The sequence below is a fragment of the Podarcis raffonei genome, chromosome 9 (genome assembly GCF_027172205.1).
Source record: "Podarcis raffonei isolate rPodRaf1 chromosome 9, rPodRaf1.pri, whole genome shotgun sequence".
Taxonomy (NCBI): Eukaryota; Metazoa; Chordata; class Lepidosauria; order Squamata; family Lacertidae; genus Podarcis; species Podarcis raffonei.
In genome coordinates, this window is record NC_070610.1 from 77235584 (window position 1) to 77378841 (window position 143258).

The 143258-nt window shown below is 48.3% G+C and overlaps 2 protein-coding genes across 3 annotated transcripts; both read right to left on the bottom strand.

Annotated features, from left to right (window-relative positions):
- Nucleotides 1–6471: 6471 nt before the first annotated feature.
- Nucleotides 6472–103665, bottom strand: LOC128420543 (transcription factor COE1-like). Of its 2 annotated transcripts, XM_053402136.1 has the most exons (18): nt 103306–103665; nt 101989–102110; nt 68693–68849; nt 66971–67034; nt 64475–64530; nt 60193–60266; nt 53476–53544; nt 40776–40857; nt 37310–37427; nt 35737–35870; nt 33579–33705; nt 29551–29639; nt 19316–19381; nt 16173–16350; nt 14457–14642; nt 12928–13116; nt 11429–11509; nt 6472–10052 (listed from the first exon to the last, which is right to left on the bottom strand). In XM_053402136.1, the coding sequence occupies exons 1-17, from the start codon at nt 103639–103641 to the stop codon at nt 11436–11438; spliced, it is 2121 nt and encodes a 706-aa protein (XP_053258111.1). In that variant the 5' UTR covers nt 103642–103665; the 3' UTR covers nt 6472–10052; nt 11429–11435. The 2 variants fall into 2 exon arrangements, with proteins under 2 accessions (XP_053258111.1, XP_053258112.1); XM_053402137.1 differs by lacking the exon at nt 11429–11509 and having other exon boundaries at nt 103306–103659.
- Nucleotides 103666–116109: 12444 nt separating this feature from the next.
- On the bottom strand, nt 116110–136850 carry LOC128420542 (RING finger protein 145-like). The gene is made up of 10 exons (XM_053402135.1): nt 136641–136850; nt 134387–134495; nt 132041–132132; nt 131303–131538; nt 128754–128932; nt 127284–127424; nt 124257–124439; nt 122343–122490; nt 118920–119276; nt 116110–117628 (listed from the first exon to the last, which is right to left on the bottom strand). Exons 1-10 carry the CDS (start codon nt 136810–136812, stop codon nt 116867–116869), a joined length of 2379 nt encoding a protein of 792 aa, XP_053258110.1. The 5' UTR covers nt 136813–136850; the 3' UTR covers nt 116110–116866.
- Nucleotides 136851–143258: the final 6408 nt, after the last annotated feature.

Below are 143258 nucleotides of genomic sequence, written 5' to 3' on the forward strand. Positions count from 1 at the left end.
TATTGCAGTCATCATGGAGGCTGAGATGTGGGAGGAGTCGATTAAGGGTGTCTCCCTCCCACTGCAGCCAAAATATTGGCAAAAGCATCTTCTCAAGCCACGACCAATTACTGTGTCTTATTTGTCAACGTAGGAGAAAGCAGGCATGCAGCCATCGTTCTTGACTTTTTGCATGCTGTTTGTATATATTAAATTCCCACATGGGACATTCCATTTCCCCTCCATTTTTTTTTATTTTTTTTTGAGGGGAGACCTGCCTCCTTGCAAAACCGTAGCTCCGAGGTCTCTTGCCACTCAGCTTGCACAGTCTGTAGAGCACGAGACTCTTAATCTCAGGGCCATGGGTTCAAGCCCCACGTTGGGCAAAAGATTCCTGCATTGCACGGGGTTGGACTAGATGACCCCCGAGGTCCCTTCCAACTCTATGATTCTACGAAAGTTGGCTTCAATGTGCAAAAGAGCTGAGGTCATGCGAGGGTGAATTTGAGCACAAGGATTCAGAGTTTGTGGGAGAGATGAACTGTCTTACCAAGTGCTTTGCTGCGATCTATGACAACAAGGCTTCCTTGGAATGCTTCCCTTCATAGTTGGTGACATTGCATGACAGATGTCAAGCACGCTGTCATGTCCCCAAGTCACTGTCTGTCAACTCACTGATGAGTCAGCGTGATACAGTAGCAAGGAAAGCTAATGCAATTATAAGCTTCACGAACAGAAGTCTAGAGTCCAGAGCAAGGGAAATAATAGTCCCATGCTATTCTGCCTTGGTCAGACCACACCTGGAGCCCTGTGTCCAGTTCTGGTCACCACAATTTAAGGAGAATATTCACATGCTGGAATGTGTGCAAAGGAGGGCAACCAAGATGGTCAAGGGTTTGGAAACCAAGCCTTAAGAGGATCAATTGAGGGAGTTGGGGATGTTTAGCCTGGAAAAGATGAGACTGGGAGGAGCTATGAGAGCCATCTTTAGATTTCTCAAGGGCTGTCCCAGGAAAGAAGAAGAAGAGTTTGGATTTGATATCCCGCTTTATCACTACCCGAAGGAGTCTCAAAGCGGCTAACATTCTCCTTTCCCTTCCTCCCCCACAACAAACACTCTGTGAGGTGAGTGGGGCTGAGAGACTTCAAAGAAGTGTGTCTGGCCCAAGGTCACCCAGCAGCTGCATGTAGAGGAGCGGGGAAGCAAACCCAGTTCACCAGATTACGAGTCCACTGCTCTTAACCACTACACCACACTGGAAGATGGAGCAAGCTTGTTTTCTGCTGCACAAGAGAGCCGGACCCGAACCACTGGATTTGATGACAATACAGCAGAATCCAACTAGACATTAGGAAGAACTTTCTGACAGTAAGAGCTGTTTGAAATGGAGTATCTTGCAAGATGGTGGACTCTCCTTCCTTGGAGGTTTTTAAGCAGAGGTTGGGTGGCCACCTGTCAGGGATTTTTAGCTGTGATTCCTTCATTGTCGGGGTTGGGCTAGATGTCTACTGCGGGTCCCTTGCTGCTCTGCAATTCTATGATTCTATCCATGAGCAAGAACATCCCCTGAGCACATGCACTCAATTACAAACATGGGATCCAATCTTGCTTGCTGGAAAGAAAGACCTTTCCAAGCCCCACTGGCCCTGTGCTACCCCCCCTGTCCTAACCACAAGAGGTGTTTTCTGGCTCCGTTGTTGTGGCCAAGAATGACGTCTCCATCTGTCGACTGGAAACCGCTCTGCCAAGGCACTTTTACTGCTGAAGCGGAGCCAGGGACACACCAGCTGTGAAAACACAGCTAAAGTGGCAGGAAGAAGCAGCCTCCTCTTCCTGGCCTGCCCCCTCACTCTGGATGGCTGGAAAAGAGGATCGGACAAATTCCTGGAGGAGGAGAGAACTAGTGATGGCTATTAGCCAGGATGGCTCTGCCCTGCTTCCACAGTTGGAGCAGCAAGGCTTCTGAATAATGCTTGCTGAAAGCTGTGTTGCTCCTGTGTTCGAATCCTGCTTGCCGGTTTCCGTTTGGGGCAACTGCTTGGCCACTGTGAGAACAGCATGCTGGACAAGAGTGGCCATTGCATACCCTCCAACATTTCTGTGATGAAAATAGGGATGAACTATTCCTTAATGGGACGCAGGTGGCGCTGTGGGTTAAACCACAGAGCCTAGGGCTTGCCGGTCAGAAGGTCGGCAGTTCGAATCCCTGCAATGGGGTGAGCTCCCATTGCTCGGCCCCAGCTCCTGCCAACCTAGCAGTTTGAAAGCACATCAAAGTGCAAGTAGATAAATAGGTACCGCTCCGGTGGGAAGGTAAACGGCGTTTCCGTGCGCTGCTCTGGTTCGCCAGAAGCGGCTTAGTCATGCTGGTCACATGACCCGGAAGCTGTACGCCGGCTCCCTCGGCCAGTAAAGCGAGATGAGCACTGCAACCCGAGAGTCGGCCACAACTGGACCTAAAGGCCAGGGGTCCCTTTACCTTTACCTGTTCCTTAATTCAGTGGTATCTCGGGTACATACACTTCAGGTTACATATGCTTCAGGTTACAGACTCCGCTAACCCAGAAATAGTACCTCGGGTTAAGAACTTTGCTCAGGATAAGAACAGAAATCGTGCGGCGGCAGCGGGAGGCCCCATTAGCTAAAGTGGTGCTTCAGGTTAAGAACAGTTTCAGGTTAAGAACGGACCTCCAGAATGAATTAAGTTCTTAACCTGAGGTACCACTGTAATTTTATTTTACTATTTATACCCCGCCCATGTGACTGGCTTGCCCCAGCCACTCTGGGCGCTGTCCAAGATATATCAAAACATAATAAAACATTAAACATTAAAAAAACTTCCCTATACAGGGCTGCCTTCAGATGGCTTGGGGGGGTCACATGACTCCAGTCACATTTCTCCAGTTTAAAATAAGGACATCCTAGAGAAAGGTGGGACATTCTGGAATCAAATCAGAAACCAGGACAGTTCCTGTAAAACTGGGACTGGAAAACAGGGACACTTGGAGGGTCTGGCCTGATCCAGGAGGCTGTTCTGGCGTTCTTCTGACTTGCTCCTCATCCACAAGAAATAGCCTTCCTAACCTGCTGCCCCTTGCAAGGTGTTTTGAACTACAATTCCCATCAGCTCCAGGTTAATGGGAGCTGCAGTCCAGGCACCAGGTTGGTCAAGTCTGCCATAAGACATTTTGAACCTTTCTTTTGTGCCAACACCACACAGCCTAACTGAGGCACAGGCCACCCTCCAATTTTGTGCAATGCTGGCAATGGCTTCCTCGACCATTGGCTGCCCCCACTCTGCTCTCTGGACCCCGCCCAGCTGGCAGGCTCCTTCGCCAGGCCCGTTTCATGGCTGGATCTCCTCTCTCGCTCTCTGGACCTCTCCCACACCCACTCCATCTCGCGGCTTCTCCGCTGGCCTTCCGGAACCTTCCAATTGGCTGAGCCCAGGCCTCGACCTCAGCTCAAGCGGGACATGCCTTTGTCCACACACACACACACGTAGTAAATTACTTCCAGCCACCACCCTCTGACTCGTGTGGGTGTGCTGGGAACATGAATCAGCTGCCAAGCATCCTCAACCGCTCTGTAGAACTGCTGGGGAGGGGAATGACCCAGCTGGGTTGCCAACTTTTTAAGCAGCCCGTGCTCCTGTGCCTTTAACAGAGGCTTGATGTGAAGGCTTTCTCAGGTAATCATGTTTCTCTCCTTGTTGTGGAAACTTTACCTGCTACACGTGAGGGGAGAGACTCCATCAGGCAAGGCCTCCTTTCACCTGCCTTGCTGTACCCTCAGCTTCTCAATGTGTATTGTATTGTTTTACGTACTGTGGCTTGCCGTTGTTTTATTAATTATAGTTTAGATATTATTGTAACTGTTGAGTGGATTTCTGTTTAACTTTTATATGTTGATATTATTATTTTATACTATTCTAATGATTGTTGAATGCTACTTTTTGATGGAGGTCGCCTATTTTAAAGTTATGTTTTATTATCACATTTTTGTATTGCATTAGATTGTTATAAGATGTACATTTTTTGTTTCTTCAGCTTGTAAACCGCCTTGAGTATTGTAAGATAGAATGGCGGTATACAAATTAAAAATGAGGACGATGATGATGGGTGTGTGTGTGTGTGTGTGAAAAAATTGCTGTTGAACACACATACTGTTCCCACCTCCCTTGTCATTTGTCAATCCTAGTCAGCAATCCATTTTGAGGGACAGTGCAGGTTGGTGGGTGAAGAACTGGGCTCAAGTCTGCATCTGATTCCGCTTTTGGAAGGTGGTGAATTCTCCTTCATCGGGGACCTTTTTAATTCACTGGAGGATTTTAAACAGAGTTTGGATAGCCATTGGTCAGGGCTCCTTTAGTTGCGATTCCTGCATTGCTGGCAGTTTGACTAATGACCCGTGGGGAACTTTTCCCACTCTACAATTCCACGAGTCTTTGACATCTGGCTTGGCCAAAGACCTTCATTGTCCTAGCCTACAAATCACGACGGGCAAGCAGGACATAAACCAGATTAGATTGAGAATTTGGAGATGGGGGTATGTTTGCATATTCCCAAGGTCTGAACAGGATAGTTATTGCTTCTGACATTGAGAAACACAGCCCTCCACTTTAGAGAGCAGAAGATTTGGTTTGGGCCCCGATTCCGCACTACAGAAAACAGTCCAAAGCACTGGATTGAGTTCAGGGCCTGAGTTCACTTTGGGGGAAAGTGGGGCAAATCCTCATTCGCCACAGTTGGCTGTTGGGAAATCAAAACCTGTCTTTTTTTGTTGTTCTGTAAGAAGTGGATGAAATTTACAAGCAAAGGGACCATTCTGTAATGGATTAAGTCTGCCAAGTTGCCAAGCCGTGTAGCAATTTTTGTCTTGGGCACCTTTACAATTTTATATAGATTGGACAGTAGTAGATGGGATTTGCAGGCTTGGTAGATGCCTCTGAGAGTTGGTTGACTCCTGCCAAATTTCAGAATAAATGCAGAGATCTTTTTGCACCAGGGCAGCCTTTACAGTTTTAGGGGAGGATTCAGAGTAATCCATCATTGTCCCCCAGCATTTTGGTGGGTTGGACAACATCAGGCATAAGAGAGGTGCCCCTAGGCAAGAAACCTGCCAAATAGCAGATGCATCTGTTCCATTTCTTGTACTAGGCATCCTTAAAGTTTATTCCTTTCTCTCTCTTTTCAGGGGGTGGGCTGAGAGAATTATAAGGGCACCCATTGCTCCCCACCGCCAAAAGCACCAAGAAGCGGGAACTCCAGATGAAACAATTCTCTTTGATTAAAAACTAGACCTGTCAAATCACAGTGCAACTCTCCCTCCCCTTATATGGGGAGTTTTGCTTATACGGCAAGCTGAAGAGACATTAGCTCAGTTTTAGCAGACGCTTACTGGTGGCGTGGGTTTTGTGTGTGTCTGAGATGCCGAGGCACTTTGGGGACTCACCGCTTTGACTTCACCCAGAAATAAAATCCCAGAATCTCTCTGAAGCTCAGGTTTCATCCCAAGCCAATGCACACCCTCATTTTCAGGTCAACATGGAATATTTAGAGTTATATGGAAGTGTTCCTTTGGGGATGGGATATAGCTCAGACGTAGTATATCTCCTTTACATGCAAAGTGGTGAATTCATCTGACGGGGAGGGCAAACATTTTCAAGGCACCCTGGCATCGGAGCCAACTCCTAGGGGCCGAAGGGTCTTAAGCCCTCCAATAAAATATTTTAGGGCCCCCCAAAAGTTGATGGACATTTCCATTCAAATAGTGTGTGTGTGTTGTATCACATGATCAATTATGCAGAGTGGGGCCTACCTAGGCCTTCCCAATATTTGATTCAAGCTGGCACCCCTGCCCTTCATCTCCTCCTGTATAGGATGTGTGTATTCCAACACACAGCTTGTGAAACTTGTGGGGCTGCTGGGAGTTGTAGTTCAAAACACCTGGAAGGCACCAGGTTGGCAGAGGAGGTGGCGCTGTGGGTTAAACCACAGAGCCTAGGACTTGCCAATCAGAAGGTTGGCGGTTCGAATCCCCACAGCGGGGTGAGCTCCTGTTGCTCGGTCCCAGCTCCTGCCAACCTAACAGTTCGAAAGCACATCAAGTGCAAGTAGATAAAGAGGTACCACTTAGGTGGGAAGGTAAACGGCGTTTCCGTGCGCTGCTCTGGTTTGCCAGAAGCAGCTTAGTCATGCTGACCACATGACCTGGAAGCTGTAAGCCGGTTCCCTCGGCCAATAAAGCGAGATGAGCGCCACAACCCCAGAGTCGGCCATGACTGGAACTAATGGTCAGGGGTCCCTTTATCTGTACCTCTAAAGAAATCCAAGTTGAAACAGTATTTAGGGGAGGAAAGTGGCAGTGGGGTGAGGATAAGGACCACTCTGACCTTTCAACTTGGGGGGGGGGGGGAAACGGGTGCAAATCTTTCAACTCGAGAGTGCCCATTTCCTAAGAAATGAAAGTCGTAGTTGATTGACATGTGCTTACATTGAAAAACAGTGCAGCCGGGCATTTATCAACATTGCTATTGTACAACAGCCGTCACAGGACACACAACGGACAATGTAGAAAATAAAATTAAAAATTAAAAACAATAATAAAAAAAATACAAAGGAAACATGAAACAGGAGAAGGATTCTCCGTACGACAAAGATAAATACACAGAGAGAGAACAAGCCCCCCGGCGAGGGGGTGGTTTGCAAGCCCAGCATCCGGGACTCTTCTTTCCCCATAATCTTTATTTACAAAAGTTTGATCCCCTCCTTCCCACTTGGAAATAATGCTAGAAAAATAACTGCGGGAGGCCGAGAGAAGATTCGCCTGAAAAGCCAGGGGCGTGAGGCAGCAGGAAGCTCCCCGACCACAGCTCCGTTGAAACACACACAGCGCCTCATTTTTAGCGGGGCTCGGCCGGAGAACGCTCTGTTGGAACGAGCCCCAGTTTTTTAAAACTCTAATTCTCTTTTTACAAAAAAGGAAAGAAGTGTGTGTAAAAACAACAACACAGGACTGTATTTCTGTTGCTTTAAAAAAAGAAAGGGAGAGGGTTTTTTTATATAGATATAAAAAAAAGATATGCAAAAAACAGTGTACCGGCATTTCGTATGGGCTTGAGATTGCTCGGGTGGTTGAAAAGAAAACGAAGGAGGAAAAGGTGAAATGGGAAATAGGAACGAAGCTCTCCTGAAGGCCATTTTCCGAACATGGAAAGGCACGTCCTGAAATTGTTGTGGCTGCCGAGGGGGAAAGGGACTGACAACTAATGCCAGTGTGAGTTTTCCAGGGGCCTTAGCGTGGAAACAACATGGTGGGCGCCCAGTTTTCCAGGGGAGCGGCTTTGGGTGCCAAACCAAGTTGGGTGGGCACCCGTGTTTGCCTTGCAATGCCAGTGCACCGGGGCGGGAAGAATCATTTCATAGGATGAGAAGGTGCTTAGCTCTTCGTCCCACGCTTGATGAGTCTCCCCCAGGAAAAAAGGCTCCCTGCTAACGTTGGGCGCAATCCCTGATATCTCGTTCCTTTCCGTCCAGGTCTGAAGCTGAAAACCAGCCCATCAGGGGGGAAGCGTTTGTGGGGGTTCGGCAAAGGAGTTTCCACACCCTCAAGCACCCCCAAATCCCCCGCCATTTTAGCAAATCTGGGATCAGGGGAGTGTTTGCTGAGGCAACGCCAAATTCTCAATTTCTGTGCTGTCCACAGGCAAGTTTCACGCACAGGAGCACATTCCTTCAAAAGGCTTGGCGTCTAGTTTACTCTTTAAACCGGTTTAATAGCCATTCCCTCTCCCCAGGAACCGGCAGTTCTCTGAGGAGAGGCTGGGGAATCTCAAAACAGAGTATCTACTATGTTTTCCCCTCAACAATCTAAAATTCCCGTGGTTCCTTATAGGGGAACACAGATAAGACAACCAGGCAGAAGTTTATACCGTAGATTTTGGTTGCGGCCACACCATGAATTTAAAGCCCTCTTATACCACTTTAGAGAATCATGGCTTTCCGCCTCAAAAATCCCGTGAACTGTAGTTTCTCCAGGGTTTCCTTACCACCCTACATCCCCATAACAAAACTACAGTTCCCAGGAATATTTTTTGGGGGATACCATGACTCTTAAAGTGAGATACGAGTGTTGATGTGACCACAGCTGAGGATCACTTTCTGTGGGCACCAGGGCTATCCTAACACCTTCTCTGCTCCTGGGGGAAGAAAGCAGGCTCTGGGTTACCAGGGGAGGGGTATTCTGGGGTATTGCAGGGGGCTGGACTAGATGACCCCCAGGTTCCTTCCAACTCTACAATTCTATGACGGGTTGGGGGTGGGTCCCCTATGGGGAGACATTCACATGAACTGTGAGTCCGGGGCTTGGAGAGACGACGCCTGTGCTCTTCCTCCAAGAATCGTCTACACTGCCTACTCCCTACTCCTCACTTTCTGCTCCTACAGGGCTGTCTCTTAAGTATTATGCCAGGTGGAAAAATGCTTCCCGCAAGCCACAAACTGCGGCACCACTCCAGAGCTACTGTAGCTCACTGGTTGGGCCTTGGCTCAGGGCCAGGACATCTGCCTTGCATGTAGAAGGTCCCACCTGAGCCAGGTGTATCTGTGCTCTCTCTTGGTACAAGGCAGCTTCCTGTCAGCTACTGGATCCCAGGGGAGGTGGGACCGGAGTGGGGTCCTGGCGCATGATTCTCCCGATCAATGAGCTTGCAAAACCTTAGAGCTCTGAGCCCACCCTCCTGCACCGGAAAGCTGGCCGGTACGGGACATTTGCTGCTTTTCGGCAGAGAAGCCAGTTGTCCCCACGAAGGCTCCTGCCATTCACCCGGCCCAAGAGCACATCAATTTAGAAGGATTTGGCTTGTCAAGCCCTTTCTGGTTTCAGGAATCGGGAGACGGCGGCCCTTCCTGCCTCGATGGGGTGAGGCGGAAAGGAACGAAGGAGAAACTCTCTCTGGGAGATTCGTGGGTGGGCATTTAAACATCTGGAACGCCTGGGAAGAAGATGAGCAACACATGGCCAAGATCTGGGCGGAAGGGGGAAAGTTGCCAGGGTTCTTCACACGTGTCCAGTTAGAAGGGGCTGCTTAGCCCCAAAACCTTCAGATTAAGACACGTGTTAAGAGGAGGCTGGTTAGCAGTTGCAGTGGACAAGGGATGGACCTTTCGGGCGATGCGATGGAGCGGTGAGCCCCAAAGGCTTTGCCCACATCGAGGTCCTTCAGCACCCAGGTTTTTCTGTGCTGGAGGACTGATAGGGCCTGCACGTTGCAAGGTGGGGGTTTAGAAAAGGGAAAGGGAGCGTCGCTGTTTGGAACGCCAACACTCTTCCCCCTCGCCAGAAAGCAATCTCCAGTTTGGCCAGGGGCGTAACGTGAACCAGCTTGCTTTGGAGCAGAGATGGAAACCTCCCTAAGCATAGGGAAGACCACCCTCTCCTTGCCAAATCATTTCCTGGGGTCCACACCCAAGGCCACGGGAGTGACAATTTAAGAATAGTGAGGAGGAGGACCCAGGAGTCCTGGTGCGCAGGGCTGACGCTCAGGGTCCGGCTTCCAAAGGGAGACCCTCTCCGGCTAAGACGGGAGAACACTCTGCTCTTTGCTGGGAGCAAATCTACCTGAGGGAGGGCAACCCAGGTGAGGGGACGGTGCGGGCGGGCTTTGCTTCTGATTCTTTAACCAAAGCTGTGAGGAATGGTGCAAGAGGGCGGGGTAAAGAAAGGATGGCAGTGCTGAAACCCCCTCAAACACCTCTCCCTAAAAATTGTATCTTCGCCCCCAGTTTGTGGCTGGGCATCTCCTGGTAGCAGATGAGTGAGCATCACTACCCAGTGCTTGCCCCGCTGCACTGCAGCCTCCCACCAGAAGGGGGAGCCTTCTTGAAATCCTGCAGCCGGGTTGGAAGGAGCTGGGGGTGGGGAGGCGTGTGCTCCAGGAATGCATTGAGAAGGGCCCACACCCTTCCAAGTCCAAGGGTCTGGGTCAGTGCCAGTCTGTTGGTCCCTCCTTCCAGCCCAGCCCATCCTCCGTTTCCCGATCACATGGGCGGAACGATGAGACCCGACAACGCTGGAAAGCAAAGGAGAGAAGCGTCACGTTCTGCGGCCACGTCATCAGCTGAGCCACGCTGTAGACAAAGGGCGAGGAACCTGCAACCCTTCCAGGCAGCACGGTGTAGTGGTCAGAGCGTTGGACTTGGAGACCAGCGAGCTCAGCCGTGAAGCTCACTGGGTGTGACTTGGGGGGGCCAACACTGCCTCTCATCCTAGCCTACCCCACAGGGTTGTTGTGGGCATAAAACAGGGAAGGGAAAACCCAAAAAGTATTTGTGCATGCACGCTTGGCAAAATCAAAATAAGAAGAGGGCGGGCATCGAGGAAAAAAGGTTTCGGCAATCCCAAGCGCCCTTGCGCCCAGTGTGTTTTGACTATGAGCGGTTTTGGCTTCCGGCACGATCCCGGGAACGTAGCCCCAGTGGGATATAATAATACATAAAAGGTTGTACTCCATTTCCCAGCATTCCCAGTCAATATGGCCAATGGTCAAGCATGAGGAGGGCTGTAGTCCTGCCGTGTCGGTGATGGCAGCAGGTTCCTCCCCTGATGGGATCTCTATGCACACAGAACCTTTTTACATGTCTGGAATTGCTTGTGCCAACCTGGTGCCCTCCTGATGGGAGTTGTAGTCCATCAGTATCCAGAGGGCACCAGGTTGGTGAAGACCTGGTGCCGTAGACCCTTTGGGGTTTGGGCAGCATCTGAGACATGGTCTGAAGGCCTTGTAGACCTTGTAGCAAGGGGCAACTTACCACAGCATGCATCTGACCAGGTGGCAAAGCCAGCCATCTGCATCGTTCTGCCAAGCGAGGCTGAGAATCTTACCAATTTCCGATCTCCCAGGTTTGAACGGTGGCAGTCAGAAGAGAGAAGGCGATCTTCCTTTGCACCTGTCGAGCCAGGCGAGTGGGAGATCCCTCTCTACTGAACTCTACTGAGCATGTGCAACAGCTCGTGTGCCCCGCGTCAAACCATAGGAGCCACCACCTCAAAGGCCCTGCTGGAAATTGCACCTCAGGCCAACGCAGTTGCTTACGGAGGAGAATTCTTGCTGCAGTCTCAGCAATCTGACTTGACGGCAGACCTCCTAAAAGCCAGGTCGGGGGTCTCGCTAGGGCTGATGGTTTGGTAATCATAGGTGGTAAGGGTTAAGTGGACTTGGCTCTTTCAACATGAAATTAACATTTTCTGGCCTGGTTCTTTGGGGAGAATGTAGCAGAAAGCGTGTGCTGGTAAGAGACCCCCAGTACGTGGGTACTTCCCTTTGGCGAGCAAAAGGCCCACCTCGCAAGGTCGCTGTTAAGGAGCCATACTCGTTCACGTCAAGAGGAGCAGAAAAGAGGGGGAAGGCCGACAGAGCAAGGCGCGAGAACGAGAGAAGAGACATACTGTGTGATTAGGAGTAAGCCAGTCCTTGCAGCGACCGAGACGGAGTGTGGAACTTGTCTGCCGAATCCTCAAAGGTTTGGTCTGGTTGGCAGGACCCGGCAAGCAGTGGCGCAGGGCGGGCAAAGGACAGAGAGGCGGAAGCGAGAGCAAGCGAGAAAAGGAAAACAACGGTGGTGGGACAAAAGAAAGCAAAGAACGAAAGGCGGTTAAGGAAGAGGAAAGTTTGCAGCCAAGGCTGACCTCATAAGCAAGTGCTGCTGGGTAAAAGGGGCCTTATCCCAGGAACACCCACCCACCCACCCAATTTCTACTCTGAGGATTCCTCCGGTACGGGGTCAGGAAGGCAGCTAGGGGAACCCCTTGCTAGCATCTCTCCTCCGAGTCCTCAAGGAAGATGTTTGTCAAGAGGGCAGCCGTGGCACTGACCCGCCCAAAGGAGGTGATGCAGCACATCCAGGCTGCGTAGTGTAGCGGTTAGAGCGTTGAACCCGGCCCCAGACCTAGGAGGCCAGGGTTCAAATCTTCACTCTGCCACGAAGCCCGCTGGGTGACCCTGGGCCAGCCACAGTGCCTAATCCACCTCGCAGGGTGGCGTGAGGATAAAACGGGGAGAGGAGGAACCCACCTTGGAGGAAATATGAATGCAATCAACGTCGTCATTATTGGGCAGTATCCAGCTAAGTTGTCCTGTCAGTGCAAGGATTTACGGTGGCGCAAAAGAATCCCCACTTTCCCCCAAACATGCCTCCTGCACTCAACTCCGGGGCATTGTGGGGACACCCTACACATGATAGGAGTTGATAAAATCTTGCAGGGCACAGAGAAAGTGGATCGAGAAAAGTGTTTCTCCCTTTCTCGCTAACATTAGAACTTGTGGACAACCAGTGAGGCTGAAGGTTGGAAGAAGATTCAGGGATGGATAAGAGAAAGTTAGCCAGTGGAACTCCCGCCCACAGGAAGTGGTGTCGGCCACCAACTTGGATGGCTTTAAAAGAGGTTGGGACAAATTCATGGAAGAGGTGAAGGCTACCAATGGCTTCTAATCAGGATGGCTCTAATGTGCTTCTATGCTCAGAGGCAGTGACGCTGCTAAATCCCTGTTGCTGGGAGCCACAGATCCTGCTTGCATACTTTCACACACATCTGGTTGGCCACTGTGAGAACAGGAAGCTGGACTAGGTGGGCCCCTGGTCTGATCCAGCAGCTCCTGCTTACGTTCTCCCTTCGCTCGTGCCTCCTACCCGCTTCCCAAATCGCCTCCAGCGGGTTGGGGGGAAACCCAGAACAGATTCAGAGGGGAGGGAAGTCTGTTGCAGAAGTGCAAATCCTTGCGCTGAGGAGACGAGTGCGCAGGGCACATCGTTGCCACCGCCACACGGCAAAGTGTGGCCACCTCATCCTTCCTGCCACATCCCACCCGCTCCTTTCCCGCAGCCCCTGCCCCCGTGACTTGCGCCCGTTCGTGCCCCAGCTGCCACCGAAGGCAACGGACGGCTCACCCTGCAGAGTGTTCCCATTGGCACTGGTGCAGGTAGGGGGCGGAGAGGCTTGCGGCCGCACCACGGGGGCAAAGGCGCTTTTCTGCTTGACGGCGGAGATCATGTTGACGGGAGAGAAGGAGAAGACGCCTCCCGGGGTCGAGGAGCTGGCGATGGACGAGGCCCCCAGAGGTGGGCTGGAGGGCATGACTGGCGTGGAAAGAAGGACAGGGGTTAACCGGCAGCAGGAGTGAGCCAGGGTGAAGGGAGATGGACCCCCATCGGACTTTGTGTTTTTTATATGGTGAACCCGCGGCACTAAAATACAGCCGTACCTCAGTTTTCGAACAGAATGCGTTCCGGAAGTCCGTCCGACTCCCAAAACATTCGGGAACCAAGACGCGGATTCCAATTTGCTTCTGATTGTGCAGGCGCACCAGAAACAATAGCGGAAGCTGCATCCGACGTTCGGCTTCCAAAAACACATTCGGAAACTGGAACACTCACTTTTGAAACATTAGGAAACCAAGACGTGGCTTCCGGTTGGCTTCCGATTATGCAGGTGCACCAGAAACAATAGCGGAAGCCGCATTGGACGTTCAGCTTCCAACCCCCCCCCCCACGTTCAGAAATTGGAACACTCGCTTCCAGGTTTTGATCGTTCAGGAGCCGATACCTACGAGTGCCAATGCATTCGACAACCAAAGTACGACTGTACATATTCAAAATAGGAACATAAAACAAACCATAACCCCCCCAGCACATTATCATTACTATTTATTAAGTTTGCAGGGGGTTGGCCTAAATGATCCTCTTGGTCCCTTCCAATTCTACAGTTCTATGATTCTACGAACCAACGCGCAGAAACTGAAACATAGCTACCGTTCAAAATTCGGCACTTCTCCGAATTTTGCAATTCAGTTCTCCAATGAAGCTGAGGGGAAATGTGTGTATCACAGGGCAGTGTGACCAAGAAAAGCATATATTAGCAAAAACAACGTGCCAAAAAGCATTATATTGGAGGAAATTCCATGCAAAAATGTGTATATTGCATGCAAAAATGTGAACATTTGGTGAATTTTTTATTCACCAAATAAATAACCCTCAGAGCACTTTACGAAAAAAGAATAAGCAATAAAAGTATTATTAAGAAAGAGCCATTAAAATGTTCCAGAAATTAAAGTCAGCAATAAACTAGAAACAAACCACCCTTCTAGATTTCTGGGTAGGCTTGTCTAAACAAAAACGTTTTTAGCTGATGCTGGGAAGAGTACAGTGATACCAAATTGACACTGAAAGTCTGATGAATTTTCACAAATTGCTGCAAAATGTGGAGAACTAGATTCAGGATTGGTAAAGTGAGAAACTGAGAAATCAGAGACAGGGATTCGTCTATCCTCGGACCTCACCCAGGAGTTCCCAGGTTCAGCTTCCCCTACCATGAGGACTAGTCCCTTAGCCTTCTTAAAACGGAGCTGCGATTCTCAGGGAAGGGAAGCTCTGCCCAGGCACCCTCGACCCGCCCTTCCACAAAGGCGGCAGACACTTACTGGCGTAGGGGGAGTTGGCCGTGGAGCCGTTGAGGAAGCTGGGGGACCCCGGGACCCCCAGGCTGGTCATGGCAGTCCCTGCATAGCCGTTCATGCTGGACGTGATGGTGTTGTAGTTGCTCTGCTGCGGGGTGGAGCTGGGGACATAGCCTCGCGGCGAGACACTGCTCGTGTTGCGTGTGTACCCTGGAAGGTAGGGCAGGAAGTTATATAGTTGCTCAGTTTACTAAGTATCTTAAGATGTCTTGCCTGCCTTCCTTCCTTCCTTCCTTCCTTCCTTCCTTCCTTCCTTCCTTCCTTCCTTCCTTCCTATCTAACTTTCTCTCCTCTCTCTCTTTTTCTCCCTTCCTCTCCTTCCTCCCTCTCCTTCCTTCCTTCTCTCTTTCTCTCCTCTCTCCCCCTCCATTCCTTCCTATCTATCTTTCTCTCCCCCCTCTCTCTTTCTCTCCCTTCCTCTCCTTCCTTCCTTCCTTCCTTTTCTCCTCTTTCTTTCTTTCTTTCCTTCCTTCCTTCCTTCCTTCCTTCCTTCCTTCCTTCCTTCCCTCCCTCCCTCCCTCCCTCCCTCCCTCCCTCCCTCTTTTCCTCTCCTCTCTCTTTTTCTCCCTTCCTCTTTCTCCTTCCTTCCTTCTATCTTTCTCTCCTCTCTCTCCCTTCATTCCTTCCTATCTATCTTTCTCTCCCTTCCACTCCTTCCTTCCTTCCTTCCTTTTCTCTCCCCCTCTTTCTTTCTTTCTTTCCTTCCTTCCTTCCTTCCTTCCTTCCTTCCTTCTTTCTCACCTCTCTCTCTTTTTTCCCCTTCCTCTCCTTCCTTCCTTCCTTCCTTCCTTCCTTCCTTCCATCTTTCTCTCCCCCTCTCTCTTTCTCTCCCTTCCACTCCTTCCTTCCTTCCTTCCTTCCTTCCTTCCTTCCTTCCTTTTCTCTCCCCCTCTTTCTTTCTTTCTTTCCTTCCTTCCTTCCTTCCTTCTTTCTCACTCTCTCTTTTTCCCCCTTCCTCTCCTTCCTCCCTCTCCTTCCTTCCTTCCTTCCTTCCTTCCTTCCTTCCGTCCTTCCTTCCTTCCTTGACTCACAATGTTAGATTCAGGTATACAACAATGAAACCAACACAGCTTGGAGGGGGCATCTGACAGGGATTCCTGCATAGCAGGGGGTTGGACGAGATGAACTCTACAAATCTGTTTTTTTTTTTTTTTTTGCAACAAGTTCCATAAAATAAGAAACATACCACCACTATAAAGAGATGAAATAATCAGGAACGATTATTAGAATAAGGCAGTTAGATATAGATATAGATAATGATCCCATCACACCCCATCAAAAGCCTGGGAGTGCCATAACCTGGTACTGAAGAGGTGATAATGGCAGCCTTGCTAGGGTGACTGCGGGTGGTAGCCACTAATATAATAACTACTACTACTACTACTACCTGGAAGTGGCAGGGATTGAACCTGGGACCTTCTGCTTGCAAAACAGACAATCATCATCATCATCATTATCATCATTTTTTATTTGTACCCTGCCCATCTGACTGGGTTGCCCCGGCCACTCCGTGTGGCTGCCAGCATGTCTAAAAACATAGTAAAACATGCAAAGGCCACCCCCTTGTTGCCACCCTCTCTGAGACATATCTTGTGGAAGGTCCTCAAAGGACGGCCTCTGATGCTGGCTCCCAGGATTGGTCACGTGAGACCGCAGGGAAGACGCCCAGCCGCTGCCTACCTTGCTCTGAGCCCTGGGTGGATTCGCTGATGTTGACGGCCAGCTGGCTCCCAAAGGAGTTGACATTCATCATGCCCGAGTGGGAATGGTTCCCGGTCAGCGAGGTCAACTGGTTGGGGTTGCGCGGGACGCTGTACAAAGCCTCGGCGATGTCCGCTGCTCGCTTCAGAATTATGTCCTGGGAGAGAGGGGAGAGAACGCAGACATCCGCAATCAGACCGATGGAATAATTCCATTAATAAATATTGCAAATAAGTCCATGTATGAACATCATCACTGTCATGGTTTCAGTTTCACTTGGTTTGAACGCTGCAGCCCATTGGGAGCAGGTACGGCAGAAGGCTGGGAGCCCAACAGTAGGTGGCGCCAGAGGCAACTGATTTTCAGAGAATCATAGAGTTGGAAGGTACCCCAAGGGTCATCTAGTCCAACCCCCTACTTAAAAACCTCCAAGGAAAGAGAGTCCACTACCTCCTGTGGGATACCTTTCCACTGTCTATCAGCTCTAACTGTCAGAAAGCTCTTCCTGATGTCTAGTTGAAATCTTATTTCTTGTCATGGAATGCATTGGTTTGGCACCTGCCCTCTGGAGCAGAAGAAAAAAGCTTGTTCCATCTTTCCTGGGACAGCCCTTAAGATCTATGAAGCCCCCACATCACATCCCAGTCCCTTCTTCTCCAGGCTAAACATCCCCAACTCCCTCAAGCCTTCTTCCTAAGGCTTGGTTTCCAGACCAATGACCATCTTGGTCGCCCTCCTCTGCAGACCTGCAAGCTAGTCAATGTCCTCTTTAAGCTGTGCTGCCCAGAACTGGACACAGGACTTGAGGTGGGGTCTGACCAAGGCAGAATGACCCCAAGGATCAACCCCCTGCAGTGCAGGAATCACAGCTGAAGAATCCCTGGCAGATGGCCATCCAACCTCTGCTGAAAAAGGGAAGGAGAGAGGGGGGTTCAGCATCCTTCAGGATCGGCTCCACTTCTTCTTTGTTCCTGCTCCAAGGGTAACATGTAGCCCGGCCCAGGTTTCCCCTGGGAGAGCAGGCTGAGAGCTGAGGCCCGCCATTTTGTTTGTGAGCTGGGGAAGATTTATGCCCTGGGAAGGGAAAAGCGACGAGGGACTTGGAGGAGGAAAACAAGGCCCCATTGCAGAATCGAACGCCTCCCAGCCGATGGCCTGACCCCACGCCTCCACGAGCCCAAAGCAATATCCGTGCAGGTGGTGCTAACCGCTGCTGAGCCATGAAAGCACCGGCTGGGCCCAGTTACGGGGGTGCGGGAAGGATGGGGCCGCCTTGAGCCCGTGACTTAACGGCCCTGGAATTCCTAATGACGAACAGATGTGGGGCTGGAGAGCCAGGCCCTCGTATGGGGCCCAGCTAGCTGGATGCAAGGTTGGGTGTGTGTATGTGTGGGAGAGAGGTAGCAAACAAAGTCCGGGACATGGAAGCAATTACTGGCAGTGGGACCGAGAGAGGGACGTAAAAACGGGCCGGATGACCGGGGTCCCTGGAACGCCGCTCTGAAAAAACATCCCCCGCCAAATCCACCGACCTGCGCAAGATACAAACATGAGCTGCTCCTTCTGCACCATCAACAATATTTTGATTGCTCTCCCACCCTGCACCACAGGTCCCAGGGCGAGTTACGGCAATTAGAGAGAAAAATACAGATGTTAAAAAGAAAATGGTTTCCAGCAGCGACAAGGAGAGGGGTAGGGTCCCGGAAACACATCTCTCAAGTATCGCAAGGAAGGAAACTACCACCGCAAAGGTGGTAGACACACCTGGGAGGGGAGGGGCATGCGTGGACCTCACTGGTGGCCGAGGGCTTGGCCAGGGACCCCCATGTGGAACGGGATTGAGATGCGCAAGTCGTAAAGGGTCCGCATTTATATGTAGCACTTTTGGGTGCCTCGAGGGCTTACAGAATCGTAATCGTAGAGTCATGGATGCTTTTTCCTGCATTGCATGGGGTTGGACTAGATGCCCTTTGGGGTCCCCTCCAGTTCTAGAGTTCTATGGTTCTGTGAGTTGGACCCCGAACGTCATCTAGTCCAACCCCACGCACTGCAGGAATCGTGCCTGATTTTTTATTCCCCTTCCTTCCCTTCCGAAGATTATTGTGTGTTGCGCACAAGACACATCATATAGGGACTTCCAGTGAGGAAAAATGGCGGGCACCAGGGCAGCGGGCAGCAAGCAGCGGGCAGCGAGTAGCTCCTGAAGCCAGCCAGAGCCAGCTGCACTACCAGGCTGGCTCTGGGCTGCTGAGACTGCCACTGCCATGTTTCCCGGGGACAGATTTGCAAATCTGGTCATGCTACACTAGACTTCTGTGGATGCAGCCTAGAATAGCATTAGCTTTTTTTGCTGCTGCATCACACCGTTGGCTCGTGTTCAGCTTGTGGTCCACTAAGACCCCCTGATCCTACGGGCAAGCCAAGTGTTCCCCATTTTATATTGGTGCAGTTGGTCCTTCCTGCCTAAGTACAGAAAGAGTTGGTGCTTTAGTTGAGATTCCTGCATTGCAGGGGGTTGGACTAGATGACCCTCAGGACCCCTTCCAATTCTACCTTTCTTTGATTCCACGACTAAGCTCAATGGACCATTGGCTTGATTCCGCGTAAGGCTGCCATTGAAGAAGTCCCACAATGTGCCAGAGTGACGATATGCTGGGCACCCTGGGGCATTGTGGGAAAATGTATGACCAAGCTGCTTCTGGCGAACCAGAGCAGCGCACGGAAACGCCGTTTACCTTCCCACCGGAGCGATACCTATTTATCTACTTGCACTTTGATGTGTTTTCAAACTGCTAGGTTGGCAGGAGCTGGGACCGAGCAACGGGAGCGCACCCCGTTGCGGGGATTCGAACTGCCAACCTTCTGATCAGCAAGCCCTAAGCTCTGTGGTTTAACCCACAGCGCCACCCGCGTCCCTTAGAGACGTCAAAAAAGCATTTCAGGAAAATGCGTTGTAAACTTTATAATAGGAAATCACGTTGGCGAAAGATGGGACTCCACAGCGCCATCTGGTGTTCCCATGTTACAACACATATAAAATGCTTTTTCTTTACTAAGGAGTCCTGTGTTGCACAGCTGCTTCTGACAAGTCTGGCTTCATCTGACTCTGAGAGGAGGCCTACCTGGTTGTTGTGCGGCATCCCATATAACGCTTCCACCAGGTCAGCCGCTCTCTTGAGTAGCACTTCCTGTGGGGAGGGAAACAAAGGAGAGGCTGACTGCAGTCCCTCTTGGAAGGCAAACCTTAATGCAATCACCCTGCAAGAGTTATACTTTTCGATGATGAATATTCGTTCGTTCATTATTATTATCATTTCAAGCAAATGTGCTAGTTAGAATCAACCTGATACAGGTGTACGTACACATAAAACATGGGCCTTGCCTAATGCCCAACAATGCCAGCCTCTGGCATTTGCACTATCAGTGCCAAAAAACTGACAGCATTGGGAAGGCATTTATTATTATTTTTGGCGTTGCTGAAAACGTTTGTGAGCTCTGAGGGATCATAATTTGGGAGCTGGTTAAAAGCAAAGCCTCACATGAGAAAACACAAAAGATTGCAAAAATGAATAAAACTAAATCAAATGTATATTGGAAATGTAAAGAGAGAGAAGGTACATTTTATCATATGTGGTGGGCATGTTTTAAGGTAAAAGACTTCTGGGGAATGATTTATAATGAATTGAAGAAAATGTTTTAAAATACATTTCTTAAGAAACCAGAAGCCTTTCTATAAGGTTTAATAGGTGAAGAACTACCAAGAGAAGACAAAAGACTTTTTATGTATGCAACGGCGGCGGCCCAAAAATGGAAAGAAGAAGAATTACCAATGAAGGAAGAATGGCAGACGAAATTGATGGAATATGTGGAAATGGTGAAATTGACGGGGAAAATCAGAAACCAAGAGGATCAAGTATTTGTTAGACTTGAGTAAATTCGTAGTTTACTTAAAAAACCACTGTAAACAGTAAAAATCATTGGTAGCGTTGTAATGACATTTGTAATGTGAAATTGATTGTGACAACTGGGGATAAACAACAGTTGGATAAAGTAAAAGATGCAGAAAACGTAAACTTTTAATATAAGAACCCACGGGAGGGAGGGGAGGAAGTCTGAAGGTTCAGAGAACCTTGTAATTTAATGTTTGAATTGGTTAGAGATAAAGTGTATACATTTTGAATTATGGTGCTGGAGGAGACTCTTGAGAGTCCCATGGACTGCAAGAAGATCAAACCTCTCCATTCTGAAGGAAATCAGCCCTGAGTGCTCACTGGAAGGACAGATTGTGAAGCTGAGGCTCCAAGACTTTGGCCACCTCATGAGAAGAGAAGACTCCCTGGAAAAGACCCTGATGTTGGGAAAGATGGAGGGCACAAGGAGAAGGGGACGGAAGACGAGATGGTTGGACAGTGTTCTCGAAGCTACCAAAATGAGTTTGACCAAACTGCGGGAGGCAGTGGAAGACACGAGGGCCTGGCGTGCTCTGGTCCATGGGGTCACGAAGAGTTTGACACGACTAACTGACTAAACAACAACAAGGTGTATAAAAATGTGAAAATCTACATAATTAAAAAATGTTAAAAGAAGAGAAAACACATTTAGCCCTTGCACTGGCCCTGCCTCCCTGTGCCTCTTTGAACATTGCAACCACATAATGCTCTTCTCGAGTGACCTGTGGCTGGGATCACAGGGCATTTCATGTCTCCGTGGATTTCCACTAGAAGGCGACAACCATCCACACAATCACCTGTATCTTCTGCAGGCAAACACACACAACACACACACACACACACACACACACACACACACACACACACATCAAGCTAGCAACTTATTTCTTGGTGGCTCCTTAAACATTCCCCGCACGACAGCTCTGAGCAGACCAGCTGCATGCAAAAATGTATTTGCATATCCCATTGCAGGGATCACCAGCTTTTGGGATCTTGTGGGCATAACTGGAATTCTGACACAGAGCTGTGGACACTCAGGCCTGTCTCAGTCGCTTCTCCTGCAGCCACTCTGGGTCACACCAGACACATAGAGAAAACACATGCACATACCCACACAAACTCTTTGCATTTCTACAGAGTAAAAGCCGTCTCTTTTAGGATTAGCATGATTTGACATGGGGGCGGGGGGAGAGGGGAACCCCAACCACTAACAAATAAAAAGTTTACTTTGGGAGACTGTGCAGGTAAAAAAAAAAAAGGATTACAGATCTGGTGCTTGCCAGCACGACAAGCAGATTTTTCTTCTTTGGGCAAATAATTCCTGCACTGCAGTGGGTTGGACTGTTAGAATTCCTGCTCTGTGATTGCAGTCATGGGATTTTTGTCTATGACATGACGGTATATGTTTTGACTCCACAGAGTGGGAAGTGACGGAGACAGGATGTTTGTGTTCCTGTGTTCTGTGAAGTGGGACTATTGTCCTTTGTTCTTTTTATCTTTGCTGTCTGATGCTAGAGAGAGTGGGAGCCATGTTGCAGTGCGCCATGTGTGTTTATATGTAAATAAAGTAGATTAACCAAAATGCTGAGTTGCTGAGGTCTGTCACGCAACTGTGAAGACTCTGCGGATCCCTAAGTGTGCCGATGTCTGTTGGCATCGGTCACTGTGATGTTCGAGCTGAAGAAAGCTAATGAAGCTCCCGAACAATTGACCAGGAGGGAGAGAACATGCCAGTTGGGCATGTGTCTCTGCCAGGGTCCTACTCGAGTGTAGGAAGACCACTGGGCTCCTTTCCAATGTTACAATTCTCTGATGATTCAAGACATTGCTCCTTGTTAATCTCTCTCTCTCTCTCTCTCTCTCTCTCTCTCTCTCTTTCTTGGATGACAACAAAACTGGCAACAAATCACAGAATGCATCTCTGGACAGAGAGATGACCTATGGTTTCATGGTGGTTTTGAATAGATCCCTTGAAAACTTTAAGAGTCTACCTTGGGTTAAGCAACTGCTGCTGAACCTCTTTCAAAGCAGCTTCTAATGTGTGACATATATGGCCATGTCTCTGATGAAAGCAAGGCCGACAGAACCTGCCGTCTTCATATTTTTTGGTCCTGCAAACTCTCCTTCTTATAACTTTGCAGTACGATTGCATCTTAGGCATGAGTTCTGTTCCGAGTCTTCCACATATATGCAAAAATGCATATACTTGAACCATCACCCCCCCGTGCGAAAATCCTTACCCTCCCAGAGCTGGTGTGCTGAGCACGACTTGCCTGGCAAACAAGGCCGAGAGCTTAAAAGCTTTCTAGACCGGCTCAGTGTGCTGCCTTCGGGATGCTCTCGCAAGATCTTGTGGGTCTGTTCGAGTTCCCACGATATCTCCCAGGCTTCCAGAACTGGTGTGCCCAGAGGACCTTGCCCAGCAGAGCAAGCCAGAGAGCTTAAAAGCTCTTTTTGAGCTGAGAAAACTTTGCATGCATTTAATTTGCACAATTTCAACCGGCCAGCCTTACACAACGCAAGGCTGAGATTGCACAAAGTAAAGGGCCATAAGATGTGGCCGTACTGTATTACCCAAAGCTCTCAAGGCGATGTACGCATCTAACCAATAAATATTTAACTATTTTAAGCTAGGGGTGGCTATCCCCGTTTGTGTTGCTTACCAACTCCCTCCCTTTACAGTCCTCCCACTTCCTCTGACAGCTCTTTCAAACTTGGGGTTCCCGTCCCCTGCCCTGCGCTTGCAAACCCAAGACTGTGAGAAGGCACTACAAATCCTTCAGTGGGGGACTGCGTGATGCTAGCCTTATGCTTCTATGTCTATAGGAAGAAATACAACCATGATAGCTGTAGGCTCTATGCCTTGTACACCACCCAGCAAGCTTCCCAGATTTCCAAAATTGCCATGTTGGTCACGCACTTTTTAGACCTGCATCATTTCACGACACAGTAAAACTCAGTTTTGCTAGCAAAGCAGAGGTTAAACTACCCCCTTTCTAGTCCCAGAATGAGTGCAAGGAGTGTTCGTGCGACACCTCTGCAGGCTGCAGCCAACAGTGGCGTAGCGTGGGTTGTCAGCACCCGGGGCAAGGCAAGTAATTTGCGCCCCCTAACCCGTGGATTTTAGCAGGGGGCAGAGAGCTGCGAGTGCGAGTGCGCCCCCCCAGATGTTGCGCTCGGTGCGGCCGGCCCCCCCTGCACCCCCCACACTACGCCACTGGCAGCCAACACACTAACGTGTCGTGACACACAGTTTGGAAAGCTCCTTGTGGAACAGCAGCACAAAAATATTTAATTGCAGTATTTAATTGGTTGCAGTCCTAAGAATCTGGAGGGAAGCGGCTGTCTTTTTGAGCCTCTGATTTCAGTTGCGTCTCAGGGAGAGGTCCTTGCTGTGCTCTTTAACCTGCCCCCTGGCCTTCCTCTCCCCTCCCAGCCCCCCCCCAGCCCACTACCAATGATGACGGCTCTAGACTGTACATCAGGATCTCAAGGCTATTGGATTGCTGTCAAGCTAAGTGCCAGCAATCAGAAGTTCTTGCTCTTCTGTCTTCTGCAATATCTCCCCGATCAATACGGTAATGGAGCGGAGGGGGGGAGGCTTGGGGCTGGCGGGGGGGGATGGGGGGAGAGACTGCAGGCCGCTTTGCACACATTTAGCTCCCGTTAAGGGGATATAAAACACCCAGTTATTTCTGGACCAAATCAGCAAAGGGGGGCCAGGAGGACGACAGCAGATAGGTGGCCCCTCAAAGTCATGCAGCCCCCCCAAGCCAAAAATACTTCTGCAATCTGGGGGAATGACAGAATGTTAAAAATGTGGGGATGATCAACATGAGACCTTTTACCAGCTGAATCCATGAACAGGGCTCAACTGAGACCAGATCAGCTGGATAGCTCAGTTGACTAGACTGTGGTGCTGATAACACCAAGGTTGTAAGTTCGATCCCTGTATGGGACAGCTACATATTCCTGCATTGAAGGGGGTTGGACTAGATGATCCTCAGGTTCCCTTCCCATTCTATGATTCTATAATTCTGGAGGGCTGGATTTGGCTCTGGGCCTGAGCTTCTTCATGCCTGACATAAACACACAAACATACACATCACTACTGACACACTGTCAACTCTGGTCAGATAGGTGTTGCAGGATTTTTATTTTAACAACCTGTCAGACCTGTTTGGCCAGCCTGCCTCTTCCAACTAATAATAATAATAATAGTAGTAGTAGTAGTAATAATAATAATTTTGTTATTTATATGCTGCCCATCTGACTGGGTTTCCCCAGCCACTCTGGGTGGCTCCCAACAAAATAGTAAAGGCATAATAAAAGATTTGACCATTAAAAACTTCCCTACACAGGGCTGCCTTCAGATGTCTTCTAAAAGATATATAATTATTCATTTCCTTGACATCTGGTGGGAGGGCGTTCCACAGGGCGGGTGCCACCACCGAGAAGGCCCTCTGCTTGGTTCCCTGTAAACTTACTTCTCGCAGGGAGGGAATCGCCAGAAGACCTTCGGAGCTGGACCTCAGTGTCTGGGGTGAACGATGTGGGTGGAGACACTCCTTCAGGTATACTGGGCTGAGGCCATTTTGGGCTTTAAAAGTCAGCAACAATACTCTGAATGGTGCTCAGAAACATACTGGGAGCCAGTGTAGACCTTTAGGACTGGTGTTATATGGTCTCGGCGGCCACTCCCAGTCTCCAGTTTGGCACCTACATTCTAGGTTAGTTGTAGTTCGTTTCTGATTCATTTTGAAAGGTAGCCACAGGTAGAGCCCATTGAATTCTCTAAAAACGCTGCTGTGTCCTCTTCCAGCCTGCATTCCTGCAGCCAGGACACAGTTAAGCTTGCACACACGCACAGACACACACACACACACACACACAATTAGCATGTATACCTGTTGTCAGTTCTGCATGATGCATGGGGCGAAGGGCAGGGTGGGGGGCCGCGATGGTGAGAAAGGAGGAAGGGTCTGTTTCATCATAGCCCGTATACGACAGGTAGCTTAACTATGATGAATGGCTGGGCCAGACTAGCCACTGCCTTGAAGTCTTTGCGAAGGGAGAGAGAAATCAGTGGATACAGAGATTCACTGTCACAACTAATAAACCTCTCCCGGGGGGCGAGGGTCCTCTGTTAAGGCTCACGCCGGCATCTAGGGAACCTCTCTGCAAGGCCCTGCGTGCTTCAGCGACCCGTCCAAACCTACCAGAGACGGGAGGGCTGTCAACTTTTTAAGCCGCCTGCTGCATCTCTGCAGGTGGAGGTATTTAAAGAAAGCCTCTCCTGCTAATTTCTGCAGTTCGAGCTGTGCTTAAAAGCATAGGAACAGGCCAGGATGCTTTTGCCCCTTTGGGGAGGAATTTCCCTGATGGAGGCCAGGAATTCCTGGGTTTAACAGCTATCAGCGGCTGCGTGCCATGGTGCCCACGTTATGCTCCTTCCCAGCCTGACGTGGAGATGTTGGGCACCGAACGTGGGACCCATTGCATAAAAAGAAAGTGCGTAACCCCCAAACTGCAGCATAAGAACATAAGAAGAGGTTTTCTGGATCACACAGAGTGACCCACTTACTCCAGCATCCTCTTTTCCCAGGGGCCAACCAGATGCTTGTGTGGAACCTGCAAGTAGGATTTGAACACAAGATCCCTCTCCTGTGCTTTCCAGCAATTGGCATTCAGAAGCATCACTGCCTCTGGATGAAGTGAATATTGCTTTTATATAGCAGACAGGTGAAAAATCGGAAGTTCTTTACTTTCTGAATCTTAGTTTTCTCACTTTCTCTTTTAACCTCCTCCTCCTCTCTTTTTCTCTTTTTTTGTGTTTTTATTGTAACTAGATAAAAGTCTTGGTTTGGTTAAAAAAGAAGGAAAGATATTAAGCTTTGTATTTCATTGCCTCCAACTGTGGAGGCAGAGTATAGCCATTGTGGCTACTAGCTTTTGAAAGCCTCTTCCACGAATTTGTCCAATTTGTAAAGCGATCCTAGTTGGAGGTCATTTCTACCACCTGAGGCAGGGAGTTCCACAGTTTATTTATGACTATTATTATTTTAGGGGACGCGGGTGGCGCTGTGGTCTAAACAACTGATCCTAGGACTTGCCGATCAGAAGGTTGGTGGTTCGAATCCCCGTGATGGGGTGAGCTCCTGTTGCTCGGTCCCTGCTTCTGCCAGGGACCAAAGCACGTCAGTTCCAAAGCACGTCAAAGTGCAAGTAGATAAATAGGTACCACTCCGGCGGGAAGGTAAACGGCGTTTCCGTACACTGCTCTGGTTCACCAAAAGCGGCTTAGTCATGCTGGCCACATGACCCGGAAAAACTGTCTGTGGACAAACGTCGGCTCGCTTGGCCAGTAAAGCGAGATGAGTGCCACAACCCCAGAGTCGTTTGTGACTGGACTTAACTGTCAGGGGTCCTTTACCTTTTTATTCTTATTATTTTATTACATTTCTATACTGCCATTCATTTGAGGATCCTAGGGCGGCTTACAATATAAAATTGTAACTTTGTGCCGTGTGAATATTCCGTAGTCTCGCTTCCCCTTTACCTATTGATGGGCCTGAGGATCACTTTCTGGACAAGCAAAAGAAGCAATTTATTTGCACTCCACCCCATAATTAACTTATGGGATTCCTTACCATGAAATGTGCTTAATCGCAATGAACATCGGGCTGACACCTGCAGAGTTGGCATTAAGGCACCTGCTTAAAACTCACCTGATGGGTGATCTAGCCATACCTGATATCTTAATCTGATCTACTGATTCGCAATGCATTTTTTTGTTTTACGAACATAATTTTACAGCTGATTTTGTTCTCTCTAACATATAGGTCTCTGAATGAAACAACTAGGGCAGACTTCGCACAGCTGGTGCTGGCTCAGATGTTTTGGACTACAGCAGTGCTGCCTGAGGCTGATGGGCATTGTAGTCTAAAAAATATCAGGAGGGCACCAGGTTAGCAAAGGTTGAGCACGCAGTCACTATCACTTGCATAGTTTAGAGTATAGGTGAGTAACAGGTGGCATAACGGAAGTGCACAAAATTATGCTTGGCATGGGCAGAGTGGATGGAGAAAAATAGTTCTTCCTCTCTCTTGTAATGTTAGGGCAAGAGAGGACCCATGTGCCTCTTTTTTCTCTCTTTTCTCTTTTTTGTCTTTCTTTTTTATTTTTTGGAAATTTCAATAAATATATTTTTTTTTTAAAAAAGAGAGAACCCTTGTGCCTATGGGACTGCCTTTCCCGGTATGCCCCACAGAGGACCTTAAGGTCCATAAATAGCAACACCCTAGAGATCCCAGGCCCTAAGGAAGTCAGATTAGCCTCAATCAGGGTCAGGGCCTTTTCAACACTGGCCCCGGCCTGGTGGAACGCTCTGTCTCATGAGACCAGGGCCCTGCAGGATCTGATTTCTTTCCGCAGGGCCTGTAAGACAGAGTTGTTCTGCCTGGCCTTTGGCTTGGAATCAACTTGATCCCCTTCCCCACTTTCCTTTCTCCTTTCTCCTTCTGTGATGGAACTCCTATTTGGGGACTTCCCTGGCTTTTTTCTGGCCCACGTAGGACCAGTCTGGATAGTTGGCCTTGGTGAAGACTTGACGTTTTCATCCACCAAAAGTTTTTGATTTGAGTTTCTACTGAAATGAGGCTGCATTTTAATGTTGTATTTTAATGTTGTTTTTAAGTTGTATTTTAATCACTTGTTTTTATACCTGGTGTTAACCGCCCTGAGCCTGGTCTTGGCTGGGGAGGGCGGGGTATAAATAAAATTTATTATTATTAAACTACGGAACTCCTTGCCACAGGAGTGACGGCTTTTAAAAAGGCCTGGACAAATTCATGGAGGAGGAGAGGACTATTGATGGCCAACAGCCAGGATAGCTACGCTTTTCCTCCACTTCTGAACACCAGTTGCTGGAAACCACAGGGGGAGAGAGTGCACTTGAATTCGAATCCAGCTTGTGGCATTCCCTGTGGTTGGCAACTGTGAGAAAAGGACGCCTTCTTATGTACTTACACGCCTGGCTTAGAAGCTCTCACAAACACCTCAATTCTTAAGAGGAGGATGTTGGCGAAGATGGAATACTGGTCCCAAACTGCAGAGCAACTGTGACATCCCCATACACAGAATCCAGTTCCCCAGCCTGCCAGGCCCACGGAAGCAGCGCTGCGCCATGCGCTCCGGCACCAAAGGGAGGCCTGCGTGCAGGAAAGCGGCCGCAGCAGCGATTGCCGCGTCCCTGTCAGCCCATGATGAATGGCTCCAATTTGGAGTCCGGTTCCCGCTGTCACTCTCCACCCGAAGGCCCTCCCTCTCGCCGCCAGCTGTTCTCTGCCCGGAGGCATTAGCTACGCTTTGGCGAGGACAGCCGGAGCGCGTGGAACAAAGGAGCAACCTGTCTCCGGCAGGCAAAAGACTAATCGAGGGGTCTGCGTGCCGGTTGTGTCGGGGAGGTGCGCGGGGCTCGCTGACGCACACTACTGATGCACTCCCAGTCTGATGATGTGGGTCTCTTACTGCTCCGGTGCCAGAAGGTGGGGAAATGCGTGGTCCCCAGAATCGGCTGGGCTGTAGGAAACCGAGACCCACCCGGCCCAGCGCTCTGCTTCCAAGAGAGGACAGGGAAGCAGAGCGTCAGGGAGCAGACCATCGCCCTATTCTCTGGTGACTGGGAGTGGCTGCCGGGACCATATAACACCGGTCCTCAGAGATCTACATTGGCTCCCAGTACGTTTCCGAGCACAATTCAAAGTGTTGGTGTGGACCTTTAAAGCCCTAAACGGCCTCGGTCCAGTATACCTGAAGGAGCGTCTCCACCCCCATCATTCTGCCCGGACACTGAGGTCCAGTGCTGAGGGCCTTCTAGCAGTTCCCTCACTGCGAGAAGCGAAGTTACAGGGAACCAGGCAGAGGGCCTTCTCGGTGGTGGCACCTGCCCTGTGGTACACTGTCCCACCAGATGTCAAGGAAATAAGTAGCTATCTTATCTTTAAAAGACATCTGAAGGCAGCCCTGTTTAGGGAAGTTTTTAATATTGAATGCTGTATTGTTTTTAACACTCGATTGGAAGCCGCCCAGAGTGGCTGGGGAAGCTCAGCCAGATGGGCGGAGTATAAATAATAAATTATTATTATATTATTTGTGTCGGGACCTGGTTCTTGGTGGCACACAGAGGCTCCCTTTTGGCTTAGAGCCCTTGGCAGACCTTCTCTCCAAGAACTCCCCTAGTCTCCGAACATTGTGGGTTGCGATTCGGCGCTTCTGCGCATGTGTGACCGCTGGAACCATTCTGGTACTTCCTGGTTTCAGTGGTCTGCAACCCGAAAAAACACAACCTGAAGCGGCTGTAACCCGAGGTATGACTATACACCCAAACGCCTTGTGAAAATCCCTACCTTGGGCAAACGTTCAGGGTCTCCGGGGTGTCGCGGGATCACCTTCTGCAAGCGCAGGAAGCCATAGTCGATGGTTGGCTCATTCAAGGCTGCAGGTGGAAAGAGTGAGCAGGTTAGAATCCAGTGAATTAGGGTCGTTGTTGAGAGACAGAGTGGCCAGAACTCTGTGGCTTCTTCCGTAAATTTGTGCATTTCTAAGCTGAACTTATAGGAACGCGGGTGGCGCTGTGGGTTAAACCACAGAGCCTTGGGCTTGCCGATCAGAAGGTCGGCAGTTCGAATCCCCGCAACGGGGTGAGCTCTTGTTGCTCGGTCCCTGCTCCTTCCCACCTAGCAGTTTGAAAGCACTTCAAAGTGTAAGTAGATAAATAGGTACCGCTTCGGCGGGAAGGTAAACAGCGTTTCCGTGCGCTGCTCTGGTTGGCCAGAAGCGGCTTAGTCATGCTGGCCACATGACCCAGAAGCTGTACGCCAGCTCCCTTGGCCAATAAAGCGAGATGAGCGCCGCAACCCCAGAGTCGGCCACGACTGGACCTAATGGCCAGGGTCCCTTTACCTTTTTAAGCTGAACTTTGGATACCAAACCCCATTCACAGAGGGCTTTCCTCTAGACACTGTTATCTCCAGACATATTCTAAATCTATTTTAAAGTCATCGCTTCCTTCTGTGGGAGGGAGTTCCGTATCTTAACTACACGCTAAGCAAAGGAATAGTTCTTTTGGTCTGTGCTGAACCTCCTGGCTTTCAGCCCCATATGATGTCCACCAAGAAGGGGAGAAAAACAACTCCCTATTCCCTTTCCCTCTCAAAAAATGTACTTCTTCCTATCTTTCATTTTATTTAAAGCATCTTCACCCTTTAACAGAAAAGAGAGGCTTCCTTGTAGTCTAAGTGACACCACACCACACAAAAGGAAAAGGAATGAGGTGGGAGGAGGAAAAATGGCAAACAGATGCTAGTTCTTAGTTATGCAGTTCCTGTAATGACCAGCTGGAACAGAAAGAATTGAAGGAGAGGAAGAGAGTTGAAATGGTGGAGGGAGCAGGGCCTCTGAATATCAGTTGCTGGAAATCGCAGGAGGGGAGAGAACTCTTGTGGGTTTCCATTTTGGGCATGGCAGGGGGTTGGACTAGATGACCCTCGGGATCCCTTCCAAATCTATGATTCTAACCCCCTCCAGTGTAGGAATAAAGGTAAAGGGACCCCTGACCATTAGGTCCAGTCACGGACGACTCTGGGGTTGCGGCGCTTATCTCGCTTTGTTGGCCGAGGGAGCCGGCATACAGCTTCTGGATCATGTGACCAGCAGGACTAAGACGCTTCTGGCGAACCAGAGCAGCGCACGGAATCACCGTTTACCTTCCCGCCGGAGCGGTACCTATTTATCTACTTGCACTTTTGAAGTGCTTTCAAACTGCTAGGTGGGCAGGAGCAGGGACCGAGCAACGGGAGCTCACCCCATCGTGGGGATTTGAGGATTCGAACTGCTGACCTTCTGATCGGCAAGTCCTAGGCTCTGTGATTTAACCCACAGCGCCACCTGCGTCCCGATAATGTAGGAATAACCTGCGGCAAAAGTTCCAAAAGCACACCTTCAACCTGCCCTCATACAAGATGCCTTCTGGGACAATACCAGCGCTAAGGAATAGCAAGAATCTGCCCACAAGAACATAAGGAGAACGTTGCTGGGACAGGCCAAGGGCCCACCTGGTCCAGCCTCTCACAGTGCCTTGTGGGACACCCGTGAGCAGGATTTGAACACAAGAGCCCTCTGGGATCCAGAAGAATTGCTGCTTCCCACCTTGGAGGAACAGAAATAGCCATCACTGGTCCTCACCTTCAGGAGCCAGGCAAAAACATCCCTCTTTTCCCCAGGCCTTTGACTAATTAAACAATTTATGGCCTTTTAATCTCTCTCTGTGTGTGTGGTGGTGGAATTTGAATTTGTATCTCTGGCATGTAACTATGTGTTTTTATATTGCAAACAGCCCTGTGATCCTCAGAGAAAGAGAGGCAGAGAAATTAAACAAATAACATTGATATGAATAATCATAAATGATCTCTTCTCCCCCCTTTCCGCTCTCCTCCTCTGTTGCCCCCCCCATCTCCAAGGCACAGAGAGTCAGAGATTCCACCCCCCCTCCAATAACCTGTCTATCACCCAGAAGGCACATACTCCCCCCTCCCTCCCCCTCCCACTTTAAACCTCCCCCCTCCGAGATTGGCGCGCTTCATTACTGAACCAAGATGAAGATAGATTGCCTGATTTAGCGTAAACATATGCTGCAATTCCAGTTCTGGGCAGCGTTCGTGCAGGAGTAATTGGTATTGATTTTCTCCCTGCTCCCCCCCACCCCCACCCCTGGAAGGCCTTTCACAGGCCAGAGCACACGGGATTACCCATGCAACGAGGGGGGGTACGTGGGTGGGATGACACACAGACACAGAGATGCGGTCACAGGGTTGCGCTTTTGGGGACAGGGGAAGATGGGCCGAGATGGGGTCTTGACAGCTCCACCCTTCTGAATTCCTCACGTTGGCTCAGATGCGTGAAGGGCAAGGCCAGAGCACGTGCCCCCATCGTCCCAGAGGCGGGGGGTGATTCATACGCGTGGCCCCGCCATTGGGGGACCAGTATAATTTAATAATAATAATAATAATAATAATAATAATAATAATAATAATAATTTATTATTTATACCCCACCCATCTGGCTGGGTTTCCCCAGCCACTCAGGGCGGCTTCCAACAGAATATTAAAATACAATAACCTATTAAACATTAAAAGCTTCCCTAAACAGGGCTGCCTTCAGATGTCGTCTAAAAGTCTGGTAGTTGTTGTTCTCTTTGACATCTGGTGGGAGGGCTTTCCACAGGGCGGGCGCCACCACCGAGAAGGCCCTCTGCCTGGTTCCCTGTAACTTGGCTTCTCACAGAGAGGGAACCGCCTGAAGGCCCTTAGCGCTGGACCTCAGTGTCAGGGCAAAAAGATGGGGGTGGAGATGCTCCTTCAGGTATATTGGACTGAGGCCGTTTAGGGCTTTCAAGGTCAGCACCAACACTTTGAATTGTGCTCGGAAACGTACTGGGAGCGAATGTAGGTCTTTCAAGACCAGTGTGATATGGTTTCAGCGGCCGCTCCCAGTCACCGTCTAGCTGCCACATTCTGGATTAATTGCAGTTTCTGGGTCACCTGCAAAGGTAGCCCCACGTAGAGCACATTGCAGTAGTCCAAGCAAGAGATAACCAGAGCACGCACCACTCTGGTGAGAGTCTGCGGGCAGGGAGGGTCTCAGCCTGCGTACCACATGGAGCTGGTAGACAGCTGCCCTGTACACAGAATTGACCTGCGCCTCCATGGACAGCTGTGAGTCCAAAATGACTCCCAGGCTGCGCACCTGGTCCTTCAGGGTCACAGTTACCCCATTTAATACCAGGGAGTCCTCCACAGCTGCCCGCCCCCTATCCCCCCAAAACAGTACTTCTGCCTTGTCAGGATTCAACCTCCATCTGTTTGTTAAGAAGCAAACTGGATCAGGACAACGGGCTTTCTAGCCCAGCATCCTGCTCTCACAGCAGCCAGCCAGGTGTCTCTTCTGGGAAACCCACAAGCAGAATTCGAACACAAGAACCACTCAACCTTCCTGCGGTTTCCAGCAACTGGTATTCAGAAGCATCGCTGCCTCTGACTGTGGAGGCAGCGCATAGCCATAGTGGCTAGTAGTCAACCCCACAGCCCTCTCCTCCTCCATGAATTTGTCTAATCCTCTTTTAAAGCCACCCAGATCTGCCATCTCTGTCTCCTGTGGCAGAGAGTTCCATAGTTCAACCATGCAAAGACGGACTTCCTTTGATCTCTCCCGAAATTGCACTGACCACTCGCAGCAAACCCAAGGAGATCAGATGAGTGCCGTCGTTTCGCAGCAAAGCCAGGAGTTCCAGAAGCCATGTAGGACCGTGAGCAGAAAAGCCAATACCTGCCCTCCTTTGCACCGTCTCCCCACAAAAGTAGACCGCCCCAACTCTCACCAGTGTAAACGAAGCGTCCTGGCGCTCCTTTGCAGAACTGCTTCGATTTGTAGGAGAGGGTCACTTCCACCACTCCGGGAATGTGTCTTGGCGGAGTCTGCACACGGATTGCATGGGGCGTGATGAGCTGTTAAGAGAGGTGGGCAGACATATAAAAGCAGAACAAGAGCCAATGGCAAATTGAGACCAGCATCCTGCTCTCACAGATCATTGAAATTGAAATACTTTATTGTCACTTGTACACAAGCACCCTGCACTCAGCTCTCTTAGTCTTAATTCCCCTCATTTACTGACGCACACCCACCAAACCCGAAAGTCAGTTGCCCTGTTGTTATCTTTTCATTCAGCAGCCTAACAGCCCACGGATAGAAGCTGTTCTTTACCCTGTTGGTGCGACTAATCATGGGTGGGATGCGGGTGGCGCTGTGGGTGAAATTACAGAGCCTAGGGCTTGCCGATCAGAAGGTCGGCGGTTCGAATCCCCGCGATGGGGTGAGCTCCCGTTGCTCGGTCCCTGCTCCTGCGAACTTAGCAGTACAAAAGCACGTCAAAGTGCAAGTAGATAAATGGGTACCACTCCGGCGGGAAGTTAAAAGGCATTTCCGTGCGCTGCTCTGGTTCGCCAGAAGCGGCTTAGTCCTGCTGGCCACATGACCCGGAAGCTGTACGCCAGCTCCCTCGACCAGTAAAGCGAGATGAGTGCCGCAACCCCAGAGTCGGCCACGACTGGACCTAATGGTCAGGGGTCCCTTTATCTTCTGCCTGAGGGCAGGAGATCAAGAGATCAAGAAAGTGCTGGCCAGGGTGTGAATCATCCCTGAGAATTTTCCTCACTCTCCTGAGGCAACGTTCTTCCGCTATTTCATCCCACGGATTAACGGGACAGCCCATAATATCTTGTGCTGTATTCTCCACCCTCATTCCGGTGGCCCCTTCCTGAACTTTTATGGAGCTCTGGGGCTGCCGCTGGAGAGCCAGAGGCCACTGAGCCTGAATTCCACGGACCCCAGAAACACCTCCCAGAACACTGTCAGGCCAGAATTGAGACCCTCATGCGCACCTTTTCCCGAGGAACCCAGCGTCCCCAATTGGACCTTGCCTATCCAGCAGGTCAGGGAGGGCAGGAGACTATGGAAAGGAGGAGGAGGAGATGACCATTGCAGTGGGTTGGACTAGATGATCCTTGGGTCCTTCCAATGATTCTATGATTCTATCTCCAGGCCAGAAGGCTGGCCCTTTAAGAGCTATCCACAAGGCGGCAGGCCTGTAGCTTAGCAGAAGAGCATCTGCCTTGGGTTCAAGTCCCCAGAGATCCTTGCTTGCAACCCTGGAGAACTACAGCTGCCAGTCCGAAAAGACAATACTGGACCTGGTGGGCCACACTGTGGTCTGGCTCTGGATAAATCGGCATGCTTCTTTCCCCTGTGGGATCTGCCAGCAGACTAGAACACCCTTCCTTTTCATTAGTTAAGTTGCCAACCACAGCTGTGCAACCAGACGCAGAGGCCTCTCTATGCTGCAAACCTCCATTGTTTCGCTGCTAGCTTGAACTGTCATGGCTCCCTGCAAAGCACCCTGGGAGCTGCCATCGGGCGATGCTGCTCGCAAATCTGTTTTTTGGGGGGGAACGATTGGCAAACCAAGTTTCAAGTCCTCAGTGTGCACATAAAAAGGAACTGTTATTTAGGGGAACTGAAATTAATTCTAAATTATATTCCGGAAACGTGAGAGATTTCAAGTGGTCAAAAAAAATATGGATGTACCATGCTATATTACAAGCAAAAAAAATTGTTTTGATGAATTGGAAGAGCTGCAAAATGATTCCATTGGGCACATGGATTGATAGTATGGACAGATTAGCTACATACGAACGAATTGCATGTCGATGCAAAGTAAGAATGGATAAATATGAAGAAATCTGGAACAAATATTTAAGCGAAAAGGCGGATAGTGGTGGGAAGTAGAGGGAGGAGAGAGAGGTGGGGAAATATTGTTAAAAAAGGTGTAGTCGTAGGTATATCAGTGTATTCAAATCTGACTTGTCAAATTGTGTTATTATGGTTTTTGTTGTATGTGTCTTTTGCGGTTGATGTTTGTATTGAAAAGATGATTAAACAAATTAAAAAAAGGAGACCTCAGCGTGCCCCTGGAGACTCACCTCGCTCCACACCAACATGGTGCCAAAGACCACCTGCAGCCCGTCAAAGAAGTTGTCCCCGATGACGATGACGGTGGCGCCGCCCGTCGTCCAGCCTTCGCTGGGGCTGATGGCTTTGATGCAGGGGGTGGCAGCTTCAGGCAGGGAGGGGGGAGAGACAAGAAGAGAAGAAGAAGAGTTTGGATTTGATATCCCGCTTTATCACTACCCGAAGGAGTCTCAAAGCAGCTAACATTCTCCTTTCCCTTCCTCCCCCACAACAAACACTCTGTGAGGTGAGTGGGGCTGAGAGACTTCAAAGAAGTGTGACTGGCCCAAGGTCACTCAGCAGCTGCATGTGGAGGAGCGGGGAATCGAACCCGGTTCACCAGATTACGAGTCTACCGCTCTTAACCACTACACCACACTGGCTCTCTGACAAGTCAGAGAGTCAGCAACTGGGGTGAGCGGAAGAAGAGGAGGTGCAGATCACCATAAGAGGGGAAAGTGGGCAGTGATGTGGGGGGCAGAGGAGGGCAAACCGGGGGGGGGAGTGCATGTTGGAGGGAAGGAAAAACAGGCAATGAAGGGGGTTGGACTAGATGGCCTTCGGGGGTCCCTTCCAACTCTACAGTTCTCTGATTCCAGGCTTCCGAGGATTATAGAGAACCATAGGCTGTGAAAGCCCCAAGAGAAAGGTTGTCCCTCTTCATAGAATCGTAGAGTTGGAAGGCATGCCAAGGGTCATCTAGTCCAACCCCAAATCATTTGCCCACATTAGTGCACAGAAAATTAATAATAATAATAATAATAATAATAATAATAATAATAATAATACAGTGGTACCTCTGGATGTGAACGAGATCCGTTCCAGAGCCCTGTTCGCACCCTGAAGCAAACACAACCTGCGTCTGCGCATGCGTGGGTCACGATTCGCCACTTCCGCACATGCAGGTGACGTCGTTTTGAGCGACTGCACATGCGCGAGCGGCGAAACCCGGAAGTAACATGCTCCATTACTTCCGGGTCGCCACAGAGCGCAACCCAAAAATCCTTAACCTGAAGCAACTTCAAGCTGAGGTATGACTGTAATAATAATAATAATAATAATAATAATAATAATAATAATAATTGTTTATTTATACCGCCCATCTGGCTGGGTTTTCCCAGCCACTCTGGGCGGCTTCCAACAAAATTTTAAAATAAAATAGTTGCTGTCGTCATCCGTCTGTCTCAAGAGTCAATGGAGTGTGCCTCCGGGGGTGGGGTCAAACCACTGCATTAGCAGTACCAAAGGGTACTGCGCATGTCTGGGCAACATGCATGGGCGACCTGGGCTGCCCAGACGACAAGACCCCCCTCTCGGCCTCACCGATGGGGTCCAATGAAAAGCAGAGTGATATGTTAGGCACCAGCTTGCCGGAAGGAGGCGTACAAGGTGCCACAGAAAATAATATATGGAGATGAGCAGTGATCGCTGCAATGCATCGATGTACAACTGCGAGATTCTTTCGTAAACCTAGAATCTGTGATAAGGTCTGGCTACGATAAGATCTGACGCCTGAATTTGCCACTGTGCTGCTACAACACAGACCTTCAGAGGGGTCCAGCCTTCTTGCTCGCCTCCCATGCTTGGAGTTGTTGTGCACAAACATGTTATCAGACACCGCCAGGACATGGCCGTCCACATTGACTGTCGTCGACACCACAACCTAAAGGGGAAGAGAGATTAGGGGTTTGCCAAGGAGGAGGAGACATCTAGACTCCCCGCAAAACAGCAATTTCCTGGTCCTCAGAAGGTAGAAAAACAGGCTAGACAACCATCGGGGTCATTCCATCAGAGAGAGGGCACCGTCCAAGACTATAGGGTGACGTCTGCCCCTGTCCTGCCCCACAGAGCATCTCTGATGCAATTTGTCACAGCCAGATTTGCCCTTGATGCCTTTCAGCTGCTCGGCTGCACATTCTCTGCACAAAGAAATCAGGTGGAAGGCCAGCTGCCAATTTGCACACTGGCAGGTGCGCAGCCTGAGAGTCATTTTGGACTCACAGCTGTCCATGGAGGTGCAGGTCAATTCTGTGTCCAGGGCAGCTATCCACCAGCTGCATCTGGTACGCAGGCTGAGACCCTCCCTGCCCGCAGACTGTCTCACCAGAGTGGTGCATGCTCTGGTTATCTCCCGCTTGGACTACTGCAATGCGCTCTACATGGGGCTACCTTTGAAGAGCGCCCAGAAACTACAACTAATCCAGAATGCGGCAGCTAGACTGGTGACTGGGAGCGGCCGCCAAGACCACGTAACACTGGTCTTGAAAGACCTACATTAGCTCCCAGTATTTTTCCGAGCACAATTCAAAGTGTTGGTGCTGACCTTTAAAGCCCTAAACGGCCTCGGTCCAGTATACCTGAAGGAGCATCTCCACCCCCATCGTTCAGCCTGGACACTGAGATCCAGTGCCGAGGGCCTTCTGGCAGTTCCCTCACTGCAAGAAGCTAGAGAACCAGGCAGAGGGCCTTCTTGGTAGTGGCGCCCGCCCTGTGGAGTGCCCTCCCATCAGATGTCAAGGAGATAAGCAACTATCTGACTTTTAGAAATCATCTGAAGGCAGCCCTGTACAGGGAAACCGTTTTTTAATGTTTTATTACGTTTTTATATATGTTTGAAGCTGCCCAGAGTGGCTTGGGCAACGCAACCAGATGGACGGGGTATAAATGATAAACTATTATTATTATTATTATTATTATTATTATTATTATTATTATTATTTCTCTGATGAGTTTCTTTAAAGAAGTTTTAAAATGTCCATTGGGGTCTGGCTATTGCAGGGGTATGCGTGGAATCACACATAAACTGTGTTTCTGCAGGGGAATGGAGAATCTAGAACATTTTAAAGTCATCTGGTGGGATTTTTACTTCCTATGCTTCAGACGTAAGATGCTTAACATTAAAAATCCACGCCAGCTTGGGAAATACAGATGCCTGGGTTTATATTTCTTTTTCCTACTATTCGTTGTGTGTTTGTTTGCTTGCTGTCTATGGCATGATGCAATACCCCGCCAGCGCACTTTGGGTCTGTGAATAATGCCAGCCTCACGCAAGGAAAGGGGAGCTCAGCCCACGCCAGAGACCTCAGCAGGACCCGGAGGGGCCACGCTGTCTGTGGGGGCAAGAAGGGGCTCCCTGGGCCTCAACCAGCTCTGGCTGGCTGGCTGGGGGGCTTCATCATCAGGTTCCTCTCCTAACGATATGGTAATTGTGACATTTTTACATGATTAGCAGCCATTCCAATTTGCATAGCGCGGGTGCCTGGGAGCAAAAGCACACCCACCTTGATGAGGGAAGGAGAAGGAGCAGCAGCAGCAGCAGACGCCGCCACTACGGGCGAGAGGCGAGTGCGAACCACGCTTGGTAGCAGAGGTAGATTTAGGCAAGCGAGACCGACTCGCTCGCACTGGGTGCCGAGCCCAGAGGGCACCACGGGGGGAATTGCAACGATGACAAACAACGATTAAATACAATAAGCTCTGCTTATAGAGCTGGGAGACACAGAGGCATACCAACAAACGAACGTGTTTGCATTAGGGGATGTCCTGAAGTAGAGGACATCTTGCGCTGCCCCTTATATAATTAAGCAAAAGAAAGATCTTCAGCACCTATAATGACAAGGTCCCCTGGCCAGAACCCCTCTGACATGATTTTATATCTCCTCGCAGAAACAGATAAGTATGTGACCTGGCATGTAGCACTCTTTGCAACTACCGCTACAAAAATTAGAGCAAATTAGATAGCCAAGGTAGCCACCAACTGTAAAGGAGATGAATTTATGGCGCTGTGGGTTAAACCACAGAGCCTAGGATTTGCCAGTCAGAAGGTCGGCGGTTCAAATCTCCGTGATGGGGTGAGCTCCCGTTGCTCGGTCCCTGCTCCTGCCAACCTAGCAGTTCGAAAGCACGTCAAAGTGCAAGTAGATAAATAGGTACCGCTCCGGAGGGAAGGGAAACAGAGTTTCCGTGCGCTGCTCTGGTTCGCCAGAAGCGGCTTAGTCATGCTGGCCACATGACCCGGAAGCTGTACACCGGCTACCTCGGCCAATAAAGCGAGATGAGCGCTGCAACCCCAGAGTCGGCCATGACTGGACCTAATGGTCAGGGGTCCCTTTACCTTTACATTTTACATCAAGCTATATTCTATCTTTATCACCAAACTCCGAATATAATTGCACATTGTATTAATCAACATTATTTTTTAATATATTAGTGGCCATGTGATAATTTGAGCTTATAAATTTTATTGTTTAATGTCTTAACTTGTATATTAAGGTACTTTTATAGCTCTGTTTAGAGTAGGTAATGTCTTGATAATATAAATGTTTTAAGTTTTTTGTATCAATCCAGTATATTTTCTTTTAATTGTTGGATATTCTGTGAATATTGTGGCAGCCTTTGGCTATGTGCAATAAAACTGACTGACTGACTGACAAACAACGGAAGGCAAGAGGTGAGGGGGCTCCGAATTTTGGCGCCGCACAGGGCACCACTGAAGTTTTAAAGCTCAAATTTCAGCTGAAATTCCTGCATTGCAGCGGGTTGGACTGGATAACCCTTGAGGGTCTCTTCCTTGATTCAAAGTCTGCTCTAGGAAATGGCGGAAGCCAGCAGGCCACAGGCGCATCCATCCCCACCTTAACACTGTTGCAAATTGTTTCCCGAGCCCAACTCAAGGTGTTCCCTTTGACGTTCGAAGCCCTAAGGCTTGGGGACCCTGTCATCTACAAGAAAGCCTTACCCCATATCAACCAGCCCATGACTGAAGCTCAGCGGGGGAGGCCCACACTCCCACCCCATGGGACTCCTGAGGGCCCTCTCGCTGGGGAAGGGCCTTTTCAGTGGCGGCTCCTTGTGTGTGGAACTCCCTCCCGACCAAGGTGTGTCTCTGGCCCCATCGCACTGTACCATCTTTCTCAGTGTCTCTTTGGAGAGGACCAGATCGCTCCTGCTGTGGTTTTTGTCAGGATGGAACAGAAGTAGCAGGTGAAAGGGAAAATGGGGTGCATCTCACCTGAAAGCGGCGCATGTCCCGGGGGTTCCCTGCATTCTTCAGGCAGTTCTGGTTGCATTTGAGGAAGAACTTGAGGAAAAATCTAGAAGGAAGAGGAGAAAAGAGGGTGTTGTACTTACCCAGAGAGAAGCCATTGCTCTGGCTCTCCTCGGGGGTCAAGTCAGAGATTGTGTCTGCTGGGCCCCCTTGGGGCTGGTAGGGCAGAAAGCAAGGAGCCCAGCAGCAGGGGGCGCCAGAGCCAATGTTGGGAAGCCAACCAGGCTGAGTACGTTTCCAGCACAATTCAACGTGTTGGTGCAAATGGCCTCGGTCCAGTATACCTGAAGGAGTGTCTCCACCCCCATCATTCTGCCTGGACACCGAGGTCCAGCACCGAAGGCCTTCTGGCGGTTCCCTCGCTGCAAGAAGCAAAGCTACAGGGAACCAAGCAGAGGGCCTTCTCGGTAGTGGCGCCCGCCCTGTGGAACGCCCTCCCATCAGGCGTCAAAGAGAAAAACAACTACCTGACATTTAGAAGACATCTGAAGGCAGCCCTGTTCAGGGAAGTTTTTAATGTGTGACATTTTAATGTATTTTTAATCTTTGTTGGAAGCCGCCCAGAGTGGCTGGGGAAACCCAGACAGATGGGCAGGGTACAAAAAAAAATTATTATTATTATTATTATTATTATTATTATTATTATTATTATTATTATGGCAAGACTGTAGAAAGAGCTGGTGGGCAGAGCCAACCTCTGAACTGGCTGTAAGTAAGGCAGGCAGTAGGTGGGAGCAGGCTGAGGTTGGCAGGGCACTGCCCAATTTGCCCCGACGGACGAGGTTTCATGGTGGTCACCGGATTCCAAGCCCTGGTTCCTCGCCTGATGGTTTGGCTCAGGTGCTCTGGCCAACTTGGCCGCAGAGAAGTTCAAGAATGATTTTTTCCAAGAAGAAAGCAACAGTATCCAAGCACCTTCTCTGGTCAAACCAGTCTGGACTGTGGCCAGTGCCTGTCCAAATCCCTTTCCCAACACTCTTGTCCACCCAGCCCCACTCCTTGCCTAAACGGATCACGCACCCTTTGCCTCCCTTCCTCCCATGCGCCTGGTGGTTGCGCTGGCCCTTTAAGGCAGCCCTGAAATGCACCCTTCTCTGCTTAAGAGGGTATTGATTGGAAACTGATCCCCGGCTGCCTCCGAGGCAGCTAATGGGCTTTATTGCTGCAGAGAACGATCGATCAGGGAATACAAACCCTGGAGATATCTGAGCCCTGGGGGGGGGGCAGCGCAGATGGCAGGGAGTGTGGGGCGAGGGAGGCCTGTGCTGGATGCCACAGCTTCACACGCCCAGCTCCTTCCAGGAGATGCAGAGATACCTGGAGTCACCCCCAAATTGCCACTGGGGTGCGTGTTCTAATGTTCTGCTTTCTGCGCCTTTCGTAGCAGCCTGAGAATCACTGGCTTTGCTGGGCTGCTGTTCAAGGCAAGGGAGTTTTTAAAGCAGAGGTTGGATGTCTAATTCCACAATTCTTTGATTCCATGAGCTCACTGTGAGTTCCCAAAGCAGACCGGGAGCCTGGGTGCCCGCCTTTAACGGGCATAAGAAGCTGGGCATGAGAAACTGCGGAGAGCGCCAGGCCCTCAGGGGAGGGCACACAGCTGGCAACCTCTGTGCATCCCAGGAGCCGTCAGCGGCTAAAGTCTGACGCCAGCCACACCCTCACGGTGCATTTAAAGTGCATTGCTTACCCCAAAGAGCCCTGGGAGCTGTGGGAACGCTCAGAAGGATGGAAGAATGAGGAAATCCCAACGAAAGAAAAATTGATGAGCTACACAGAGCTGGCTAAATTGACGTACAAATTGCGGGACAAGGACAACTGTGACTTTAAGGAAGAAGGGGAGCTTTTTACAACTTATCTAAAAAGACAAGAAAATGAATTGGACTCCTTGGCAGGTTTTGAATAAACATACACCAGTTTATTGGTTGGCAACATGGTAGACAGATAATGTAAGGATATGTATAATTTTATAACATGCAGGGAATAATATGTGCTGAGAAATCAGAGAGAGGAGCTGAGGGGAGGGTTGGGAGGGGGGAAAATAATGAATATGATATGTTTTGATAATATGTTATGTTGAAATTGTTAATAAAATCATTAAAAAAGGGGTGCTGGGGATGCTAATGGCCTGAGGGGCAAACCGCAGTTTCCTGGAGTCTCTGGAAGAAGCCACAGGTTTTAAACGTATGGTGTGGATGTGACCTTTCTGGGCTTGGCTTGGAAGTGGCAGAAGTGGTTTTGGGCTTCCGTCGGCAACGCCAGGAGAAGTGATTCCATGTCCAAAGATCCTTTGCCAAGGTCACAGGGAGCCCTGGAAAGTGGACTGGGTGCATCCACAGCAACGGCTTGCCAAACACGCCATGGATCGCGAAATGTGGCAAAGATCCCTTGATTGTTTGCCAGGGTTCCCAGGATCCTGAGGAAGGTGTGCAGAAGACGACGGCCGAGGGATGATCTGGGCTCCCGAAACCAAGCCTTATGAGGAGTGGTTGAGGGAACTGGGTATGTTTAGCCTGCATAAGAAGGGACTCGGAGATGGCTCCCGGTGGAGTACAGGGTCAGGTTTAAGGTGCTGGTTTTGACCTTTAACGCCCTATGCTGCCTAGGACCCTCGTACCTAAGGGACCGCCTCTCCTGGTATGTCCCACAGAGGACCTTAAGGTCCACAAATGACAACACTTTGGAGGTCGCAGGTCGCAAGGTGGTTAGACTGGTCTCAACTAGGGCCAGGGCCTTTTCAGCACTGGCCCCGACTTGGTGGAACACTCTGTCACAAGAAACTAGGGCCCTGTGGGATTTGACATCTTTCCACAGGGCCTGCAAGACAGAGCTGTTCCACCTGGCTTTTGGTTTGGACTCAGTCTGACCCTTCTGTTTCCCTTCCCTTATGGTCTTGATTTATCAGTTACTTTAAAATGAGGCTGCATTTTAAATTGCATTTTAACCTGTATTTTAAATGACATTTTTTTTCCTTTTCCTTTTCCCCCACCCTCTCTTTCCCCCCTATTATGTTTTTACTGTGATTTTATCGGTCTTAGCCGCCCTGAGGGCGGGGTATAAATAAAATTTATTATTATTATTATTATTATTATTATTATTATTATTATTATTATTAGACAGCCATCTTCACATATTCAAAGGGTTGTCACATGGAAGATGGAGCAAGCTGGTTTTCTGCTGCTCCAGAGAAGAGGATCTGAACCAGTGGATTCAATCAACAAAGAAGGAGATCCCAAATAAACTTTCCGATGCTGAGAACTCTTTGACAGTGGAACGGGCTACCTCAGAAGGTGGTGAACTCTCCACCTTCTGGAGGTTCTGAGGTTGGGTGGCCACCTGCCAGGGATTCTTGACCTGCAATTCCTGCATTCCAGGGGATTGGACTAGATGACCCCTGGAAGCCCTTCCAACTCTACAATTTACGATTCTGCAATCTTTTGAAAAGGACCGGGGAAGAGGAGAAGGAAGAGAGAAGTGGGCCGAGAGGAGAAGGGGGAGCTGAGAAAAAAAATCCTGAAAAGATGGATGGAAGCCAGAGAATACGATTCCTTCTCCAACCGCATTCCGGGCTGATGAAATATTTAGGATGCTTGTGTAGGGTCCTATAATTGTCATCCTAGCATCAATAATTAAGGGGCGGCAGCCGTGCCTGCTCTGGAGAGGACCAGGAAGGCTGGGAAGAGAGGAAAAGCCAGCGCTAAACACACACACACACACACACACACACACACACACTGCCCAGCTCTGCCCAGTCGTTGCTTTGCAGAACAACTTAGGCTGGCAATTTAAGGGCAATGAATGCAATAGTAGGGTTTTAGGGGTTTTTTTTTTAGGAGCAGAGGAATCTGCCTTATACAGAGCTGCTGGTTGTCCAACCAGCTCAGTAACATACCCGTCAACATTTCTCCTGTGAAAATAGGGAGAATATTATTATTATTATTATTATTATTATTATTATTATTATTACAGTGGTACCTCGGCTTACAAATGCTTCAGGTTACAGACTCAGCTAACCCAGAAACAGTACCTCAGGTTAAGAACTTTGCTTCAGGATAAGAACAGAAATCGCGGTGCAGCAGCGGGAGGCCCCATTAGCTAAAGTGGTGCTTCAGGTTAAGAACAGTTTCAGGTTAAGAACATACCTCCAGAATGAATTAAGTTCTTAACCCAAGGTACCACTGTATTATTATTATTCTACATGGCCCATCTGACTGGCTTGCCCCAGCCACTCTGGGCTGCTTCCAACATATATAAAAACAGAATAAAACATTCAACATTTTTTAAGAATCTTCCCTATACAGGGCTGCCTTCAGGTGTCTTCTAAAGGTTGTAAAGTTACTTATCTACATGGCTTGGGGGGGCTGCATAACTCCATACCCTCCAACATTTCTCCAATGAAAATAGGGATATCCTAAGGAAAAAGGTAAAGGTAAAGGGATTCCTGACCACTAGGTCCAGTTGTGGCCGACTCCGGGGTTGCGGCGCTCATTGGCCGAGGGAGCCAGCGTACAGCTTCTGGGTCATGTGGCCAGCATGACTAAGCCGCTTCTCGCGAACCAGAGCAGCACACAGAAATGCCGTTTAACTTCCTGCCGGAGCGGTACCTATTTATCTACTTGCACTTTGACGTGCTTTCAAACTGCTAAGTCGGCAGGAGCAGGGACCAAGCAATGGGAGCTCACCTCGTTGCGGGGATTCGAACTGCCGACCTGATCGGCAAGTCCTAGGCTCTGTGGTTTAACCCGAGGTACCACTGTATTATTATTATTCTACATGGCCCATCTGACTGGCTTGCCCCAGCCACTCTGGGCTGCTTCCAACACATATAAAAACAGAATAAAACATTCAACATTTTTAAAGAATCTTCCCTATACAGAGCTGCCTTCAGATGTCTTCTAAAGGTTGTATAGTTACTTATCTACTTGGCTTGGGGCGTTTACACAACTCCATACCCTCCAACATTTCTCCAATGAAAATAGGGATATCCTAAGGAAAAGCAGGATCAGATCAGAAACCCGGATGGCTTCTGTAAATCTGGGAATGTCCCTGGAAAACAGGGACACTTGGAGAGTCTGCTAATCTCTACACAAATTGGCATTAGCTTTCCAAGGGTTCACACTGTGGACATTCTCAGCGCTACCCGGAGGTGACAGGGATTGAACTTCTGGCTTTCAAAGCAGATAACCCTGTGTGTCCTTCCCCAATTCCTCTCCTCCGGCTCCATCCCTTGTAGTGACCCCTTTCCTACAAACCTCTGAATCCTGCCCTCGTTCTTCATCAGCTGTGCTTGCTGAGGCTGAAGGCATCTGTAGTCCAAGACATCTGGACCAAGCTGGGGAATGAGGAGGCTGCGCTGCGCTGGGGTTTCCCAGCCTTGGATGTCCAGCTTAATCTTTGATATCCCAGTAATGCTCCCCCCCCCCCGCAAAATAGTGTACCAACCAACCAACCAGAAACTGTCTGCAGCGGAAAGACTGCTGGATCCTTCAAGGGGTGAATTTTTCTACTTGCTTTCCTCCCGGATAATTAGGAACGGTTTCCCAAATATTTACTCTTGCATGCTCCCTCTTTTCCAGAGTGGCTAGGGCAACCCAGATGGGCAGGGTATAAGCAAATAATAATAATAATAATAATAATAATAATAATAATAATAATCCTTTCTGCAGGGACTGCTCTTTGCATTTTTGGCAGGGACACTAATGCATTTGGTTTGAAACATTTTCCCAAATGTTAAGATCTTATCGCCTTGCATATTTTTACAAGTTGCATTGCTGGCATCTGAGTTTTGTCACCGTGTGTTATTCTTTTGGACCAAAGGCAGCAAATAAACAAACAGTACACAACAACAACACCACAGTCCAGTTGTGTGTGTTTTGTCTGTGGGCCCACTGTCAGAATTTTTCAAGCAGAGACTATATTTTCCCCGGGGAAAAGTCAGCGGCTTCATTTTAGACTTTGCGCATCTGTGTACTCCAGCCGTGTGCCCTCATGTGCCAAGTTCTTGCTCTTGATGGGACATTGGCCTAACCCTGTTTTCCACCCGTTATTCCTGCACACGCTTCTGCTTGACATAGGTTCAGAGGCACCACCGCCTCCATGAGGACTAGTTGCTTCTCAAGTACGGAGGAGCTGGTGGCAGCGCTTGAAATCTTGCATGGATTGCAGCATCTGCAGCAAGTTCACCCAGGTGATCCATCAGGGACACCTCCCCTCTCTTTTTTAGTTTAAATAAAAAAAGCTCTGCACCGAGCCTAACGGAAACGCGCGGTCCCAGTTTTTCAATATTATTTGTTCAGAAGAACCAAACTTTGGAGGTTACTCGCAGGAATGAAATCTGGGGGGAAAGGAGAGGTGCAGACTTAAGACTCAGGTAGGCTGGAGTTCCTGCTTTGCTTGCAGGTGGTAATCAAGGAAAGGAAGACATGCAGAAAGGTGGAGGAGATGGATAGATATATTTGGAGAGATAGGGGGGTACCCCCTCCCCCTATGGCAAGATTGACAGGGAGCTAGCAGAGCCCCCCTCCCTGCTTCTGCCATGCCCACTGCCCTCCCCTCTGGTGCCACTGACTTCAACTGAGAGACAAGAGAAGAGAAATAATAAAAATAAACAGACGTCGTCGGACTCCTTCACCTCCTTTAGCGGCAACGGCGCACAGAGGCCCGCGGAGTTAAAAATAAAGACAATGTGCATACATTAGCATCCATAATGCACAACTCTCCCCATTTAATATGCAAATTCCCAGCAACGCTGCCGAACACCTTCTGTTCCGAGCGCATAAATTTGAATTTGCAATTAGAATAATCTTGTATAATTAATGAAAAGCGTCAATTTTAGCTCCTAAGTAATTTGATTAACATGTTGATAGGGCACTTATCGGGCTCTCTAAACCAGAGGGGCTGGGCGTCTCAGGAAGGAGAGGAAGGGAAAAACGGGGAGAGAGGGAGGGGAAAAGAGGGAGGGAGGGAGGGAAGGATGAGAGGGGAAAGGTGGGGGGCCAAGGAGAGCCCCCATCTTCCCCTGGAACCAAAGGAATGCAAGGTTAAGAGGCACTGCTGGGAAGGATGGAGGCATGAATGGGAGTCAGAGAGACAGACAGCGAGAGAGAGAGAGGAGGCCGGGTGACATGATTTAAGAACATAACCAGGACTTTTTTCCAGCCAGAGCTCAGCTCCAGCTCCTCTAGTGACCCTTCTAAGAGAACAAGGTTCATGGTGAGCTCCAGCACCTTTTTCTAGAAAAATAGCACTGCCTAAGACGAGCCTAAGGGATGCGGGTGGCGCTGTGGTCTAAACCACAGAGCCTATGGCTTGCTGATCAGAAGGTCGGCGGTTCGAATCCCCGCGACGGGGTGAGCTCCCATTCCTCGGTCCCTGCTCCTGCCAACCTAGCAGTTCAAAAGCACATCAAAGTGCAAGTAGATGAATAGGTACCGCTCCGGCGGGAAGGTAAACGGCATTTCCATGCGCTGCTCTGGTTCGCCAGAAGCGGCTTAGTCATGCTGGGCACATGACCCGGAAGCTGTACGCCGGCTCCCTCGGCCAATAAAGCGAGATGAGCGCCACAACCCCAGAGTCGGCCATGACTGGACCTAATGGTCAGGGGTCCCTTTACCTTTTAAGACGATCCTGCTGGATCACGCCAATGGCCCATCTAACCCATCATCCTGTTCTCACAGTGGCCAACCAGATGCCAGTGCGAAACCAGCAAGCAGGATTCGAGCGCAAGAGCAGCACTCTCCTTTCCTGTGGTTTCCAGAAACCGGAATTTAGAAACATTTCTGCCTTCAACTGTGGAGGCAGAGAAGACCCATCCAGGCTAGTAGCCTTTGACAGCCATCTCCTCCATGAATTGTCTTTAAAAACCATCTCAGTCGGTGGTCATCAGTGCTTTCTGAGGGAGCGAGTTGCACAGTTTAGCTCTTCCCTGTGTGAAGAAGGTCTTCTCTTCTCTGTCCCAAATCTCCCAAGCTTCAGCCTGATTGGATACCCATGAGCTCCAGCGTTATAAAAGATGAAGGAAAATCTTCCTCCATCACTTTCCCCATGACATGCCCAGCTCTGGTCTACAAGACCTCCTGATCAGATGCCTACCTACTTGTGTGACCTGATCTACCCAAACTTTACTTCCTGGAGTTGGGTTTTTTTTTCTTTTTGTCCTGCCCAGAGTGCAGAGACAGTAGCTTGTGTGTGTTTGTTTGTGTGTGTGTGTGCTTGTGTCTGCGTGTGATCTGGCTGAAGGAGAAGCTGAAAGATTGGAGCACACAATGGCTGCCGGCCAGACAGACCGTAATAGCTTTGATTCTTCCCCTCCTAATCTCCCCGCTGCCTTGTCAATCCCCATTCTTCTCTGTCGCCTGCTGGCTGTCTCCCGGGTGGCTTGAGTGACAGGCAGCCATCCCAAGGCACCGGGCCCCTCTCGCCGCAGCACCGATGCTATCGCAGGCGGACAAAAGCTGGGGAAATGTCAGTGCATTATCGAGGCACCCTGACCGCCACCAGGATGCAACAAAATGGGAGGAACGTTTTTTCCCATTGGCCCATTGTGCAATTGATGGAGAAAGTGACTTCCTTACACACACACACACACACACACAATCTTCTTTCCAACGAAGAGAGGGCAAGGCAGACAAACATTTTCTCCACAAGTCAGGAGGGTGGTTTGTTGTGAAGGTTCAGGGGATACACAGGGCCAGCTAGAAATGAGCCCCAAATTTCCCAGGTATTCTCTAGAAGCTCAGAAGGTCAGTCTACAATGGGGAGAGATCAGGCCCCTAGAATCTTGGGCAGAAGGGGATAGCACTGAATATATATTTGAGGGCAGCTGGCAGGCAAATGGGCCTCCTCTAAATTTTGCCCCTCAAACTAGAATGGCCTTCCCTCAGTGTGGGGGTGCAAATATCCAGAGTGTAGTGATCAGATGGGATTACTAGGAGGAATTATAAAATATGCATCAAGCCGTTGTGTCCGCGATGAAAGCATGGCGTTGGCTGGGTTTGATTCATTGGCAATAATTTCTGATCAAATCCCACAAGCTTCTGCATCTCTGCCATTTGCTTTCTCTACACCTGACAGGCACGTATAAGCATTCTAAAAACACAGGCCAGTTGCTTCACTAGGCACCCTGAGCCATAAAGACAGTATGTAACTTTGATGTAGTTAATCTTTAGGTAGATCTTAAGGTCCAGGAAGAGAGTTCATAAAGAGATGGTAAATACTGCCATCCCGCCTCTCCTGTTTATTCCTGCTTATGACCTCCGGGGTTTTGCTGAATGAATTCCTCCTTTTATTCCTATTTTATTTACTCTGGACTACTATGGATGCTCAAGTAGGAAATAGTTTCTTTGTAGTTTTAACTTTAACTTTGTCCCACGTGGGGTTTTTAAAATGCTCAGAGGAAATCTGATTGGTTCTTACTAACATTGTGTTAAAAGTTCTTTTGTGAATAAAACGACCTGGGATGGAGGGTGGACAGGAATTATTATTACTAGCACTCCTCCAAGAGTCTTGCAGTCTTGCTGGTCAAGCCTCGTGTGTATTTTATTAATCAGAGTCCAATCCTTCCTTGCTTTGGGAACGCTACACCTCAGGAGGTTGTGGATGGTAAGAGTTGTTTGGCAGTGGAACGGTCTCCCTCGGAAGCTGGTGGGCTCTTCTTCCTTGGAGGTTTTTAAGCAGAGCTTGGATGGCCATTTGCCATGGATGCTTGAGCTGAGATTCCGGCATTGCAGGGTGAGCTGAGATTCCGGCATTGCAGGGGGTTGGACTAGATGACCCTTGGGGTCCCCTCCCACCCAACAATTCTAGGATTGATGCGACCCAGAGGCCCAAGCCCCTCTTGATGTGGCCAGCGGGACTGGGAACAATGCTAACCATGGCTTCCCCAGCAACACAACACATACACAGTAGTGTCTGTTGCCCCAAAGTTCCCTGCTTCTCTATGCATGCACAGTAAAGCAGGAGGGGGCAACATAATGTGCTCCAGATGTTTATTTACTGCGTTTTTATTTTAACATTTGTATACCACCCTTCATCCAAAGATCTCGGAGCGGCTCGTAGCACAAAAGGGCAGATCGCAGCATCTCCTATCATCCTCCACCACTGGCCATGTTTAGAAGGGGCTGGTGCGAGTTGGGAGACCAACAACAACAAGAACTTAATTTTTTACACCCCGCCCATCCAGCTGGCTTTCCCCAGACACTCTGGGCGGTTTCTAGCACATATAAGATGTCAAACATATAGGGCTGTCTTCTGGAGGGTACCCAGCTGCTTACCCCTGCAGTACTACCTTCTCCCCCAGGGTTCCTTGCTTCTTCAGGTGCACCATGTTCACACATTGCAGGGGGTTGGACTAGATGACCCCTCATGACCCCTTCCAACTCTACAGTCCTAGGATTCTAGGATCCAGCTTGGTGTAGATGATACCCCTAGGGATACTCTAGGGAACCCCCTCCCTAGAGAAGCCAGACTAGATCCATCCTAGCTGTGCTGGCAGGTGGAGTCCGTTTTATTCCAACAATTCAAAGTGTTGGTGCTGACCTTGAAAGCCCTAAATGGCCTCCGCCCAGTATTCCTGAAGGAGCATCTCCACCCCCATCATTCAGCCTGGACACTGAGGTCCAGGTCCAAAGGCCTTCTGGCGGTTCCCTCTCTGCGAGAAGCGAAGCTACAGGGAACCAGGCAGAGGGCCTTCTCAGTAGTGGCACCAGCCCTGTGGAACGCCCTCCCATCAGATGTCAAGGAAATAAACAACTATCGGACTTTTAGAAGACATCTGAAAGCAACCCTGTTTAGGGAAATTTTCAATGGTCGATGTTTTATCACATTATTATTATTATTATTATTATTATTATTATTATTATTATTATTATTATCAACAATCTGTTGGGAGCAGCCCATAGTGGCTGGGGAAACCCAGTCAGATGGGTGGTGTATAAATATTTTATTTTTATTTTTATTCCAGCAGGCCTTTGGGAACTGACTGGTGGTTTTTTTTTTAAAGTAAAATGTTTTTTAATAGAGCTATGCTGTTTTTATTTTAATGCTATGGGCTTTTTATATCGTTTTAATTCTATCGGTTGGACCATCTATCTGATGGTCCATCTATCTGATGGTTGGATAGTGTTTTCGAGGTTACCAGCATGAGTTTGACCAAAGTAGTGGAGGACAGAGGTGCCTGGCATGCTCTGGTCCATGGGGTCACGAAGAGTCAGACACGACTAAACGACTAAACAACAACAAATTCTATCGGAGTTGAATTACTTCTTAACTATTACACGTTTTTAGCTTTTTGTAGTTCTTCTGTACTGTTTTAATCTGCGTAAGCTGCCTTGAGCACTGGTCTGGGGGGGAAAGCTGATATAATCATCATCATCTTGGGCATCTTGGCAAAACACCTACTGAACTCACCGCCTCCCCACAAACATTAAACTCTCGTTTTGATAACTGCAGATGTGTCTTTCTAAGGTGATGGATGTGCCTATCTTTGTAAGCAAAGTTCCGTGATTGCTGTTAGGAAAGACACAAACCAATCAGAGGCAAAGGGCAGATACCCCAAACTCTTCCAGAGACCACCTGAATGGAGCACGCAGGTCACAGTTTGAGATCCTCTAATATGAGTTTACCATTTCAGCACAGGGAGTTGGGAACAAGATGATGGTGGCAGTGCCTGGACTCACAGACGAAGCAGTGCACACAAGTTTGGCAAACCTAGAGCATGGGGCAGGCTGCCTGTTAGCACATGGGGGGGTGGACAGTATGTGTGGCTGTGCATATCCCATGTCTCTCTGGCCGCACCGAGCAAGGACCGAAGCTTAGCACCTGCTGCAGAAGGCAACCTCTTGAAAACAAGAAGCGTCACCCAGCTTTCATGTCTCACTAAAAGCACAAACAAACCAAGGGCCTAGTCCTCAAGGTTAACAGAGGTGTGAATGGAAACCTCCGGCCAACGCCTGTTAAAAACATGAGAATCCCAAAGAGGGGGCCAAGAATGCCCTCTAAAGGCCCTGTGACAATAACTGAAGCTTCCTTATGTACCAAGTCAGAACAGTGGTTTTCCAAGTGAGATGGAGGGAGCTGAGATCTTTGTCTCAGCAGAGGCTGGAATTCGAACCCGGGGCTTTCTGCATGCACAGCAGTGGCTCTGCAGTTGAGTCACAGCCCTGCTCTCTTTTACTCAAAAGAAGGTTCAGAGGCTCCACGTTGCAGTTCTCCCACCCCAATGCCCAAAATCTGAATGGAGCAATTGAATCAGCTCTGAGCCTTATGCATTCCAGCAGATCTGTAATCAAGCAGTTTTCTGTAATGCAGAGCTCATCCACACAACTTTTGCTCTGTACTTTCTAGGCATAGGCTTGCACGTTCCTGGTCTGTGTCCAATTGCTTTTTGGGGTATTTTTTCTTTCCAGGGAAAATGTGCTCTTTAAGGCTAAATCGGAACAAACAGCAATTCCGGTTTTCTGCAGATTGCTCTGGTTCAGTAGTAAAGAGCAGAGAAAGCGCCAAGGCGGAAAAAAGAAGGAAAGAAAGCTCAGACTGGGAGCTTTTAAAGTGTGGACTTGTACCGAGAAATGCAGAGCAAAAGTAAGTGTAGATGAGCCCGCAATACAATGCAATGCAATACTGCAGTTCTATTGCAAAAATCCTGGGGAGTTCTGCAGCTTCTTACCTGTCGATGATGACGGGGTCAGACGGGGTCTCGTTGCGGTTCCCACAGCTTTTCTTATCGCAGCAGCGGCTGTAAGGGCAAAAGGGGGTGATCAGGAAAGAGCAGCGACCCTGAGCAGCTAAAACTTTACTCACATTAGCCAATGGCCATAGCAACAGTAAAACATTGCAGTATACACAGAAAAGGAAATTTGATATAAGAGCACAATTTAAAGTCCTGAATCAGCCGTCAGTTAGTGGCCCTTATTCTGATTGCCCCTGCTAGCCACCTTTGCTGTTATCTGCTCATTTTGATCTGATAGAAGAATGGGCATTGTGGCAGTGGCTAAGCGCCCTGGGATGGTTAGTACGCGTGGGGTGAGGATCTCGTTCCTCAGGTCTTTGTAGAGAGTGCAAGACAGGAGGACGTGTGCCGCTGTTTCAGTGCTACCATCTCCACAGGGGCAAAGACCTTTCTCAGGCAGGATCTTTTGGAATCGACCCTCAAGTACCGCGGATAGCAAAACATCCAGTCTTGCAAGTGTAAAAGCACATCTGTATTTTGGGATCATAAGTTTGTGCAGATATGGGGCCAGAGAATCAAAATGGAGAGGTGGAAAATGAACATACCAAGGGCAGAATTTCCTTTTGGTGGCCAGGTGTTCTGATGCTCGATATCTTTTAGACATTGACCAATTAGACTGTTTGCTTTAGTAGGGCCCATAAACCTAGACAGCATCTTAAAAAGCAGAGACAAAGGTCCGTATAGTTAAAGCTATGGTTTTCCCACTAGTGATGTATGGAAGTGAGAGCTGGACCATAAAGAAGGCTGATCGCCGAAGAATGGATGCTTTTGAATTCTGGTGCTGGAGGAGACTCTTGAGAGTCCCATGGACTGCAAGAAGATCAAACCTCTCCATTCTGAAGGAAATCAGCCCTGAGTGCTCACTGGAAGGACAGATCCTGAAGCTGAGACTCCAGTACTTTGGCCACCTCAGGAGAAGAGAAGACTCCCTGGAAAAGACCCTGATGTTGGGAAAGATGGAGGGCGCAAGGAGAAGGGGACGACAGAGGACGAGATGGTGGGACAGTGTTCTCGAAGCTACCAGCATGAGTCTGACCAAACTGCGGGAGGCAGTGGAAGACAGGAGTGCCTGGCGTGCTCTGGTCCAGGGGGTCACGAAGAGTCGGACATGACTAAACGACTAAACAACAACAACATAGTGAGTAGGTGTTGTGGGGATAAGCCACAAGAGTGAAGTTTTTGAGGGACATATAAAATTATGCATGGCATGGGAGGGTGGGAATATAGAGGTTTTTCTCCCTCTCTCCTAACACTGGACTTTGCAGAATCTGGATTTTGGATACTCCCCAAAGGAAGGACTTCTTCATGCAGTGTAGTGTTCAGCTACGGAACTCACTGCTACTGGAGAAAGCGATTGCCACCAAGCTGAATGGCTTTGAAAGAGGATGAGGCACATGCGCAGCGGAGAGGGCTATTGATGGCTACTAGTCAGGTTGGCACTGCTATTGCTTCCACATTTGGAGCAGCAATTCTTCTGAGCACCAGTTGCCGGGAATCACAGGAGGGGAGAGAGCTGTGTTCTGGGGCTTAATTTAGGAGGAGTTGGGGAAAAAAATGTTTGGAATAACTTTTTTTAAAAGACCAGAGGCATTTCTGTTAAGCATTGTTGGCAAGGACATCCCAAAGGCCTTCAGGGAGGTATTCTTATATGCAACGGCCACAGCTTGGTGGCTAAGGGGTGGAAGGAAGAAAATGTCCCAGCAATAATGAATTGGCATAACAAGCTACAAGAATTTGCTGAAATGGTGCAGTTACCAAATACCCTGAGAGGCAATTCAAAACAACAATGGAAAAGTGGGATAGATATAAAATATATGTTCAAAAATACAATAAAGGTTCGCGATCTATGCTAGCATTTGATTGACGTTGGAGTGAGACTGAGTTGAGAAATAAGGCCAAGAGCACATATTGATATAGGAATGTATTAGATAATATGTAAAGAAACATACAATAATAAGAGTACATTCATTTGTAAAAAAGGAATATACAACGGGAAAGACAGGAAGTCTAGTGTGTTGGTATGTATATGATTTTGGGGGGAAAATTTGTCTTTGTTTTTTCTCTTTGTTTCTTTCTTTCTATTGTTTCATTTTCTTTCAATATAAAATTTGTATATAATTTATGTATACATGTTGGAAATTATATTATAGTAAGTCCTGTAATGTAATATGACAACGTTTACCCATGTAATATAAGAATGTTAACAAATAAATAAAATGCAAATTCAAAAAAAGGGGGGAGGAGGGGAGAGAGCTCTTGTGCTCAGATTTGGCTTGTGGGTTTCCCATAACGGGCATCTGGTTAGCCTCTGTGAGAACAGGGTGCTGGACTCAAATGGGCCCTTAGCCTGATTCAGCAACCAGGCCCTCCTTCAGTTTTTATCTTCACAATGTTGCTCTCCCTAATTGATATGAGACCCCAAGCACACCCCACTCCTTCTGCACTGAGGCAGCATTACGCAGGCGTCAAAAGCTGACAGGCAATGTGGTCTAGTGGTTAGAGTGGCGGGCTAGGACCTGGGAGACCAGGGTTCAAATGCCCACTTGGCCATGAAGCTCACTGGACCTGCTAACTCGCTCGTGCATACACACAAAAGCTTATACCCAGAACAAACTTAGTTGGTCTCTAAGGTGCTACTGGACAATTTTTTAATTATTTTTTTTTATTAATTTTGACTGCGTCAGACCAACACAGCTACCTGCCTGAATCTAAAACAGACAGTTTGGAGATATACGAGGGGACTACCTAGTACTGGATGTTTAAAAGCAGAGCTTGGTTAGCCAGCTGACATGGATTCTTTAGCTGTGATTGCAGGGGGTTGGAAGAGATGACCTTTGGGGAGCCCTGCAAGGCTATAATTCTAACATTCTGCAATCCTTCCTTTTGACTGTCCTGAATCAACCTGCTTTAAGCTTCATGGGTTATCCCCAAGCTCCAGTATCATGAGAGAAGGGAGAAAAACGCCTTTTCTGTCCCCTTTCTCTCGAAAGAAAGTCCTTCTTCACGCAGCGCGTGGTTAAACTCCGGAACTCACTGCCACAGTAGAAAACTGATTGCCAACAAGTTGAATGGATTTAAAAGAGAGTGAGGCAAATGCACAGCGGAGAGGCCTATTGATGGCTATGGCTCTGCCTCCATAATTCGAGACTTGAACATCACCGACACTTCATTTGATCAAACTTATCCTCGTTGATATCTAACCCTTGAGCGCAACATCGCCGACACTTCGTTTGATCAAGCTTACCTTTGTTGATATCTACAGGAGCCTGGCTAAAGGAACTTTAAAGACTGAATCTTCCTTTTGGACACAATTTGAATGAGTTTTCTGTTTGTGGCTTCTGTAGTAGATCTTGTACACAGCTCTCTCAATTTTTGGATTATTAAAATAAGATTTAGAATGTAGAATGGTTTGTCAGCGTTTTGTGTGCCGCTTATGTGCTGCTTGCTTCATAAAAGGTAAAGGGACCCCTGACCATTAGGTCCAGTCATGACCGACTCTGGGGTTGTGGCGCTCATCTCGCTTTATTGGCCAAGGGAGCCAGCGTCCAGCTTCCGGGTCATGTGGCCAGCATGACTAAGCCGCTTCTGACGAACCAGAGCAGCGCATGGAAACGCAGTTTACCTTCCCGCCGGAGCGGTACCTATTTATCTACTTGCACTTTGACATGCTTTCGAACTGCTAGGTTGGCAGGAGCAGGGACTGAGCAACGGGAGCTCACCCCGTCGTGGGTTTCGAACCGCCGACCTTCTGATCGGCAAGTCCTAGGCTCTGTGGTTTAACCCACAGTGCCACCCACGTGGGTGGCTTGCTTCATACTGGTCCATAATTTGAGACAGCAATGTTTCGGAACGCCAAATCAGCTCGGCCACTGTGAGAACAGGATGCTGGCCATTCCACCCTCTTGTGGCAATGAGTTCCATACTTCTGACTATGTGCTCCAGCTAAAAGTCTTTTCTTTTGTCTGCCCAATCCCCCAGCCATCAGCTTCCTCGGACAGCCTGGAGTTCTAGTCTTACGAGATCAGATTCCAATTTTCTTTTAATGATTCCGCCAGGTACCGCCGCTCACGTTAAATATAATTAATATCTTGGCCTGATAAACAACCAAGGGCTCTGTTCTGCACCCCACAGGGGAGCCGCCATCCCACCCGCCGGTTACACAAACAAATCCAAGGGCGTCTCAGCCAAGACGCTTCGCCTCCCCCCTTCCCCCCCACCCCAGATATTCCCCACCCGCCCCCCGCCATCTATTCCCTCAACCCCCAAGATCATTAGCAAGGTTCCTGGAGATCAATTAGCCATGAAAGTTGGCTCGGAGGCAGGCGCACTAATTTGCACAAACACCGAGCCCTGAGTGTCGTAAACAAGGCAGGCGTTAATGGGGCACCAGGGAACCTGGCAGAGCCGGGTGAAAAGATGCCAGCCTCCTTCTTAAGCAGAGGTCGGATGGCCATCTGTCATGGATGCTTCAGCTGAGATTCCTGCATTGCACAGGGTTAGACTAGATGTCCCTAGGGGGTCCCTTCAACTCTATGATTCTAAGATCCTCTGGCTCGTCTGATGGGCCTGCTACATCCCAATCCTAAGCTGTGAGCCGGTGGCAGCATAGTGCTTAGAGGGCCGGTTGAGAGTCCAGGAGAGATCAGGGTTCGAATTCCCCGCTCGGCCGTGAATGAAGCTTATATTGCCTCTTGGCCAGGGGTCAGCAAACTTTTTCAGCAGGGGCCGGTTCAGTGTCCCTCAGACCTTGTGGGGGGGGGGCTGGACTGGATGTCTGTTTCTAATTGGGGTGGGGAGCCTGAATGTGGCTCCCTAGGTCTCCGAATGTGGCTCTCGGCTTACTGCTTCGCCCTAGGCTACACACCACTCACTGGCCTTCCTTGGCGCCATGCAGAGAACCATGTGGTTTTTGTTTACAGGGACCCGGAAGCTCACTTTCCAACAAACAGATCCTCAGTCAGGACCAACCTCTGGGCAGCCAATCAGATTCAGCAGCACTGAGGGCAGGTGAGGCCTTTGTGTACCATTCCAAGCTGCAGGTGGGCAATTAAATTTGGATGCTCTGTAGAAATCGCTGCATGTTCAAAGCTAGCCACACCTCAGGGAGAAAACTGGGTTAGGCTCGTCTCCCTTGCGTGTTAGCTTTCTGCATGCGAGGAGTTTCCAAACATTTAGTCCCCCTCCCTTCCAGGCTGAAGTGCCAAGGTGGTGTAACAGCTAGCGTGTTGGACTAAGATCTGGGAGAGCAGGGTTCAAATCCCGACTCAGCCATGAAGCACAGTCACCATCTCTCAGCCTAACCTACTTCACAGGGTTGTTCAGAGGGTGAAATGGGACGAGAACCATGCACAGCACCTTCAGATCATTGAAAGATAAAGGTGGTATCTAAATGTAATAAAGAAATTAACAACAACAGAGCCCATCTCATGTGGCTTGGCTCCCGATTACACACCAACGACTTATTTATATTTATTTATGCACAGAATCTGCCCTTCACTATATGGCCCTAGGCTGTAAAGCTATACATATGCAATTAAAAAACCCACATGATATAAAAATAAATAGCCTGGGCTCTATCATGGCTCCTCACTTGGGCTTCAATCACACATTGAGCTTGCAAATTCAGGTTGCAGAGTTGCAGGGGTTTGGCCAGGTCTTGTGCAACAAGGACCAGTGTGGCCTAGTGGTTAAGAGTGTTGGATCAGGACCTGGGAGACCAGTTATTACCTCTCTGCCTAACCTACCTCACAGGGATGTTGTGTGGATTAATTTAGGAGAGGAAGAACCATGTACGCCTCCTTGAGCTCCTCGGACAAAAAAGCTGGGATATAAATGCAACAGCTAATTAAAATAATTTCAAAAACCGCTTCCCCAAAAGACCAGACTATTTGAGATAGGGAAGGAGATGGGAAGGTGCACCGGAAAATGTGGGATCACTCTAGGTTTGACGGAGCATCATCTAGCCTCCCTACGAGCAAACCAGAATGAATATTCGTGGCAAAGCCAACCCCGTCTAACCTCCCAGTGAACAAACCAGGATGAGCACTCTGTAAACAGGTTGTCTTGAAGGGATGGTTTTTTATGCACCTTTCCAAAGTCTGATGACCTTTTGAGACAGGGTGGCCAGGTCTGCAGACTTTGTTCCCAATACGTTGGCAGTAGAAAGAAAGAAAGAAAGAAAGAAAGAAAGGGGGGAAGAAAGAAAGAAAGAAAGAAAGAAAGAAAGAAAGAAAGGAAGGAAGGAAGGAAGGAAGGAAGGAAGGGGGGGCGGAAGGAAGCAAGGGAGGGAGGGAAAAAAGAAAGAGAAAGCGAGAGAGAGAGAGAGAGAAATGAAGGAAGGAAGGAAGGAAGGAAGGGAGGGAGGGAGGAAGGAAGGGAGGAAGGAAGGAAGGGAGGAAGGGAGGGAGGGAAAAAGGAAAGAGAGAGAGAGAGAGAGAGAGAGAGAGAGGGAAAAGAAAGAAAAGAAAGAAAGAAAGAAAGAAAGAAAGAAAGAAAGAAAGAAAGAAAGAAAGAAAGGGAGGGAGGGAGAGAAAGAAAGAAAGAACAAAAGAAAGAGGGAGGGAAGGAAGGAAGGAAGGAAGGAAGGAAGGAAGGAAGGAAGGAAGGAAGGAAGGATCCCCCCACTGCTCCAGAAGGGAGCTGAGCCAGGCTCACCTGCACATGATTTCATGCGTCAGCAGCACACGGCACATCTCTGGATTCTTGTCTTGCCCTTCGTAGATGATTGCCTGGAAAACAGAGGGGAGGGGAGCGTTAAGGAGAGCGTTAAGGAGCACCCAGATGCTTCAGCACTCCAGGCTCTTTTCATGGGCCAAGGGCAGAGGGCATGACTTTTTAGCCTTGTGTTTAATTATCTTATGTGCAAATCATCATGGGACGGTGGTTTAGAAGGCGATGAATGAACCAATGATGATGCTAATTATGAAAACAATGCATGTCATGGAGAAAGTACACAGAGAAAACTTTTCCTCCCTCTCTCCTAACTAGAACTCATGGACAGTCAAGGAAGATTCAGGATAGATAAAAGAAAGTCCTCCTTCATGCTGATGTTAGACTGTGGAACTCTCTGCCACAGCAGGCAGCGATGGCCACCAACTTGGATAGCTTTAAAAGAGGATAGGAGAAATTCATGGAGGAGAGGGTTATCAGTGGCTAGTAGCCCAGAGGGCTATGCTGAGCCTCCATAGATGGCAGAGGGCTCTTGTGTTCGAATCCTGCTTTTGGGCTTCCCACTGAGGGATCTGGTTGGCCATTATGAGAGCAGGTGCCTGATCACCTCATCTGTCTCCTGAGAAATCTCTACGTGGGACAAGAAGCTACAGTTAGAACTGGATATGGAACAACTGGTTGGTTCAAAATTGGGAAAGGAGTACGACAAGGCTGTATCTTGTCTCCCTGCTTATTTAACTTATATGCAGAATTCATCATGCGAAAGGCTGGGCTGGATGAATCCCTAGCCGGAATTAAGATTGCCGGAAGAAATATCAACAACCTCAGATATGCAGATGACACAAATTTGATGACAGAAAGTGAGGAGGAATTAAAGAACCTTTTAATGAGGGTGAAAGAAGAGAGCGCAAAATATGGTCTGAAGCTCAGCATCAAAAAAACGAAGATCATGGCCACTGGGCCCATCACCTCCTGGCAAATAGAAGGGGAAGAAATGGAGGCAGTGGGAGATTTTACTTTCTTGGGTTCCATGATCACTGCAGATGGTGACAGCAGTCACAAAATTAAAAGATGCCTGCTTCTTGGGAGAAAAGCAATGACAAACCTAGACAGCATCTTAAAAAGCAGAGACATCACCTTGCCAACAAAGGTCCGTATAGTTAAAGCTATGGTTTTCCCAGTAGTGATGTATGGAAGTGAGAGCTGGACCATCAAGAAGGCTGATCGCCGAAGAATTGATGCTTTTGAATTTTGGTGCTGGGGGAGACTCTTGAGAGTCCCATGGACTGCAAGAAGATCAAACCTATCCATTCTTAAGGAAATCAGCCCTGAGTGCTCACTGGAAGGACAGATCCTGAAGCTGAGGCTCCAAGACTTTGGCCACCTCATGAGAAGAGAAGATTCCCTGGAAAAGTCCCTGATGTTGGGAAAGATGGAGGGCACAAGGAGAAGGGGACAACAGAGGATGAGATGGTTGGATAGTGTTCTCGAAGCTACCAGCATGAGTTTGACCAAACTGCGGGAGGCAGTGGAAGACAGGAGTGCCTGGCGTGCTCTGGTCCAGGGGGTCACGAAGAGGCAGACATGACTAAACGACTAAACAACAACAACAACAAATGCCTGACTAGAGGGGACGTTGGCCTGATTCAACAGGCTCTTCTTACGTCCTTAGGTTATGATGCAACCATGATAGCTGCAGAGGAACAAAAATGAAGCTCTGCCACATGTGGAACCTCTGCACACATTTTGGGCACGGCAAGGAGAACTGCAAGGCCCCATCTCTGCTCAGTGGAAGTCTTATGATCCAGAAGCTCCTTTGGCTTCTGAAGGTAGACTTCAGTGCCACACTAAGGAGATGGTTCCATCAATGCAAGCATCTATCTTGCCAGGTGGAACATTCTCCCCTCTCTTCCCTACCCCACGTGATATTCCGGAGGTTCTCCTGGACCCCCACCCCAAGCAGATTTAGAGAGAGGGAGGGAGGGAGGTGAAGCCCCCCTGCACCTGCTCCCCCTAACATGGCAGTTTACCTGACTCAGGCCCAGAGTTCCCAACCATCACCAATCTCACAACCATAAGGACTACACACTTGGTCCTACGTGCAAATCTCAGCATGCCAGCCAAGGGGCAGCCAGTGTGGCGTCTTGCAGATGTAGCTGGCGCTACAACTCCATGCTGGGTGGGGATGCTGGGAGTTGCACGCGGCCGCTTCCTAAAGCAGTAGCAAGTCTGGGCTTCCTCCTCCTCCTCCTCCTCCTCCTCCTCCTCCTCCTCTGTTTGGCCTCAGCAGAGAGCCCTGGGTGTGTTTGCGTGTGCTAAGCAGGTGCTAAGCAGCAGAGGCTCCCAGCCCATCAGCACCAGAGTTAACAAAGCCTCCCCCGCCTAATGGTGTTGATTAATGATGGTGAAGCTTAATGAAGCATCTCCCAGTTTGGGATTTACCTCCCTTGGGCTCCCCCTCGGGAGGGGAGGGCTGGAAGCTAACCAACTTTGACGCTGATTTTGTTCCTGGGACAAAACTGAGATCCACCTATCACAGCTTCCCCAAGCTTTCTCTCTCTTTCTTTCTTTCTTTCTTTCTTTCTTTCTTTCTTTCTTTCCCTTCCTCCCTCTATCATCTATCTATCTATCTATCATCTATCTATCTATCTATCTATCTATCTATCTATCTATCTATCTATCATCATCTATCCTCTCTCTCTCTCTCTCTCTCTCTCTCTCTCTCTCTCTCTCTCTCTCTTCCTTCCTTCCCTTCCTCCCTCCTTTCCTCCCTCCCTCCCCTCCCTCTTCTTTCTATCTATCTATCTATCTATCTATCTATCTATCATCTATCTATCTATCTATCATCTATCATCTATCTATCTATCATCTATCATCATCATCCCTCCCTTCCTTCTCCTTCCTTCCTTCCTTCCTTCCTTCCTTCCTTTCCTTCCCTCCCTCCCTCCCTCCCTCCCTCTATATCTATCATCTATCTATCATCTATCTATCTATCTATTTTTCTCGAAGCCACAAACATGAGTTTGACTAAACTGCGGGAGGCAGTGGAAGACAGGAGTGCCTGGCGTGCTCTGGTCCATGGGGTCACGAAGAGTCGGACACGACTAAACAACAACATCTATATCTATCTATCTATCTATCATCTATCTATCTATCTATCTATCTATCATCTATCTATCTATCATCTATCTATCTATCTATCTATCTATCTATCTATCTATCTGTTATGTACTGAGTTGAATAGGATCCAAACTGCAGCAGTCTGATTGGTCCTAGAACAATAGGATCCAAAAGGCAGCAGTCTGATTGGTCCTAGAACAATAGGATTCAGAATGCAGCAGTCTGATTGGTCCTAGAACAATGCAGCAGTATGATTGGTTGGCAGGAACTACCCAATCATGCCCCAGATAGAAGTGAATCCACAACCTGATTGGCTTACAGTAGAATTCCGGAATTAGCCAATCATGTGCAGCCCATTGTGTAAATAATGTATATAAAGCAGATACTTTGAGGGGACTTTCATTCATTCCTCCTCACCACTATGAGCTGAATAAAGAGCATGAAATCACTTCGCGACTCTGAGTATATTTCACTATCTATCTATCTATCTATCTATCTATCTATCTATCTATCTATCATCTATCTATCTATCATCTATCTATCTATCATCTATCTATCTATCATCTATCATCCTTCCCTTCCTTCCTTCCTTCCTTCGTTCCCTCCCTCCCTCTTCTGTCTATCTATCTATATCTATCTATCATCTATCATCTATCTATCTATCTATCTATCTATCTATCTATCTATCTATCTATCATCTATCTATCATCTTTCTTTCTTTCTTTCTTTCTTTCTTTCTCTACTCTCACTTTCTCTTTCTCTTTCTCTCTCTCTCTCTCTCCCTCTCCTTCCTTCCTTCTGAATCATAGAGCTATAGACCTGGAAGGGACCCCGAGGGTCATCTAGTCCAACCCCTGCAATGCAGCTCAAGCATCCATGACAGACGGCCATCCAACCTCTGCTTAAAAACCTCCATGGAAGGAGAGTCTACCACCTCCCAAAGGGAGTCCATTCCACTGTCGAACAGCTCTTGCTGCCAGAAATTCCTTCCTGATGCTTAGTCAGAATCCCCTTTCTTGTAACTTGAAGCCATGGGTTCCAGTCCTCCCCTCCAGAGCAAGAGAAAACAAGCATGTTCCATCTTCCATGAGATATTCCAAGATGGCTCTCGTACCCCCCCCGACACCCTTCCACAGGAGGCTGTTACCTGCTTGGACATGGAGTCAATCAGCCGCACATAGAGGTCCTGCTCCGTCCGAAGTCCTGCGAGGAAGAAAAGCGAGAGGAACGTTTGTCTCTTCCATTATGGAACTTCCTATCCCCTGGCTGAAAATCACAGAGGCCCTCCGTTTTCAAAATGGTGGCGCAGGGGCTATGCCAGTCCCAAAATTTGGGGGGCGGCGGCGGCAAGAGGTGGCGGAGTTTGGCATAACCGGCTGACAACTTTGGTGTGGTGCAGCGGTTAGAGTGTCGGACGAGGATCTGGGTTCGAATCCCCGCTCAGCCATGAAGGGAGCTCACTGGGAGCCCTTGGGCCCAGCTGCTGCCGCTCAGCTACCTCACAGGCCTAGCTGTCAACGTTTCCCTTTTTTAATGTAAAGTCCCTTATTCTGAATAGGATTCCTCGCAAGAAAAGGGAAAAGTTGACAGCTATGCTCACAGGGTTGTTTTTGGGGTTCAATAAGGAGAGAGGACAACTACCTTGAGCTCCTTATAGGAAAAAAAGGAGTGGTATGACACAATGGAAATAATAATAATAATAATAATAATAATAATAATAATAATAATTTATTTATACCCCACCCATCTGGCTGAGTTTCCCCAGCCACTCTGGGCAGCTCCCAATCGAGTGTTAAAAACAATACAGCATTAAATACTAAAAACTTCCCTAAACAGGGCTGCCTTCAGATGTCTTTTAAAAATAAGATAGCTGCTTTTTTCCTAGACATCTGATGGGAGGGCGTTCCACAGGGCGGGCGCTACTACCGAGAATGAAATAAAACTAAACTACTTGCATCCGTCTGCAATGCTGGTTATCTAACCGTGATTCTTTTCTAATGATATGTGAGCCGGTGAAGGCTGAGCCTTGAATTGGGACCTAAGAGACTCTGAAAAGCCTAAACTTGGAGCTCGCAGGATGGCTGATGGGCATTGTAGTCCAAGCCACTTGGAGGACCCTTGCTTAGTGCAGTGAATGGATGCAGCGACTTTGCTGGAGCAAAGAGGGATGCTTTTTTGCATGCCTACATCTCCACGCTCTGCATGATGGGAGATGTAGTCAGGGATGATTCCTGGGTCCAATTCAAGGGTCTAAACAACTGAGGCCCCAAATACCTGAGAGACGCCTCTCTCCTTTCCTAAATCCCCTCTCGGGTACTAAGATCGGCAGGGGGAGCTCTTAGTAGTTCGTCTGCCCCCAGAGGTTCGGGGTGGTAGTTGTTTTACACTGATTTTTTTATGCGTTAAAAATAATATTGTGCTTTATTATTGATGGTGTTTTTTAAATTGACGTCACCCGCCCTGGGATCTTAGGGCGAAGCGCAGGTAATAATAATATTGGGAATTGTGTTTTGAAACATATGCAGGGCATCAAGCGGAGGAGGCTAGTTTTAATTGTTTTAAGTCATCTGCTTTCTGGGTCCCCCTGAAAAAACGCCATGCAAACATAGCGAATTAGCCAGCAACGCTAAGTCATTTTGGACTCGCAGCTGTCCATGGAGGCACAAGTCAAATCTGTGTCCAGGGCAGCTGTCTCCCAGCTCTGTCTGGTACGCAGGCTGAGACCCTTCCTGCCTATAGACTGTCTCACCAAAGTGGTGCATGCTCTGGTTATCTCCCTCTTGGACTACTGCAATGTGCTCTATGTGGGGCTACCTTTGAAGGCGACCCGGAAACTGCAATTAATCCAGAATGCGGCAGCTAGACTGGGGACTGGGGGCGGCCGCCAAGACCATATAACACCAGTCCTGAAAGATCTTCATTGGCTCCCAGTACGTTTCTGAGCACAATTCAAAGTGTTGGTGCTGACCTTTAAAGCCCTAAATGGCCTTGGTCCAGTATATCTCAAGGAGCGTCTCCACCCCCATCGTTCTGCCCAGACACTGAAGTCCAGCTTCGAGGGCCTTCTGGAGGTTCCCTCCCTGCGAGAAGTGAAGTTATAGGGAATCAGGCAGAGGGCCTTCTTGGTAGTGGCACCCACCCTGTGGAACGCCCTCCCACCAGATGTCAGAGACCAACAACTACCAGACTTTTAGAAGACATCTGAAGGCAGCCCTGTTTAGGGAAGCTTTTAATGTTTGATGTATTACAGTATTTTAATATTTTTTTGGGAAGCCACCCAGAGTGGCTGGGGAAGCCCAGCCAGATGGGCGGGGAATAAATAATAAATTACAGTGGTGCCTCGCAAGACGAAATTAATCCGTTCCGCGAGTCTCTTCGTCTTGCGGTTTTTTCGTCTTGCGAAGCACGGCTATTAACGGCTTAGCGGCTTAGCGGCTATTAACAGCTTAGCGGCTTTAAGAAAAAGGAAACAAACTCGCAAGAACTCGCAAGACATTTCGTCTTGCGAAGCAAGCCCATAGGGAAATTCGTCTTGCGAAGCACCTCAAAAAACGGAAAACTCTTTCGTCTAGCGAGTTTTTCGTCTTGCGAGGCATTCGTCTTGCGGGGCACCACTGTATTATTATTATATAACGCTCCTTACCGTTACTGTACAAAAGCTGTAACCGGTAGTGGATGCCATTGTTGGTTTTCTCTCCTGTCTGCTCCTGAAAGAAAAGGACAAAATATTATTTTGAAAACACACACTGTAGCTTAAGACTCTCTGCCATCTTGCAGTAGCGAGACCCGGATTCGAATCATCTGCCAGCCATGAGACCCCTGACTTTTTGCCTTGCCTACATCGCAGGATCGATGTGAGGATAAAGTTTGGAGGCAAACAACGAAAGGTGCCGTGGAGAAAAGGCAGGATCAAAATATGATGAGTCAATGCTAGGATAAGCTCAGTTGGTAGAGCACGAGACTCTTAATCTCAGGGTTGTGGGTTTGAAACCCACGTTGGGGGAAAAGATTCATGCATTGCAGGGGGTTGGACTAGATGACCCTCGTGTTCCCTTCCAACTCTACAATTCTCCAATTCTATGAAATATTTGAAGAAATAAAGAAAAAACCAATTTAGTCTTACACCCGTCTCACCACCAGAAGAAGTCGATTTTTGAGAATATACAAAGCAGTTTGGACACATTATCTCAGGAGTCCTTCACAATAACCCTGAAAGGTGGGTTGGGAAGTTTTTAATGTTTGAAAAGGTAAAGGTAAAGGGACCCCTGACCGTTAGGTCCAGTCACAGACAACTCTGAGGTTGCAGCACTCATCTCGTTTTACTGGCCAAGGGAGCCGGCGTACGGCTTCCGGGTCATGTGGCCAGCATGACTAAGCCGCTTCTGGCGAACCAGAGCAGCGCACGGAAACGCCGTTTACCTTCCCGCCAGAGCAGTACCTATTTATCTACTTGGACTTTGATGTGCTTTGGAACTGCTAGGTTGGCAGGAGCAGGGATCGGGCAACAGGAGCTCACCCCGTCGCGGGGATTCGAACTGCTGACCTTTGGATCAGCAAGTCCTAGGCTCTGTGGTTTAGACCACAGCGCCACCTGCGTCCCATTTTAATGTTTAGGGACGTTTTTAATGTTTGATGTTTAATTGTGGTTTTAAATATTCTGTTAGGAGCGGCCGAGAGTGGCTGGGGAGGCCCGGCCAGATGGGTGGGGTATAAGTAATAAATTATTATTATTATTATTATTAGTAGTAGTAGTACTGTTATTCCCAAATTGCATAGGGGTGGGCAGTAAGACTAAGATAGCCAGGCCATGACCACAGCAGGGGTGAGGTTCAAACAGAAGACTTGCTGATTTTGAACCAATCACTGGGAAAGCTGAAATTCCCACTTCTAAGTCCTCAGCCCTACAGCTGTCCCCCCATTGCACCTTTGCACTCTATCCAGGTCTGGAGCCACAGCGCCCCATCCAATGGCGTTGAACCCATGGCCCTGGAGCCCGCCATCTTGGTTTCTGGAAAGGCCCCAGAAGTCAACTTCCATTGTATGGCGGAGGTGAGCATGAGTAGGGGAGGGACACGGTTCATAGAATCATAGAACTGTAGAGTTGAAAGGAACCCCAAGGGTCAACTAGTCCAGCCCCCTGCATTGCAGGAATCTCAGCTGAAGCATCCATGACAGATGGCCGTCTGCTTAAAAACCTCCAAGGAAGGAGAGCCCACAACCTTCCAAGGGAATAACAGAATTGTAGTTGGAGTCCATTCCATGGTTGCCGCCATTTGGATATGATGCCTCAAATCTGACCTCTTGAGGGGGTTTTTTTGTGGGGTGGGAGGAGAGAAACAACCGCGCAACCCGATTGGCTCCATACCCTGTCCTTCTCCACGAAGTCGATGAAAGACGTCCTCTCGATCTCCACAGGCTGCCCATGCCGGTCGTACATGGCCAGGACAAAGTGGAAAAAGTTTGATTTCCTGAGGTTGGATGGAGGCTGCTTCTCGAAATGGGCCCGAGCCAGCCCAACGCCACTGTGAGGGAGAGATGGAAAGGAGAAACCGGTCAGGAGAGGCGTAAACTCCAGCCAGAAGCCCCCTTCCCTGCCACCAGACCCCCAGAAGCCTAAACGAAAGCGAGAGCAGGATATGGGGGTATCTATGCCAGCCTTCGCCAACCTAGTGCCTGCCGGACCTTGGGCCAGTCGAAGCTTTTCCGCCTAGCCTTTCTCGTAGGCTTGTTGTTGGGACTGAATGAGGAGGTGGAGAGAGACGCAATACCACCTTGAGCTCCTTGGACGATGGGGTAGAAACACAATAAAGAAATAAAGAAATCTGGGTTTTTTTAAATGAATGAACAAATAAATATTTATTGTGCATGGTTTTATTGAAGTGTCGTAGTAATACAGTGATTCTCAAACTTTTTTTCCTCTGGGGCACGCAGATAAAAAATTGCTCATAAACGTTATTTATGTATGCCACTACTGCAGCCTGTGTTTCGTTAGCCCCAAAATGGAAAACGAGCGAGGTCCCAAGCAAAGAAGAATGACAACTTAAGCTGATGGAATATGCGCAGATTACGGACTTAACATAGAGAATAAGAGAGCAAGAAGAACACAACGTTTGGAGAAGACTGGAAAACGTTTATTGAATACATGGGGGGAACTGTGTGCACTTGAAAACGTGGGCAGCGTTAAGATAAATTCAACAGTGTAAAAAAGTTCTGATGGATGTAATAAAGGAATACTGAATGGTATAATTTGTGTAAAATATGTCGGGATTTATGATATGCAAAATGAACCATGGAAAGAGAAGAGGGGAAGTCACTGATATTTTAAAGGTGTTTAAACGAGTATTCTAAATTGTAAAACAGAAAATTTAATAAAAATTATAAAAAACAAGATAAAAATTGCTCGTGCCACACTGAATTTCTTAACTGATAAGAAATACGTTGGAAAACACAACTAGGCTGGTCCCCAGTATCACTTGATGCTTTTGCTCTCCTTTGGAAAAGATAGCTATCCATATTCTGCAAATAAAATATAATAGCTACTAAACTATACAACACTAAAATGTTTAGTTGTTCCTTTGATCATCCTTGAAATTTCTCTCTGCGCTTGCAACCCTCTCCTGCCACACCCTTGGAGAACCACTGTAGTAAAAGGATGGTGGATGGGGAAGATGAAAGCTTCCTTGGTTGATTTTCTGTCTAGTAATGGCACAGCAAGGTTCTTTTTTTGGGGAGGGGGCATTGGGGCCTTACTCTCTTCTTGGAGAAGGCGCAGTCCAGACCCTCAGGGGCAAGGGCAAGGCTCCTCAGATTATGCCACTGACCCCATCAAAACCTGACCCTCCAAATATCGTCCCTGGGCACACTTGATAAAAGGATGCCACCTGTTGGCTTGTTCTGCCAACTGCAGGAAGCACTGTCCCCCGGGAACAGAATCTCAGCCCCAGTTCACATGGGGAAAGCGGAAGTTAAGGTAACAACAACAACAACAACAACAACAACAACAACAACAAATTATTTATACCCCACCCATCTGGGTGGGTTTCCCCAGCCACTCTGGGCGGCTTCCAACAGAACACTAAAATACAATAACCTATTAAACATTAAAAGCTTCCCTAAACAGGGCTGCCTTCAGATGTCTTTAAAAGTCAAGTAGTTGTTAATTTCCTTGACATCTGATGGGAGGGCGTTCCACAGGGCGGGTGCCACCATCGAGAAGGCCCTCTGCCTGGTTCCATGTACGGTAACTTGGCTTCTCGCAGGGAGGGAACCGCCAGAAGGCCCTCGGTGCTGGACCTCAGTGTCCGGGCAGAACGATGGAGGTGGAGACGCTCCTTCAGGTTTCTATCATGCTCCCTTCTCCTCTCAACGCACGGCAGGCAGAAGTCCAACAGGTGCAGCCACCTCCTGCCACTGCTCCCCTAGGCTGGAACAAATACGCCAGACGTCTCTGCTGAAGGCATGGCTGCAACGTGATGGGGGCAAACTGCCAGGGTGTGGGGGGCATCTGCCAGGCCAGGTGGCCTGGTTCTGCACACTGCGGTGAGGGAGCTTGGCTGCTGGTTGAGCAGGGTACTGCCAAATATCGCAGCCTGGAAACACCCAGGCCCTGGATGAATTAAGGTGTCACCAATGAATGCACCCCATTCATAGAAGCAGAAGCTTCTACCCCCCCCAAAAAAATCAACCACATGTTTGACTGGCGCCTCCTTTTGGCCAAGCACTGCAACTGCAGGCACCTCTGGGCAGGTGCATTCCTGAAAATGAATGAAGCATGCACGTTTGTGGCATTGTAGCTGCAACGGTTAATTCATGTGCATGGAAAGTGAAGAGGATTCTGGGAACTCAGGCCTTGAGAGACAGCGGGTGGCACCTCCTAGGAGCGGCACCTCGTAGGGATAGAAGGTGGACCCTGTTTTTAAAAGCATATGGCACCCTTTATCTCAAGATCACAGGGTGGTTTGCAAAATAAAAATGCAACATGCATTAAAAGAAACTATCACATCCTCCCCACACATTTAAAAGGCCATGTTGTTTAGTCATTTAGTCATGCCCAACTCTTCGTGACCCCCTGGACCAGAACACGCCAGGCCCTCCTGTCTTCCACTGCCTCCCGCAGTTTGGTCAAACTCATGCTGGTAGCTTTGAGAACACCGTCCCACCATCTCATCCTCTGTCGTCCCCTTCTCCTTGTGCCCTCCATCTTTCCCAACATCAGGGTCTTTTCCAGGGAGTCTTCTCTTCTCATGAGGTGGCCAAAGTCTTGGAGCCTCAGCTTCACGATCTGTCCTTCCAGTGAGCACTCTGGGCTGATTTCCTTCAGAATGGAGAGGTTTGATCTTCTTGCAGTCCATGGGACTCTCAAGAGTCTCCTCCAGCACCAGAATTCAAAAGCATCAATTCTTCAGCGATCAGCCTTCTTTATGGTCCAGCTCTCACTTCCATACATCACTTCTGGGGAAACCATATTCAGATACCCTATGCCTGTCCAACTCATTGCTGTGACACGGCTGGCTCCGTGCATGCTAATCTATTATGTATTTTGGAAGGTTTGTTTGCAAGGCAGATGGGGCCCTCTTAAGATATCGCAACCAAATTTTGCATGACGGTAAGAGCTGCTCAACCGTGGAGCAGACCACCTGGGAAGATGGTGGACTCTCCTTCGTTGGAGGCTTGCCAATGGAGCGGGCATGGCCATCGTCCAGGCATTTTGGAGCTGTGACTACTGCTTACTGCCTACTGACCCCTTTATCTGCCACACCTGCAATAAAACATGTCTCTCCTCTATCGGTCTCTACAGCCACAACAGGCGTTGTAATTCTCTAATTGTTTGACTTCACCCTCTGATGGCGCACCCTTCAATTGTCTCTCGAGACAGACAGATGCCAACAAAAGTAAGATTCCTTGATTGCAGGGGGTTGGACTAGATGATCACTGGGGCGCCTTCCAACTCTTCAATTCCATGGCTGCAGAGATTAAGAAGCGGGTTTTTATCTGCTTGGGTAGAATTGGATGCCACTTGGCATCAAGACAGCAGACTGAACCTTTCAAAACTGTGCTGATCTTAACCACAAATTTCAAAACTCCCTGTTTGTTTGTTTTTTGTTTCTTAGACTTCCCAAGCAATGCCAGGTATATGGCTGCTGGTGCATTTATAAGCAAGACCCTAAAACTGAGCTTGGTTCTTATATACTGACTGGCCACATTTTTAAACCTGAACATATCCCATTCAGACTGGAAATAGTTTTCGCACAAGCTCAGCATTAAAAGCACATTGCAAACCAATATCAAATAATGCAATCAATGGCTCTCGTATTTGTGATCTCACTCTCTGAGCTCAGTCCAGTTGGAGTGAAGCTCTATCTCTCCTTTAAATCAGAACCAGTGAAGGTGGTGAATGTCCTGTGTGAGTGTCTGGAGGTGGTTAGAGGATGGATGATGGCTAACAGATGGAGGCTGAATCCTGACAAGACAGAAGTATTGTTTTTGGGGGACAGGAGGCAGGCAGGTGTGGAGGACTCCCTGGTCTTGAATGGGGCAACTGTGCCCCTGAAGGACCAGGTGCGCAGCCTGGGAGTCATTCTGGATTCACAGCTGTCCATGGAGGCGCAGGTCAATTCTGGGTCCAGGGCAGCTGTCTGCCAGCTCCATCTGGTACACAGGCTGAGACCCTCCCTGCCCGCAGACTGTCTCGCCAGAGTGGTGCATGCTCTGGTTATCTCCTGCTTGGACTACTGCAATGCACTCTACGTGGGGCTACCTTTGAAGGTGAATTGGAAACTACAACTAATCCAGAATGTGGCAGCTAGATTGGTGACTGGGAGCGGTCGCCGAGACCACATAACACTGGTCTTGAAAGACCTACATTGGCTCCCAGTGCATTTCTGAGCACAATCAAAGTGCTGGTGCTGACCTTGAAAGCCCTAAATGGCCTCGGTCCAGTAGACCTGAAGGAGCGTCTCCACCCCCACTGTCCAGCTCCGAGGACCTTCTGGCGGTTCCCTCGCTGTGAGAAGCCAAGTTACAGGGAACCAGGCAGAGGGCCTTCTCGGTGGTGGCACCCGCCCTGTGGAACGCCCTCCTGTCAGATGTCAAGGAAATAAACAACTACCTGACTTTTAGAAGACACCTGAAGGCAGCCCTGTACAGGGAAGTTTTCAATGGTTGATGTTTTATTGTGTTTTTACTATTTTGCTGGGAGCCGCCCACAGTGGCTGGGGAAACCCAGCCAGATGGGCAGAGTATAAATAATAAAATTATTATTATTATTATTATTTATAAACCCTTTATATCAGTGGAAAAGATCTGAGCATTTGCCAAACAATCCAACCCAAATCAGTGGAGCCTCTTGCAAGATTGTGCAACCTGCTGCAATGCAGAAATGTAAACTGGGATGTAGACTTCAGCCCCACACATCAGCAACCTGCATGTGTGGGTTGCAGCTGATCAGCTGGTCCCCTTGGAAGTGGCCTTCTGCAAAGCTGGCATCCTGCATGCTTCTCTGGAGCTGATGGGAGTTGTAGTTCAAAAAATATTTGGAGGACGAGGAGTGTCTTAAGAGGTTATGGGTCCCACCTTTGTGCAGCTGTCTCTCTAGTGCCCGGAATACAAACCAACTTGCAATAGATGTGCCTCAGAAAAGGAGAAGGAAGATCAGAGATTGTCAGGCCGTGTGCTGCTGTCTGCCAGACCACTTTTCAAATCAACTGTCAGAGGTTGCGGTGAGGCGGGGAGTTGGGTGGAAGAGAAGGACAGCGAGCCTGAAAGTCTCTATAGTGTCTGCAGAAAGCGATCGGCTGACATTCACCCGAGAGGGCAGCTTCTTAGAAAACCTCCTTCCTTTTTCCTTCACACTCGACTCCTGCAGCTATAAAGCCCTTTGGAGAAAAAGGAACGTTCTCTTTGGGATTCCCCAAAAAATTCCTTCTCATAGAACGCCAGGACTGCAAAAGGCTATAAGAGGAGAACCATGCTGGGAATATTGGGGAGGTTTTTCTGTTTTTGGTATAAGCTGGCAGAAAGTGAGGAGGAATTAAAGAACCTTTTAATGTGGGTGAAAGAGGAGAGCGCAAAATATGGTCAGAAGCTCAACATCAAAAAAAACGAAGATCATGGCCACTGGTCCCATCACCTCCTGGCAAATAGAAGGGGAAGAAATGGAGGCAGTGAGAGATTTTACTTTCTTGGGCTCCATGATCACTGCAGATGGTGACAGCAGTCACGAAATTAAAAGACGCCTGCTTCTTGGGAGAAAAGCAATGACAAACCTAGACAGCATCTTAAAAAGTAGAGACATCACCTTGCCAACAAAGGTCCGTATAGTTAAAGCTATGGTTTTCCCAGTAGTGATGTATGGAAGTGAGAGCTGGACCATAAAGAAGGCTGATCGCCGAAGAATTGATGCTTTTGAATTATGGTGCTGGCGGAGACTCTTGAGAGTCCCATGGACTGCAAGAAGATCAAACGTATCCATTCTTAAGGAAATCAGCCCTGAGTGCTCACTGGAAGGACAGATCCTGAAGCTGAGGCTCCAATACTTTGGCCACCTCATGAGAAGAGAAGACTCCCTGGAAAAGACCCTGATGTTGGGAAAGATGGAGGGCACAAGGAGAAGGGGACGACAGAGGGTGAGATGGTTGGATGGTGTTCTTGAAGCTACCAGCATGAGTTTGATCAAACTGCGGGAGGCAGTGGAGGACAGAAGTGCCTGGCGTGCTCTGGTCCAGGGGGTCACGAAGAGTCGGACACTACTAAACGACTAAACAACAACAACAAAGCCCTATACAGAATCAGACCATTGGGTCCATCTAGTTTAGCAATGTCTACACTGAGTGGCAGAAGTTTTCCCAGCCACACCTAGACTGGAGGGGATTGTGCCGGGGGTCTCTTGTAAGCAAGGAAGGTGGTCAGCCCCCCCTTTCCGCCACGCTTAGACAGGCACAGAGTCTGCAACAAACTGTTACGCGGGAGCCAGCTTTTCATTTCCATTTTTTGCATTTTGACGTTGTGAACTGTGATCCTCAGATAAAGGGCAGTATCCCACTTTAATAAATAATAATAACGACTTTGAAGACGATACGTCTCCAAAATACAGAGAGCAGTTTCAAATTAAGCCTAGAAACACCTCGGCTTTACTAGAAAAGAATATGAGCTGCTCCCCTTTTTATATAATTTTACTCAAAACGCTCTGTTTCGAAGAGGCCACTGTGCAGCCTGCCTTGCACTTTGAATGCTGAATTTTGTTCCACCGCTTAGAGCGGTGATGACTTTGGAAAGGAAACAAGCTCTCTCCTGGGAGACCTTCAGCTCAGAGCTCAGACTAGCTTGTAATAAAACCTGGCGTGCCGTGTAGCCGAGTCGCCTGGGCTTTCTCGCTCTTATCAGCGCTGATGTTGCACAGGCAGAATATATATAAAAAGGCCTTGCAGAGGCCCCAACACAGGACCCTCTGTGCCACACGGGCCCGAACTCTGTGCCCGAACTCAGAACCAGCCCTATGCTCTGGTCACAGACAGTGTGGAGTACCTGCCAACTTTGGAAAAAGCAAAAATGGGAAGATCTCACTACACACTTAGAATCACAGAATTGCAGAGTTGGAGGGGATGAGAGGAGATGCTGCGATCTGTTCTCTTGTGCTATAGCCGCCCTGAGATCTTTGGATGAAGGGTGGTATAAAGGTAAAGGGACCCCTGACCATTAGGTCCAGTCTTGACCAACTCTGAGGTTGCGGCGCTCATCTCTCTCTATAGGCCGAGGGAGTTGGCATTTGTCCGCAGACAGCTTCCGGGTCATGTGGCCAGCATGACTAAGCCACTTCTGGTGAACCAGAGCAGAGCACGGAAATGCCATTTACCTTCCCGCTGGAGTGGTACCTATTTATCTACTTGCACTTTGACGTGCTTTCGAACTGCTAGGTTGACAGGCGCTGGGACCGAACGACGGGAGTGCACCCCGCCACGGGGATTCGAACCACCGACCTTCTGATCAGCAAGTCCTAGGCTCTGTGGTTTAACCCACAGCGCCACCCACGTCCCGAAGGGTGGTATACAAATGTTAAAATAAAAACGCAGTAAATAAACATCTGGAGCACATTATGTTGCCCCCTCCTGCTTTACTGTGCATGCATAGAGAAGCAGGGAACCGTGGGGCAACAGACACTACTGTGCATGCGTTGTGTTGGCTGGGGAAGCCATGGCTAGCATTGTTCCCAGTCCCCCTGGCCACATCAAGAGGGGCTTGGGCCTCTGGGTCGCATCAATCCTAGAATTGTTGGGTGGGAGGGGACCCCAAGGGTCATCTAGTCCAACCCCCTGCAATGCCGGAATCTCAGCTCTAGCATCCATGGCAAATGGCCATCCAAGCTCTGCTTAAAAACCTCCAAGGAAGAAGAGCCCACCAGCTTCCGAGGGAGACCGTTCCACTGCCAAAGAACTCTTGCCATCCACAACCTCCTAAGGGAAGACTGTTCCAGTTTGAGGGGCAAAATTTAGAAGAAGCCCATTTGCCTGCCAGCTGCCCTCAAATATATATTCAATGCTATCCCCTTCTGCCCAAGAGTCGAGGGGCCTGATCTCTCCCCAATGTAGACTAACCCTCTGAGCTTCTAGAGAATACCTGGGAAATTTGGGGCTCATTTCTAGCTGGCCCTGTGTATCCCCTGAACCTTCACAACAAACCACCCTCCTGACTTGTGGAGAAAATGCTTGTCTGTCTTGCCCTCTCTTCGTTGGAAAGAAGTGTGTGTGTGTGTGTGTGTGTGTGTGTGTAAGGAAGTCACTCTCTCCATCAATTGCACAATGGGCCAATGGGAAAAAGAAAGTTCTTCCTAACATTTAGTCGGGATCTCTGTTCTTGACCTTTGAATCCACTGGTTCAGGTCTTCCCCCTGGAGCAGTGGAAAACAAGCTTGCTCCGTCTTCCATGTGACTTATTCTAGCCCTGCCCATGTTCCCGAGGAAAGTGATGGCTATTGAAAAGAAAAGGCGCAGCCAATCAAAACATCCAGTTCCATTAAGTTAGCCACACTTGTTTAAGGCAGGGGTACCCAAACTTTTTTCAAAAAGGGCCAGATTTGATGAAGTGAACATGTGCGAGGGCCAACCAAAGTTGCTGAACTTTTTTTAGCTTTTTAAAGGATTTTACCCCAGGACAGGCTTCCTCAACCTCAGCCCTACAACTCCCATGATCCCTAGCCAGCAGGACCTACAACTCCCACGATCCCTAACTTGGCCTACAACTCCCATGATTCCTAGCTAGCAGGACCAGTGGTCAGGGATGCTGGGAAATGTAGTCTCAAAACATCTGGAGGGCCAAGGTTGAAGAAGCCTGCCCCAGGACATATACTGTTCAGGGGCCGGATTAAATCGACTGGCGGACCAGATTAGGCCCCTGAAACGGAGGGCATTCCTGGTTTAAGGCTTCCTGGCTGTCAAACGCAACCTTCACAGGGGGGTTTTGTGGAATGTGCTCAGGCTCTGATTTTTATGGACTTCGGGGTGAAGGTACCAGGACCATCTCCATTTGTCCCTTGACTTCTTAAAAGTTGGCCAAGGGAGCAAGGCCGCCTCCAGTATTCCAATGGCCCAACAGAGAGAAGACATTTACGGCTCCGGATTTTAAGTGGGCGCAGGAGCAACTATTGCACAAGGTTGTGGCAACGGTTGCCACCTTTCCCGCCGGAGCTTCCTGTGCCTTTATCATTAGCCTGCCAGGCAGAAATTGAACAGGCACTGCTTTCCCTGCAGCAGAATTCCCTGGCAGAATTTCTGCCTGCCACACAGCTACAAAAAGGAACAGGAATCCTACTGGGATGGCAGAGTCAATTTACACATTCCAGGAGCGCTTGCAGACTGGATCTTCCCCTGTTGCTTCAGAATTTAAAGTGAGCCATGGGGAAGAGGGGGATTATGTGCGTGCTAGATGTAAACCCCTGCACCACTTCTCCAGCCAAAATTGTCCCCCAAAGCACCTATTGAATTTCTGAGGCAATGCATCAGTCTCAGGCGCCTTTGCTTAGCGCTGAAGTCAACTTAAGTTCAGAGTAAACGGAATTTGCACCTTATTCTCTCCCAGGTAGAACTGCCAAAGTTCTTGACCTGCCCCTTTACATATCACAACAGCTTGATCTGCAGCTGTTAACAAACGGTCATATTTAATCTCCATGAGAATCAAGCTGCTGTTAAATGCAAGCCAGGTTGTTATTTTTTTATTGTTGTCCTTCTTTTAATGCTTAAAAAATAATCAGTTGGCAACTCTAGATCCTGGTTTTGATTTATATATTAAAAAAAAGCCCTCAAGAGCTTTGGCCCTGACTCGAGATGGGGGAGAAAAATTAATTCAGTTCGCATTTAAGGGTCTAATTCGCACTTTCAGAACAGCAGGAAGAATGAAACACAACCTCTCTTTTTTGGAAATCTATATTGTTCTGAATTTTGCAACGCAACCTTCCCTGGCCAAAAATGCACATACTGTAGTTAAGTATACATAGAAATGCATGTATTTCTGGAAGCAGCAAACAAAGATACATTATAAAAAGGAGGGGGAAATGCTTTGCAAAAGAGGGTATATTAGGCAAAATTGCATACAAAGATGTGTAAGGAGAGATTCTCACGCAGCTGCAGCTGAATTTTCACAAAGAGTGTTTTCCCCCCATACACACAGAAACACAGATGTGAAAATGGGGAGAATTGCATGAGTGGAAAAATATGAAACCGAACCTGTCCATCCTCACGTTTGCTCCTTGTTTTCTCTCCATCCTCAGCACCATATTCAGAGATATACTGCGCCTGAACAATGAAGCCCCATTTAGTAATGATGGCTACGCAGCCTCCATACATTTGGGCTTTTCCCAGGCAAACCCAGGCTTGGTCCACCCGACAACCTGATGGAGATGGAGATGGCAGAGAGGAATGTTCAACTTTAGACTACAGGTGGGTGTTTGTTTTTTTAGAGCTCCTTGCAGGAAGAAATCGAACACGACAGCAAGCGCTTTTAGCTAGAACCTGACGCACAGTGGCTCTTCTCCTTTTTCCATGGGGAAGCATTGAAAGTGGCGCCCCCAACAAAGAGGCACAGTCAATTTTGCCACATCATGCTCTGCTGCCTGTAGTACATAGGAATTAAGGTCGGGCCAAGCCAGGGGGTCTCCCCACATAGCATGACAGCAAATTTCACAGCTTGAATATTTGATAATAAGAAAGGAAGAGGGTGAACAGACCCTCTAAGTGTCCCTATTTTCCAGGGACATATTGACCTTTAAAGCCCTTTGTGGCTTAGGGCCCTCGTATCTACGGGACCACCTCTGCTGGTCTGCCGCGCAGAGGACCTTCAGGTCCATGAATAACCATAGTTTAGAGGTCCCAGGCCCTAAGGAAGTCAGACTATCCTCCACCAGGGCCAGGGCCTTTTCAGTGATGGGTCCGACCTGGTGGAATGCTCTGTCCCATGAGACCAGGGCCCTGCAGGATTTAACCTCCTTCCGTCAGGCCTGTAAGACAGAGCTATTCTGCCTGGCCTTTAATTTGAATTCAGCCTGATCTTTTATTTCCCTTCCCTCCCCCTCCCCTTTTATGAAGATCACCCACTCTGAGACCCCACAGCTAATTCTCCCCTGGCCTCCTCGCTGGCCCAAGTAGGACTAATTCAGCCAGCTAGCCCTGGGGATTATCTAATGCTTATTAGATGGATTTCCCCTAAACTGATTTCTGAACTTTGAATTTTATTGTTATTCATATTTTTATACTGTATTTTATGCTGCTTCTGTCCAGGTTTTGAACCCAGGATGCTTTTATGTTCATTTTTTCATTTTTTGCAGATTTATAAAACATTTTGGAAGTCAGTGATACAGTGCGTAGCAAGACAAAAATAAGATCATTATTATTTTAATCACACACTCAGTAAACTGAAAGAAATAAAAACTATTTCTGCAATTGTGCAGTTAGTTTTCCTTAAGCTGGCTGAGTCAGAAGCTACAGAAGAAGCTTCAATTCCACCACAGCTCCAAAGTCATGACCCTTCCAAGCATGACATTTCACACCATGTGTTAAGAGTCTGAATTACTGTATTTTTCACTCCATAAGACGCACCTAATTTTTAGAAGAGGAAAACAAGAAAAAAAATATTCTGAATGAAACAGTGGATGTATGATTTTTGTGGTTCATGCAGTGGCCACAGACATGTGATTTGACGGTAACTTTGGGGTAGCCCAATGCAAAAATCCTGAGAATCCATGTGGATCCGTGCTTTGTAACCACGTTTTTGCGCCACTGTGGCCCCATGAAACAGTGGGTGCGTGATTTTTTTGGTGCAGGATGTAGCCATGGACATGCTATGTGATCTGATAGTGAATTTGGGGTGACCCAATGCAGAAATCCTGAGGATCCGTGGGCTTTTAGCTCCTCACTCCCAGGCAGCCTCCTTTATCACTAGCCTCCCTTATCTCCCTCCCGATCACTTGCAGATTAGCTGCTTCCCTTCAACACTCCCTTCCCTCTTGTTTGCCTTAGTGTCTTTTCCTCAGCTGGAGCAGTTTTTTGCTCCTCCTTTTCTTCTAATTTCTCTCTTCATTGCTTTAGCCTTCCTGTCTCCTCTCCTTACAAGTTTGCTGTCTTTACCTCCCCACTCCCAGGCAGCCTCCTTTATTGCTAGCGTCTCTTATCTCCCTCCCCGATCACTTGCCGATCAGTGGCTTTGTTTCAACACCCACTTCCCTCTTCAAAAAAAAGAGCATGATCTGCCCCTGGGCAATTCGGCTCCAGGGACCAGACATTTACTCCATAAGACGCACAGACATTTCCCCTTACTTTTTAGGAAGAAAAAGGTGCATCTTATGGAGTGAAAAATACGGTAAGGTAAAGGACCCCTGACCATTAGGTCCAGTCGCGGACGACGCTGGGGTTGCGGTGCTCATCTCGCTTTATTGGCCGAGGGAGCTGGTTTACAGCTTCCAGGTCATGTGGCCAGCATGACTAAGCCGCTTCTGGCGCACCAGAGCAGCGCATGGAAACGCCGTTTACCTTCCCGCCAGAGCAGTACCTATTTATCTACTTGCACTTTGACGTGCTTTCGAACTGCTAGGTTGGCAGGAGCAGGGACCGAGCAATGGGAGCTCACCCCGTCATTGCGGGGATTCGAATCGCCGGCCTTCTGATCGGCAAGTCCTAGGCTCTGTGGGTTAAAACCCACAGTGCCACCCCTAAAAAAATATGGTAACTAGTTACTAAAAACCAACCAACCAACCAAAGAGTTAAACCTATCTCTACAGAAGAAGCAGCGGCTATTGGCCGCTTGCAACCAAGTGAAGATGTCTGGGCATCAGGATGGCACCTGACATATCCACCAACTGGAGATGCATGCCTGGGGATCCTTGGAACGTGACTGTTTTCGCACACTAAAAACGCATCCTGCAGAATTCTATCAGTGATATTTTATCTGCACAATCAAAAGTAGTACAGTGGCACCTTGGTTCTCAAACTTAATCCGTTCCGGGAGTCCGTTCGACTCCCGAAACCATTCGAAAACCAAGGTGTGGCTTCTGATTGGCTGCAGGAACTTTCTGCACTCAAGCGGAACCTGCGTCAGATGTTCGGCTTCCAAAAAACGTTCGCAAACCGGAACACTTACTTCCGGGTTTGCGGCGTTCGGGAGCCGATTTGTCTGGGAGCCAAGCCGTTTGAGTACCAAGGTACCACTGTCTTGAAAAATACAACTTTCTATCCGTCTGGTCCCAAAATGGCAACTTGACATTCCATTGGGGCAGCCTGGCTTAAGAAGCCATTTTGCACCTAGCTTATATAGCTGAGTTTCTAACACTGAGAAGCAGTAGCAAACACTTGGTCAACACAGAGACTGGTGTTCCCCTCTAAAAAAAACAGCATCTTCGCCCTAGATGGCCCATGGGACCCCTTTTGACTCTACAATTATATGATTCTAGGACTCTTTTATATCCTTCAGAGAAGGAAAGGGCAAGTTAGAGACGAGAGGGAGGGTGAATCTCAGAGCTAAGGGTCCTTTTTTATTTTCTGAAGCTGAAACAGGGAATGAAAATATCCAAGACGGCATTTCTTTCCAGTAACAACTGGCTGCTATGGCCTGTAATTTCAAACACACTACCAGCGAGTAAATCCCGTTTAGCCCAGTGGGTCTCACTTCTGAGTAAACATGCTCTGAGGCTGCACAATCTGCTTGCTTAAGGTGAGAGTTATCTCACACTTTCTCCAGTAGCCGAAGAAGGCAGCGACAGGGGTTTGGGGCAATATGCAAATTTATTTAAATTTAATCAATCAGATAAAAGGCAGATGATTAATCAACGATGCACTCTGCCACTAGTCCTAATTTTACACATTGTGGGATGGTTGTTTTTTTTTAAAAAAACAAAACAGTTTATTAGCACTGACATAAACACATGACCATCTCGGCCAAGATCGGCACCCAGCGGCCCAAGTCAGAAAACCCACCCGGACGTCAAAAAAAGTGTGATTTTCTGGGAACTTCTGTGCTCCCAGCAACCTTTTGTCTCTAAAAATACCCCGTGAAAGAAAAAGAGCTTGTGCAGGTTCCCTGCTGATTGAAGGATCAGTTTTGACAACCAGCTCCTTCGCTCCTCTCCCCCCAGCCCCATCTTCAAGAATCTCCTCCGTGCAGCCGAAAAAGGCTCTTTCGCTCCAGCGTTTCAATCAGAGAAATGCAGGGAGAGGGGGCCAGCCCTCGTTAAAAACAAGAGGCAAATTTCCTTCCCAACCTTCAGCCCACAGACAAGAAAGTAAGACAATCTCGCTTCCCCCTCAGCATAATCTCCTAGGTAAATTACTCTTCCACCCACTGACTCTTCCCAGGCTGTTCTCTGGGTGTCCGTTTAGCTAAAAAGCAGGGTGGGAGCAGAGAGAGGGGGAGATTTGTAAGTTATATAGATAACTTAGGGAGGGGGGGGAATCAAGGGAAATCTCGCCTGCTTAATTTCCCCCCGCCCTAATTTTCTGAGCAGCTCCAGGTGACGGGGTAGGAATCACGTTAGGATCGTGAAAGAGACACCCAGGGGTCATCTAGCTCAACCCCTGCAATGCAGGTGTGATGGCCTGGGACTCGGAACCAGAGGAGTCTCAGTCCACACCGGATCCTTTGCCTCATCTGAACCTAGTCTGGGGCCTGATCCCGAAGAGCCCCAGTCTGCACAGGTTCCCCTGCAACAAGCACCAGCTGGGCCGAGACAGGGGCCTGATCCTGCCCTGGCTCCAGATGTGGGGATGACCTCGTTGCCTCCAGCTGGACCATCACTTACAGCTGCTCCACTACCGGCTGGGTCAGGGGAGGCTGAGGCGGCTTCTGGGTCTAGTAATCCACCGATGTCTCCCGAGATGCAATGACTAAGGTCTGAGAGAAGGAGAGACCTGAGTACTTGCAAGAGGAGTGCTCGCCTTTGGGCGAGACAGGGAGGTGAGTCGCCCGAAGGTGAGAAAAGAGAATCAGGACCGGCCACTACCACGACAAAGATAAAAGGCTGTCAGACCCCGCCCCAGGTTGCAGGAGCAACATTGCTGTATGCCAGATCCTGCCTGAAATCCTGTACCTGTCCTTGCCTGGTTTCCTGCCTTGGCCCTGTTGGACTGACTTCTAGTGGAGCGTCTGGATTCTGGACTGGTTCTGGTCTGTGTTTCATGGGTTACCCCCAGGCCCAGCACAGCAGGAATCATGGCTAAAGAATACGATATGGTACGATAATCTTTATTGTCATTGTCCCATACAGAACAACAAAACTGAAAAATCTACATAAAACGTTCAAAACCCAACAAGCCTGCTATCCCAGCCTGGTTAGCGCCCTAAAAACTCTGATACCCCATTTTTAAATACAATATACTCCCACAGAGACTCCTTACACTGCATTTAAAACCAAAATCGCATTTGGATAGAAACTGTTTCTTAGGCGGCTAGTCCTAGTCTTTATAACCCTGTACCCTCTTCCAGAAGGCAGAAGCTGAAAGAGATCATTTCCGGGGTGTGCACTATCCTGCGCTATCTCTGCTGCTTTCTTATGGCACCTGGAAGCGTAGATTTGATCCAAGGTGGGAAGAGGGCACCCAGTTATTCAATTATACTGAAATCCTCTGAAAGGCAGCCATTTGTTTCCCACTATGCTGCCGCCGGCCACTGGGCATATTTGGGATGCGCCTCGCTGAAGGAGGAGGGCGTTTGATGGGTTATATCAGGGCTCAGCCCTACCTCAACCTGGGGTCTACTTGGATGAGAGACAAGGACAGCCAGACCCACTTGTATATTTCCACCCAGCCAATGATCCTGGTGAATCATCGGACCTAGACACCCCTGCCCCAGGACTCGAGGTCCCCACACTACCCCCCCAAAATGGACTACAGCCTACAGGATCAGAAGAAATGGAAAGACAAGCAGGAACTGGGGTCTCTCCATTACTACGGATTTTACAGCCCTGGTCCCATCCATTGACCAGGGGACTAAGGGACACTCAGTTGTGTGGGGCTACAGTGAGGGGGAAAAGTATTTGATCCCCTGCTAAATTTGCCCGTTTGCCCTCTTGACAAAAAAAATGACCAGTCCATAATTTTAATGGTAGGTTTGCTGTAGCTGTGAGAGACAGAATTTGATGCCTCCTGAGATGTGTGCAAACCTGGTGGCCACCTACAAGAAACGTCTGACCTCTGCAATTGCCAACAAGGGTTTTGCCACCAAGTCATCTTTTGCAAACGGATCAATGACTTATTTCACTCATTACAATGCACATCAATCTCTGACTTTTGTCTTCTGGGTTTCTGGGGGTTTTTCCTGTTGTTATTCTGTCTCTCACAGCTACAAGAAACCTACCATTAAAATTAATGGACTGGTCATTTCTTCGTCAGAGGGCAAACAGGGAAATTTAGCAGGGGATCAAATACCTTTTCCCCCTCGCTGTTTCATTACAAAACATCTGGAGGACACTGGGATAGCAAAGAATGCCTTATGACGAACCGCGTTGCAAGCTGCCTTGGGAATTGCTCCGTTGAAAGGCAAGAGTTTAAATTCCCCAGAAACAAATAAGCAAGCCTATAAGGAATGGTTAGAAAAGGGGAGCGGACAGATCTTTGCTGTATGCAAACACTGAAATGGTTTGCTTAGCTTCGTACAGCAAGGTTAAGTCTCAAAAGTTCAGGAGTGTGCACCAACTTTATTAGCAGCTAGAAAGGAGGGTCTTTGCCAAACAGTGGAGAGCACGGCCAAAGCAGGAACGGTTGTGGAAAATGTGGGAATGCAAAATCTCAAATGAAAAGTGCAATTCTAAGAGAAGTTCGGCATATTCTTACGATTTACATAACAGCGCAGCTATCTGTCACAGATGCCTTTGGGGGGAGAGCTGAGAACACTTCAAGGACCTGGAATATTTATGTATTATATTTCTTGATGTTATGGGCGCTGCCTTCTGAGAGTTGTGCGATTTGAAACTCCTCGGCATAAATGCAGATGCTTAAATAAAGGCTGTTTGAAAGGTGTTTGAACGCCAGCAGCTCGTGACGTAGAAACCGCTTTCCACGTATGGATGCCTGAATCTGGATGGTTTTCTCTCTGAATAAATGAAGTCTCTCATGCACTGAGTGTCCATTTCTGCAGACAAGCGTCAGGGGGAAATAAAAAGGAATATCAGTTTCATTTTGTTGTTGATTCCTTTAAATGGGTTACACATAGCTGCTGAAATAAAGGCAGACAGGTGGATATAAACACAGGAGCTCACACTTTGCAAATTGCACGTTTCAGGATCAATCTCTAGGTATTATTATTACCCTATCTTTTTTCCAGACCAGGACTCAAAACAACACGCAAAAAGCTAAAACATATAAAAGTTAAAAAAGGAATTTAATGGAATTAAAACATTATTATTATTATTATTATTATTATTATTATTATTATTATTATTATTTTAAAAAGGTACGGCTGGGAGAGACTCCTGTCTGAAAGCCCAAGGAGCTGCTGGCACTCAGAGTAGGTAATACTAGCTTAGATGATCTGATCAGTAAAGGAGAATTTCCTAGGAAGGGATGCAGTCGAGTGAAGAGCACATCCTTTGCATGCAAAAGGTCCCACCTTAGACACCTCTTGGTCTAAGTTAGGGTCCATCTGTAACACAGTTACAAGTCATCAGTAAAACAATCACCCTCCATAAAACACTATTAACAGGGAGCTACATCCACTGAAATAGTCCCAGTTGGGCAAAGACTTCTGCTCGTGCAACAGAATTTCTCTTCCCTCTGCAAGCCCTGCACTGCCATCTAAAACTTGTTTTATTTGGTCCTGTTGTTGCACGAGGGGCATCTCACAAAAACAAGTGTTGTATCAGCAGCACAAGGCAGAAACTTTGACAAAGGCAGACTCACAGGCTCCAGGGAGCTGAGTTCAAATTCTGGAAAAACCCCAACCCTGTTTTTGGGGGGGGAGAGGGGGAAGGGAAGTTCTGTTGTGCAAATTGGTTTCTGCATGAATGGGAGGGTTTTGTTGAGAGATACCCCGGCCTGCCTATGGAGCATTCCTTCTGGTTTGTTTGGGGAGGCTAGCCGGTGTCGCCTCAAGCAATTGCCAGCCTGCACTTTTCTGTGTGTTTCTCTGTCACTTTCCTTACAGCAAACGGTCCCATTTTTTTTGGTGAGGTGGGGGGTGGAAGTGATTATGTTCTGCAAGGGCACCAAATCCACTTTAACGGCACAATCTATATTTGCTGGTGTGCGACTGAATCCACGCCCCTATAATAATGCCCATTAAGACACTTTACAGTTTCCATCTGTAAATAAAGTAATGGATCTCTCGGATATTCTGTATACGCACACATGAACAATACCCAAGAGCCATTAACTTTATTCACGGATGGAAATTTCCAAGAGCTTTAATAGATAATACTATGTTGTTATTATTAATGCAGTTGGCCTCGGGTTTCTTTGGGTCAGGGGAACAATGGGATATGAACATCTTGAACCCTGAATCCTTCTGACGGGCTTGATGGGGCCAGGGAGGCGGAATAAAACCATGACCCTGGGGAAAATCTCCGCAGGACTAAGACGGGAGATCAGCAGGGTGACAAAACGGCAGAAATCCAATCCTGATTTTATCGGGAGTCAGAGATTTTGGGCTGCTGGATTTATGGCAATCTCAGATTTCGTCTTTTAAAAGCCAGAGGCAGCAGGAAGTTGAAAGAGAGAGAGAGAAATAACATTTCTGAATAACCATAAAGTCTCTGGAACTGCGGGGGCTTTTATAGGGGGGTGCGAGCAGGGGGGGGAGACCCTAGCAAATACTTGGAATAAATCTCCTAAAACGCCATCTTAAACTTGTTTTATTTGGTCCTGCTGTTGCATGAGGGGCATCTCACGAGAACAAGTGTTGTATTAGCAACACAAGGCAGAAACTTTGACACAGGCAGACCCACGGGCTCTAGGGACCTGAGTTCAAATTCTATAGTCGGAAGGGGAGCTAAAACTCTGAATGCAGCAAAACCAGTATAATCCCACTGGGATCAACTGTGCAGGATTTCAGCCCCAGTTGCTAACCTTCAACTGCCCCTCTCTGTGGGAGTGCTCACACGTTACATTCAACGAGTGCACAGTCCGAGGACTGGTGTGCACAATGATTGAGCTGCATGCTCACCCATCTATTCACAAGTTACGTTTGATGAGTGTGCAGTCTGTGTGCCTGTGTGTACGCACAGGTGAGCCACACAGATCAAGAGGTGTACAACAAATACTTGTAACATGTGAGGAGACACCTTGTACCTGGGTCTGGCACTGCATGTGAAAGAACCTATTCTCTATTTAAAAGGGGGGCAGCCAGTTTTAGAAACTCCCCAGGCGTGTTTTGCAACTGGAAGGACAGATCCTGAAGCTGAGGCTCCAAAACTTTGGCCACCTCATGAGACAACATGTGTTGGTCTGCCGTAGTTGAAACAAAATTTTAAAAAATTCCTTCCAGTAGCACCTTAGAGACCAACTAAGTTTGTTTTTGGTATGAGCTTTCATGTGCAGGTATCTGAAGAAGTGTGCATGTACATGAAAGCGCATACCAATAACAAACTTAGTTAGTCTCTAAGGTGCTACTGGAAGGATTTTTTATTTATTTATTTAGCTTATTTATGGCATTTATATTCCAGCTTTTTCTCCACGGAGCTCACGGTTCAGAGCAGAGTTTGAGAACTTAAAGAGGGAAAGTCACCTTATCCAGGGACAGTCCACAGATATTGTCCCACCTCTTTTTCTCAGTGGTGTCACAGACCATTCATAATGTAGGAATATTCTTCACAATTGTGAGCAGGACAATGGGGAGCTGGTAAGCAAAGGCAAGCTGCAACAATTCACTCTAATGTTGTTCCCTGCTCCTGCTCAGGCGGCACAGAAAAAGAGTTTGGGTTCCAGAAATTGATTCCGATTGCGCAGATAAAAATATAACGGATAGAATTCCACAGGGTGGGGTATTAGTGTGCGAAAACAGTCCAAATCCACTGGCATGCACCTCCAGATGGTGGAGATCTCAAGCACCATCCTGGCACTCTGGCACCTTGGTTGCAAGTGGCCGGAAGCCAGGTGCAAAATGCGCCTGGCGAATTTCGAACACTGGCTAGGAACTGTAGTCCAAAGCGGCTGGACTGGGGACGGCTGCCTCAGACTGTTCCTTGAGAAAGACTTAAGCCTCCAGAAACTCCCTGAGTCTGCAAATCTCTCTCCCTCCTTCCGAACCTCCCGGCCAAGTGAACACACCTGCATTCAATTCCATTCCCGTTTCCCCCAAACCTTGCCATTGCTGCTCTCTCCGTTCGAGGCAGAAGGAAGGAAGGAGGGAGGCAAAGGAGGAGGAGGAAAGAGAGGGTGGAAAAAACACCAGGATGCTGGTAATGACTGCGCTCACTGAGCCTCCGAGGCTGGCGAGGCAGCGCCCATCAATTATTAAAGAAAATTGGAGCATTTCCTAGCAAACCAGAGCATCACACAGCCTTTACAGGAAAACCAACTCTTCCATGCGCTGGGCCGCCAGGAACCCAGCTGGGGGACGGCGCAGAAATCAGACGTGCTCCATTAGGGTCAACGAAACTGAAATCCCCACCCCCACCTCTCGCACTCTCCTCTCCCCCCCTTGGGATCACCGAGGCCCCCATCCTGAGCTGCTGGGTGAACGGGCACCGCCACCGCACACAGGACAGTCCCCAATGGCTCTCTCTCTCCGGCGACAATGGGTGTTCTCGTTTCGTAAGGCCGGCCTTGCCATTGGGGAACCTGCGCAAAAGTCCCAGGGCGCAGGGTGGTCGGCTGGGGTGGCATTCTCCCCAGCTCTCTCCTCCCCTCCTCCTCCTCCTTTTTTTTTTTAAATAATATTTTATTAAGTTTAACAATAAAAAAGTAGAACAATAAAAACACAAAATAAATATAAAACACAACAATACAAACTTTCACGATACATAAAATACAAACGTTTAACAAAACGTTTAACAAAACAAAAAAAGACAATCAACACTCAAAAAGTAGAATAAGAAAAACACAAATCACTCTTTTCCAATTATTCATCTTCAATTAACTTATTTTCCTGACTTCCTCACGCCTCCCTTTTTTATATCCCTCTTTAACAATTAGTTCAGCAAATTCGTATCCTACTACTTTATCCTTATTTATTTTACCTCCCAAATTTCAAATTTTTATCTCTTATTACTAGAACCCCTTCATTTTAATTCAATGTCATCAGCATTCATACATTTTACAATACTTCTGTAAATAAGTTTTAAATTTCCTCCAATCTTCTTCCACCAACTCTTCTCCCTGGTCTCGGATTCTGCCAGTCATCTCAGCCTCCTCCTCCTTCCTTTACTCTTTTTTGGGAGGGGGCCTTTTCCTTCAACAGGGACGCGGGTGGCACTGTGGGTTAAACCACAGAGCCTAGGACTTGCCGATCAGAAGATCGGCAGTTCGAATCCCCGCAATGGGGTGAGCTCCCATTGCTTGATCCCTGCTCCTGCCAAGCTAGCAGTTTGAAACCACACCAGGGCAAGTAGATAATTAGGTATCACTCCGGCGGGAAGGTAAACAGCGTTTCCAAGCACTGCTCTGGTTTGCCAGAAGCGGCTTAGTCATGCTGGCTACATGACCTGGAAGCTGTACGCCGGCTCCCTCAGCCAATAAAGCGAGTTGAGCACTGCAACCACAGAGACGGCCACGACTGGACCTAATGGTCAGGGGTCCCTTTACCTTTACCTTTTCCTTCAACAACTATTGTGAGAGGAGAGAATTGAAGGGAGAACAACATATTCCTAGGACAGATAAGAGGAAGTCCTTGTGCTATTAAGACTCTTGCCGCCGTTGTTGCATACATAATTAAGTTCTTTATTTTCCAATAGCACAAGAATGGAAGAATGAGGAAATTCTGGCAAAAGAACAGTGGCAAGGGAAATTAATGGATTATGTGGAACTGGCGAAGTTGACATACAAACGGTGAGACAAGGACAACTGTGGCTTTAAAGAAGAATGGGAACTTTTTACAAATTACTTTAAAAACAACAACAAAATGAACTGGACTCCTTGGCAGGTTTTGAATAAACATACACAAATTTATTATTGTTAACGTAACAGACAGATAAATTAAGGTTCTTTACAAGTTTATAATATGCAGAGAAAAATGTGTGTTGAAAAATCAGAGAGAGGAGCTGAGGGAAGTCGGAAGTCTGGGGGGGAGAGAGGGAGGGTTTATCTTGGGGAGGGTGGGGGGGAAATGGGGGGGATGAAGAGGATAGGTTTTTGATAATTTGTTATGATGAAATTCTTAATAAAAACTATTTTTTAAAAAAGAGGAAGTCCTTCATGCAGCACAGTTGAACTGTGGAACTCATTTCTGCAGGCGGCAGTGATGGCTACTAAGCTGGATGGCTTTAAAAGAGGAATAAGCAAATTCATGGAGGAAAGTGCTATCAATGGCTGCTAGCCAGCATGGCTATGTTCTGCCCCCACAGTAATGCCAGTAAAAATAAGAATAGGAGCGAGATGGCATGCCCAACCCCTGAGAACACACCTATGTGCATAACAAGTCCTCCATTATTATTATTATTATTATTATTATTATTATTATTATTATTATTAATTTTATTTATTTATATCCCACCCATCTGCCTGCGTTGCTCCAGATACTCTGGGCAGCACTCGCCATGAACTTCAACAAAACGGCCACAACCTTGTGAACAACTGGTCACCTATGGTGATCGCAGATCATCTCCAGGTAACCAAGCAGGGCAGCTTAACAAAAGTTGGCTGCTATATTGTAACGGTCACAAGGTACCTGCAGGAAGGCTGGGTGTATGGCAGCCACCAGGGGTGCGTGGACTTAAGGACGGGACTTAATTGCAAAGGATGAGGGAGGGAGTGTCGGGAGACCCTGGCTTCTGAACTGGCCACCATGGCTGTCTGTACCACTACCAAAGGATTCGCCAACAGATTTCTGTATGTAGCCTACTCCTGTTAAGGACACAGCAGCAAGCCAGGTTGGGCTGGTGTAAAGGTAAAGGGACCCCTGACTGTTAGGTCAGTGTCTCCACCCCCATTGTTCTACCCAGACACTGAGGTCCAGCTCCGAGGGCCTTCTGGCAGTTCCCTCACTGCGATAAGCCAAGTTACAGGGAACCAGACAGAGGGCCTTCTCAGTAGTGGCACCCACCCTGTGGAACACCTTCCCATCAGATGTCAAGGAAATAAACAACTATTGGACTTTTAGTTTTTGATTTGAGTTTCTACTGAAATGAGGCTGCATTTTAAAGTTGTATTTTAATCTTGTTTTTAAGTTGTATTTCAATCAATTGTTTTTATACCTGGTGTTAGCCGTCTTGGCTGGTGAGGGCAGGGTATAAATAAATTTTATTATTATTATTATTATTATTATTATTATTATTATTATTATTAGACATCTGAAGACAGCCCTGTTTAGGGAACCTTTTAATATTTGATGAATCACTGTACAGTGGTACCTCGGGTTAAGTACTTAATTTGTTAAAGAGGTCTGTTCTTAACCCGAAACTGTTCTTAACATGAAGCACCACTTTATCTAATAGGGCCTCCAGCTGCCGCTGCGTCACCGCTGCGCAATTTCTTTTCTCATCCTGATGCAAAGTTCTTAACCCGAGGTACTATTTCTGGGTTAGCGGAGTCTGTAAGCTGCAGCGTATGTAACCTGAAGCGTATGTAACCCGAGGTACCATTGTATTTTAATATTCTGCTGGAAGCTGCCCAGAGTGGCTGGGGAAACCCAGCCAGATGGGCGGGGTATAAATAAATCATCATCATCATCATCATCACGTTGCCCCTTACTTGCCTTTTCTCCAAACAGAAAAATCCAAATTGCTGTAGCTCCACCCCCTTGATCATTTTGCTAGTCTTTTGCTGAACCTTTCCCCCAACTCCTTGCCAATTCCCAGCTGTCACCTCTCTGCCTTTAGCCTAAGCCACAAACTTTACCAGTTCCATCATCTCTGAGCTTGTGCCATTTCTCCCTAAACTTGATTTCTCCCACCACCACTCATCCTCAACACCCGCCCTGCTTCATCGACACTACGGTGCATAAGTGGGGTGAAAGCCGTTTTGGAAAGACTGGCTAGACTGTCCACAGGCTGGAGATTTCGAGGATGAAAAACTGGTGAGCACCTGGGATAATCTCCTGGAAGCAGCAGGTGTGGGCACAGAGCCTCCGTTAAGTTCAAAACAATAGGCCGGGTGAATTGTCTCACTGTGGGATTCCTCAACTAGCACCTCACACCTGGGGCTGGAGAATAATATCCTCCTACAAGTGGGCTGCACAGCCCAACTTTAAATAATTACAGCACACCTGCAACTGACGTGCATTTAACTTGTGCACATTCAGCTTCACGCACATGGCATTTTTTTAAAAAAAAAAATTAAAATTAAAAGGGGTCAGCTTTTAAGGGGAAAAACAGTCTGGCAAATTCCACCTACTAGTGAACCTAGAGTGCTTTGACTATACACAATTTTGGCTGTAGGCGAGATCTCTGGAAAGTAACCCCCACGTAAGTTGCAGGCTTAACGGATTTTTTATATTATTAAATGCAAGAGTTTATTATGAAGTCAAAGCAACAATCCAGTAGGAAATATGAAATAAAATAAAGGGGGGTAAACCTCCTGAGAATGTTCTTTATGAGGTAACGGCTGTGAACCCTGGTTTGTTTTTGTTTTGTTTTTTGGTACTCCCTCCTCATCCCCATCCCATTTATTTTATTTCATATTTTCAACTGGATTCATACTTTAATTTCATAAATGGCTTGGGGTTTTTTTTGTGATGGGACTCACCAGTGCGCCATTTTGTGCTGGCGCCCACGACACTTTTAGAAAGTAATGGGCACCGACACGCTCATTGTTTGTTAATTTTGTTTTTCTTTTTTTAAAAAAAGAAAATAAACACTGCTCAGTGCCAACATTCTGTTGTACAGAATATCATAGAATCAAGGGACCATGAGGGTCATCTATGTCAAGACAATATACAACTATTTTACTTTTAAAAGACAACTGAAGGTGGCCCTGTTTAGGGACGTTTTTAATGTCTGACGCTGTATTGTTTTTAATATTCGGTTGGAAGCTGCCCAGAGTGGCTGGGGAAATCCAGCCAGGTGGGCGGGGTATAAATAATAAATTATTATTATCATATTATCGCCGAAGAATTGATGCTCTTGAATTCTGGTGCTGGAGGAGACTCTTGAGAGTCCCATGGACTGCAAGAAGATCAAACCGATCCATTCTGAAGGAAATCAGCCCTGAGTGCTCACTGGAAGGACAGATCCTGAAGCTGAGGCTCCAAGACTTTGGCCACCTCATGAGAAGACTCCCTTGGAAAAGACCCTGATGTTGGGAAAGATGGAGGGCACAAGGAGAAGGGGACAACAGAGGACAAGATGGTTGGACAGTGTTCTCGAAGCTACCAGCATGAGTTTGACCAAACTGCGGGAGGCAGTGGAAGACAGGAGTGCCTGGCGTGCTCTGGTCCAGGGGGTCACGAATAGGCAGACACGACTAAATGACTAAACAACAACAACAAAAGTCCAACCCCCTGCAATGAAGGAATCTTTTGCCCAACATAGGGCTCAAATCCATGACCCTGAGTCTCAGGCCGTAACCACCTCCAGAACCAGAGGTAGCAGATGTTGCCCAGACACAGCAGAATCATAGAACTGTGGCCTGGGAAGGGCCCCCCAAAGTCATCTTGTCCAGCCCCCTCCAAGGCAGGAATCTCAGCTAAAGCATCCATGACAGATGGCCACTCCACCTCTGCTAAAAACCTCCAAGGAAGGGGAGGCTGCAAGGGATGAACTATAACCCTTTCCCCATCACTCCTCCAGGTTGAATGACTACAATTTGACCCACTGAGGATAATTTGTGCCCCAAAATATGATATTAGTAACTTGGAGGCAGGTCTGGTATAGCCTTCTTTCATCCAGTACCCCCACTGGTTATTTTTGAACTACAACTCCCATCATCCCCAGCTTGCATAGGCTAATGGGAATTGTAGTCCAGCACATCCGGAAGGCACCAGGCTGGCCTAGACTCTAGAGGGTTAACCGCAGAAGCGCACTGCGTAGTCAGGTCTTCCTCATTTGTCTCTCAATCTCAGAGCCTCTCCATATGTGGAACACGCAGGGTGTTTTCGAACGATGCAATTGTGTGTTTTTGCAAATGCTTTGTTGAAGTTGTCAGTTGTCGCTTCCATTTTTGGTACACTGCCTAGAGATATTTCCGAGCACAATTCGAAGTGTTGGTGCTGATCTTTAAAGCCCTAAACAGCCTCGGTCCAGTATACCTGAAGGAGTTTCTCCACCCCCATCGTCCAGCCCAGACACTGAGATCCAGCACCGGGGGCCTTCTGGCGGTTCCCTCATTGCGAGAAGTGAGGTTACAGGGAACCAGGCAGAGGGCCTTCTCGGTGGTGGCGCCACCCTGTGGAACGCCCTCCCTTCAAATGTCAAGGAAATAAGCAGCTATCTTATTTTTAAAAGATATCTGGAGGCAGCCCTGTTCAGGGAAGTTTTAAATATTTAATGCTGTATTGTTTTTAACACTCAATTGGGAGCCGGCCAGAGTGGCTGGGGAAACTCAGCCAGATGGGCAGGGTATAAATAATAAATTATTATTATTAATAATTATTATTATTATTATTATTATTATTATTATTATTATTAAACATATTAAGTGGTGTGGGAAGTGAATAACCCAATCAAATCATATAACAGCAAACCTAAAAGAGCGAGTACGTTCCTTCGGAAAACGAGGCCAGCCAACAAACAGTTGTGCCATCACACGAAAGGAAAGTGATGAGGGGCAGAAAACATATAGTGTAAGGGTGAGTGGGATTCTCTTGCAGCAAGGAGTTCCACAGAGAAAGGGCTGCATTCTACACATCATTTCACAGAGAACAGGAAGTACTGCAGAGCTTCATCAACTGGTATTCAGGGAGGAATATATGGGAGAAGAAGGCATCAAGGATGCAAGATGTCAGAAAAGTTAACACCAGAACCTTGAATTCGGCCTGGAGGCAAACGGCAATCGATACGGACGATCCAAACCTGGGCTTTCAGTTTGCACATATTGATAAGTAGCCTGCAATAGTGGAAGAATTCTGATCGCCGAAGAATTGATGCTTTTGAATTATGGTCTGGAGGAGACTCTTGAGAGTCCCATGGACTGCAAGAAGATCAAACTTATCCGTTCTTAAGGAAGTCAGCCCTGAGTGCTCACTGGAAGGACAGATCGTAAAGCTGAGGCTCCGATACTTTGGCCCCCTCATGAGAAGAGAAGACTCCCTGGAAAAGACCCTGATGTTGGGAAAGATGGAGGGCACAAGGAGAAGGGGACAACAGAGGGTGAGATGGTGGGACAGTGTTCTCGAAGCTACCAGCATGAGTCTGACCAAACTGCGGGAGGCAGGGGAAGACAGGAGTGCCTGGCGTGCTCTGGTCCATGGGGTCACAAAGAGTCGGACACGACTAAACCACTAAACAACAGCAACTGCAATAGTGGGAGCCTTCGGATCTGTCTCCAAGGGCAGCCCTGCAGAAAGCAGGGCTGCAGTAATCTGATCCTCCAAACTGAACAGTCGCGATCGAAAATCCATGAGAGGTTTTCAACAAATCGATGCCCCTCTCTCTCTGAGCAGAGGGGGTGGGAGCGAAATGTGGGAGCAAGAAAGGAAAATGGTTGGCTATCGTTCTCTGGCTACCGGAACGGAGAAGACAGTTCTGGGAGACTCAACGATCAAGTCAAGCATCAATTCCATCACCGGTGGAGGGACTGGAAATTGAGTGTGAACCGATTAAGAGAAGCTCGAGCTCAAGGAAGGAAAACAGGAAACCAAGATTTGAGGAATATCTGCACCAAAGTGGACCAATCTTCCAGGTGTTTAACCTCCGACTACGAAGAAAACCAGCAAGAATGATGGCTGAGAGGTTGGAGACGCAGCAGTCTCCTTTCCCCTCTCCCTTCACCTACATAGCTGTCAACTTTTCGCTTTTCTTGCGAGAAATCCTATTCGGAATAAGGGGAAAAAGGGAAATGTTGACAGCTATGTTCACCTACCAGCAACTGATATTATTAGCCTCGAAAATATTAAAGGTAAAGGTACCCCTGCCCGTACGGGCCAGTCTTGACAGACTCTGGGGTTGTGCGCCCATCTCACTTAAGAGGCCGGGGGCCAGTGCTGTCCGGAGACACTTCCGGGTCACGTGGCCAGCATGACAAAGCTGCATCTGGCAAGCCAGCGCAGCACACGGAAACGCCGTTTACCTTCCCGCCAGTAAGCGGTCCCTATTTATCTACTTGCACCCGGGAGTGCTTTCGAACTGCTAGGTTGGCAGGCGCTGGGACCGAGCAGCGGGAGCGCACCCCGCCGCGGGGATTCGAACCGCCGACCTTTCGATCGGCAAGCCCTAGGCGCTGAGGCTTTTACCCACAGCGCCACCCGCGTCCCATCCGCGTCGAAAATATTATTTACCACTAAAAAAAAAAAAACCCTTCCAAAACACCTACCGCCCCCCCCTGAAATCTCACCCCCTTCCCCATGATTTTTGCCCAGCTGATCAGCAGGGAGGATGTTTTCTCTGGAGGAAGGTTACAGAGATCAGACCTGCACATTCAATCCAGGTTGAGATCTGCAGGCGAAGGAGAGGGATGGGAAGAGATTTGTCCATCATCCTTCCTGACATCTGGCCACATCTGCTGCCCAAGGTAAACAGGGTGCCAGAATTGCCTTTGGCTGGATCCTGTAATCAGCCTTTTTATCCCCACGTACATTTTTTTACAAAGCTGCCTTCTCTGTTTTGCACGGCCTATTTGCCCATAATTTCGGAAACGCTTGGAAAGTCTCAGAAACCGCCAAAAGGTAACAGCCACCATCCACTGTGCTATTAAGTCAAAATATTGGGACTTGGGCCACTTTAGGCTGGATTTGCTTCAACCGCCTGTGCAAATATTCCTGACATCGTCCCCTCCCTTGCAGCCCAGATTACCCAAGGTGCTTAATGAAAATCTGATTCATTTGCATCCGGCACGATTCTGCAGCTGAACACAGACTTTTCCCCAGGTGGGCTGAATTCTCTCTGCTTTCAACATGCAATCCAACTCCTGCACGACTCAGACCAGTTTCTTTTTTAAAAACAACTCCCCCCCAAAAAAACACACACACACATACGGGTGTCTATGATGAACCCCTTCTTCCCACTGATTTACAGACTATTGGTTCTGAATGTGCTCTTTGAATCAACGAGATTTGTTCAAGCAGGTAGGTTCAGGACTACGGTGCAATTGACTTAACTGATCAGACTGATGGCATCTGTTGCTGGCTGCATGCATGAGACTGGATGCAGAAGAACAGGCTGGCCAATGCCTGCTTGTCTGGGAAGAATACAACTCAGTGGTTGCAGCGGTGCAAAGCTTCCCACCCCACTATGCCCCATGCCATCCCCAAAGAAGAACGTAAGAAGAGCCTGCTGGATCAGACCAACGACCCATCTAGCACAGCATCCTGTTCTCACAGTGGCCAAACAGATGCCCGTGGGAAACCTGCAATCAGGATTCGAACACAAGAGCCCTCTCCCCTCCTGCAGTTTCCAGCAACTGAGATTCAAAAGCATTATTGCCTCCAGGCGTGGAGGCAAAGTGTAACCATTGTGTGTACTAGCCATCAATAGGCCTCTCTTCCTCCACGAATTTGTCTAATCCTCTTTGAAAGCCTTCCAGCTTGGTGGCCATCACTGTGGCAGGGAGTTCCATAGTTTAACTGTTTCAAGAAGTATAGGGGAACCTGCAGAATAAACTTGGCTGGGGTGGGGGGTGGGAGGCAGGGATTATGTTCCATTGCCCACAGAGAAATACTTGCTCTGACAAGAGCATTCATTTTGGCACTGCTCTGAGCACAACCCTTTACTTATTTTAGGCAGTGCATCGCTTGTGGGTTTTTAAAACGCTAAGCAGAATATAAATGCTTCCAAGTTAACCAAAATGTTAATTAACTCATGGCAAAGTTTGCCGGACGAAGGTAAGGGTGGTGAACTCTTGAAACGGCAGCTTTCAGAATTTCTCTCGAACGAAGATTCAGAATCAGGAGGCATTACGAAGAATCAGCGCCGAAAATTAAGAGAAACCGCAAACCACCGGACACCAGGACAAGATAAGTCAACACAACAGGGGTGGCAGGAGCCTCTGAGCCCTCTGGCAAATACATTCCATGTCTTGCTTTACAGCTTTGACACAGTCAGACGAAACATGCTCTGACTTCTGGCCTCTGGGCCCTAGGAATGGCAGTGAGTTTACTGCCTGTTTGCATACGTTCTATGTATTTTGATGTTATATAAATCTCAGCTAATGCTGGGGTCTGGCATAGATGAACACAAACACAGAAAATGAACGGGGTAGAGAGGGGTGGGACAGGTAGATGAGATCAGCCCTGGCCCACCAGGCGCCCTCCAAATATTTCTGGACTACAACTCCCATCAGCCCCAGCCAGCGTGGGGAACTGTAGTCCAAAACACCAGGAGGGTGCCAGGCTGGTAAATATACTATTACACTAAGTGTGGTTTATTCCTTTGGAAGAAGATGAGGGCAGAACGGAGGGGTGACGATAGGACTGGGAAGGATGCAACAGGAAAAACAGTTTGCATGGAACAGGCAGGGCTGCAAGCGAGATACAATATCTCAATGTAGTTTACGGTTAAAAAAAGAAAGTGTTATTCTTTCCTGGAGATTGCCACAAAACAACAACAACATCAACAAATCTAGTGCAAATTCTTTCTGGGTGAAATCAGCCTGGATGGTTCATGCAAAAACAAGGGGAACGTTCTCTGTCTTTTTTTAAAAAAATGCTGATCCTTACTCTATCAAGGGATCTTGTCTGCGTCTCGCACCCTGCCTTTCCTCAAATATTCCAGTTTTGCTTAACCATTTGAGGTGACCTGCTCAGTCCAGGGAGATAATGGAGAAATGCAATATCTTGTTAGGGGCCCCCCGGATAAAGGGAGGTGAACACGCTCCTTGACTTGATAAAGCTTTGCTGCCTCTTCTTATGTCTAATTATCGTATCAGGTTATCATCTTTTCTTGGGTCATTAGGAAAAAAGCCCACTCACAAATCTCATCCAGACTCAGCTAATTACGATGATTTTTAGCTGCGCGAAATCCCACGGCAAGACCTAATTCGACACAGATCCAAACCCTTACTTCTCGCAAGCTACTACAAAGCGACGTCTCTGTTTGGGGCATTCTACCAAAAACAAAAAACACCCCAAACAGGATGGAAGGCCCGAGGTCTGGACTCAACGACGGAGAAACTGAGGCAGCAAACCAGTCACTTTCCGCCAGTTTCTAGCCTACACACGGTGTTCCGGGGAGAATAAAAAACTGTGATAGAATTATAAAGTACAACTGGGCATGATCCACCAGAAGGTTCTGCTCCCCCTGCTTGCTCCAGAGAACATCTGGGTGGATTGTGCCTTTTTATACTGAAAACAGAGGAATGATCAACACTAAAGACACGAAGCTGCCCCACGCAGACTCAAGCCAGCTAGCACAAAATTATTTCTTCAGAGCTCTCCTGGTCTTTCCCAGATGCCGCCTGAAATCCTTTCAGCAGAGATGCCCACGTTTGTACCTTCTGCATTCCAAGCATGTGTTCCACCACTAAAATATTCAACATTTATTTGGGGACCTGGGGTGCACTAGGGACCATGCAGGGCCAGCACAGCTGCACAGGCCTTTCAAAGCTTGCAGCATTAGCATTTCCAGAGACATAAATAAATCTACAAAGTGCGCCGCAAAACCCTTTACTAGGGCACAACTCTCAGATCATATAGCCAAAGAAGGTGACTTGGGTGAGCGATGCCCGGGACCCAGCTAGTAGGTTTGCAAACTCCGGGAGACAACAGGCTGACAACAATAAATTCAGTTGCAAATTGCAGGTGAATGATATACAGGAGAAATGAGGGGGGTGAGTTGTATCCCTGCTACATGGTTAGTTATGCAACCTAACTCTTGCTTCCTTTGTTTAAGCAACCTCAACTAAATGTCAAGCAAGATCAGATGTCAAAGGTCAGGGAACATTTGAGATCGATAGAAAATCAATTCAAATCAAAAAGGAGCTAACTCCCGGAGCCATTGAGCCCAGGGAGAAATGATTCATACATCCCAGTTTATCGACCAACAGGAATAATTGTAAAAGATAGAAAGGAATGGTGGGGGCGAGAGAGGAGTTTGCGATGTGGAACAATTTTGTACGAGAGCACCAAATTAAAGCATACTTGGGGGGAGGAGAGAGGAATAATAAAATTAGACCCACAGTTGTTGGTTTTTTTAAAAACAACAACAACCCACTAATGTCTGTTTAAGAAATTTGCAAGTAGAATTGCGAACTTGCATCCTTGGCATCAGTCTCACTTTCTTCCAATGCTGTTTTGCTTTTCCACCCCAAAGTGTTAACTTCAGAAACACTTTCCAACAGCTTGACAACAAGAAATATAAAACTACTTTCAGGGTGTGTGTGTGTGTGTGTGTATTCATATAAATGTTACCTGACACCTCCCGTCAGTTCCAACCTAAACTGTTTTTGATTCTGCTGAAAAATCCATCTGAGAAGAGTTATATTCATGAAAGTTCCAATGAGTTATAGTGAAACTTTAAGAGCAACAACAAAGGTGAAATCAAGGTACCTGTCTGTCTTCCTCTCGTACTTAGCTTTAGGGTTGGTGTTTTACCAGGAGATTTAGCAGGGGAAATGATGAAGGCCTTACGCCCTCCCGAAAACTAAATAATCGCAATTGCAATTCTGAAATTCCCCTTTCCTTTAAGCAGCTCCCCCCTCCCCAAGACGTAGCGAATAAATCAACGGCACGCTTTGCCCGTCAAAGAGGAGAACTGGAATAACACGCGCCAGTCATCGCATCGGAGTCATCGGAAGAAAAAAATAAAGAAGAATGAACACCTTTCCCGTCCCAAACTCCTTGCCTCGACTTCTGCAGGAGAACCCAGTAAATTCTTGGCAAATTTCAAAACAGGCAGGTATTGGGGATGGGGAAAGAGAGAGAAAACTATTGAAAGAAGGAGTTTGGGGGAGTTTCTTACTCTCTCTCTCTTTTGGGGGGCATTAGAATTTTCTGCAAGCCTTCTGCAGGCCCTACCTTTGAGCTGCGGTGTTGGCATCCAGAATGCCAGTCCCGTGCATCCAAGACCTCACAGCTGACAGCCCACCACCGGTCAAAGGCTCTTCCTTCATGGTCAGCCCACCTCTGGGGAGACCCTCCTGGATGGAGAACATCAAAACAGCCTTTTAAGGGTCCTAGGTGTGCACGGCAGGGGGCGCGGAGTGGGTGGGGAACAGGTCTTCTCGCCAAAACAATCCCAACCCCCAACCCCCAGTCAGGGAGGGCTTCCACCGAAGAAAGTTTGGGGCTCCTATGCTTGCTTGCTTTTTTGGAAATTCCCCCCAAGCTTGGGGCAGGGTGGGGGGCAAACCCCTAGAATCCCCCTCAAAGCAAAACAGAAAGAGGCGATCTCTTCAGAAAACCAAAATCCAGCGGCTTCCAAGGTGGATTCAGGGAGAGAGTTTCCCTGCTCAGCCACCTGCTCCTGAGCAGCTCGCAAAACCACGAGGTGTTGGGGTGACAATCCAAAGGCGGAGTATTTTGGACCGGTTTGTTTGTTTCCAAGTGACTGGGGAGGGTGGTTCTTGTTGGGCGGGGGGTGGGACTGGCTGTGTGTGAGGGGGGGGGAGAGAGAACAGCAGCCAAGCAGCTGGGAGGGGAGGGTTGTGCAGGAGGGGGGGGAGAGAGAAAGGGATGGAGGGAATCAGAGCAGAGGAGGAGAGGCAGAGAGAGAAGCCCCGGTGGAAGAGGGGGAGGGGGAGGAGGAGGTGGCGAAAGGGGGGAGGAGGGGGGAGCGAGGGCTGGAAGGAGGGATGAGAAAGAGAGAGAGCGAAGCAGAGGAAGAAAGGAGTGGCTGGAGAGATGGAGAGAGAGAGCGGGGTCAGGGCAACCGGAGGAGGCGCAGAGAGGACCAGAGCAAAGGAGAGAGAGAGAGAGAATAGAGGGATGGAGGCAGGATGCCGAGGAGGTGAGGAGGCGGAGGGAGGGATGGAGAGGGCAGGGCGCCGGATGGATGGATGGGTGGTCGGGCGGGGAGGAGTTCAGAGGCCGGACGAGCGCCCGGCGGGCCGGATCAAGAGCAGACGCCAAGAAGTGATGGAGAGAGGGGACAGGACGGGCGGCCCGTCCCGGGATGCGCAGAAAGTTCAGGGGCGCACCGGGGGAGGGAGGTGAGTGGGGGAGCGGTGCGCGCTCCGGATCAGGGCGCCTGGGGACCCAGGATGGGGGAGGCGTGGGGCAAGAGACAGTGAACGGCGTTTTTTTGGGTATGGTGGACAGTTGGCACTTTCTGGGGCGCCCCTTCTGGAGAGAGCCCCCCGCCCCCCAGGACTGGAGCCCCCCGAGGGGCTTTACCGAGGGCGCAGGCGGGTGGGAGCGCGGGCCGCCGCCGCCGCCGCCGCCTGCGGAGCCCCCATTCGCGGGCAGCAGCAGCAGGAGGAGCCTCCGGCGAGGGTCCCCGGAGAGCAGCCCAGCGGCGGCGGCTGCTCTGGCGCGCCTCCCGCGCCTCCTCCTGCGCCGACCGGCCTGGGCTCCCGCCTCGTCGCCCTCGTCGTCGCCCTCGCCGTCCGGCAGCAGCACCATCAGCACGGCCAGCCAGTGCGGCGCGGGGCCGGCGGACGGGGACTCCAGGCGCAGGGGGACGACCGGGCTGCCTCCGCCGCCGCCTCCGGCCGGGCCGAGCCGGGCCATGCCGCCTCCCTCCGCCTCCCCAGGGAGGGAGGAAGAGGAGGAGGAGGGGAGGGGGCTGGAGCCACCGGGCCGGGCAGGCTGACATCATCCGGGGAGGAGCGGACTCCGGGGGGACGGACGGACGGAGGGGGAGGAGGAGGCGGCGGCGGAGGAGGAGGAGGACGATGGCCGCGGGCGGGGGGCGCGCGGGGGATGATGGCGGGGAGCAGCATCCCCCCATCTGAGAGTGGCCCCCAAGATCGACACCCCAGCGCGCGCCCCGAAAACCTCTGCAGGGCGCACTGCCTCCGCATGTGTGCGTCCCCCCTCCCCCCCAAAAAATGCATCTCTCTAAATCCCACAGATCTCACCCCAGCCGCCGCCACCCCCAAAAAACCCAGGGGAGCAGCCTCCCAAGTAGCCCCCAAAACCAAGTCCCCAGCGAACCCCCGAAATCCTCTGCAAGGGCGCGCTGCCTCCGGGACCTCTCCATATGGCGCCCCCACTCCAAAAGTAGATGTGCCTCTCTAAACCCCACGGATTTCACCCCCCTCAAAAGCATGTGGAAAGTGGAAAAACCCTCTCTGGCCCCAGATTTTCTCTCCCCCACGGCAGGCGTTTGGATACCTGCTCCCCAAAACGTTTCCAGGATTGCCTCCTTGTGCAAAAGAGGAGTTTTTGCTCCCCACGTCGGGGTCCTGAGAGCAAATTCTCCCATCTGGACACCAGGCCTGCAGAGGAGTCTTTGGACGAGGATTCACCGAGCACCACAAGCGCGTCACCCTAAGTCGCCCCCTGCCCTGAGCTCTCTTCCACGTGCTCCCCCACCCACTCACTCTGGGGTGCCAACTTGAATAAAATATTGGGGGGGGGGGGCAGGTAAGTCCTGACCTGCATAATCTGTCACAGGAAATGGCTCTCACACACCATTTGAATGGCAATGCCCAGCAACTTTGGGGAGGGGCTGGTCCCCTCATATATTTTATTGGGGGGGGGTGAAGGGAACTCGGCCCCTAGGAGTTGGCTCCTATGCACCCAGCCAGGAACAGGCCCTCAAAGCCCTGCAAACAGGCTTTGTGCAACCAGATTCTGCATTCCGCCCTTAACTGTTTAATACAACCCCATCGAACCTGTGTGTTAATGTTCACAAGTGATGTCGGGGCACCTTTCGGCATGGAGTTATGTGTGAATGTGGTTAAAGTGGGACATGAAAGCTGATGGCACCTGCTTTTTTAATTATTATTATTCCAGGAAGCCCCTAAACTGGGAAAAGCAACAAGACTGAATTGAGGGAAAGTAGACTTTTCGCTCCTCTGGAAATCACTTTGCATTTCGCATAGCCCGCCAGGAAGTTCTCCTGCTCACAGACGCATTGGGGAAGAACGAGAACTTACAGGTGGAGTCCAGTAGCTTGGATGGGCAGCAGGAGTAACAGCATATTTTCCTTTCATTTATTTATTTTAATACCTTTATATCCCACCTTTCCCACAAGGAACTGAAGGCTGCGTACATCAATTCTCAGCAACTCCATTTTATCTTTGCAACACCCCTGTGAGGGTAGGCAAAGCTAGGCTGAGAGAGAGAAACTGGCCTGAGATCACCTGGTGAGCTTCATGGTTGATTGGGGACTAGATTAGGGTTACCGGACATCCCCGTTTCCCGGGGACAGTCCCCGGATTTGCGAATAAGTCCCCGGACAAATTCCATCCCCGGGATGTCCCCGGATTTCATCTAATGTTCCCGGGAAACGCAGCAGAGGCAGTCTCAGCAGCCCGGAGCATTTGGCTCTGCCTGGCTTCAGGAGCTGCTCAGAAGTCCCCATCTGATGGTGGTGCAGGGGCTCTCAGACGCAGCTTCCGGGCTGCCTCCACCTTCCCTGACCCCAGCAACCAAGCTGAGAAGGGAGGCTTCATGCTGCCTATCGGAGAAGCCTCACAACTCCTACTTGCATGCAAGCAGGAGCGGGGCGGGGATCTCTCCCTTTCCAGTTGAGGGATCCCTGCCCCCTCCTGCTTGCATGCAAGTAGGAATGAGATTGGGGATGCTCCAATGGCCTCGCCACCGCTGCTCTCGGCCCTCCTTCTTGTCGGAGCCTTGTCAGTAAAACAGGGATTTGTTTGTTCTCTGAAAAAGTCCCTATACGGTCTCAAGCAAAGTGCACGGTGCTGGCACTCTAGACTCACTAAAGTGTTGTTTTCTCTAGGTTTTCAGCAAGGTAAAGCTGGTCCATGTGTGTTTTTCAAAAGAAGCTGTATTGTTTATTTTATGTTGATGGTATTCTTTTCTTTTGGAAGGATGTCAAAATGTACAATAGCGCCTTAGCTCAACTGAAGGAGCACTTTGACGTGAAAGACCTTGGTGAGGTAACCAACTACCTATCTCTGGAAATAGAGAGAGATCAAGATGGTAACATTCTAGTACACCAGTCACAGAAAATTGCTGATGTGTTAACCAAACTAAACCTGATGGATGCTAACCCTGTAGACACACCATTGACAACAGGTTATCGTAGATGATACTAAAGAAGCATTTTCTGGCACTACATTGTACAGAAGTGTGCTAGGCAAACTAAACTTCATTGCCAGATGTTCAAGACCTGACATTGCAGTTAGCACGAATTTGCTAAGCAGACATGTCAACAATCCTATTGTTAAGGATTGGAAAGCTCTGAAATGCATAGCACGTTATTTGAAAGGCACTGTGCACTACAGACTGAGATTTAACAATCAGAAGTCTGGCGGTCTTGAGATATTTGCTGATGCGAGTTTTGGAAGTGACACTACAGACAGGAAAAGCACGTCTGGAGACAGAAGCCTTGGAGGAAGGGGAAACATGGCGGTTGAGGTCAAGGCGGCGGCCGCTCTGCCACCACCATCGCTGCAGCATCAATGTCCCGAATGTGTAATTTGTTTGTTGGTTTGTTTAAAGTGTCCCCATATTCATTGAAAAAAATCTGGTAACCTTGGACTAGATCCCTCGTTTCCCAGGCCTTAGACTGAGACACCAACCACTGCCCCACACTAGTTCCTTCTTCACCTCTGCAGTCCTGACACAGAATTGCAGAAAAGACCTTAGAGCTCATCTAGTCCAACCCCGTTCAGCGCAGAATCTGCAGTGCGATTTGCAGCAGCGGCATCCCTGGCAGACGGATGCCCAGCCTTTGTCAAAAGCAGGTGATATTCTGCATATGGGAGATGAAGCGTGTGGTGTAGTGGTTAGTGGGCTGGACCAAGACCCAGGAGACCGGGGTTCGAATCCCCACTAGGTGATTTTGATTAGCATCTGTCTCTCAACCTAGTATTCCTCGCAGGGTTGTTGTGAGGATAAAATGGGGGAGATTATGTATGCCAGAGCGGGCTCTTTGGAAAGGTGAGCTGTAAGTGAGTAGAATAAAATGATATACATAAGAACAGCCCTGCAGGATCCGGCCAGTGGCCCATCTAGTCCAGCATTCTCACAGTGGTCAACTAGATGCCCTAATGGAAGCAGGTTTCGAACACAAGATCCCTCTCCTGTCCTCCAGTTTCCAGCAACCAGCATTCAGAAACATCGCTGCCTCTGACAGTGAAGGCAGAGCGTGAGGATGGGCGCTCACAAAAACGTTTACTTCAGTATCCAAAGATAGTTTCATAGAATCAGAGAATTGTACACTTTGAAGGGGACCATACGGGCCATCTAAAACAACGCAGGAATCTTTAGGCTTGAACCTAAAACCTGAGATTGAGAGTCTCAACTCGCTTGTGGGCACAGCTCAGAGGCTGCAAAAGAAGGAAGGTTAACAGCAGGAAGAATTAGAGGAACCACCAGAAATGGCTATGAAAAGCATTAGAGATATGAGATGATTAGAACCCTCCAAACTTGAAGCATGGGAAGTCCTATTAAAAAATTTAAAATTTGGCGGAATATTTGGATTATTAGATAACATATTTTTTGCTCTATAAGACGCACCAGACCATAAGACACACCTAGTTTTTGGAGGAGGAAAACAAGAAAAAAATATTCTCGATCCCTCTTGCTGTTCTGGCTTCTGGGATAGCTGCGCAGCCTGCATTCGCTCCATAAGACTCACACACATTTCCCCTTACTTTTTAGGAGGGAAAAAGTGTGTCTTATACAGCGAAAAATACAGTATGCATATGTATAATTTGGAATAGTTATTGTGATTTGATTGGATAGTGGAAAATTTAATAAAAATGATTTTTTAAAAAGAGAGAGAGAGAGAGAGAGAGTCTCATGTTCTCTACCGACTAAGCCAGCCTTTCTCAACCTGTGGCTCCCCAGATGTTGTTGGGCTACAACTCCCATCACCCCTAGCTAGCAAGGCCAGAGCTCAGGGATGATGGGAGTTGTAGTCCAACAACATCTGGGGACCCACAGGTTGAGAACCGCTGGACTAAGCCGGTTGCACATCCATGGTTAAACTGTGGAACTCTCTGCCACAAGGGGCAGTGATGGCCTGCAACCTGGATGGCTTTAAAAGAGGATTGGACAAATTCATGGAGGAAGAGAGGGATATTGATGGCTACTAGCCAGGAGGGCTATGGTCTGCCTCCGCAGTTGGGGGCTTGTTGCTGGAAACAATGGGAGGGGAGGCGGTTCTTGTGTTCAAATACCGCATGCTGGTTTCCCACGGGCACTGAGAAAAGAGGATGCTGGACCCTTGGTCCGATCCAGCAGCCTGTTGTTATCTTCTTTTTTAACGTTTTTTATTGACTTTTTCCACATAACAAATTATTTCATCAATTATATTTCCCCCCATTTCCCCCCTCCCATCTCTCCCCCATACCCCTCCCCTCCCCCCGACTTCCCTCAGTTCCTCTTTCTGATTTATTAACACATATCATTCTCCGCATGTTATAAAAATGTAAAAATCTCTAAATTATCCATCTATTATATTAACAAATAAATTTGTGTCTCTTTATTCAAAACCTGCCAAGGAGTCCAATTCATTTTGTTGTTTCTTTAAGTACTTTGTAAAAGGCTCCCATTCTTCTTTGAAGTCACAGTTGTCCTTATCACATAGTTTGTGTGTCAATTGCACCAACTTCGCATAGTCCATCAGTTTCTCTTGCCACAGTTCTTTGGTCAGGGTTTCTTCATTCTTCCATCCTTGTGCTATTAAGACTCTTGCTGCCGTTGTCATGTATATAAATATGTTCTTCATTTTCCTTGGCAGGTCTTTCCCTGCAAAATGCTTGTTTTTTTTACAAATGTTAATTTCAACATTTTCTTCAACTCATTATATATCATTTCCCAATTTTTAAAAATTTCTCTGCAATCCCCCCGCCTGTTGTTCTGTTCTTAATGCTTTTCAACAGAGAGCAATTCTGCACATTGTGATGAGCCACCGAAAGACGAGATGTTGAGTGATCGTGTGAATACGATCTGTGGGAATGTCCCCTGAAAAGACCACCATCGCACTCTGGGCTTTGGCACAAATTAACTGTCTTTGATGGCTGGTGACTGCTAGCTATTGAGCATGCCACAGCTTCCATGAAAGCTGCGGAGGGGGGTAAGGCAGGTGGATGGGAAACGTGGTCATATTTTATAGGTACACAGCGGAAGAACTCTTCCATCTTTTTACAGCTGGGTGGCAAGAAGCATTCGGGGTGCGGGGAGAACGCTTCATGCTGCTGGTCTTGAGGAAACTGGCGTTGCTTTTTAAGAGACTGTACCAGTTTGTGTGGATGCCTGCCTGCTCGCTGTGTACCTTGTAAATAAAGAGATCTTGTCAGAAAAAAAACTCAGCAGACATGGAGTCTCTGTGTCACTCCAAGGGAAGCGGCCCAATCCAAAAAGGTAGCCCCAGAGATGTCCTGCGACTCTCAGGAAGCAGGAAAAGCCACAAACACCAAGGGCTCTGCAACTCCCTGTACTTGGTACACACACACACACACACACACACACACACACACTGCACAATTGCAGTTGCACATGCAATCAAACCCCATCCAGCAGGTTTAAGATATAAAGGACTTCCCTTCTTCTCTTTCCATGGTTCATTTTGCATATCATAAAAGGTAAAGGGACCCCTGACCATTAGGTCCAGTCGTGACTGACTCTGGGGTTGCGACGCTCATCTCGCTTTATTGGCCAAAGGAGCCGGCGTACGGCTTCCGGGTCATGTGGCCAGCAGGACTAAGCCGCTTCTGGCGAACCAGAGCAGCGCACGGAAACGCCGTTTACCTTCCCGTCGGAGTGGTACCTATTTATCTACTTGCACTTTGACGTGCTTTTGAACTGCTAGGTTGGCAGGAGAAGGGACCGAGAAATGGGAGCTCACCCTGTCACGGGGATTCGAACTGCCGACCTTCTGATTGGCAAGCCCTAGGCTCAGTGGTTTAACTCACAACGCCACCCTCATCCAACTTAGCACATCATAAACCCCTGTATATTTTACAAAAACTATACCATTCAGTATTCCATTATTACATCCAACAAAACTTATTTACACTGTTGAATTTATCTCAATGCTGCCAGCGTTTTCAGCTGTACACAGTTATTTCCCATATATTCAACAAACGTTTTCCAGTCTTCTCTAAACGTTATGTTCTTCTTGTTCCCTTATTCTATACGTTAAGTCCCCAAGCTGCACATATTCTGTCAACTTAAGTTGCTATTCTTTTGTTGGAACCTTGCTCGTTTTCCATTTTTGGGCTAACAAAACAAGGGTGGCATACATAAATAACCTTTTTTGACACCTGGGAATTTCAGTCTGAATTATCCCCAACAGAAAGGACTCTGGGGTTTTTTGGGGAAAGTACTTCTCACCTGGAAGGCAGAACCTTCTCACCTGGAATATCATCCTGTCTGTTTTATTTTGCTCTTCCAGGCCTGCCCCTCACATTCACCACTTCCCTCTCCCAGCCCTGGATGTCTCCCTCCCTCATTCCCAAGATCTCTGTGTGAGTATCAAAGACTCCTTTGCTAAGCAGCTCACAGTTCCATCCCAGCTACCAGGCAGCACAGGGCAAATTTTCACAGGGAGTGCTGGATGCAAAATACAGCGCTGGGTTCAGAATGTAGCTCCCTGGTAATCTCAGATGCCACCGAAAAGTAAAACGCAAAGCAAGTCTCTGTCCCCCTTTGGCTGCAAAAGTGTGGGTAACCCTTGCTGAAATCTCATAGAATCATAGAGTTGGAAGAGACCACAAGGGCCATCGAGTCCAACCCCCTGCCAAGCAGGAAACACCATCAGAGCACTCCTGACATATGGTTGTCAAGCCTCTGCTTAAAGACCTCCAAAGAAGGAGACTCCACCACACTCCTTGGCAGCAAATTCCACTGTCGAACAGCTCTTACTGTCAGGAAGTTCTTCCTAATGTTTAGGTGGAATCTTCTTTCTTGTAGTTTGGAACCATTGCTCCGTGTCCGCTTCTCTGGAGCAGCAGAAAACAACCTTTCTCCCTCCTCTATGTGACATCCTTTTATATATTTGAACATGGCTATCGTATCACCCCTTAGCCTCCTCTTCTCCAGGCTAAACATGCCCAGCTCCCTTAGCCGTTCCTCATAAGGCATCGTTTCCAGGCCTTTGACCATTTTGGTTGCCCTCCTCTGGACACGTTCCAGTTTGTCAGTGTCCTTCTTGAACTGTGGTGCCCAGAACTGGACACAGTACTCCAGCTGAGGTCTGACCAGAGCAGAATACAGTGGCACTATTACTTCCCTTAATCTAGATGCTATACTCCTATTGATGCAGCCTAGAATTGCATTGGCTTTTTTAGCTGCCGCATCACACTGTTGGCTCATGTCAAGTTTGTGGTCAACCAAGACTCCTAGATCTTTTTCACATGTACTGCTCTCAAGCCAGGTGTCACCCATCTTGTATTTGTGCCTCTCATTTTTTTTGCCCAAGTGCAATACTTTACATTTCTCCCTGTTAAAATTCATCTTGTTTGTTTTGGCCCAGTTCTCTAATCTGTCAAGGTCGTTTTGAAGTGTGTTCCTGTCCTCTGGGGTGTTAGCCACCCCTCCCAGTTTGGTGTCATCTGCAAATTTGATCAGGATGCCCTTGAGTCCATCATGCAAGTAGTTGATAAAGATGCTGAATAAGACCAGGCCCAAGACAGAACCCTGTGGCACCCCACTAGTCACTCTTCTCCAGGATGAAGAGGAACCATTGATGAGCACCCTTTGGGTTCGGTCAGTCAGCCAGTTACAAATCCATTGAGTGGTAGCATAGTCAAGACTGCATTTTACCAGCTTCTTTACAAGAATATCATGGGGCACCTTGTCAAATGCCTTGCTGAAATCAAGGTAGGCTACATCCACTGCGTTCCCTTCATCTACCAGGCTTGTAATTCTGTCAAAAAACGAGATCAGGTTAGTCTGACATGACTTATTTTTCAGAAATCCATGCTGACTATTGGTGATCACAGCATTCCTTTCTAGGTGCTCACAGACTGTTTGCTTAATGATCTGCTCCAGAATCTTCCCTGGTATTGATGTCAGACTGACTGGGCGGTAATTATTTGGGTCCTCTCTTTTCCCCTTTTTGAAAATAGGGACAACATTTGCCCTCCTCCAGTCTGCTGGGACTTCGCCTGTTCTCCAGGAATTCTCAAAGAATTCTCTGGAGGGAAGGACTCAAACCCATGGCTTCAAGTTGCAAGGAGATTCCAACTTAACATCAGGAAGAACTTTCTGATGCTAAGAGCAGTTTGACAGTGGAATGGGCTCCCCTAGGAGAAGGTGGAGCCTCCTTGGAGGTTTTTAAGCAGAGATTGGATGGCCATCTGTCATTGATGCTTTAGTTGAGATTCCTGCATTGCAGGGGGTTGGACTAGATGACCCTCGGGGTCCCTTCCCTTCCAACTCTACACTTCTATGATTATGTGATTTCAGACATCAGGAAGTCTCCCTGCCCACAACCTGCTGGGCAGGGAGGAGAGACCAGGGGTGTGAGAGAGAGGAGGGGAGAGAGAGGGGGGTCTTTTCCATTTGGCTCTGACCCCCACCCACTGCCAGATTCGGTCTCACCCACCACCAGCTTGCAGCTGGACAGCGTATTACCCATCCCCACGAGAGGAATGTGGGTCACACAGAAAAAAGTCCGCCCCCCACCGCTATGAAACAGAGGCGCTAATTCCCTGTTCATGCACCCAAAGATGGAGCAGTGAATATGTTAAGGGGTGGCCGGGAAGAGTGAGGTCATTGCTGTGAGGAGCCAAGCCGAGATGGGAGATAATGGAAACCCCTTTTACCGGGAATGGACTCATTTGGGCATTTTATCCTCGCGGAAATAGCAGCACCTGCATCCCACAAGGCCATTAGCGGATGGGAAAGAAGTCCTTTTGAGTGGACCTAAATGGGGGTGGGCAGGCGCCGTGGGAAAAAGCTTCTTCCCCAATGGGATGGGAGCCTCCGGCTTTCGATCTCAGGACCCATGGAGCACCAAAGCAGTGCCCACTAGGGATCCATTTGCAGAGCACCATTCACATTCGTAAGAAGGGCCCTGCAGCCGGGTCACACAAAAGAGCCTAAGAAGAGGTTGCTGGATCAGACCAATGGCTCATCAAGTCCAACATCTTGCCACCCAGATGATGATGATGATTGTTATTGTTATTATTATTAACAGGATTTGAGCACCAGAGCCCCCTCCTCTCCTGTAGTTTCCAGCAATGGGTAGAATAATAGAATCAAAGAATTGTAGAGTTGGAAGGGACCCCGAGGGTCATCTAGTCCAACCCGCTGCAATCTCAGGAATCTCAGCTTAAGCATCCCTGACAGATGGCCATTCCACCTCTCCTTAAAAACCTCCAAGGAAGGAGAGTCCATAACCTCCAGAGGGAGACCGTTTCACTGTCAAACAGCTCTTAACATCAGGGGAAACTTTCTGATGCTGAGTTGGAATCTCCTTCCTTGTAACTTGAAGCCGCAGGTTCAAGTCCTACCCTCCAGAGCAGGAGAAAACCAAGTTGTTCCCTCTTCCTTGTGACAGCCTTTGAGATCCTCTTTTAAAGCCATCCGAGTTGTAGTCCAACAACATCTGGAGACCCAAAATTGAGAAAGGTTGTTCCAGACTGTTGGGGAGTCCAGCAATTCCAGGAGGACGACAGGTCAAGGGGCTGGTTTTTATTTCCTTTATGGTTTTGGCATTCCATTTTCTTCATTTTGGGCTTAAACTCGGAACGCGTTTTTCTGCACAAACCGCCCAGGACTAGAGTCAGGCATGGAAGAACATAGGCCCGTTGCCCCACCTAGTGGCAAGAAGTTGCAAAGGCGGTTAGTGACCCAAATCTCATGCAATATTGCCCTTCTTCCCTAAAATAAAGAAAACAGCGTGCAAAATGGGGCCACCTCCTCGATACGGTTTGGGTCTGCACTGGGGAAAACCTTCAGCTATGCAGAAAAATACAATGCAGGTCTGAGTACTTTTAAGAGAGGGAACCCCCCCCCCCGCAACATATGAAATCTGCAGTAGCACAACATCTTATTCTGGGAACAGCTGTGAGTCCTGAAAGGGAACCAGGCAGAGGGCCTTCTCGGTGGTGGCGCCTGCCCTGTGGAACGCCCTCCTGTCAAATGTCAAAGAAATAAACAACTACCTGACTTTCAGAAGACATCTGAAGGCAGCCCTGTTTAGGGAAGTTTTTAATGTCTGATGTTTTGTTGTATTTTTAATATTTTGTTGGATGCCGCCCAGGGTGGCTGGGGAGGCCTGGCCAGATGGGCGGGGTATAAGTAATAAATTATTATTATTACAGGAATCTTAGGGCATTTTCCTTTTTTATTTTTTTTAAAGTACATTTGTAATGCATAAGGCTGCGAAGATTGACTTTGAAACCTGGCAGACCTCAGAAGCCAAAGGACAACAGCCCTCCCCTTAACTAACTAAACCGGAAGAGATGAGTGCAAATTCAGAGGAATGCATCACATTTTCTTGACATTGCAGAATTCAGGTGTGTGCCTGGCTCTTAGCAGAACACAGATTTTAATTTTAAGAAGGGCAGAAACACTTGATACCTGCAAGGACACAGGTTGCCTCAGGAAGCTGTGTCATTGCTTTCTCGGCAGGTTTCGAAGAAGCACTTAAACTGGCAATCTTCTATGATGGTTACAGGCAGGATAATAGGGGAGGCGACCTCCCAAACTTGAAAGCTCGATGGGCTCAAGGGATGGGGAACCTGTGCCCCTTCAAAGTCCCATCAGGCCCAGCCAGCATAGCCAAAGGTCATGGGTGATGGTAGTTGTAGTCCAACAATATTAGATGAAGCTCTCCATCCCTCATCTAAACAGAACTTGCTGAGGCTCCAGAAATCACCTTTGACAACCCCCTTCCCAGCATCTAGAACTTACAACTGTGCTATTAAACCCCTAGAGCTTTGAAAAATTAAGCATGCTTTGGGGCTTGACATTTAATTGTATTCCCTCGCGGCTCTGTGTCTTCCTTAAATAAAACCTTGTGATACAAATGCATCAAAATAATAGAGGGATTTTTTTAGGGGGTGAAAGAAACAGCACAGAAACGATCTTGTTTCTACCTATTTGTTTGTGGAGGGGTCGTTCTGCCCCCTTCCCAAATTTCATTTTCTACTAGCAGCTCACAGCTGTCCATGGAGGTGCAGGTTAATTCTGTGTCCAGGGCAGATGTCTCCCAGCTCCATGTGGTACGCAGGATGAGACCCTCCCTGCCTGCGGACTGTCTCACCAGAGTGGTGCATGCTCTGCTTATCTCTCGCTTGGTTTACTGCAATGCGCTCTACGTGGGGCTACCTTTGAAGGTGACCCGGAAACTACAACTAATCCAGGATGCAGCAGCTAGACTGGTGACTGGGAGTGGCTGCCAGGACCATTTAACACCGGTCTTAAAGGATCTACACTGGCTCCCAGGACATTTCCGAGCACAATTCAAAGTGTTGGTGCTGACCTTTAAAGCCCTAAACAGCCTCGGTCCAGTAGACCTGAAGGAGCGTCTCCACGCCCATTGTTCAGCCCGGGCACTGAGGTCCAGCTCCAAGGGCCTTCTGGCAGTTCCCCTACTGCGAGAAGTGAAGCTACAGGGAACCAGGCAGAGGGCCTTCTTGGTGGTGGCGCCCGCCCTGTGGAACACCCTCCCTTCAGATGCCAAGGAAATAAACAACTATCTGACTTTCAGGAGACAGCCCTGTATAGGGAATTTTTTTAATGTTTGATGTTTTATTGTGTTCTTATATCTGCTGGAAGCTGCCCAGAGTGGCTGCGGCAACTCAGCTAGATGGGTGGCATATAAATAATAAAATTATTATTATATTATTAAGGAAGCATCATTTTGCTTCTAAGATTGGGCAGGTATGATGCAGGTATATCAGAGACTGCAAGCACATCTCTGCCCCTGTCCTTCAGCTGCTTCACTCTGAGCCATTTCCCCTAGACCGGAAATCCTGTCGGATGGGGTGGTGGTAGTGCAAATAATATTATTATTAGCAATTACTCTGTGGCGGTGAAGGGGGTGTTTCTTGCTGTCCCCCCTTCTTTTGCAGAACTGCACACAACCAGCTCATGCCATCCATTTGATTTGTTTATTTAACTTGCAAGCAAAGGTCTCCCACTGTCCACAGCTGTTTGATTCACCTGCCCCGCGATGTAATCACCTCTACGCAAAAAATAAAAATAAAACGGTCAATGATGGGGCAGGACACCAAAGCCACAAAGGTTTGCTGGTGGCCCAGATCCCCGGAAGGGGCTCCCTGGCCCATCAAACGTTCTAGGCCGACCCGGGGGAAAACCTGCAAGGACCCGTCGCTTGGGCAGAAGTCCAAACCTTCCCCGTTTCACACGCTTGCCAGAGATTATAGGCAAGCAGCGGGTGGATGCATAGGTAAGGAGGCAGACACGGAGACCCTGCAGCCATTTTGGAACGAGGCTGCCGCCATCTTGGATAAGAGCATTCATCTCCGAATCTGCCATTCTGCCGGGTCGTGTCTCTGTGTTGCGGCCAGCGCTGAAACTTTTAAACTACAGCAGCGGCCGGTGTTTGGGGCAATGCCCTCGCGCCTCTGGTTAGAAGAATAAGACGTATGGCACCGCCTTGCTGGTATAGAAGGTCTAGCCTGCAGAGTGGAAGTCCTTCAGCACTCCTCAGAGAAGAGGCGGGACTTGAGTTTCCCCGGCTCCAGATAAAGCGCTCTTTGCTAGATGCAGCACAGACTGTGCTTGCTCTAACTCGGCTGGGGCGGCCTGCTTCCCTGGGTGTAGGAGAAGCTGTTCGGCGCATCGGGTTCCCAGGCTATGGAAAAGGGAAACGGCACGGGAGAGCAAAGAGCTAGGGAGGGGAGAAGGCGGTGGAAAGACCAGGGCCGAGCTCAGCTTTGCCGTCGAAATGAATCAATGGGCTTAGGCTCTCCCCTCTGGCGTCACCCTGCTGTAGGAGCTTCCTGGCTGAGATCTCCAGTGTGTCCTCTGCTGATGCAACAGGGGAGGCCGCCACTGGGCTTGGGGGCTCCCCCTCCAGGCGACCCTCAGCTGGGATTCCCGGAGCAGCTAAGAGCCGAGGACAGCCGTTTCCTGGTTTGCTGGCTAAGTCAGGCTCTCTTCCCAGAGAGACGCACCCAGGAACATCCCGCTCTGGGGCCATGGGCTCTCCTGAGCTGTGGCACCAGTCCCCTGGCGGCACTTCGGGAATGGGGAGATCCAGCGCTTGGCTGCCATTTCCTGCGGAGGTGGGCAGGCCCAGGTCCCTCTGGGGTGCGTCATATCCGGGAACGCTCTCTCCCGAGCTGTCGAACGTCTGCTGGCCTTCCCCAGCGGGGTGTCCAGAAAGCGTGATTTGTTGTTCTGTCCCACCAGCTTCGCCGGCCTCCGCAGTCCTGTCCCCACCGGGGCGCACTGTGCGGTCGACAACAGTGGGCTCTGTGCTCCTGGAAGCCTCCTCCCTCCCCGCCACGGGCTCCGCTTGTCGTGCGCGATCCTCGAGCCTGACCTGCTGGTGGCAGAGGGGGCATGTGTCCTGCACGAAAAACCACTTGCGCAGGCAGCCGTCGTGGAAGAAGTGGCCGCACGGCACGACGACGGCCAGGGTCATCTCCTGAAAGGGGGCAGAATGAGGTGGTTAGCAGGGAAGAGCCTGGAGGGGCAACGGGCAGCGCAGCCCTGAGGTAGAGCACCTGCTGTGCATGCAGAACTTCCCTGGCATCACCGGTTAAAATAGAGCAGGTGGTATATGGGAAAACTTGCCTGAGAGCTGCCGCCAAAGTGGAGCAGGTAATCCTCAGCCTAGAGTCCTTCCACCCCCTTCCAAAGCTGGAAAAACTAGGCTGTCAGGGAATGGACTAAGGAGGAATGGGGGGGGGGGACGTTCCCAGGAAGAGGAGGACAGTATAGATTTACGACAGTGGTTTGCAGAAGGTCATAGTTCAGAGACTGCAGAAAGAAGGGGGAGCAGCACTCGGGCAGAGACAGCTGACAGACTCAGTGTCTCTTGAAAGCATTCCTGACCCCCTCCCCCAGGGACCCGGCGTGCACTGAAGGTAGTAGAACAGAAAGCGCAGAAGCTCAGATCAGCTGACGAAGGGATGACATATACAGTCATACCTCATGTTATGTCCGCTTCTTGTTACGTTCTTTCAGGATACGTCCCACGGCGACCCGGAAGTACCGGAAAGGGCTACTTCCGGGTTTCGCCGCTCGCGCATGCTCAGATGCGCAAAATGACGTCATGCGCAGAAGCAGCAAATCGCAACCCACGCATGCGTAGACACGGGTTGCATTCTTTTCATGTTGCGAACGGGCCTCCGGAACGGATCCCGTTCGCAACCAGAGGTACCGCTATAATAGGAGAGACGGAGGGGGTGGGACTTTACTCAGAGCAACGCCATTACCCGAAAGAGACGCCATTTCTACGTTCCCTCTATGTGAGTATTGAATAAAATACTTGGTAAGAACTCTTCTTGTTTATCTGCTTCTTGGCTGCCACCATGGGAGGGACTGGATTCCCTGAAGCCTAATATAGGCTTTGAGAAGGAGGAGGGAGGACTCTGCCAGAGCCTTGTCCCTCTTTCCCACAGCTCAGTGTCTCCTTTACCCAGCTTTGGGAAGGCAGCACGAGGGCTGGTGGGCATCAAATGTTGTTGAGGACCACCAAAAAAGGCCTCAAGGGCCACGTTGGATCACCCTGCTATGGAGGAAACCATGTTGGCTACCCACAAGTTAGTGGGTATAGCCTAACACAAGGCTCCCCAACCTGGTCCAGTATTGACTTCAGATTGAGGAAGGCCCTAACCCAAGCCAGTCCCCCAAACTAAAAATGAACAAGGGCAGGTGGGGACAGACGGCCCAGAGGAGGGAACTGTGGGGGGTTGCGGCTCACTGACATTCACCTGGAAGCAAATGGCGCAGACGTCATTGTGGTCCAAGAGTTGCCTGCTGGTGGCCCTTGGCAGCAAGCTGATTTTCTTGGCCGCCTCTCGGCGGAGCAGGAAGCTCTTCCACCCGGAGTGGGCCCTCAGCCAGACGTTGAAGTAGCAGTGGATGATGATGACGGAGGCCCCCAGCCAGCTCCACTCGCCAAAGATGGACTCCCAGGTTCCGTAGGCCACCACGCAGACGGCCACCAAGAACTCCAGGACGCGGCTGATGGCGTTGATGTAGTAGACAATCTCGTCCATCTTCTCCATCGGGGTGTCCTGGAAGAGCTCGATCATGAACAGGGTGTAGATGAATAGGGTCCCCATCACCTGAAAGGAGGAGGAGGAGGGGGAGGAGAACTGTTGGTTTCTTCAGCCAAAGCTGAAGGCCCCAGAGGTCTAGATTGGATCAAGCCCAGAGCCCATTGGCCAGAAACCGATGGCTACTAGCTGCAATGTCTTTGATCTGTCTTATTTTATTATCTTATCTTATTTTGACAAAGTAATAATCATAAATAAATACAAATACAAATGTGCACCCCGCCACCAAGACCATTCCATTGTAACTATCCAGCCTCCCAAAATTTCAACACCTCTTGCGATGGTTTGATCCCTTTCCATTTTAACAGTATAAATTCTACAAATACCCTCCATATCTCCTCAAAATCATTTCTCCTACTTATTCCTCATCTTACCTTAATGGCACATGATAATTTATCATTAATAGCTATATCTTTATACCATTCTTCAATTTTATATTCTGCTTGCCCCTTCCACTTCCTAGCTACAATAATTCGTGCAGCTGTCAATAAATTTGCAAGCAAGTCCTTCATAGACTGCAAACCTTCCACCCCATTGTAAATTGAGAATATTTTTTTTTTTTATAATATTTTTTATTAAACAATTTTTATATTAACACAAACAAAACATACAAAAACAAACAACAAACATTAACAAAACAAAAAACAAGTACCATTTCATGTCCTAATTTCTTAAACCTTACTTCCTCGACTTCCTCTTGCTTCCCGTTTCTGTATTCCAAGTTCTTACAATTATTCAGCGAATCTTCCCTTATTTTATTATAAATTTATGTTAATCATCCTTATTCTCTCTGTCTTAACCATTACTAATAGTAACCATTTATTTTAAGCCCAACATCATTCTAACTGTCATTAATTTTATAGTATTTCTTTAAGTAATCCTTAAACTTCTTCCATTCCTCTTCCGCCGCTTCTCTTCCCTGGTCTCGGATTCTGCTCGTCATTTCTGCCAAACCCATGTAGTCCATCACCTTCATCTGCCATTCTTCCAGTGTGGGTAGATCCTGTGTCTTCCAGTACTTTGCAATAAGTATTCTAGCTGCTGTTGTAGCATACATAAAAAAAATTGTATCTGTCTTTAACACCCCCTGGCCGACAATACCCAAGAGAAAGGCCTCTGGTTTCTTGGGGAAAGTATATTTAAATACCTTTTTCAGTTCATTATAGATCATTTCCCAGAATGCCTTAATCTTCGGGCACGTCCACCAGAGGTGAAAAAATGTACCTTCCTTTTCTTTACATTTCCAACATTTATTATCAGGCAAGTGGTAGATCTTTGCAAGCTTGACTGGGGTTATGTACCACCTATAAATCATTTTCATTATATTTTCTCTTAAGGCGTTACACGCCGTAAACTTCAACCCGGTGGTCCACAACTTTTCCCAATCAGCGAACATAATGTTATGACCAATGTCCTGAGCCCATTTAATCATACTTGATTTTATCATTTCATCTTGTGTATTCCATTTCAGCAGCAGATGTAAATTGAGAATAGGTCTACCTCTGGGCTTTCGGTCAGCTTTAACCCAGTGATTTCTGTTATCTCCTTAAACACCCTTGGCCCCCAAAATTGTACATATTTACACTCCCTCCACATGTGAACATAATCTCCCGTTTCCTGGCATCCCCTCCAACGTAACACCGAATATTCCTTGTTTATTTGATTTAATCTGACTGGTGCTAAATACCATCTCCAAACTAATTTGTAATAATTTTCTTTTATTCTTATACCACTTGGGGTGCACTAGCAAGCTCATCGTCAGGGCACAACGGAGAACCCCCCCCCCGATTCTTCCCAGCACCTGGAAATCAAAGGTATTTCTGCCTCTATACAGAGGGATAATGATGCTCTCCTGGCACCACCACTATGTGTCTTTAGAAGCCAGGCAAAAACATTCCTCTTTGGCCATTAATTAATCTATGGCCTCAGGAGCCCCGGGTTATGGGTGCCCAATGGCACCCGTGGCATAACATGATGCTGGCGGCATGGTGGCGCTTCCGAGGCTTCACAGGGCCTCGGACGTTGTCTGGGAACTCGCATAGGGGTTTCGACACGACTTCTGATAGAAACCGGAAGTCCTGTCGGATCCCCCCATTGTGGGGTCTGAGCACCCACCCCCAAAATTTGTGGGGGGCCCTGGATGCCCCCACTAGAATTGGCACCTATGTATGGCCTGTTATGTGTGTGGGGGGACTGTTATCATGATTATTTTATTTTTATGCTCTTCGTCAACTATCCATCACCCCATGAAAACTTAATCCACAGTAATGACCAGAGGAGGAATAACTGCTGAAAGCAGCACAGAGAGAAGAAGAACTACACTGGCTCCCAGTATGTTTCCGAGCACAATTCAAAGTGTTGGTGCTGACCTTTAAAGCCCTAAACGGTCTCGGTCCTGTATACCTGAAGGAGCGTCTCCACCCCCATCATTCAGCCTGGACACTGAGGTCCAGCTCCAAGGGCCTTCAGGTTGTCCCCTCACTGCGAGAAGCCAAGTTACAGGGAACCAGGCAAAGGGCCTTCTCGGTGGTGGCACCCACCCTGTGGAATGCCCTCCTGTCAGATGTCAAGGAAATAAACAATTATCTGACTTTTAGAAGACATCTGAAGGCAGCCCTGTTTAGGGAAGCTTTTAATGTTTAATAGGTTATTGTGTTTTGGTGTTCTGTCGGAAGCCGCCCAGAGTGGCTGAGGAGACCCAGCCAGATGGGTGGGGTATAAATTAATAATAATAATAATAATAATAATAATAATAATAATAATAATGGTGCATCTGCAGCAGCGAAACTGGACGCCTCTATCTGCCCTAGTTGCAACGGAACATGTCTCTCCTGCATCAGTCTCTGCAGCCAGAGCAGGCGCTATAATTCTCCAACGCTTTGACTTCACCCCCAAAAGGCGCACTCCTTTGCGGTCTCCCCAGACAGACAGATGCCAGCCGCCATTACTGTTCTACACGGTATTTGGACACAGTATTTTTTAAAGGGAAACCGCCGTGAGCACAGATGCCCTCGTGGGAAAGGTGTCCCAGAAATAAACCAGCTCCAGCTACGGGCAAAAAAGGGGCAAGTGTACCTGCAGGGAGGTCAGCATGCAGCTGGAGACGAGGATCAGGAGCCAGAAGTCCATGTGGAAGAAGTGAGCGATCTTGTACGCCATGAAGCCCGGGAAGACCAGGAGGAAGAGGCACATGCTGATTCCCCGGAAGTGCTTCCAGAAACTCCTGAAACAACAACACAGCCGGACAGCTCAGTGGGTGGAGCACAAGGCTGTTAGGGTTGTGGGTTTGAGTCCCATGCGGGGCAACAGATTTCTGCGTTGTACGGGGTTGGACTAGATGACTCTAGAGGTCCCTTCCACCTCTATGGTTCTGTGATTCTAAGAGGTGGAGGGACAGTTTGAGAGGCCCAGGAAGGCTGCGGCAAAGTCCATCCCTTTCAGCCACCACCTCGGATATGGAGCTTGGATGGACCAGGGCACAGCTGTCAACGTTTCCCTTTTTTTAAGGGAAATTCCCTTATTCCAAGTAGGATTCCTTGCAAGAAAAGGGAAAAGTTGACAGCTATGGACCAGGGGCCTGGCTCAGCAGAAAGCAGCTTCCTACTTAAATCTCCCAGATCCAGAACACAGTCGTACCTTGGAAGTCGAACGGAATCCGTTCTGGAAGTCCGTTCGACTTCTAAAATGCTCGGAAACCAAAGCATGGCTTCTGATTGGCTGCAGGAAGCTCCTGCAGCCAATGGGGAGCCCCGTCGGATGTTCGGCTTCCAAAAGTACGTTTGAAAACCGGAACACTCACTTCTGGGTTTCGGAAGCCGATTTGTTCGGGAGCCAAGGCGTTTGAGATCCAAGGTACAACTGTAATGAGGAAACAGCATTTTACGTTAGGGCAGGGCCATAGCTCAGCACCAGAGCATCAGTTTTGCATGCAGAAGGTCCCAGGTTCCACCGCGGAAGCATTTCCGAGGCAGTGCTGTAGGAAGACTCATTCCTGAAACCCTGGAGAGCTTCTGCCAGTCTGGGCAGGCAGTACTGAACTAGATGAGCCAATGGAGTGACTCTACATAAGTCAGCTTCCTATGAAGACTGTGTGAATAGCGCTTGCTGAAGTTTTCAACTTTCAAATCCCCCAAAATGAGGGGTGCTAAAAAGTCGTAACATGACTTGGGAATTTGAAAGGTATTTCGGCTAAATTTATATAGTTCAGTTTCGCTGGGAACAGAAAAGGTGTGTAAAGTTGCACAGAAACGATTTAAAAATGATGCCAAGGACATGCATTATTATTTTTGTTATTGTTGTTGTTATTTAGCGTTACCCGACATTTTCAGAAGGCAAAATTAAAATCCTTTGGTTTTCTCAAAGCAGTTTGTGCTTTTTCATCAGACGTAGACTTATCATGCTAAATCTGCACAGCCAAAAGTGTATTTTTAAGCCCACTCACTGAAGAAATTTGCAAAAACCAAGCTTCACCCTTAAAATGACGCATACTGCTATATGACGATTAAAAATACATATATATTCAGGCGTTCCCCCCTTATACACATGATGTGTGGGAACTGCTATTTGAGAAAGAAAGGGGGATATCCAGCCCCATTGAGAATATGGGCCAGGCTGTACATTCTTCCAGATCTGCCTTCCCCAAACTGGTGCCCCCCAGATCTTTCAGACTAGAGCTGCTGTCAGGCCCAGCCAGCAATTGCCACATCCTATTCTCGCTCTCTAAGTTGTGGCAGCCACTTTATGTTAGGCCATGCCTGCCTCTGGCGTGGCCGCCATTTTGTGACTGGTGCCAACGGCACTTCCTCAAGCTTCCACATCAACCCCAAAATGTTGGCGGCTCCTTTCTGAGCGCCCCTCGACAACGAGGCTGGGCTTGCATGTGGGGAACGACCACCCCACCCCCTCCAGGCTACGCAGATTTATAACCACGAGGACACGGATCGCATCCCCTGTTCCCGTGTGTCCGCACAAAGGAGAAAGCACTCTCACCTGTTCCGCGTAGCCCCCAGGCCCAAGACAATGGGGTCGGCTATTTCGATCATGGACTGCAGGGTGGACGTCACCACGATGAAGAGGATGATGCTGAGAAGAAATGTTCTTTCCAGGAGCTGCAACCCAAGTAGACCGGTTTGGAGGGCAAGCAGCAGTAAGGTTACACCCTCCGTCACACCCCTGAAACAAGGGGAAAGTATGCAGCTGTATATTGGATTGGTTGGGGGTTTTTTTGGAATATTTTTTATTAGTAATTTCAGCATATTATTTTATCAAAAAACATATCATCCTTAAATTCCCGCCCCCTATTTTTCCCTCCCTCCTCCCCAAGGAATAGCCCACCCTCCCCTCCCCCCCAGACTTCCCTCAGCTCCTCTCTGGTTTATCAACATATGCTATTTTATGCATGTTACAAAGCTGTGTTGTTGTTGTTTAGTTGTTTAGTTGTGTCCGACTCTTCGTGACCCCCAGGACCAGAGCACGCCAGGCACTCCTGTCTTCCACTGCCTCCCACAGTTTGGTCAAACTCATGCTGGTAGCTTCAAGAACACTGTCCCACCATCTCGTCCTCTGTCGTCCCCTTCTCCTTGTGCCCTCCATCTTTCCCAACATCAGGGTCTTTTCCAGGGAGTCTTCTCTTCTCATGAAGTGGCCAAAGTATTGGAGCCTCAGCTTCGAGATCTGTCCTTCCAGTGAGCACTCAGGGCTGATTTCCTTCAGAATGGAGAGGTTTGATCTTCTTGCAGTCCATGGGACTCTCAAGAGTCTCCTCCAGCACCAGAATTCAAAAGCATCCATGCTTCGGCGATCAGCCTTCTTTATGGTCCAGCTCTCACTTCCATACATCACTACTGGGAAAACCAGAGCTTTAACTATACGGACCTTTGTTGGCAAGGTGATCTGCCTTGCCATGGCGAAGGGGCTTGAATAACTCGGAGAAGCTATGAGCTATGCCGTGCAGGGCCACCCAAGATGGACAGGTCATAGTGGAGAGTTTTAACCAAATTTGATCCACCTGGAGCAGGAACCGGCAAGCCACTCCAGTATCCCTGCCAAGAAAATTCCATGGACAAAGACAACAGGCATACAAATCTATACAGATCCTTAATTTATCTATCTAGATGTTATCAATAAGAAGTTTGTGAATGTTTATTCAAAACCTGCCAAGGAGTCCAGTTCATTTTGTCGTTTCTTTAAATACTCTGTAAAAGGTTCCCATTCATCTTTAAAATCACAGCTATCCATGTCATGTAGTTTTTGTGTCAGTTTTGCCACTTCTGCATAGTCCATCAATTTCTCTTGCCGGGATTTCCTCATTCTTCCATCCTTGTGCTATTAAGACTCTTGCCGCCGTTGTCGCATACATAAAGATATTTTCCCGTTTCCTTGGCAGGTCTTTTCCTACAATCCCTAACAAAAATGCTTCAGGTTTTTTGACAAATGTTAGTTGGATTTTTTTCCCTGTGGGGTGGTTCCCAAAAAAAAAAATAAAAATAGGATGGGGAGAGGAAATTGCCACTGGCCAGTGCACCTCTTTAGACTTAGCAGGTGGTGTTGCTTTTTTAAAATGCTCTCGTGTTCAAGATAAATTTGGGGATTTTTAGACTTTTGGTGGGTCCCTGGTTGTGGAACACTCTCCCCAGGGAGGTCCATTACATATTTTTTAGGCACCTGGCAAAAACATTCCTCTTTTCTCAGGGATGATCCAGACAGAAATTCCCAGGTGTCAAAAAAGGTTATTTATGTATACCACAACTGCGACCCGTGTTTCATTAGCTCCCAAATGGAAAACGAGGTCCCAACTGAAGAAGAATGGCAGCTTAAGATGAGGGAATACGCACAGCTTGCAGACTTAACATACAGAATAAGAGAACAAGAAGAACATATGTTTAAATAAGATTGGAAAATGTTGATTGTTTATATGGGAGAAATTTGTGTACACTTGAAAACATGGGCAGCATTAAGATACGTTCAACAGTGCAAATTAGTTTTGATGGATGTAGTTATGGAATACTGAATGGTTTAGTTTATGTAAAATATGGAGGGATTTATGACATGCAAATTGAACCATGGAAAGAGAAGGAAAGTCATTGATACTTAAAGGTAAAGATAAAGGACCCTTGACTGTTAGGTCCAGTTGCAGACGACTCTGGGGTTGCGGCACTCATCTCGCTTTACTGGCCGAGGGAGGCGGCGTTTGTCCGCAGACAGTTTTTCCGGGTCATGTGGCCAGCAGGACTAAACCGCTTCTGGCGAAACTAGAGCAGTGCACAGAAACACAGTTTACCATCCCGCCAGAGTGGTAACTACTTATCTACTTGTACTGTGTGCTTTCAAACTGCTAGGTAGGCAGGAGCTGGGACCGAGCAACGGGGGCCTCAAACCACCGACCTTCCGATCGGCAAGTCCAAGCAGCACAGCAGTTTAAACCACAGCGCTACCCGTGTCCCCATTGATACTTAAGGTTGAATAAATGAATAAAATGTAAAACAGAAAATTTAATAAAAATTACAGAAAAAAACTAAACATTCCTCTTTTCCCAGGCCCTGGGCTGATTAACATCCAATACCCTTTTAAGTCAGTCCCTCTGTGTGTGTGCGTGCGATGGGTTTGTTTTATTCCTGCTTTTATTGTGTATCCTGTGTTTCTATTTTTATGCTCTGAACGTCCCCGAGATCTTCGGATGAAGGGCGGTGTGAAAACTTGACAAATAAAACAAAGTGTGTATTAGATAATCTAGGCCAGGGGTCAGCAAACTTTTTCAGCAGGGGGCCGGTCCACTGTCCCTCAGACCTTGTGGGGGGTCGGACTATATTTTCAGGGGGGAAATGAATAAATTCCTATGCCCCACAAATAACCCAGAGATGCCTTTTAAATAAAAGGACACATTCTACCCATGTAAAAACATGCTGATTCCCGGACTGTCTGAGCGCCAGATTTAGAAGGCAATTGGGCCGGATCCGGCCCCCGGGCCTTAGTTTGCCTACCCATGATCTAGGCAGCTGCTCTTTCAAGCTCTCTCACCTGTGCATCACGTTGCCATCCTGGAAAGCGCTGTAACCTGCCAGGTAGAACTTGCAGAGTTTGAGGAGGCCCAGGGCCAGGTAGGAGACAGTGAAGGTGAGCCCAATGAGGGAGTATGGGGTGCTGCAACATTCGGCCACACTGCGGAGAGGGAAATCGTTAAGAAGCCTCCAGGATCAGACCAAGCAGAGGACGTCGAGCCTGGTATCCTGTTTCCTAGAGTGGCCAAACAGGGAGATGGAGGGAAAAGCCCTTCTCCAGCCGCTGAGACTCAGGAGGCCACTGCGAAAGATTTATCCTTTAAGCATCACACTTGGTTTCAAGCTAGGGGCTGTCGCTCTGCCACAAGGCAGCAAATTCTGCACTGCAGGAGGTTATTAGGATTCTAGGGGGCTATCTGGACTGCGCCAATGGCTCTGCGATCTTAGGGTGAATATAAATTTAATAAACAATGGTAATAATCAATAGTGATCTGGTCCAGCATCCTGTTCTCACAGTGAAGAAGAAGAAAGACACAGAATAATAGAACTGTAGTGCTCTAAGGGAACCCTGAGGGTCATCGAGTCCAACCCCCTGCAATGCAGGGGTCTCTTTGCCCAACGTGGGCAAAATGTTGGCATGTTCCAAGAGCCCTTTCCATTCCTCCTGGCCCAACACAGCAATGGGCATAGCTGAGGGGCCAAGCACGCCAGGGAGCATGCCATGTCAAAGGTTGGAAGCCATCTTAATAATAATAATAATAATAATAATAATAATAATAATAAATTTTTATTTATACCCCGCCCTCTCCGGCCAGAGCTGGGCTCAGGGCAGCTAACGCCAGTAAAATTACAATAAAAACATAATGGGGGGGGGGGGGAGAAAAGAAAGAAAGAAAAAACAATTTAAAATACGGGTTAAAATACAAATTTAAAATGCAGCCTCATTTTAAAAGTAGCCCAAGGATCAAGACCGTAAGGGGAGGGAAACCATAAGGGTCAGACTGAGTCCAAACCAAAGGTCGGGCGGAACAGTTCTGTCTTGCAGGCCCTACGGAAAGATGTCAAGTCCCACAGGGCCCTAGTCTCTTGTGACAGAGCGTTCCACCAAGTCGGGGCCATTGCTGAAAAGGCCCTGGCCCTCTCGGAAGGGCTTTTCCCATTGGGGATGGAACAAGCTTGTTTTCTGCTGCAGAACCCAAACCAGTGGATTTGAATGACAAGGAAGGAGATTCGCAATAAAAATTAGGAAGAACTTTCTGATGACAAGAACTGTTGGACAGTGGAATGGACTCCCCTGGAAGGTGGTGGACACTCCTCTGGAGGTTTCCAAGAAGTTGGAGGACCATCTGCCGGGGCTGCCTTGGCTGTGATCCCTGCACTGCAAGGGGTTGGGCTAGATGACCCTTGGGTATCCCTTCCAACGCTACAATTCGATGACTCTGTGGGAAGTTGCTGCTCGCTTCCCCTCCACGACGCACCACCTTTCTACCTGCTGAGGAAGATGAAGACCAAGCCTTGCTGGGGCAAAGGGTTGCCAGAGGAAGAAGAAACCAGGGCACAGATCTGCAGCGTGAACAGCGCCAGCCAGAAGACCAGGAACAAGAGCGGGACAGCCAGCTGCCGCCAAAGGGACATCGCCAGCGCCACCAGGCGATACACCTCCAGTACCTGGGGACAAAAAAAGGGAGGCCAAAGAGAACTGCGAATTAGACTTAGAGCAGGGATGTCCAACCAGTCGACTGCAATAACTGGGGGACCCCGGGGATGTTTGAGTCGATTGTGGTCAATCGCGGGCTCTTTTCCCTTTGCGGTGGAAAAAGAGGATCTGGCCCTGTCCTCCATTCGCACATGATCGCTAGATCGGAAGACAGAGTTTTCGCCGTGAGGCTGTTTTTTTCCTGATCAATGTTTTGGTGAGCAACTTTTCCCTTTTCCCCCTAAAGAAAGCTCAACATCTTAGACCTGCCCCTCCCATAAAAGGTCAACAACATTGACCAGAACCCCCCAAAAAGTATACCACTTTGATATCCCCCCTAAAAAAAGCTCTACAACTTTGACCTGAGCCCCTAAAAAAGGGGTAGATCACTGCCATCTCTTGGGAGTTGGACGTCCCTGATTTAGAGGAACTCTTTGCTGGGGGCCCTTCCTGTCTATGAAGAATTCCGAATCAGGACCTCACACACATTTTTGATAACATTCGAGCCAGATGCTCATGCAGTTCTCCAGGATCCTGGAGCATTGGATTGGGACTCCAAGCAAAAGCTCCCTGGAAGAGTTGGGTAAAGGGACCCCTGACCATTAGGTCCAGTCGTGACAGACTCTGGGGTTGTGGTGCTCATCTCGCTTTATTGGCCGAGGGAGCCAGCGTACAGCTTCCGGGTCATGTGGCCAGCATGACTAAGCCGCTTCTGGCGAACCAGAGCAGCACACAGAAACGCCGTTTACCTTCCCGCTGGAGTGGTACCTATTTATCTACTTGTACTTCATGCTTTTGAACTGCTAGGTTGGCAGGAGCAGGGACTGAGCAACGGGAGCTTACCCCGTCGTGGGGATTTGAACCGCCGACCTTCTGATTGGCAAGTCCTAGGCTCTGTGGTTTAACCCACAGCGTCACCCGCGTCCTGAAGAGTTGGGTGCTTGCTTGCAATTCCTTTCTGACACTAAGAGCTGTTTGGTGGTGGAGCAATCTCCCTTGGGAAGCAGTGGACTCTCTTTCCTTGCAGGTTTTTAAGGTGGCCATCTATCAGGGATGCTTTAGTTGAGGTTCCTGTCAGTTTGCATTTCTTAGTGCAGAAAATATTGATCTGATGTGTAGAAATCTTTCCTATTCTACTGAGTTCAAGAGGGCTCTGGAAGCTTCTGGAAGCTTCTGTGCGTGAAAGAAACAAGCAAAAGGTTCATGACGTTTGAGTTATACCTTCAGAGAAGCTGAGGACAGCTGGCTTCAACTGGTTCTCTTTTTCCTTTCTGTCAAGGTCATGCTAACTATAAAAGTAAGGCTAGCCTGGGCTCACTCTCTCTATCTCTTTCCTTCTGGTGTGGTGTTTTGTACATAGTGGTAAGGTTTAGACTTATTATAAGTTATTGTAAGCTTAAGTTAAGTCTGCTGCAACTGGATTTCTTATGGGCAGTGCCAATCCTGAATGTATTGGATTTGTGACCATTATGTTCATTTGCCTTCAGTAGCAGTAAAGCTCTGTAGATGAAATGTTGCCTCTGGTCTATTTTTTGGGAATCCTGCAACGTGTTTAAGTTTTTACTCTAACTATACGTTAGAGTTCTGCTCTGGATCAATATTGAGTATTACAGTATTTTTCGCTCTATAGGACGCACCTTTTCCCCCGCCAAAAATTAAGGGGAAATGTCTGTGCGTCCTATAGAGCGAATGCAGGCTCCTTGGCTTCAGCAATAGCAACGCGAAGCCTCTGAAGTGCAGAGGGAGCGCTCCCTCTGCACTCCAGAGGCTTCGCGTTGCTTTCGCTGAAGCCTGGAGAGCGGTAGGTGTGCACCAACCCCTCTCGCTCTCCAGACTTCAGGGATAGCCGCCTGAAGCCTGCGGAGCGCAGCGCGAGTTCCCGCTGCACTCCGCAGGCTTCAGGTTTCTTTCTCCTGGCTTTAGCAGAGAGGGAAAGCTGTGCAGCGCCCCTTTAGCCAAGCGGGAGGAGAAATGGAAGGGGCTCCGTTTCTCCTGCCGCTTTGCTGAAGGGGCGCTGAGAAGAGAGGGGGAGATTTTTTTTTCTTTCTTGTTCTCCCCCTCTAAAACAAGGTGCGTCCTATGGCCCGGTGCGTCCTATAGAGCGAAAAATACGGTATTTCAAAGACAGTTCCTTCACTGCAGGGAGCTGGACCAGATGATTCTCATTCAGCAATTCTATGAGCTAGCTGGACCCAAAGGTCTGGGGTTCTTATGAATTCTAAGCTTCCTTACGACTGAACTATGGAGGACGGGTATGCACAAGGAAAAGTTGGCAGGGAGCAGCTGCCAATCAGAAACTGCTACGATTCGAAGGAGCGATCCCTTTGGACCTCCTTCATCACCTGAGCAACCTCCCGGCAGGCGACCGTTGCCCATTGGAGAGGAACCACCAGGCAGGAGGCCACAACGTAGAGAGCCTCCATCACGGTGAGAGCTGTGGCGACGCTGTTCACGGCGGGCAAGCCCCAAAGCGGGAGGCAGCACAGGCGGGCGGCCAGAGGGAGGAGTGGAGCCCCGAAGAGCCACACCCGCTTGGTCTTCAGCAGGAGGGCGCAGAGGGTGGCAACGATGACTTGACCTGGGGAGGACGGGAGGAGAAAAGGAGGGGGTCAGGCGGGTGTCCCAAATGCAGGAAGGCAGGGCAAGCAGCAAAGGAGCTGGTAACTCTGATAACGTCCTTGTCTGGATGTAGGACGGAGAAGGGTTTGGAAGTACGTGTCGAAACCAGACCACAATGATAAAATGCACATCCAATGCTCCGCCCACTTTTGCCCTGGCCCCGCCCACCTGGCCCCTGGAAGGCTGCCCAGTCAGAAACGTGGCCCTCGGGTTAAAAAAAAGTCCCCACCATTTCTGCATATAAGCAGGTCAAAGAGCAGTGGAAGAGAAGGAACAAGCTGGCAACCTTCCCTTTTTTTGCGGGAAATTCCCTTATCGCAGTGCCATTTCCCGCTGCTATCCCAGATTGTTAGATATCCCGTAGACTGTCCCCGGGACAGGTGAGGCTGCTCATCCCGTATTTCCGAGACTGCTGATCCCTTATTTTTCAAATCTGAAAATTGACAGCTACGGTTCCTCACCTGTGAGTGCCGTGGCGAAGTGGCTAAGGGCCACGGGGTCGTTGTACACAGCGCCATGGAAATCCCGCTCCATCTCGTGGCGGATGTAGTCTCTGGAATGGGAGCCGGGAAGACGGTTTGTAATGCCAAGCGGGATGCCAGCCCAAGGAGGAACTAGCTCTCCGTTGCTTAATAAAAAAAAACATTGGTACCTCTTCCTATGATAGTTCTGCTCTCTCTTTCTCTAGCAACCAAGGCCCCATTCACACATGCTGTTTCTTCAATTTTGCAAACTCTGGGCTTTTTTCAACTCCCAGTAACAGCAGAGATGGCCGGCCAAGTGTGGAGCTAGGTATCTGAGCTGGATCTGAGCTGCCAGAGGCAAAGGCTGTCATAGTCCAGGCCAGAAATTACCAACTATGCCACATTTTGTCACCAATGTCAGAAGCATTACCCAATCCTTGGCAAGTTGGTAATGAGGCTCCATTTTCCAGCTAGTACCCTGGCTGCATTTTTCTGCTGCTCCCAGTGCCCAAGAGCTAAGAACATCCTGCGATTCTGCAACTGAACTACGTGATTACAGAAACGGGAACCTAGCACAGGATTCAGCTTCTTGAGTCTCCCATTTTTACTTAAAAGCAAGTTTCAAGTCTTTAGGACTGCAGTGTGTCCACTGCTCGGGGCGGGGGCTTCAGAGACTTGCCTCTTTCTTTGCTTTCCCCGTAAACTACAGAAGTACACCAGTATGCAAAAACAGAACCAAGTGAGGGCTCTCTTTGTGTAATTTAGACAGAACTTCTCTCAATGCGGAATTTTAAAACCTTCCTTTTGGAGCCAGGCATACGCACACTCCTGCAACGATATTACTCCCAGAGGCCCACCATGATTTTTCCTGACCCAACCACTCTGGGAGGCTTCCAGCAAAATAAAATAAAAAACATAATAAAATACCAAACATTAAAAATGTCCCTAGCTGCCTTCAGATATCTCCTAGAAGTGAGATAGTTGTTGATTTCCTTAACATCTGATGGGAGGGTGGGTGCCACTACCGAGAAGGCCCTCTGCCTGGTTCCCTGTAACCTCACTTCTCACAGGGAGGGAACCGCCAGGAGACCCTTGGAGCTGGACTTCAGGGTCCGGGAAGAATGATGGGGGTGGAGACGCTCCTTCAGGTCTACTGGGCCAAGGCCATTTAGGGCTTTAAAGGTCAGCACCAACACTTTGAACTGTGCTCAGAAACATACAGTGGTACCTCGGGTTAAGAACTTAATTCGTTCCGGAGGTCCGTTCTTAACCTGAAACTGTTCTTAACCTGAGGTAACACTTTAGTTAATGGGGCCTTCCACTGCTACCGCGCGGCCGCGCGATTTCTGTTCTCATCCTGAAGCAACGTTCATAACCCGAGGTACTATTTCTGGGTTAGCGGAGTCTGTAACCTGAAGAGTCTGTAACCCGAAGTACCACTGTACTTCCAAGATTTGACATAGGCATTGGGCAGGTGGAAAGCACCACTGGAAACTCCCATCTGCTCCTAGCAGGCCCAAAATGTAGCTGCACCTCACAAAAGATGTAAAAATGGCAAGGACCCGTCCTTCAGCTCCTGCAGTTTAGAGGCAAAGGACCAGGAGACTACAGCGCTCCTATTACAGATAGGTAGCTGTGTTGGTCTGCCATAGTCAAAACAAATTTTTTTTTCCCTTCCAGTAGCACCTTAAAGACCAACTAAGTTAGTTCTTGGTATGAGCTTTCGTGTGCATGCACACTTCTTCAGATACACTGAAACAGAAGTTGCCAGATCCTTCTATATAGTGAGAAGGTGGGGAGGGGTATTACTCAGAAGGGTGGTGGGAATGGGTGATTGGCAGATAGCTGTGATGAGCCTGTTGACGACTCTTAACGACTGCAATAGGTCTTACAGGAAAAAGCAAGGGGTGAGAAGGTGAAAAATGGCTTTGTCATGTATAATGAGATAAGAATCCAATGTCTTTGTTCAGACCAGGTCTCTCCATGGTTTTAAGTTTGGTAATGAGTTGCAATTCAGCAGCTTCTCTTTCCAGTCTATTTCTGAAATTCCTTTGTAGTAAAACAGCTACTTTGAGATCTTGTATAGAATGTCCTGGGAGATTGAAGTGTTCTCCTAAGAACTAACTTAGTTGGTCTTTAAGGTGCTACTGGAAGGGAAAAAAAAAATTGTTACAGTGCTCCTAGTTCCTTTTGAGAATGCCATTGCCAGGAACTTTTTTTTGAGAGCAGAGCCTGCTCCACACCACCTGCTGCCCCCCGCAACCTCAAGCCCTTCCTTTCTAGCAAGTCAACTCTATGATCGGCCGCTTCCAGTTCGCAGAAGGAGGCAACGCGAGTCCTTACCGGGCCGTCTGGTGGCTTACATACAGCAGCAACGCTGTCAGGATGTAGAGATACAACTTCACAAGCATCCGGACTGGGAGCAGCAAAACCACCACACACACCAAGTGACCTAAAACCGTGAGGAAGCGGAGAGAGAAGCCAACATTTTAAACACTCTTATGTCTGCCTGTTTAGTTTTGCGGAAAAGCCCTTAGCTGCCTTCCGTCAATTGTTCAAGGGTCAGGCTGTTGTGCCAAACACTTGCCTGAACCCCTCTCCAAACCTGTGAATATTCTGCCCGGCCATGATTGCAACTGAACAACATAGACCATGGCAGTAGGCAAAGAACTCGGCATGCCAATGAATCTTAATTCTTTTCTGATTGAGAAAAAATGTCGAAAACTCAGCTATATAATCTAATCACCAAATGGCACCTTAAACCTAGGTTACGGTCACGACAATGGGATTTCTCTGCATCATACCCCACCCCCCAAAGTTAGTTCTTGTTGTTGTTGCTGCTTTATATTTATATACCAAAGCGGTTTACAACACATTTTAAAAATAAAACAAATTCATGCTCCAAGGGAAATATTTCAGATCCTTCTCCAAGTGACATTCTGCTTTTGCCAGCTGCTTTTGCCCAGAGATATCCCAGTGGTCACAATTGGGTCCCTGCCAGTTGCAAAACGCACCCAGCACCTGGCTAATTTCTAACTGCTTATGACAGCAGAAAGCATGCGGCAACAGGCAGAGGGAACTTAAAATACCGGCTGATGGGGAGTTAGAAAGGCCAGGGGATTGAGACTGTCTGCAAAGGTCCCACTGGGTAGAAGAGGCAGAAAGAACTGTGTACACATAACTTTGCAATGATTGTATAGCGAAAAATGTCAGTCTCAGCAGAACATTAATCCAGTCAAAATTGCAACACACCATTTTTTCCACATCTGCAAACATGTTTTCAAATCCACAGGCCAGCCCTAGATTATTCCGTAGTATCATAAACCTATACTATTTATTGAGACACGTAACAGATTATCATCTTCTTATTGCTTTCTATATAAGTAATGATTTTTTATCACTGTCACATCCCCAGTGTTTAATTACTCTCTTTTTTTTAAGCCGAAGGTACATTTGTGACTTTCCAAAATTCTGACAATAAAAACTTACAACGGCTAGCAATGTGAGCTGAATTATCTCTGATCAAATACCGTATTTTTCGCTCTATAACACGCACCCGACCATAACCCGCACGTAGTTTTTAGAGGAGGAAAATCCGTAGGCATGCCACCCGTAGGCATTCCCTCTATAACACGCACAGACATTTCCCCTTACTTTTTAGGAGGAAAAAAGTGAGTGTTATGGTGCAAAAAATACGGTACATTCCAGGAGACAGACAGACCTCTGGAGCAGCCAGAATTCATAACCTGCTACAGGCATCTATTTCTTCAGCGGACATAATTTATTCCAGGATGTATAATTCCACTTTTAGTGTATGTGTGCATGAACATTTGAACATATACACAGATCCTGGAGCACCCATATGCAAAAATGTCCTCAGTATACATAACTTATTCCAAGTTGCATAATTTCACATTGTGTCCATGAGTGGGAAAATTTTAGTTACTTTGATGCAGAATCAGGATTTTAAACACAACATGTTGACAGCTTGGGGCAGAAAGCAGCCTGGGATTTACTGGTATAATCAATGGATTATTTGCAATAGTTTGGCACTGCTATCGGCAAGGCGACTTCTATCCCCCTAAAACCCCTGATCTGCAATAACTCAGTTGTGTCATTATGAATAATAATAATTGCAATTATAACCCACTCTTTTACTCCAAGGAGCGCAAAACAACATAAATTCCCACAACAACCCTGTGAGGCAGGCTAGGCTGAAAGGCACCAAGGTCCCCCAGTGTCGAGTGGGGATTCGAACCCAGGTCTCCCAGGTCCTGGTCCAATACACTGACCACTTCACCACAATGCCTCTTAGGCTTGTAGGTTCATACTGGCACATGGAGGTCATCTCACGGTACATAAGATAACAGAAAACGACTGGTAATCGGTTCAATAACTTCCTGCCAAAGTAATCTTTCTGGCTCGGGTTGGTGGGCTTTGTTGAGAAAACAAAGCCAACACCAGAAGCCTGAATCCTGCCCACAGCGCCAGGCACTCTGCACATGCTCAAGCGAGGCACCATCAAGACCAGGAGCGGTGCAACGACCATTGCGGCGACTTCACCCCGTCTCCCGCCTGCCTGGCCTGCACCACTCACCTGCGTAATAGGCGTTCCACAGGTGATGTCGCCACAGGTAGGTCCCCTCCGGCCTCCTCGGGTGCAACAGCAGCTCTGCAAAGGCCTGAACATCCCACCGGTACAGGAGGTCCAGCAGGGCGATGCTGGGCACGCGGAGCGCCACGTTGGCCACCTCTTCCAGCATGGGCATGGCAGCTCCGAGTTAAGGACCCCCCACCCAAAAAAACCACACCCTAACTCCAGCAGGGACCAGAGGCTCTGCTCCCCAGGGCTTCCTTTCCTGGTCCAGCGGGGGTGTCTCTCCCCCCCAGAAGGATCTCCCCCTCCCCCCAGCAGGCCTCCTTCCAGGTGGGTGGTCTCAGGGCAGGGGCCGAAATAAGAGGGGGCAGCAACCCCAAAAGAGAGGAAGGCAGGAGGGAACCTGGAATGGGGACAGGGAGGGAGGGGGCCAAATCTCTTTTTTGGGGGGGTGTTAAGAAGAGGGGCGTTCACAGTTGGGAGGGGGGAGCTCGAGGGGTGGGGAGAAAATGAGATGGGGGGAGGGGGCCAGGGGCTGGGGTGGGGGGCGTCAGGCTGAAGGGGGGAGAAGCAGGAGTTTGGGGGGGCAAGACTCCTCTCCCCCCCTCAAGGAAAGTTAAGGGGGTCAAATAATTCTCGGGGGGGGAGGCAGGTTCAAATAAAGGGGGAGGAAAGGAGTGAGGACTTGGGGAGGGGGCTGCGAAAGAAGGCGCGAGGGGGGGGTCGGGTTTCCTTCCGGGGGGGCAGCCCCAGTAATGGGGTGCGGGGCCCCTCAAGGCTCGGGACCTCCCCCACCGAGGAGGGGGGAGCAGAAAAATCCTCCTCTCCGGGTCAAGCGACGCCCCCCCCCACCTTGCCAGCGCCGTACTTTCACTTTCCCTCAAGCCCCGCCCCTTGACCTTTGCCTCCCCTAGTGAAGCCTTGGCGGCCATCTTGGCTACGGGCGCGCCCTTCCTCCCTGCCGCCCCGCGGGAGCCACGTGGCGCTCCAGGGACGCCAGCGCCCCTGAAGGCTGCGCCGCCATCTTTGGTGAGGGCGTCCACTTTTTTCCCCTCCCCCGTTAGGTACAAAGACGTTGAACTTCGACCGATCCCGAAGATGCATCACTTCCGGTTCCCATTCGTCTCCCCATCGTTCCACTCATCCCCTCCATGTGCGGGGCAAGGACGGTGGGAATGTAGCACAGGGAACCCTGCCGTGGGTATAAATATGAATTGCAATGGAGGGGAAATATCTGCATCAGTGTATTAAATTAGCAGGGAGACAATATACAGCCTTGTCGTACTCCTTTCCCAATTTTGAACCAGTCAGTTGTTCCATATCCAGTTCTTTTTTTTTCCAATGTGAAAATATTTATTAAAGTTTTACAAAACATATATCACATATAACAAAACGAAAACATCAACAACAAACAAAAAATACACACTTAACAAAAAAAGAAAAAAAGAAAGAAGAAAGAAAAATTCCCCTTTTTAAATTTCAAAAATCCATATCCCTCTTTCCTGACCTCCTCACATCCCCCTTTTTTGTATTCCTCTTTATTCTGTCCAATTCAGCAAATTCTAACCCTTTTTCCAAACTCGTTTAAAATTATATATTTCCAGTTATTATGTCTCTAATTTCCCCTATCTTGAACCTTTACACCACCTTATATACTTTGACATAATATTATTCTAGTCATACCCCCTCCTTGTTCAGATTCCTCTTTTCAGAACTCTTTTAACCATGTCCCAAATGCCGTGTTGCCTTCACCTCCCACATCATTTTAACACTCAAACATTTTACAATATTTTTGTAGATAGTTCTTAAACTTTTTCCAATCCTCTTCCATCAATTCTTCCCCCTGGTCACGGATTCTGCCAGTCATTTCTGCCATCTCCATGTAGTCAATCACTTGCATCTGCCACTCTTCCACGGTGGGTAAATCTTGTGTCTTCCAATACTTGGCGAGAAGTATTCTTGCTGCTGTTGTTGCGTACATAAAAAATGTTCTATCTTTCTTTGACACCAATTGGCCGACTATGCCCAAAAGGAAGGCCTCTGGTTTCTTAGGAAAAGTAAATTTAAATACCTTCTTCAGTTCATTATATATCATTTCCCAGTAAGCCTTAACCTTTGGGCACGTCCACCAAAGCTGAAAGAATGTTCCCTCAGCTTCTTTACATTTCCAGCACTTGTTATCAGGCAGGTGATAAATTTTTGCAAGCTTAACTGGGGTCATGTACCACCTGTAAATCATTTTCATAATATTCTCCTTTAAGGCATTACATGCCGTAAACTTCATACCGGTGGTCCACAACTGCTCCCAGTCAGCAAACATAATGTTATGACCTATGTCCTGTGCCCATTTAATCATCGCTGATTTGACCGTTTCGTTCCATATCCAGTTCTAACTGTAGCTTCTTGTCCCACATAGAGATTTCTCAGGAGACAGATGAGGTGATCAGGCACTCCCATTTCTTTAAGAACTTGCCATAGTTTGCTGTGGTCGACACAGTCAAAGGCTTTTGCATAGTCAATGAAGCAGAAGTAGATGTCTTTCTGAAACTCTCTAGCTTTCTCCATAATCCAGCGCATGTTTGCAATCTGGTCTCTTGTTCCTCTGCCACTTCAAAATCCAGCTTGCACTTCTGGGAGTTCTCGGTCCACATACTGCTTCAGCTAGCAGTGGCCTACTCTGCAGGGCTGTTGTGAGCCATCCTGTTTCAGCTACATCGTGCTGATCTGCAACAAACTTAGTCGGTCTCTAAGGTGCTACTTGTCTCCCTGCTTATTTAACTTATATGCAGAATTCAACATGCGAAAGGCTGGGCTGGATGAATTCCTAGCCAGAATTAAGATTGCCGGAAGAAATATGAACAACCTCAGATATGCAGATGACACAACATTGATGGCAGAAAGTGAGGAGGAATTAAAGAACCTTTTAATGAGCGCCAAATATGGTCTGAAGCTCAACATCAAAAAAACGAAGATCATGGCCACTGAGCCCATCACCTCCTGGCAAATAGAAGGGGAAGAAATGGAGGCAGTGAGAGATTTTACTTTCTTGGGCTCCGTGATCACTGCAGATGGTGACAGCAGTCACGAAATTAAAAGACGCCTGTTTCTTGGGAGAAAAGCAATGGCAAACCTAGGCAGCATCTTAAAAAGCAGAGACATCACCTTGCCAACAAAGGTCCGTATAGTTAAAGCTCTGGTTTTCCCAGTAGTGATGTATGGAAGTGAGAGCTGGACCATAAAGAAGGCTGATTGCCGAAGAAGAAGAAGAGTTTGGATTTGATATCCCGCTTTATCACTACCCGAAGGAGTCTCAAAGCAGCTAACATTCTCCTTTCCCTTCCTCTCCCACAACAAACACTCTGTGAGGTGAGTGGGGCTGAGAGATTTCAGAGAAGTGTAACTAGCCCAAGGTCACCCAGCAGCTGCATGTGGAGGAGCGGAGACGCGAACCCGGTTCCCCAGATTACGAGTCTATTGCTCTCAACCACTACACCACACTGATGCCGCAAGAATTGATGCTTTTGAATTCTAGTGCTGGAGGAGATTCTTGAGAGTCCCATGGACTGCAAGAAGATCAAACCGATCCATTCTGAAGGAAATCAGCCCTGAGTGCTCACTGGAAGGACAGATCCTGAAGCTGAGGCTCCAAGACTTTGGCCACCTCATGAGAAGAGAAGACTCCCTGGAAAAGACCCTGATGTTGGGAAAGATGGAGGGCGCAAGGAGAAGGGGATGACAGAGGACGAGATGGTTGGACAGTGTTCTCGAAGCTACGAACTTGAGTTTGACCAAACTGCGGGAGTCAGTGGAAGACAGGAGTGCCTGGCGTGCTCTGGTTCAGGGGGTCACGAAGAGGCGGACACGACTAAACGACTAAACAACAACAAAGGTGCTACTGGACATTTTATTTATTTATTGCAACATGCAGGTTAAGGATTGGGTTGGTATTGTGGGGCAGTTTTTCTTCTGCAATCGGTGCTGTCTGTGGGCATCTTTTCTCAAAGCCTGCCAGTTATCAAGTGTTGGTTGCCTTGGTGACCTTTTGGTAAAAATGCAAGGCCCCCCATCCCAGCCAAAGGGGAAAAAATATACCCTGACCCTGGAAGATCTTCAAATCTTAGTTCTGGATGATTTAAAATCAAGCCTCTGTTCTTCTTGCTGAGATGGAGTTATTTTTCCTCTGAACGGTTTAACAGACAGGGTTTGTTGGGCTTCAAGTCAGACACCCTTTGGAAATGACTTTTAAACACCCTTTGGGAATAGTCCCAGCAAAGTCTTGGTTCTAAAGTTCCCTTCACATGGATCAATTTAACATCGATGGCAGGAGAATTATTTCCTCCAGGGCCAAAAGTGAACTTTAAAAGCCCAGCAGACAAATGAGAGGTCCCTGCCCCGAGGAGCTTACAGCCTGGAATTTGACATAGAGGAAGGCAGAACAAGGTGGTGACTGAATGCTAGCAAAGGTGCGATTGTTGATTGGCTTCTATTCTGAAGCCATTCTTGCTGTTAAAACGGTTGCTTCGATTTATATTTTTTTAAGAATTTGAGGAATCAGCAGATCAAATAATCAGCATGGCTTTGTTTAGCCAGCAGGAGGCGCCAAACTCCCAGAAAATTCCTCGTGTGTCAGAAACGAGCGAAGAAGATTCACTTCTCTGCGTGTGAGATGATGCAAAACTCCAAATCACACTGTGGGCCAATTTCACAGCTGAACTGACTCAAGAGACTTTCGTTGCTACATGCGCAACACATTTTTCTTCCCGTGTTGTCCTCCTCCTCTTCCAATTATTATTAATTGATTATTAATTATTATTAACATTTTCCTTGTCTTTATTATGTGTTTTGTGTTTTTATCTTCTATTTTTATGTTGTGAACCATCCTAAGATCAGATGAAATGTGGTATGTAAATTTAATAATAATAATAACAACAACAATAATAAATTTTACTGTTATTGTTATGGTTTCGCCTTTCCCCCAGAAACGGGACTCAGGGAATCTCACAAAGAAAGATTTGTGGTTTTATATTCTGATTTTATCCTGCAAACTGCCCTGGGATTTGTGGGTATAAAGGTGTAAAGGGACCCCTGACCATTAGGTCCAGTCGTGGCCGACTCTGAGGTTGCGGCGCTCATCTCGCTTTATTGGCGGAGGGAGCTGGCGTACAGCTTCCGGGTCATGTGGCCAGCAGGACTAAGCTGCTTCTAGTGAACCAGAGCAGCATACGGAAACGCCGTTTACCTTCCCGCCGGAGCGGTACCTATTTATCTACTTGCACTTTGATGTGCTTTCGAACTGCTAGGTTGGCAGGAGCAGGGACTGAGCAATGGGAGCTCACCCTGTCGCAGGGATTCGAACTGCCGACCTTCTGATCAGCAAGTTCTAGGCTCTGTGGTTTAACCCACAGCGCCACCCGGGTATAGGGCGGTATATAAATTATAATAATAATAATGCCCAAGGGAAGAGACTGATAGTGGCAGCCATGGGAAGGCCATGGGATGTTCTCTTGCAGCTGCCACGGGTGCTCAGGACAATCGCTGGCACATTCTCCTTCCCCTGGTGGGGAAAATAGGGACATTATAGGATCAGATCAGAAGCCAAGATAGCTTTCATAATTACAGGACTGTCCCTGAAAAATCGGGACACTTGGAGGGCATGCATGACAGGTTTGTACATTATGATGCTGACTGTTTTATTTCCGATTCCTTTCCTAAGGGTCCCTAGCAAACAGTTAACTAGCTGCAACGGTTTCCAAGAGAGAGACAGACAGACAGACGCACCACACGGTTTCTCTCTGCAGGGCTGAGGTCAGAAGTCCAGTTCACTTCCACTCACTGAAAAAGCAGGAGGCAGGAAAAGCAAAACCTAGCAGTGGCGACGTGTGCGCTGGGGTGACCCTTCTGTGACCCCCGAGAATTAAACCAGGCCTCCCTTGACTGAGCTTCACTGTTGCAATCCATCAGCTCTGGCATCCTGTGAAAAGACAGCGCGAAAGCAATTAACAAGCCTGCAAAGCGGGCAGAGGCTGAGAGAAGAGGCTCAGCGCCACGCGGGAGGGTGGGCGCATTGCTTATGACCAACACACTGGCAGCCTGCGAGGGAGCTTGCGCAGCCATGCATCTCGGTCGTCTTTCTTTTCTTTAATTTAAATTATTTTTTATTATTAAAATAATTCAGCATTAATACATACATATTACGAACATACAAACAAACATGCATTTCATACAATCCTTAAAAATATTCATACATACCCACACTCAGTCCCACACGTACTTCCTTTTCCCACCATCACCCCTCACCTTTGTGTTTGACTTCTAATCTACTCAGTTGCAATTTCTTTCCACTTCTATTACTTTCTTTCACACACTTTTAAACCAACTTTTCTACTTCTTTTTCTGTTACACATTGTTGACCAACTTATTTAGTATTTCAGCATTTATAATAGGAGTTCTGATTTTTCAATATGATTTTCCAAGTGTCCTTTAAACACCTTCCAGTCCTTGTCTATCTCCTCTTTTGAGATCCTTCCAATTTCTCCCATTGTTTTGGATATATTGTAATACTCCAATAATTTGGCAAGCCACTCTATTTTTGTCGGTACAGTGGTACCTCAGGTTAAG

Bases quoted from the DNA above. Each gene is read 5' to 3' on its own strand.
- LOC128420542 (XM_053402135.1), bottom strand. From the start codon at position 136,812: ATGCCCATGCTGGAAGAGGTGGCCAACGTGGCGCTCCGCGTGCCCAGC. The intron at 132,133-134,386 runs GTAAGGACTCGC...CTCCCATTCCAG, and splicing joins GTAAGCCACCAGACGGCCCG to AGACTACATCCGCCACGAGA. The intron at 127,425-128,753 runs GTAGAAAGGTGG...CCCTCTCCGCAG, and splicing joins GTCTTCATCTTCCTCAGCAG to TGTGGCCGAATGTTGCAGCA.
- LOC128420543 (XM_053402136.1), bottom strand. From the start codon at position 103,641: ATGGCCCGGCTCGGCCCGGCCGGAGGCGGCGGCGGAGGCAGCCCGGTC. The intron at 67,035-68,692 runs GTATGGAGCCAA...CTTTTCTTTCAG, and splicing joins ACTTCGTGGAGAAGGACAGG to GAGCAGACAGGAGAGAAAAC. The intron at 37,428-40,775 runs GTGAGATGCACC...CTTCCCCTTTAG, and splicing joins GGGACATGCGCCGCTTTCAG to GTTGTGGTGTCGACGACAGT.